We start from the raw sequence: 144,179 nt of genomic DNA on the forward strand, positions 1-144,179 counted from the left end.
CACAGGGCTAAGATCACCTTGGGCAGACTGAATGCCTCTCTCTGATCCCATTCAGGTGTGAGCTATTCAAATCAGCTTACATTCTCATTATGCAAAATCAGGTTGTGCATCTCCACTACAAATCTCTCTAGGTGGCTGCTAGGAGTTGAAAATGACTTGATGGCACGTAATCAATCCATCAATCTTCAGCTAGAAATTCTGTCTATATCCACAATGTTATGTGCAATTATATTTGATAAATTTGTCTTTTAAAATATTTTTAATGTAAAAACATTCCATGAATACTGTACAGGCAGTTTTAGCTTTTAATGATTTCCAAAATGCAGCTTTTTTAATCAACAGCTAGATATGACCCCTGTTATCAACCAGGACTTGCCATAGTTAGAGGTAATTCCTTTACAATATTCATATGCTATTTGCTCAACTTCAGAATTAGAAACCAGTCATTCTTCATCCTGAGTGCAACTAATAAAAGGCAAATCAAACAAACCTTGCTTCATTTATTATTAACATTCCATGGCAGAAAACACTCATGGATGGAACCTGGATTCTATGAAAATCTCATTTTAATGTTTTAATGACTGCACTATTACAATCAAACGTATGTTCAGAGAAGCAAAAATTAGAAAATTGAATTCAAGAAGGTAGCAGATCTTAAATTTGTCCAGATATAAGAGTAAAGGAAGGCTTAGCTATTACTCAATATCAGTTTAAGGCTCTAATATCTATCTATCTACCTTACTCTTCCGTGTCTACTTTCCATTGTGGGACACAAAAACAATAGCATCCACTACAAATACCACCATAATTCCAGGGACTTTGAATTGTAGAATAGTATTATTATGGGGTAGCAAATGCCTTGATCCGTGATAGCAAACCTATGGCATGCGTACCACAGGTGGCATACAAAACCCTCTTTGCAGGCACGCGAGCCGTTGCCCCAGCTCAGCTCCATGCCTTCCACTGGCCAGCTGGTTTTCAGGTCTCTGCTATGCATTGGGGGGGGGTGCATGCAGGAGCCACATGCACATGCGCAGGGGGGCAGGGGGTCAAGCATGCATGTGTGGGGTGCATGCATGAGGGTTGCACGTTCATGCACAGGGGGTGGAACGTGGAGGTCACACAAACATGTACAGGGACAGGGTGCACCGGGGGGCAGGGGTGTTGCACGTTCATTGCATTATGGGTGTGCTGTCACACACATGCGTGCTGTCACACACATGCTTTCAGCACACGACAACAAAAAAGGTAGCCACCATTGGCCTAGATTAATAGATACATTTTCAGTACATGTCTGGATTATATTAATCTTCTTGTTATCTTTACTTTTAAGAGAAGAATATTAGGTAAAATGATGGCCATAGCAAAACAAAAAGATTTTCTTGATTTATGCCAGATGAATTGAGATTCAACCAAAAAGGCCTCTAATTCACCATGAGGATCATAAATCTCAAATTCCTTGATTCCAAGTGCTTTGGATATTTATGGTTTATTATAAATGAACATATGGTCCATAATAAATATGCAGCCAATCTCTTTTCTTCTTCTGTAGTGATGTTATATGGCAGTGACTGGCAAGAAACCTAAGCAGCAATCTTTCTTTCAGTATTTTTATTTCACCAAAGGCATTTCCCAACCTCACCCATACAGTGTATTAAAACAGGTGGAAACTCTACAGAATTAAAGTGATTACAGTTGTTATCCAACAATCTAAGTCTGCATAACTACACTTGATGCCAACTGGGTCTTTTTCATTCAGCCCAAACACTCAACACATGGTCACATTCCAAGCAATTGTAATAATGTGGCTGCACATTGCTACTGGGCGCATGGATTTGATTATATGAGTCTCATCCCTCTAGTTTAGTTCTCTTCTCAACAGCCGTATCAGCAAGTGATCTGTCATCTTCAGAACTGTATTTTGTGGTGACATGAAAGGGATAGCAACTTGCAAAATGAAATAGGAGCATGGCAGAGGCATAATTAAGTGGACTTCCAACCACCAGAGTGGTTGCTTGTGCAACGAAGCTTATTTTCAAGATCCAAGCATAGAGGATATCTGTGACCACAGTTTCCAAAATGAATGCACCATCAGGGATGGTGTGAAATCAACTTTTGAATTAAGAAATATGTTGAATTATAAATTAATATGTAAAGAATTGTTTCTCTTTTGTTCAGAGTAAGGGGGTGACAAACTAGCAGAATCAAGTTAGTCATTTTCCAGACTTTTGACTTTTGACAGACAACAAACACAAAATGGTTGCCATCACTTTTCTAGAGAATCCTGTTGATAGATGCAAAGAAAACCATTTATACACAAGAAGGAGGAAATAAGGTTGGAACAAGGATTTACCTTTATCTCATTAACTCTGGATTTTTAAACCTAATTTTTGTCATTCAGTGACAGTAGTCACAAAGCCTTCCAGAATAACTCCAGTGTACAAATCAGGCTGGATTAAGCTGATTAAAACGTGTTAGCCACTGTTTTTTCTAGGCATTCACTCTTAATCATTTCTGTCTCAGGAGGTGGCAGTTCCTAGCTGAACATGAGTAGTTACTTCTTGGATCCTTTTGGAAGTTAGGAATGAAGGCTAGAAACAAAAAGCTTGAGGTCAGATTTAGTAGTTACAATTCAATAGCATGCACAGTAAAAATGAGAAATGTTTGGTCTGTTACACCACGGAATAGAATAGAATAGAATAGTTGGAAGGCACCTTAGATGTCTTCTAGTCCAACCCGCTGTTTAGGCAGGAAACCCTATACTAGATGGAGAGCCTTTTTGGACACGCATGTGCGGGTGACAATCAGTTGGCTGCTGAGCATGTTCATGCTGGAAAATGGAAGACCAACTCTTCCAGTTTCCGGCACACACAAAGACCAGCTGATCATCACATGTGCATGCATGCCAAAAACCCAGAAGAGGAATGGGTGACACCATGTGTGCCAGGTGGCATGGCTCCGTGTGCCATCACAGCCCTATACCACTTCAGACAAATGGCTATCCAACCTCTTCTTAAAAACTTCCAGGGTTGGAGCATTTACAACTTCTGGAGGCAAGCTGTTCCACTGATTAATTGTTCTAACTGTCAGGAAATTTCTCCTTAGTTCTAGGTTGCTTCCCGCCTTGAAGATAAGAGACATAAAATTAGAACTTCAAAACTGAAGTTGGTGTAGATATTAATAGTATAGCTGGATTGTAGCTATTAACTATATGAAGGGTGGGGAAAGAAAGAGATGGAGTGAATGAGAGAGATGACTTGCTTTTAATACTCTGAAGCCATTAATATTTCTTCTGTAATGGCTTTTTAGCTCTTGTAATCATCATTGTTTATCCAACAGTTGGGTCCTCCAATCATTGCCTTGAGACCCCTAATTCCTGTAGCAATCAAGGTCATCTACATGCTAGTCTGGGAAGTAAAACAATCAGTACCTCAACTTCCCAAAAGAAAGTAAGGGCAAACCAGAGGTCTCTTCGAGATCTTACACTTTCCTCAAAATGACAAAGCTGCCAGCATAGCTTGGCCTCTTTCATACACACATATAGTAATAGCACTTATAGTTATATACCTCTTTACAGTGCTTTACAGTCCTCTCTAAGTGGTTTACAGAGTCAGCATATTGCCCCCAACAATCTGGGTCCTCATTTTACCAACTTCAGAAGGATGGAAGGCTGAGTCAACTTGAGCCTGATGAGATTTGAATTGCCAAATCGCAGGCAGCAGATGTAGCCTGCAGTACTGCATTCTAACCACTGTGCCACCATGGCTCATATCAGGGGTGGGTTGTTGCTGGCGTTATTGCCAGTTCGCTTCACTCGCGCTTGCGTGCCACACGTTGCTTGTGTATGTGCAGTTGCATGTAAATTGTTCTGCGTATGCGCAGAACATTATAAAATGACAAAAAAAAAAACATGCCGGCAATGGCATGGGAGACAGGGGAACCGGTTTGGGGGTGTGGCCAGCCTGCCATCCCTACCAGTTCGGCGACCCAGTCACAATTGCCACTACCGGTTCGCCCGAACTGGTGCAAACCAATAGCAACCCACCTCTGGCTTATATACTGTATTATCATGCACGTACAAAAGGGATAGAGCTTGAATTGCATCAGCATGATTTTGTGTACATAATCTGCCTTCCTTGCCACCCACACATGGATGCTTCTGCATTTCCATAATACTTGCAAAACATTTGCATGGATGCAGTTACTAGAAATCAAACTAACTTCTATTCTGGTTTCTCTTCAGTTCAGAGAAACTTGCCTGAGTTTTTAGAAATAATTATTATGGGAAAAAGTTTGAGTAGATTAAAAAGCAAAATGAACGAGGCAATGTCCAGCTCTTAATTTGGTTTCCCCAAACCTTGTCTTCTTGAGATATGTTGTACTGTAATCCCTAAGCAACTAACTATATATAAGCATAGGGCTCATTTTCTGAGAAGGCATTTCCTTTGTGTTTTTTTAAAGCAAGAATTAAGATCTGAGTAAGACTTACAGCGCCTACAATTCAGTTTTCTGATGGGTTTGGGTAAAACATATCCAGCTGGCTGTGAACATACAAAATTCAGGAAAGGAAATCAGTATGATGATCCTGAAATAAGCAGGATGCCACTTATGAAACCAGCGTGTGAAAAACAGATCCTTGTAAACAATTTATCTTTTAAAACTTATTTCCTCAAAAGAGCTGCCTTCTTAAAATTATTATCGGGCCTGATCGTATTTATTCATTTACCATTTTTTAGTCCTTCACACGTGGAGCTCATGATTTAGGGTTCAGTCGCTTCTTAAACAAAACTCTGAAGATTGATTGGGAGTGATTGCCGATTTCTCAGACAACAATCCCAATCTTCCTTGTGATTCTCTTCCACCACACGTCCTGAAATCACACTACAAAGGAAAAAATTGTGACATTACATTCAATCCTTCTTTTTCCTTTTGAGCAAAACACCATCCAAGTCCTATTATGCAACTGTGGGGATTAAGGAAACCAGACAGATGCTCAAAAGCACATCTGTGTTATTAAGGCCCAGGTATTTGGAAAAAAAGTCATTTTCCTTCCTCAGGGGAAATTCAGAAGACTAGACTTGTCATTCCATATCAACCTTCCTAACCTGGTGCCTTCCAGGTATGCTGGCCTCTAATTGTCATCATCTCCAGCCAGCATGCCTTTGGGAAATGTACTGCGCCATACCTGGAAGGCTAAGGAAGGCTGATTTACCTCCCGTCCCTCAGAGTCAAACCAGGACAGTTAAAAATGTAAGAAGAATCACAAAGCCACAACATATTAGATTTAATAAACTTGGGCTTTTCCTTGTTCCAATTGTTCTCCTTCCTACCTACCGGCTATTTACTAGCTCTGAGTCCTGCCCAGTTCAAGATTAGATCCCATATTGCAGCTTGAACCATTTAGATTCCTAGAATTTCTACCTACATCCCTTTCAGCAAGATTGATGCCCTGTCAATAATTCATCATCTTCTTTGTCAAAAGGAAGTGCTATTTTAAATTGCTAATTTTTCTTTAGGAATATACATGCTCCTTCTTAACTTCAGGAACCTGAAAGACAGAGTTGCGTCTGTAAATTATTATGAGGGGTCATTGGTGCTCTCTGAGCTTGCTTGTTTTCTTGCAGACTTTTCATTACCCAAGCTAGGTAACATCATCGGTGCTAGTAAATTATTAAATATGGAACATATAAAGGAGGTAACAAAAAAACAGTCCTCTGACCCTTAAGAGGAAACACTCTACAAAGTGGATAAAGTGTAGTACTGATTATGCATGAAAAAAGAATGCCACATGAGTTATCTTGGCACACACACGTAGCTAGTAGGAACATGTCCACAGAATGATTTATTGTTGCAAAATCTACCTACCAGCTACCTGCATCAAGCTTGGTAGTTCAAAGTTAAAAACACTTTCGGTTGCTTCCTGTCCAAACATCGATCAGTCTGCTCATTGTATCTAACAATGTTTTTGATTACACACCTCTAACGGTCTGCAGAAAATCCAACACAGTGGCAAACTTTATGATGTTGTATGTGTCCAGATTGTAGTGAATGGCACTAAATCTATACACATGGCATTTTGTATCTACAGAGGAAGGATGTGGTATTGGACACACATACATACAAAAACACACATGTCATAATCCTTGCCTTAACCTTAACATGTTACATATTATGGCCCAACACTGCAAGCTGTTGTCTACCATCTTTATTTTTCTTTGGGAAAGGCGTAAAAACACATGTGTAAGTGCCAACAAGACATGGAAGATCACAGAGCAGGTATAATTTTGGTTCTCCAACATGATCAAAAATGTCACTTACGCAGAGATGCAGTATTACATTGCACATCACATGCGCCCCACAGCATGAACCATCTTTTTTTTTTCATTTCACTGTGCTCTATGTTGGTTTAGAGTTCTCTCTTTTTAAATTCTTTTAAATTACATAGAGCCAGTTTAATGTAGTGGTTTAAGGTATAAAGCTAGAAACCGGAAAAACCCTTTGCCCCAGCCAGATGAGATTCAATTTTTCTAACTAATTTTTTTTAAAAAAAAAATCTCTAGGTTTGAATGAAATAAATTAATCCTGATTCAAGAATATTTTTTAAAAAAATCTTTTAAAAACACTTATTATGCTACACCACTGAAAAAGCAGTAGCCTCTTTGCTCACTCATAGAAGGACAAGGTATTACATTAAAATAATGCAGAGAACAGTCACTACATTATCTTAATGCAGTCATAGAGTTTTCGTAATGTTCTGTATTAGCCCAGATTTAAAGTTATCTTCATTCTGTGCTAAAATGAGATTCCTGTATTTTAGTTGTGAAGATAATCTCCTGTTTATTCAGCAGTGGATTTTGAGTTACTTGAATTGATGTTTTGCAAATGAGTTTGGAAGGGGATACGTTATACATTTGGATAGCTAATTGATGTTTATTCAATAGTGTTGGATACAGTTGGCTGGGGAAAAACATGTTACTAAACAAGAAAAAAGCTTAAAAAGAAAAAAAGTATAGGAAAGTACTCAGAGACTGAGAGGTAAAGAAAATTAATACCAGCAGACTGAACTACCATATAAATAAAATAAATGTCCAAATATCTCTCCTGTTGCATTGTTGGTTTTCCCGAAGTAATATTTAAGCTTCTTTCTCGGTCCACTTACTAATATATCTTTGTGTTATTTTTGTCTATTTAAAAAAAGATTTAAAATATTTTTATTTAAAGACTAAATATTAAATACACTCCTGATTCCTCAACCCCCTTTTCCCCCTGAAACCATTCTCAATCTGCACATAGCTTTATGGAGTAAATTTGCAGAAGAACCACAAGATCAATTCCTCTCAATGAACTGGAAAGAGGAAAACTAACATGCCCTGATTTTAAATTAACATACAAAAAGAATCATGCTTACAATTACCTGTGGAAATAGTGTTACAATAAAACTGCAGTGTGACTTTCAAGAGGGCCTGAATTCAATACCCCTTCAATGGCCTCATTTACATTGGAAAAGATATGTCAGTAAAAGGCCAAACTGGACTTTGTTGTTATTAATCTCACAGACCTCTCTGACATTACACTGCAAAACCAGACACACTGTTGTATTATTATTTTAAGATAGTAGGAGTACTGGTGACGCAGTGGTCAGAATGCGAAGTACTGGTGACGCAGTGGTCAGCAGGCAAACTTTGCTCACAGACTGGAGTTCGATCCTGATGGGCTCAAGGTTAACTTCCATCCATCCAAGGTCACTGAGGACCCAGATTGTTGGGGGCAATATGCTGACTTTGTAAACCCTTTAGAGTGCTGTTAAGTATATGAAGCAATATAGAAGCTTAAATGCTATTGCTAGTTCTAGTTTAAATATTGGCTATTCATTTAAACTAGAGGCAAAGGTTCCCCCCGCACGTTGTGCTAGTCGTTCCCGAATCTAGGGGGCAGTGTTCATCTCCGTTTCAAAGCCAATGTCACGCCCCACTCCATTCCATAATTAGGAAAGAAAACCAAGAGACTCCATGGGTTGGAAATCCAAAGTACTTTTACTAATTACAAATGGTAAGCGAGCAGCAGTGAAGCAAAATCTGAATAATATGGCGCGAAAGCAATTGATATATAGCAAAGCCCGTTCCCCCCCCTTAGGATCAAAGCTCCAGTCCAATCATAAGTCCTTCAAATGTCAGGTGTGAGATAACTTCAAAAGGACAGGCCAAGATGGAATGTGAAGGCCGTTGATGCAGGCGGGAAACACGTACGCATGCGCAATCCCAACGACTGGCACATCCTAGAACATTCCTCCAACAGTCCTCCAGCACATTAATTAAAACCCTCCCACATACACGCCCCCCCCTTCCCGTTTCATGGCAGCTGAAGCAGCAGCAAAGCAGAAGCTGACATCCGGCCGTCCCCCGGAAAAAAGGCTGTCAGGCCTGGAAGAGAAAAAAAAACAAACAAACAAGACAGACAAATAACAAACAGACAAGTGAGGGAAAGAGAAAAGTCAAGGCTTGTCGGGATAAGAAGCATAAAATTTCCGCAGCAAGCGGGGGGCACGAACGTGGGACTTATCAACCCATTCCGTGTGGGAGGGGGGAAAATGTTTCCAAGCCACAAGGTATTGGATGCGATTACGGTGGCGACGGGAATCCAGAATGTCCCGGACTTCAAAATGACGGTCGCCATCAATAAGTAACGGAGCAGGTGGAGGGTCATCCGCGGGCCGTAGGTCGGAGACTCGAACTGGTTTAATGAGGTTGATATGGAACACCGGATGGACCCGGTTGAGATGTTTGGGCAATTGCAAACGAACAGAAACAGGATTGATAACCTTCACAATGGGGAAAGGGCCAACATACTTGGGACCCAATTTCTTCGACTTTTGTGTAGTATGCAAGAATTTTGTGGACAAATACACTAAATCTCCAACGTGGTACTCATAAGGCTGAGAGCGTTTTTTATCAGCCTGCTTCTTATGAGCCTTATGGGCAGCGTCCAAGGTGGAAAGAGTGAGGGGCCAGAGGCGACTGAGACGTTCACTCCAGTCCGCAACGGAAGGAACCTGAGGCTGGGCCGTAGGCAGTTCGGGGATAGGAACAAAATCCTGGCCGTAAACGACCCGGAAAGGGGTGAAACCCGTGCTGGAGTGAACCGAATTGTTATAAGCCACTTCAGCATGCGGCAACAAGTCCACCCAATCGTCCTGTTGGTAATTGATGAAACAACGTAAATATTGTTCAAGAACAGAATTAGTACGTTCACAGCCGCCATTAGTCTGAGGATGGTAGGCGGAGCTAAGGCCCTGGGCGGAGCCAATGCGCGTGAGGAACTCCTTCCAAAATTTAGATGTGAATTGGACTCCACGATCGGAGATAATACGGTCGGGAACCCCATGCAAGCGGTATACGTGAGAAAGGAATAATTTAGCCAACGCCTTGGCGGAAGGAATCTTGTGGCAAGGCACGAAGTGAACTTGCTTGGAGAACAAATCAGTAACCACCCAGATGACGGTGTGCCCTTGGCTCTCGGGAAGCTCCACAATAAAGTCCATAGAAATCTCCTTCCACGGGGCAACCGGGCGAGCGACAGACTGCAGAAGTCCGTGTGGTTTTCCCGGTGGCTTTTTGGCGGTAGCGCAAACCGGGCAACTGGAAACATAAAGTTCAATGTCCTTTTTTAAAGAGGGCCACCAGAATTGTCTCTTCACGAGGTGCAAAGTTTTGACGAACCCAAAATGACCCGCCATCCTGGAGTCATGCGCGCGACGAAGGACCACAAGACGTAGGGAAGCGGGGATGTATAATTTAGCACCAATCCACGGTAGATCGTCCCTCATGGTGCACTCGTCCCGATGGTTCAGGAACCAGTCGTCTTGAGGAAGAGCTGCTTTGAGGTCAGAAAGCAGATCGTGAGGCACGTCCTTTTGGACCTTGGTCTGTTGACGTGTGAGCACCGGAGCTGCCAAGAGCGGTTGGACGATACTCAGTTTGGAACAATTATACTGAGGCAACCGGGACAAAGCATCGGCCATGAAGTTCTTTCCGCCCGGGATATACTTCAGAGTGAAATTGAAACGGTTAAAATATTGGGCCCAACGCATCTGCTTTGGGGAGAGACGGCGCGGTGTGCGCAACGCTTCCAAATTCTTGTGGTCAGTCCACACTTCAAATGGGTGCTTAGAGCCTTCAAGGAAGTGGCGCCAAGTAGCGAGGGCCCAACGGACTGCAAAAGCCTCTTTCTCCCAGACCGCCCAGCGCCGTTCCGTGTCAGTGAGTTTACGTGAGGTGTACGCGCAAGGTTGCAAGTTACCTTGGTCATTGGCTTGGAGCAGAACAGCCCCCACGGCGACATCACTGGCATCCGCCTGGACAACGAACGGCTGGTCGAGATCAGGATGTTTAAGAACTGGTTCAGCTGCAAAAAGGCGTTTAAGCTTTTCGAATGCCGCCTGGCATTCCATGGTCCAGTCCAGAGGCTTACTGGGTTTTGGTTTCGGGTCGCCTTTAGTTTTGAGCAAATTAGTAATGGGTAGAGCAATGTTGGCAAAAGAGGGAATAAATTGACGGTAGAAATTAGCGAAACCCAAAAACTTTTGCAACTGTTTACGCGTTTTGGGAGCGTCCCATTCAGTGACTGCCTTCACTTTTTCAGGGTCCATTTCAACGCCATCAGGGGAGATACGATAGCCCAGATAGTCAATAGTAGTTTGGTGAAACTCACACTTAGACAACTTGGCATACAGGTTGGCAGCACGGAGTTTTTTCAAAACAGTGCGCACCAGGTTGACGTGGTGGTCGTAAGAGCGGGTATAAATGAGGATATCGTCCAGATATACGATAACGCCCTTATAGAGGTGGTCGTGTAGGATCTCATTAATAAATTGCATGAATACAGCAGGAGCCCCCTGTAGGCCAAAAGGCATAACCCGGAACTGGAAACAACCAAGAGGGCAATTGAACGCTGTCTTCCATTCGTCCCCTTCCTTGATGCGTACTCTATAGTAAGCTTCACGCAGGTCCAATTTTGTGAAGATGCGTCCCTTCCCCAATTGTGCCAATAAGTCCTTCATCAAGGGTAGTGGGTAGAGGTTTTGAGAACAGATGGCGTTTAAATTTCTAAAGTCACAACATAAACGAAGAGACCCATCTTTCTTCTCACGAAATAGCACAGGGGCCGCCACTTTGGGGCGGGCCGGTTCAATGAAACCACGTTTCAAATTTTTGTCAATGAAAGAACGCATCTCCTCCATTTCCCTGGGTGACATGGAGTAAATGCGGGGTTTTGGGAGTTTGACCCCGGGCAAAATGTCAATGGAGCAATCAGTAGGCCTGTGGGGGGGTAGAATGTCTGAAGATTGCTCGCTGAAGACTTCCTTAAGATCCAAATATTCTTTCGGAATTTTCTCCTCTCCTGCAATCCTCTCCTGCCCCCTAGCGGCCACTTCAGGAACGTTAGTGACGTCAGGTTGGTTTGGAGAGCCCTCCCCCACTGGAGGCACTTTGGAGCGAATACGCAAGCGGCCTGTCCGCCAATTTATGTGAGGGTTCCACTTCCGGAGCCATGGGATGCCCAAAATAAGTGGTCTGTCCATGCCAGGTGCGACCACAAAAGAGATTAATTCAGTGTGGGTACCCATTGTCATTTCCAAAGGCTCAGTAAAAAAATGGGCGGGCCCCCCCCCCTGCAATGGATCCGTCTATCTGGCAAAAAACAATAGGGGTTTTCAAAGTGCGCAATTTGAGGCCTAATTTCTCAACCATGGCTGGGTTGATCATGGACCGGGAACAGCCGGAATCCAGTAATGCTAGGAGGGTGGCAGGTGTTCCCTCAGGAGGAACTTTTAATTCAATAGGGAGTAGAAGGGGCCCCTTGTTTGAACTCACCCAGCGAGGTGAAGCGTCGTCATCTGAGTCATCAGAAGCAGCAGAAGCCCCTTGGCAGCCCTTTCTTTCCGCTTCCTTTTTTCTTCAGTGGCATACCGCAGACGAATTAAGTCAAGCTCAGCGTCAGCCGCATGCTCAAACCAAGTGATTAAGCGTCTCGGCAGGTTACGGTTAACACATTGTTGATAAATTTCAGGGTTTAAGCCTTCAGCAAATCTGTCCAGCATCGCATCCTCCCCCCAGCCTCTCATGTACTGAGAGAGACATTGAAATTCCTGGATGTATTCGGCGACAGGCCTGTCGTCTTGGTCAAAAGTTAAAAACTTCAATTTGTTTCGCTTCTCAGTCAACGGGTCATCAAAACGTCGACGGAAAGCTGCCATAAAACGGTTGAAATTCCCCAAGAGGGGAGAACCAGACATATGCAAAGCAGTCGACCACGCAGCTGCTTCACCATCCAAAGACAAAAGGACCATTCTGACCCTTAAAATGTCAGATTCAAAGTCCCGGCCATAAATCTCCATGTAGTTAAAAACCTGCATAAGAAAGGAGGCGAGGCTAGCAGAAGCCCCATTAAAACGCACAGGCAAAGGAGGGATTTTAGCCATACAATGTCTTCGGGGGGGGGGCCTGGGGTGGAGGTGCTCTTTGATCAGCGAAACCTCTAGCCGCAGGGGGTGATACAGGCCGAGGGGGGGGTGGGGGAGAATCCTGGCGTGGGTAACGTTGCCAATTTCTCCAGTCTCTTTCCTCCTCCCCCCTCCTGTCCTCCAAAAATGTTTGACTCCAATAATCAGGTAACTCACTCTGCTGGGGTCTTCTCACGGGGCCCTGGTGCTGATAATTTCTCCATTCTGCTTCATCACCTCTTTGGCTCCAATATTCATGGAACTCACCCCCCTGAGGTTTTCTCACGGCCCCTGGCTCCAGCGAAGTTTGTTGAGGTGGTCTTTGGGTGAGTCCAGCATTCCAGCTTGTCTCTATTTCTCTTTGCCCCACTGAAGTTGACCAACGGGGTAAGGGGGAAGGTTCAGGCTGACTGGAAATTTGCAGTTGAAATAAATCTTCGTGCAAAGGTCGGTCAGAGGGGCTGGGCTGGTGTAAAGAAAGGTCGGGAGGTCCCAGTTCACTGGAATCCGTCCCTCCAACGGCGCCTTCCTCCTCTCTGGTCGGAGAAGACATTATTTCCCTTCTCGGTAGACGTAAAATCTCCTGGAAAGGGATATTTTCAGATTTTGCTTCTTGTCACGCCCCACTCCATTCCATAATTAGGAAAGAAAACCAAGAGACTCCATGGGTTGGAAATCCAAAGTACTTTTACTAATTACAAATGGTAAGCGAGCAGCAGTGAAGCAAAATCTGAATAATATGGCGCGAAAGCAATTGATATATAGCAAAGCCCGTTCCCCCCCCTTAGGATCAAAGCTCCAGTCCAATCATAAGTCCTTCAAATGTCAGGTGTGAGATAACTTCAAAAGGACAGGCCAAGATGGAATGTGAAGGCCGTTGATGCAGGCGGGAAACACGTACGCATGCGCAATCCCAACGACTGGCACATCCTAGAACATTCCTCCAACAGTCCTCCAGCACATTAATTAAAACCCTCCCACATACACGCCCCCCCCTTCCCGTTTCATGGCAGCTGAAGCAGCAGCAAAGCAGAAGCTGACAGCCAATGAGTCTGAAGATGTCTCTGTGGTCATGTGACCGGCATGACTAAACAGCAAAGGCGCACGGAATGCTGTTACCTTCCCAGCAAAGGTGGGTCCCTATTTTCCACTATTTTTACTTGCTTTCGAACTGCTAGGATGGCAGAAGCTGGAACAAGCTCACTTTGTTACACAACACTAGGGATTCAAACTGCCGACCTTTCTGATCAACAAGCTCAGCATCTTAGCCACTAAGTCGCTTCCCTCTTAAACTAGGGAGAGGTTATTATATTGTATTCCAGTGGTGGATTGCGGACAATACGCCCCAGTAAGGGTGTACCGAAGCCTGCCCGGAGCACCAGGTAGCATTCTAGTACGATGCTCTGGGGGGCCCACCCGAGCTCCTTTCCTGTCCTTTGAGCCTTTGGCGCTTCTGCGCATGTGCATGGCACATATGGTGCCTATGCGACGCTCCGCTGACCAGCTGGAGCATTGTGGAGGCTTGCGGCGTCACAGGCAAGTACAATGCATGTGCGTGCCGTGTGTGTGCGTGCATGCTGCACACATCCATGTGGGTGACACCGGGCCCATTCCAACTGGACCGGTTGGAACGGGATCCGAACCCACCACTGTTATACTCCTATATCTCCATTGGAAAAGTTGGAAGTCACTTTTGTTTTATATTTTTTGGTGTGTTTTTTGGTCACTTTTTAATCTGTTCTATTATTCCCCTCTCTGTTTTCCTGTTTATATTAATTGATACTTTAATGCTTATGAAAGATAATAAAGATATTTGTTTTAAAAAGCAACTTATTAAGCTGATTTCTAACAAGCCTCAAATAAAAGATTTTAAATATCCCAAGATCTTTTATTATTTTAAGCTTCTAGTCCTGATGTTGCACATAATCTTAAAAATATTTAGATCATGAAAAACTCAGCAGGAATTTCAGTGTTCCTGCTAGTCATTTCCCCAGTCAATTGTAAACATGTACCAGTCTATTTACTATATATGATTGGACTGCTGGCAGTTGTGGTGTCCAGTGTTAATTGTGCTTAGCATAAAGTGTGCATGGCCAGTTTTCCACAGGACACTGAAACAGGGCATCAATAATGGTAAAGGTTCCCCTCGCAGATATGTGCTAGTCGTTCCTGACTCTAGGGGGTAGTGCTCATCTCTGTTTCAAAGCTGAAGAGCCAGCACTGTCTGAAGACGCCTCTGTGGTCATGTGGCCGGCATGACTAACCATCGAAGGTGCACAGAATGCTGTTACCTTCCCACCAAAGTTGGTTCCTATTTTTCTATTTGCATTTTTACATGCTTTCAAACTGCTAGGTTGAAGCTGGGACAAGTAACGGGAGCTCACTCCATTACGTGGCGCTAAAAATTTGAACTGCCAAACTGCTGACCTTTCTGATCGACAAGCTGAGCATCTTAGCCACTGAGCCCTTTAATAATGGTACTCTTTCCCAAAGAAAATACCCTCCCGATAACAAACCTCCATTTTTATGCAGAATAGGAACAGGTAACCTACTGGAAGCCTAACCTGCCCTCGGAGAAGTTCCCTATTTTTTTTTTTAATTTTTAAAGTAAGCCCAATATATGTATTCCATATAATGTTTGCATTTACCTTAGATGGAGAACATTAACAATATTTTTTTCTTAAAATAAATTATCACATCCTGCTATGCAGCACAATATAGTAAATCTCTAGCCCCAAGAACCGTTGTATAATCCTTTGTGATGGCCTTCATATCGCCCATGTTTGGAGTCTTATGAATGAAACCTCCATGCTGGGGTCTTATGAGAGGTTGTATGTTGGAAGTGATTAGAGCAGTGTTTCTCAACCTTGGCAACTTGAAGATGTCTGGACTTCAACTCCCAAAATTCCCCAGCCAGCGAATGCTGGCTGGGGAATTCTGGGAGTTGAAGTCCGGACATCTTCAAGTTTCCTAGGTTGAGAAACACTGGATTAGAGTATTCCGGGGGTACTTTGGCAAATACTCTGGTATTCAGATGTATTAAGAATTCCTGCATTAAAACTATTCACCAATGTTAATAGAGATAATAAGTAGCAGACATTGTTTATATTGTTTTAATCATGGAGGAAGGGAGGGAGGCTTGACAATTAGCTCCATTTGGAGAGAGGGGTATGATTTAATTGACTTTTAAGTGAACGGGCAGAATCCAGTAACAGTTAACAGCCATCCAATTCATCTAGAACAGCAGGGAAACTGAATGGCTAAAAACCTTCCTCCCATTAAATTATTTGAATGAACTTGATAAATACAGCTGTTTACACATTGCAATGTTCGTTTCTCCTCCAGAGCACCCTTCCAACACCTCCTGCCAAGCAAGTGATGTGTTTAAACGCTGACAAGCAGCCTGCATGCACTGATGAATTTTCTCTTAACATACCTCCTTAATTCATCAGATTTATATCTTGACCTTCCTTCAAGCAAGACAGCATACATATCACTCCCTCATCTAATTTTCCACCACCACCACCTTACGAATTAGAGTTGCTCTGGAGTCAGGCAATCTAACAAATGACTGGATGAATGGGTTGACATCATGACGAACTCAAAGGCGCACATTGAGTTCCATGATTGAAGGTGGACTTTTGAGTCTTCTCTGTGCTAACCTAATACTTGAAGAACTACACTGCACTATGTACACATTCTTCTCAGATCCAAGATGGAGAAAAATAACCATGTGAAATATTTCTAAAAATGCCCCGAACACAAATATGGGTATCTATGGAGATTCTCTTGTCATCCAGGTCATGGTTTTGTCAGGGTTCCAAGTAACATACACGTAGCATACAAAACTCTGAGGCAGGCAATTTCCTCAAATAATAGGTTTATTGGATATGCCATATTGGCACAGGCTGGTGAAAACTTGACTCTGAATATTCCCATGGTTTTCACCTAATTAAAAGTGAAAGTTTGTCACTTTCACAAAACAGTCACATGGTCCAATCAGGATACTGTCCAGTTGCTAGGTGACTCCAGTCCCCTCCTTCCGAGCACCTGTAGGAATGTCCTTGGTTCCCACAAGAAAGTATTTTGTTTTAGCTACAACATCCCAACTGCCTGTTTTCCCTTCCCTATCCATCTTCTATGGTGTGTCAGCACTGAAATGTCAAAATGGCCTCAGTCAGGTGAGCTTCAGGGTTGACAGGTTGTCCCAAAGTTGCTTTTTTCCAAGAGGCATTGAAGACATCTCACTTCTCACCCAAGAAGCTGAAGAAGAAGAGCTGAAGAAGCTTCTTGAATGAGAAGCGAAAGGTCTTCAAAGAAAAACCAGAAAGTCCAGTTGCCTCTTGGAAAAAAGCACCTTTGAGACAAATATGGGTAGTTTGGAACATGGCACTCATTATCTGCCTGTGAAATAACGAAGATTTTAAATTAAATTAATGCTATTTTACCAGTCATTTTGTGAATAGCCTTTTCTGGATAGCCCTCATTTCTATTGGAAATAAAAATAAAGATCAGATTAAAAAAAAAGTTATAGGAGGAAAAAATAGAAATATCAAAGCCATTTTATTACATATAAAACTTTATTAAAATAATCCTAGTTGATATCAAATAGGGAGATTCTAATGAGATTTTTTCTTTTTGGCTGGAATGGGACTTTTCTTTGCAGTTTTGCTTTGAGTTTTTGGTTCGTACAGCGCATTTCGTAAAAATCTTGATGCCGCGCCTTTATCCAGCCTGGCAGCTTTTTTCTTTTCTTCCATCTCTTTTACTTTGTTCATGTATGTTCTTATTCTCTCCTGAAACACATGAAAAAAAGCACATTTCCTATCATACCAAAAAGAGCAGAAATATTTTCAAACTCAAGTCAGCTGGAAAAAAAAAAAAGGCCAACAGTGAAGTTATGGAGATGTTCGAGCAGTATTTCAAAATACAGTGGAGGCTTTTGAATGTTGAGCAAGTTTTTTCAGAGATACATACAAAATCCAAGTAAGATGCCCTTTTCCTGGAGGAAGTTGCATGAGGAGGTTTCATTAGTTGCACAAGTGAACAATTCTCTGGATGAGCCCATATCCACAGCAATCTCCTAGCCAGGGGTGTCAAACTCGTGTCATCATGGTGGCATCACGTGACATATCACAACTTTTTTCCCCTTCACTAAACCGAGTGTGGGCATGGTCAACATGTGACACATCGGGGCCTGCGAGTTTGACAGCCCTGTCCTAGACAGTGCTACTCCCAATATCCTGACAAACCTTGTTAAAATACTATAATGCAATTTATTTTCCTATTTTTTCACAGGTAAATCTCTCCTTTTTCTAAAGAACGGCAGCATGTCAGATCCCTAAAAGTGATACTGCCATTCGATTGGGAGGAGGGGAGCCTCGGAGTTAAATCATTAGCTACATCTGAAACAACTGAGTTTTACAACTTTACAACTGGTTTCCTGTCACCGGGAGACTGAAGGTCCCAACATCTCTGGAGGGATGTTTATGGTAGCCATGTGGAATATATAACTTTGATGTCTAACTAGAGATAGCCATCGGAACATGTATTTTATTGACTCCCAGGGCAGAAGAGTTAAGAACGCATCTTCACACTTGTATATTGGTCAGAATCTGCATTTGGACAAAGGGGAGGGGTCATTATCAGTTTAATCCCATTTGCATGGTGTAAAGGTTTTCAGATGCTGCTTTTCTTCTAATGGTTTCCATCCTGCTTGATTAAAGGTTCCTTTTGAAATAATCCGTTTCAAGAGTCTTTACTTTCTCAAGTTAGGAGAGGAGCCATTACATTCTCTCTCTTTCTTTCAGATAACCCAAATCTCAAACATTATTGCTAATATAACAGAAAGGAGGGCCATTTGACTCTGCTTAGGTGTTTCCTTCAATTGAGGTTGGCCAAAATAATCAAAAGGCAGGTTTTAAAACGACCAACCGAATCAAATTGCTGTGACCTAAGTAGATATGACAAGTATCAGTTGTTCTCAATTCCAAGGTAAAGCTAAAGGTTCCCCTCACACATATGTGCTAGTCGTTCCTCACCCTAGGGGGCAGTGCTCATCTCCGTTTCAAAGCCAAAGAGCCAGCACTGTTTGAAGACATCTCCGTGGTTATATGGCCGGCATGACTAAATGCCAAAGGCGCACAGAACGCTGTTACCTTCCCACCAAAGGTGGTTCCTATTTTTCTACTTGTATTTTACATGCTTTCAAACGGCTAGGTTGGCAGAAGCTGGGACAAGTAACGGGAGCTCACTCCGTTATGCGGTATTAGAGATTCGAACCACCGAACTGCTGACCTTTCTGATCAACAAACTCAGCATCTTAGTCAGTGAGCCACCATATCCTTTTCTCAATTCCAAAGAAGAGGTTTAATTTTAATCCTAATTAAGTATAGTTTGTGTAAATGTTTTCATATACTCCATTACACACACACACACACACACAGTGTGCATGTACCTCTATCTATCTATCTATCTATCTATCTATCTATCTATCTATCTATCTATCTATCTATCTATCCATCCATCCATCCATCCATCCATCCATCCATCCATCCATCCATCCATCCATCCACAAACACACATACACGAGAATGAATTAATGAAAAAATAATTTTTCCTTGCTCCAAATCTATTGTGTAATTATAATTAGCATCTGTATACTGAAAAAGGATATTGTATTGCTAGAATGACATGCAAAAACCCCATGATCAAGCAATTGGAGCAACTGTCCTAAAATAAAAGGTTAAAGTAGGGCTTTCTATTTTAGAAGAAAAGCAAAATAGAGGGTAAAAATTATATCTGGGGTGAATCATTAAAGTAGTTTTTCTTTTCTTAACACCACAAATCAATACTGTTTAATAAATAATGGGAAATTCAGGTTGGATAAAAAGAAGTACTACACATGCCCTGTTTCCCTGAAAATAAGACCTCTCTGGATAATAAGCCCAATCGGGCTTTTGAGCACATGCACTAAAATAAGCCCTCCCCTGAAAATAAGCCCTCCCTGAAAATATTGCAACACAGCAGAAGCCAGGAGGTGACCACACTCGCCGCCTCCTGCACCTCAAAAATAATAAGACCTCCCTGAAAATAAGGCCAAGCACTTATTTCGTGAGTCAAAAGAAAATAAGACCCTGTCTTATTTTCGGGAAAACACGGTAGTACTTTCTTGACGTAAAATTTGCAAAAGGTGTGGTGAAGATAATACCAACATTTAAAAGGAAAGAGACGAGGAAACAACAGCAAGGTGGATGGGCTCAGTAACAGTGGATATACCACCAGAAGCCTTGAAAGGCCAGGTTGAGACAGATCATTTTGGAGCATGTCTATCAACATGATTGCTAAGAATGACATTGAAATAATCAGTCAACCAGTTTAACTAATCAATGGCTCCTTGCCACAATAATAACTATGTTTCTTGCTGGATAGCATGAGTAGGAACTTTTAGCATCTGAATAAGCCATCCCAGAATCAGAATATGACCTTGGTTACCCACCATGGTTCTTATGATATGCTAGAATGGCGGAAATGTTGCTAAGGATCTTATGAGGGAGGTAACAGAGGAAGCAGCCATTTAGGTAAGCTGCTGTGTGCCATATGAAGCATGGGGGAGCAGACAAAGACTTAATAAATCCAAGAGAACTCTGCTTCTTTGGACAATTGACATGTCTTTTGACATGTCTAGACTAAGCAGTCATGTACAAAATAGGAAAACAGCTCTGACCTCCATTTTGGTCTCAGTCAATTTCCCCGTGCTCTCAGCCATCCCTTTTGCCCTCAGCATCTCTGAAAAAGATCGTTTTTGTAACTGGGAAAGAAATGGGAGATTTTTCTTCCACTAGAACATTAGGGCCAACATTTTATTTGATTCATACTGCATGCTTCTGCTTTACTTTATCTCAATCATTCTGTCAGGATATAAGAAAGAGTATGATAGGAAATAGAACTGCATCACTAGCTCAACTTTTAAAAAATGAGATTTTTTTGGCTCCTTTTCAGCTAGCGGTGAAAAAATGACCAAGAACGGCCAGTTGTATAATACCTGGTTATTATAAAATGGATATAAAATTAAAAACTGCTTGCTGAATGACCTTACTTTGCATTCCTTTCCCTTTCAATTCTTTCTTTTATTTCATCCCTTTTAGATTTAGGGGAGGGATTCCTGAATTATCAGTAAGCTAGTTTGGGAGCCATTCCAGCAAAGGAATATTGTATAAATTATAATTTTAACCCTTTGATCCAAGTCACCACCATTCATTCCCTTAACAAAGGAATTCCCTATTTCTCTAAATATTTTTAAATATTTTAATAGCAATTAAAACCATCTTCTACTTCCCCTTCCCCAATATGTGTGTGCGCGCACACACACACACACGCACACACACACACACACAAACACAATAAATGTAAATTGATGGATTAATTATGGTTTCCTTTTAAGGAAATTTAGAGATTGCTAAATGCAATCACCCAATTGTTGCAACTCTCTCTGGAAAATTAACTGATTTCCCTTCATTCAATCAAGGCAATTGCTTTATTTTAAATTTGTCTGCTACCAAATCTTAGTACTACTGCCTTTTGTACAAAATGTGCAAATTAATTTTGACAAAATTACTTGTAAGAGCACATTCTTTTAATGTAGCCTTTAATGTTAAAATTACCTAAATAAAGATTTTAAATCTGTCTGAATTCCATTTCACTTGTAATTCTCATGACACGTTAATCAAATAACAGAATAAGGCAGGAATGTTCATCAGTCATTCTGTATCCTGCAACATCACTGCAAAGGTTGTTTATTATATTGCTTTTAGTGTTTATAATGTTTAATTATATTATTACTGCAAAAGTCCTCATTTAGCAACAGCTTTGTTTAGTGGTCATTCACAATTTAGAAGGTGGTTAATGTGCCATTTTACTTAGCAACCACTTCATTTAACAACCACCTTCCTTGTCCCAATTGTAAGTCCTTAGGTGAGGAATACCTGTAGCACTTTTAAAGAATAGATTCTGGTTCGGAAGGTAACAGTAAGAAAAGCAATTCACACACTATTCTGGGCATCAAAAGAACACTGATTAAATTGCCTCAAATTAGGAATATACATAGGCACTAGATTTCATTAACGATCTGAGAGGTTGGAAAGCTACACTGCAATGCTTTCTAAGATTTTCAGAAAGGAACGCAAGTCTAAGGCTGGTTTCATTCTTCATATTAAGGCATGATTTATTTTAGATTAGGTTGTGTGGATCCAGTCCTTGTATCTTATTCAACGAAGTGTGGTCTAGTACAACCTGCAAACCTAACCAATAAGTTAGTGACGACATTCACACTTAATCCTAAATCACAATTTATTATTATGTGGATAAGCCTCTACAAGCCAGGCAAGCTAGTTGGGCCTTGAATTTCTGTATTGTCATTATAACCCCAACTCAGCCACTAAATATGTCACAAAATATTTGGCTTAACTCATAGACTGTTTAACTGAACAAATCAGAGTCTGATTTATAGCATGGTTCTTGGTTCATATATAAATAACAAACCAAGATAAGTCTTCTTTCTTGCTGCAAGGGGGAGTACAAATCAAGGCTTGCACAGACTTGTACACATGGTCCTAAATTATGTCTTGGCATTATGTAGCAACCAAGTCAAAATCCCCTGCCACCGCCCCCCCCCCCCCCCCAAAAGAGCTACTAAGAAATGATATGCAAAATGAATTCTCAAGCAATATGAAATAACTATTTCACTGAAATGATACTTTTCTCTCCAGGCAGATGAGAAGCCAGGTCTCAGTATCAGGCTAATAGCAAAACTAAAAAAGAGCACCTGATTGGTCTTTTAGATACACAACATGACATGGACATCAAACTAAGCTTTAAAAGGAAATAACACCCATTTCACACTGCATACGTTACCAAGCCTGCAAGAAATTAGAGAAGCTGAAGAATAACTGCTTTCCTCTTGAGAAGTTCAAGATAACAGCAAATGTAACAGTAATTGAGCTTTTTGACATTCAGTGTATTTATTGTACTGGATATTTACTAGCATAACATACTTTTCATACCGATGTGACCTGGGAAGGAGTTTAAAAAATTGAGTGGCAATTTAGTCACTCTTGAGCAAAAGCAGTTTTGCTAAAAAAATAAAATAAAAATTAAAAGCAACATACTGCCACTAGCCAATATGTATATACCTACACTTCCCTATGAATTATATTTCACAATTGGTTTTACTTTTTATTTGTAGTTACCCTTTTATTGTATTAACAATGCTGCATATCTGGATAGGTGTAATATATAGAACGTAACAATTCTGGTAGCCAACTGTAGATTTGATCTGTAGTTTTTCTATCTGCCAAGCTAAATCATTTGATCTGTTTCTTCAAGTCAGCAGAATTTGTAAGATATCCAGCCTTATACACTCGGCTCATGCTTCTAAATGGATTATAAGACAAACCTCAGAGATTTATTGTAGGCAGTAAATATGTCACTAATGCAGAATTACTGGACAGAACACATATAACTGGTGCCAAAAAAGCTTTTAGCTTTGTTGCTGAACTGGATTCTTTACTGCTGAGAAAATGAATTAATGGAGGGATTGGAGTAGGGGAGGGGGAATCTTTCCCGTCTTTGCTAGTAAATCAAACACATGATACTTTTAAAGGCAGGCAGGAGTAAGAAAAGGTAGCCTTAGAGATTAACACGAGTCCAAGTATTTATAGGAAAACATACTGTACTGGAAGTTATAAATAATTATTAGACACGTAACATTTTTCCACTCCGCAAGGAATGAGTCGGTTGGCACAAAATTCAAACTATTTTTTTTTAATGAAATCTTATTTGAGAATTGAACTGAGATCAAAACATCTACTTTGAAAATGACAATATCGTTTTGAGTAAAAACTATGCTTTGGTATTATTCCTCAAGGTTTTGCAAGGTAAGCAAATGAGATGAAGAACAGATCTGCTCCAATGGCAGCTTTGCTTCAGGGCTACCATATCTGGTCTGCAAAACTATGGATGACCTACTAAAGGGCAACGAAGAAGTACTGAAAGCCCTGTTTTGCTGCCATCTAGAGGTCATCAAGATTTTTACAACCCATATATACAGTAGTGGTCCAACTTTTTGCTACAGTAACATTTGCAACAAAGTGATCCCTCAATCAAACAGCAAAAGGTGTGATTCCCCATTTACAGTAGAAGTGAAGAAAGTCATAGTATCATCTCTGTTCTCCACCATGTATATGGAAGGATTACACTAAGTAAGACGCAGATTTCTTGTTCTCCAATGCTGCTCTGTTACCTTCACAGTTTTTACTGTCAAAATACTGACTGGCAGTTAAACCAAACAGACTGTTTACAATAATCATCCTCTTCAGGGGGTCATTAACAATATGAGAGAACTATACTGCAGTGTTTTCTTACACTGACAATTACATGCTTCATGGAAAAAGCAGACTGAAAACTGCATTTGTAATGTGCAATAATCAATATTTAACTCAATTATACTTTCTTTGGAATTCACAAAAATTTCTGCAAACCATTTTCTCAACGTGAGAATAATTTTGCATGGCAGTGAACATAAGAAACTTACCAATTCCTGTTTGACTGGATGTTCCTTTGGATTTATTCCCTGTGTAGCAAGGTACACTGCAAAGTGAATTTTTTGTTATCAGAATTAATTAGAAAGATGTAGCAGTATATTCTTCAATACGTATTTAAAATATAGGAATGCATTATCACTTGCATGACTGGAAAAGTTCTTTGCCAAATCCTTAGCAATCAAAATGTAAAATGTTTTAAGACTTGGGAAAAGTATATATTTTGGATTACAAAATTAAGTGCAGGTGTAAGTCAAGGAGCTACACAAGAAATAGTTGCCTTGTTTGTTTATTTATTTATTTGCTAACCTGTCACACAGGTAGCCACACAAAATAGTTTGATATTTATTTAATTGCTAAGATATCACTCAGTTCCAGAGATTCAGGCAGCTGACATTCAAAATAAATAAATAACATAAAATGTATAATGACATAATCCATTATGTCATTATACATTTCTTAATCTGCATACTCACCCCAAAACATTGAATTCAATGTATAAGCAGAGACCAAATCTACTTTGGCTTGTTCAAGCGGATCTAGCTAAAATGAGAAAGATACAATTATCTTCATAACATTTTGCACAAATCATCAGATTAGATGACAGCATGATGAAAATCACAGTGAATGCCATTCCTTCCATTACCTGAAGCTAGATGGACAACAGCACTCTGCAAGGGAAATCAAACATAACATTTTTAATTTAACAGAATAAAGGAGTTGGAAGGGACCTTGGAGGTCTTGTAGTGCAACCCCCTGCTCAAACAGGAAACCTTATTATCATTGCAGACAAATCATTGTCCAATTCCGTTTTTTAAGAACCTCCAGTGATGGAGCACCCACAACTTCTAGAGGCAAGTTGTTCCAGTGATTGTCATCACAGTCAGGAAGTTTCTCCTTAGTTCTAGGTTGAAAATTTCATTTTGTTTCTGACATAATAATTTCAAATAGTTTAAGAAAATTGGATATGAACATAATTTAATGTCTAGCTAGGTGGCCAAGTTTTCTCTTAGAGATGCCTATTAAAATATTCCGTGTCTTGTATCCTATATAAACATAGCTATACAAAATTAAAAAAAAAAAAAAAAAACCCTCCGTATATGAGTAAACTTAAGAAATACCAGTTCTAAAATTAAACAGAAATAAGTTTGGTCACTAGAGGCCATTTGGACTCCACACAGTAGTTCTGAAAGCATACAATGTGACAAACATTTTGCATGCCTTGTAATGTTTATAATATGTAGGCCTCTATACTGCAGAACAAGACACTCTTTCACCTAGGCTGAACAAATGAGTTTACAAGTCTTTGAAAAAGATTCAGACAAGGATTCCCTACCTGTAGTTTAGTCTTTTATCCATTATGCTGCCCTTGTTCTCACCTAAAACAGAGTATGTGTTCTTTCTTGAAAAAACAAGAGAATCGTTGTCTGTTTGAGTTGTTTCTCACTTCCAATGCCTTCTAGTTGTGCTGAACATGAACTCACACAGCCCATCAGCCAGCTAAGGAATTATGGGAATAAAGTCAAGAACCTCTGGTGGGCACTGGTTGAGGGACCCTGCCCTAGACACCTGCCACTTGTCATTTTTTGCACAATTCATGATTCTCAAATATCATGACCGCACATTAAAAGGCAAAAACAGTTTTGGCTGCCAATGCCAATCTATCATTGTGTTCCTCTAGGACTTCTAAAAACACAGCCTACAAGTTTCAACAGGGAACCTGTCAAAGGGCTGTATTGTAAAGCTGTTGTGCTCATAATTTATTTTTGACTGAAAGGCTGAAGACTTCAGGGGTGAAATTTCCTGATATATGAGCTCTCATTTTGCCCCAAAGAAACTACAAATTGGATGTACACAGGTACTTGTACAAAGAACTCAGGCAGCATCTTGTGCTGTTGCTGCAGGTTAAAAAAAGGGAACAATGGATGCCTTATATATTCCTTTACTTTAAAAAAAAGTTTCCTAATACTGTAGCATAAATCCATCTAAATTAAACATTTTTGGACTTTTCATACCAAAACTACCTTCTAGAGACAAAGACAGCATGAAATATACTTTGCTTTTTAGTCACTATGCATAACCCACTTAAGTGTTAAGAAAGCACCAAGCCCTGTCATTTTTATTTATTTATTTATTCTTCTAAATCTATGTAAAACTCTGTAATTGGCATCCAGATATATTGGTCTACAGCTCCAACCCATCCATCAGCATGGATAATGAAAAATTATAAGAATCATAATCATACAAATATTCCTAGGTGCAGAAAGTCAAACTGGGGTGTCTCTCTAGGCAAGTTCATCAAGGGAGCAAGCAAAAATTAAAACAGCAGCAAACTGTTCCTTGCTCTCATCCTCTTCTTACCTTCTGGAGGAGCTCACTTCTGGATATGGACATCATGGTCTTCAACACTGCATCTACTGAGCCAACAGCTGTTTCAAAGGCTACAAGGTAATCATGAATCTCTGTGGGGTAGTCTTCTTTGGAAGGATCCATTTTCAAGATGACACTTGCTACGTGAAAAAATACCAAGAAATAAATAAGAAAACAAAGAGTGTTCACAAATGGTGCCAAACCATACTGAATAGGTCACAAGTGCCTGGATTCACAAATGCTATAGAAACAATGTGGCTTAGCGCAATATAAAACATGAGCTATAACATTCATGAAGTAGCAAAACAGGCTTATATGGTATTAAAGCTACCACTGCCCTTAACTTGTAGGATGTAAATCAAAGATACATAAGAGAAATTTTGGACCCTTCAAAGAAGAGTAGTAGAGGTAGTCCTTGACTTAACAACAGTTCATTTAATGACCGTTCAAAATTACAATGGCACTGAAAAAAAGTTACTTATGGCCATTTTTCACACTACGACCATTGCAGCATCTCCATGGTTACATGATCAAAATGCACATGCTTCACTCATATTTATGACAGTTGCAGTGTCCTGGGGTCATGTGATCATCTTTTGTGACCTTCTGACAAGCAATGGGGAAGCCAGGGTCACTTAACAACTGTGTTACTAACTTAACAAATACAGTGATTCACTTAACAACTATGGCAAGATAGGTTATAAAATGGGCCAAAACTCACTTAACAAGTGTCTTGCTTAGGAACAGAAATTTTGGGCTCAACTGTGGTTGTAAGTTGAGGACTACCTACAGTATCAACAACTTCTATAACAAACCTGTTCTATTGCCAGGTTTAATTGTGATATAGGCAGTATGATCACGCCTCTTAAATTCAGGAGGTCTGGTAACATTTGAGATTAACATCAAACGGAAGACTCAGTTATATGGCCAAACTTTTCTCAAGGCACAACTGTCTACATAGCAGAACACCTATTCTGGAATAGGAAGTACTTCTTTAATATATAATAGTGCTAATATGTTACAGAAATAGTAAATACTGAATTACCATCATTGTTTCATAAAAGACAACACTTACATGGAGTGTTGTCCACACAGGCCCATCAAGTTCAAATCCTAATAAAAATATCTTTTTTAAAAATAAAGATTATCTGCATCTTCTCCACAACTGCTCAACAACAGCCATTCACAAAGGTAGCCTTAATGTTCCGTATTCCCACCTTCCATATTCAAAAATGAAGTTTGCCCTGATCAAGAGTTATTTCATACTTTGAGAATCAAAGTGATTTAGCTGGGTTCATAAAACACAGGAAACCAAAACTAAACATTTCATATTAAAGTTCTGTACAATGTATGAACTGTGAATGATAAACCATGTTTCTTGACCTAACGTGACGTGACTTAAAGAGTGATGATGAATAATGTGATGTAAAGAGTTTTGATGGAAGAGGTTGGGACATAACTTCAAAAAAAATTAAAACAAATCATGACTTAAGGCAGTACGTTAATGACTTAAGGCAGTATGAACATGTTGCTGCAGTTATAGGAGAACAATTATTTAATTTTTAAAAGAAAATTGAAATGGAGAAACAATTAGTCTGTCAATTAATCATTTAGTTTCACAATATCTTCAAATATAGAAAAATATTTCTAGTTAATTAAAAAGTCAATATATTTATTATATATTATATGAACATGCTCACAAAAATTGCCAAATGCACAGCTGATTGTTACACATTATTTATTTACCCAGTGCCAAAATATTTGTGTTACTCAGCACAATATTTTGCACATATAATGAAACAAATTGTATCTCACCAAAGTCTACATGGGGCTGCCCTTGAAGAGTGTTCGAAGACTCCAATTAGTCCAGAATGCAGCCGCGTGAGCGATTGTGGGTGCACCAAGGTACACCCACGTTACACCTATCCTCCGCGAGCTGCACTGGCTACCTATTAGTCTCCGAATCCGCTTCAAGGTGCTGGTCGCTACCTATAAAGCCCTACATGGCATCGGACCTGGGTACCTGAGAGACCGCCTCCTGCCGATTACCTCTCTCAGACCAATTAGATCGCACAGGTTGGGTCTCCTCCGGATTCCATCTGCCAGCCAATGTCGGCTGGCGACTCCCCAGGGGAGGGCCTTCTCTGTTGCAGCTCCGGCCCTCTGGAATGAGCTCCCGGACCCTTACTACCCTCCCGGCCTTCCGCAAAGCCACCAAGTCCTGGTTGTTCCAGCAGGCTGGGGGGGAGCTGAGAAGCATCTACCTCCACGGAAATTGTGAATGTTGGTTTTGTTTTTAATATGTTGTCTTTGTCTCGTTCCCCCCTTTCCCTTGTCTTTTGTGAGCCGCCCAGAGTCCTCCGGGAGTGGGCGGCATACAAGACAAACAAACAAACAAACAAACAAATAAATAAATAAAGTCCATGGCGATTTCTCCCTCCCAAAATGGCAATCTCTCAACATCATGAGTCCTTATGGACAGTCAGATTTACTTCCACCTACACAAAAAGTCCTTTCTGCCTATAGGCAGTCATTTCTTCATGAACTTTCTCTGACCATTTGGATTCATTGAATCTTAATTTACTTAATGTGGATTCTATGTTATGGTATAAACTACTTAGCATTATATAATTGAATTGGCCCAGAAGCACTGATAATAAATAAGCAACAAACCATCTGAGAAGCTATTCTACTAAACAAAAACAGTAATTAGAAACCCCAAAAATATTTAGAGGTTTCTAAATACTCCCAATCATAAAGTGAAAGACAAACAGAGTCACTAGATAAACAATACCAAATGGAGAAACTAGGCTCAATAAATTATTGTTTGAATCTGATGCTATTTACTAATTGGCAGATTTTGCTAAGATGAGGAAATACAATTTTGTAATCTTTGATTAGAGAAAAGACAATATCTACATTTATTGGTGACTGGAAGCTTCCTGTGGACTTTTTGCGCAAAAGTGAACTTGTGATTCACCGTTTTGGTGATTTGATAGATTACAGAAAGAAGAGAGTCATGATGTAGCTTAGATAAAGAGGAAAAATTATAAAGTACTTATAACTGATGTAAAAAAAAATAGGAAGCCACTTCTATCTTTCTTTGCTATTTTTCTTCAACTTTTTTTTCTTTTCTTGTACTTTTTGCCATTTTGTTTGTGTTTCCATAACTTCCTCACTTTATATTATTTTGTGTTAGCTTTTACTTTTTGTTTATATTTTCTAAAATAAAAGTTATATACAATTTTATATACAACCTATACAATTAGATATAACTAAGGGTGCTATGCTTCCAAATCCCAATTGGAAGGGAGCAATGGAGGACGTTTCCCTCTGCTGCTTGCAAAAGAGAAACTGTGAAAAACTAATATCCAACCAAAATGGAGAGTGGATTTAGGAAGGCAATTATTTTATACTGCAGCAGGAGGCTTACCATCTAAATACCGGTAGTCATATCTGTGAAACCCTGAAAACAATTGAATGAATGTCAATAAGGCAAAATGCTATTAGTGTGGTTTATATCATAAAAAAATAGAAAAATAATACTACTGCTAGTTCATAAAACGTGTTGAATGAACTATGAAAGGAACATGAACTTGTACAACCACCAAGCAGAGTTCAAAATCATGAAACTTAATTATACTAGTTAGGATATACACGGGGGCCAAAGAAATATCTTGGTTTTTAAGAGACATAGCAAACATTGAAAACTACATCTTTTTGTTTTCTGAGTTTGCTGATTCCTTAAATATTGGTTTTTAGGAATATAAATAATGCCAACATTTAAAAAGGGGTTTTCCTTGCAAATTGCTATTTACCAAACATCAACTCCTGAGAGTTACTACATGGAATATATACTTCGTAGACTTTATGGTATTGTTTCAAATATTTAATATATAGGCCAGGTTCATTAAGCCATGATGTTTAACCACTGTATAATAAGTCACAAGCTGGATGTGCATATACCATAAATCTTGGTTTACAAACTACAAAGGTTAGATTGCATAACTAGACTCATGAAACATTCAGAGCCCAATTATAGAGAAACACAACACTGAAATAAGGGAAAGTCAGACCCTATTAAAACTCTTGAATCATATGAAGCATAAAATGTAAGCATTCAGGAAACTGCCACTTAATCAATAGCTTTAAATGGCAATTGATGGGCTCTGTACAATTATGAAACAGAACAAAAAGTAGAAAAATGACTTTTCAAGAATCAGTCTATAAATGGATTCTGGCATATGGTAACTTCCACTTGTTGAAACACACACACACACACACACACACACACACACAAACCATTTAACAACTGGGTTCACATTTTACACTAAATGATGATTTAAGCTAGGACTACCAGATCTGAGCTGAAAAAAATCCAGATCACTAGATTAGAGCAAAGTGCTGCAGACAATCTTACAATTTTGTTGCCATTTTGTGGCCATCCAGATTTGTGTACCCCAAATGTGGTAGCCTCAATTAAGCATGGTTTATTGACTGAACCCAAGTGATTAGCCTCCCACATTCTGCCATGCCAAAACCAGGTAAACAACACTATCATATGTAATGCCGTATGAACCTAGCCAGTTTTATTTTGGAAAATGGTAAGTAAAACTGACCCAATTTCTCCACGTTGAATAACACTGAAAAACCGCATTCCGTCTTTGGCATCTATTTTCAGTTATACTGTACAGGATAAAGCATCTTGTTGGAGATTGGATTTGCTCTAGTGGACATCAGTGCATCAGTTCCACTGATATAAGAGGGTGCTTCTATTTTACCCATCAGTCTCTCTCAAAGAGATGCTACAACATGGCACTTTATACTGGCATAGCCCAGGTTGTTCTAAGATTCCCCCCCCCCCTATAGATTCAAATCTATAGCAGCATCTTTTCAAAATGATACAGGGGATAAGAAAGGAGGCTAGAAAGTGGTTAAAATCAGGCATCCAGTTGCCTGCCACAGCCAGAGCAGTTAAGTAGAACTTCCAGCTAAAGCACAGCCTTAGCAAGCCAAGATCTTTGTTCAGTCCAGCAAAGACAGAGATGGTGGCACTAATCCCGCAAGGTGTAACTTCTCCTTCAAAGGTCCCAAAGGTGCTTTTTTTTTCAAAAGGCAACTGGACTTTGTTTTTCCTCGAAGACCTTTTGCTTCTCATCCAAGAAGCTTTTTCAGTTCTGGCTGTCAGAACTCATTCAAGGAGCTTCTTCAGTTCTGGCTTCTTGGATGAAAAGCAAAACGTCTTCAAGGAAAAATCAAGGAAGTCCAGTTGCCTTTTGAAACGAGCACCTTTGGGACCTGGATGATTGAGAAGCTCCATAGACATTCTCTCTCCAAGGCCTGCTCGGCTGGCTCGTCCTTTGCGCAGCTGGAAAAGGATGCCCGGCCACGGCTGCTCCCAACCTTCAGGGCCGCGCACCCCGTTTTGACGACAAGATCAACGTGGCCAAAGGAACCACCCACGGCAAGTGCCGTCTGCCCTCCACCTACCCAGCCTCCTGCAACGCTTCCGTGCGAAAAGAAGGGCGCAACCTACCCCGCACCGGCCTCGCCTCCCCTTGCCGCCCACGTGACGGAGGCGAATGCGAAAGACGAGACGTAATTAGGCGGAGCTAGAGTATTTGTTCCGGACCGGCTAGTCCCCGCAAGAGTAATGGAAGATTCTCCCCAACATAGAAAGGGGGTCCAATCCGATCCCTTTCGTCCCCAGCCGCGATCCAAAGAATGGGATCAAGTTGCCTTAGTCATGCGGCGTGGCCCTCCGGGTTTGGCGCCGTGAGGTAGAAGCCTGGCAAGGAAATAGCCGGTCGGCTTGCTTTGAATGGTGATTATTTAGAGCCAAGCACGGGAAGGTGATTCTGTTTCCTGCTGTGATCCTATGTGGAAGGCATTTCGGCAGGCGACGCATTGTCAGCGGAGGAAAAGGAACAAAAAAGGTCGACGGAGTTATATCAGTACTGTTGCTATTAAAAGAGCTTTCTCGGCTTCACGCCCGCTCGCCCTATAAATGGAAGGCCAAGCCTTCGGAAGAGGTCGGTGGTGGGGCGGAAGAGGCTGCAATGCTCCTGATTTATTAGGGCTTGTGGGGTGTTTTCCCCACGGATTAAAGTTTTTCCCCAAGTGTCCTGGTCTATTTCAAGGATTGTTCGGTCGTGTGAAAACGTGTGCAATTACATAATTCAATCCTATCTTATTTCTCAGCAGCTAGTGGCACTTGGATATTACTTTATGGTATGGTATGGTATGGTATTTTATTATTTGTATGCCGCCCTTCTCCAGGAGGACTCAGGACGGTGAACAATTCAAAGGGGAAAAAAAGGGGGGGAACATAAAAGACAAAATACAAATAATAAAAGTAGGCAACAGTCGCACAACCATACATGTCGAGAGGGGAAGGGAACTCATCACCCCCAGGCCTGCCGACAAAGCCAGGTTTTGACAGCTTTTCGGAAGGCCTGGAGAGAGGTGAGGGTCCGAATCCCTGCGGGGAGTTCATTCCAGAGGGCCGGAGCTGCCACAGAGAAGGCCCTCCCCCGGGTAATAGCCAGGTGGCATTGGCTGGTAGATGGCACCCGGAGGAGGCCAACCCTGTGAGATCTAATGGGTCTGTGGGAGGTAATTGGCAGCAGGCGGTCTCTCAAGTACCCAGATCCAATACCATGAAGGGCTTTATAAGTTACGACCTTGAAGCTCCAAACCCTAGTATTGTGGTTAGTTGTGGCTGGAGAACCACCCAGGACTCTTGGGGGTGCAGACCAGAATGGGAAATTGAAAAAACCTCATGGAAGAAGGTACGGGTATAGTGCTTCCATGTGCCTAGAAAACTGCATTTCAGTGTCCCATTACCCATAATCCCATTGGTATGGTTACCGATAATGGATTTATTAGTAATCATTAGTTGCCAATGCCAATTTTCGAATAGAATTGAGTTGGAAGGGACCTTGGAGGAAACCCTACACCACTATAGACAAATGGTTATCCAACATCTTCTTTAAAACTTCCATTGTTGGAGCATTCAGAACTTCTGGAGGCAAGTTGTTTCATGGATTAATTGTTATGTCAGAAATTTTCTCCTTAGATCTAAGTTACTTCTCTCCTTGATTAGTTTCTATCCATTGCTTCCTGTCTTGCCCTCAGGTGCTTTGGAGAATAGCTTGACTCCCTCTTCTTTGTGGCAACCCCTGAGATATTGGAACACTGATATCATGTCTCCCCTAGTCCTTCTTTTCATTAAACTAGACATACCCAGTTTCTGCAACCGTTCTTCATATGTTTTAGTCTCCTAATCATCTTCGTTGCTCTTCTCTGCACTCTTTCTGGAGTCTCAACATCTTTTTTACATCGTGGCAACCAAAACTGGATGCAGTATTCAGTTATGCATCAGTTAACAACTACATTTGTGGTAAATTTTTATTCTACCACAAATGTAGTTAACTTGCTTCAGACAAGAGAGACAGAAGTGTGAGAGGTAAAATGTTTCAGAGAAAGAAACCCCACTCCATATAGTCAGTTTTGTCCTGGGAAGATCTAAAACAGGTCAAGTGACCCATTAAACATACCTAGCCCACCAACAAAAAGAACTGGAGAAATTGAGCAGTTGACAAACAACCCTTTCAGCACTAGATGTTGAACTTAAGCAGCACACAGACATGTCTATGGAGATTCTCAGTCATCCAGGTCATAGTTGTCACAAAAGTGCTTTTTCAAGAGGCAACTGGACTTTCTGGTTGTTTCTTTGAAGATGTTTCACTTCTCATCCAAAAAGCTTCTTCAGCTCTGAAGAACCTTCTTGGATGAGAAGCGAAACATTTTCAAAGAAAAACCAGAAAGTCCAGTTGCCTCTTGAAAAAGTATCTTTGGGAAAGTAGAGGACATGCTTCTCAAACCTTGATTGGCTACAATGATCCAGTAATACCTGGCCAGCAGAGTGGATGGTAGCAATGTCATTAAGCCTTATCAATACTTTCCTGGTGTTAGAGCTCCTGGCATACTTCACACTTTGAGAAAATAGATGGGGAGTTCATGTTTTCAAAATTATGGCTTAAAATGACTGCAATTAGAAGCATTAAGATGGAGATTTGATTACATTAATGGCTGAGAGTTAAGGTATTGTAGGAACAGGGCTGATGTGTCACCCAACTTCTATAATCCTCAGCTTGTTTTGCTATCTGACAGTCTGATTTAGACTGGATTGTTAGATTGTTCTGTAGCTTCTTCGCTTTGAGCTTTATGTAAATTGTGTCGTGATTTATGACTTACCACTTTCTGTTACCATTTGGCATTATGATTTTTTCATTAAATCAAGAGCAAAACAACCCATGGCCTATCCAGCTTTATATCTCCATGCTGGAACATTTTAGTGATGCTATAGATTAGAGGTTCTGTCCTTGGATGGAGCAGAATGTACATTAACCCATCCCTAAGACTGAGTGGCTTTGGATTTTAGACCTCCCTTGGTTCTAGGAATTTTTCATCTCCTGGAAGTATTTTCACTGCTCCAAATTATCAGTGAGGTTTCACCAACCTACTTGGGCAATTAGGTAAGCTTCTTTCACTTATGACTGTTTGTGAAATAGATAATGGCCATGATCAGGAAAGCCTTTGTGTAGCTTTACTTTGTGTGCCAATTTCACCCTTTCCTGGGGGGGACAGGCTATGCTAGAAGGACCACTGCAGTGGCATTCTACGTTAATCTTTCCTTGAAGAGCATATGGAACAAAAGTTGGTACAAAATATAGCATTGTGAGCAGTGATGGGCACTTCTCAATGTCTACAAGTTACATTTCTGTTTTCGGGAGCTGCATTGCTTGCCATATGCTGTGGCATAGAGCCAAGTTACCTGGGAAATTGATTCTGCCTGATCATGGCTACCTGTCCTCCAAGTAACTTGGCAGGAGAGGGGTGTTATGAATCCCATCATTTTTTAAGAGTGCCACCTGCAGGATTCAGGGAGACAGCTTTTTCTGTTGCAATGTGTGGTGGAACAACATTTGAGACCAGGTTGGCCCCAAATCTGTTGCCCTTCTGCAAGGCCCTGATAACATCAGGGAAATCCATGCAGGAAGCCAATTCTCTTTAAGTTAATCCTAGAAAAAATGTAAATCATATTTCAGCTACAAGAAAGGAAAGTAGGATCTCTTCACTTCTAGCTCTGTATGCTTGAGTTCTTTCTCACAAAGCCTTTCCCAGAATAAAGACATATTTCATGGAATATACAAGACACAAGTGTGATATCAACCAATCTACGAAATGACAAACTACATGTGTCTGGGCTATCACAGTTGATCGGAAGTAATAGTTGAAGCTGAGTAAACAGCAAATTAAGAAGGGTTTAAAAAAAGATAACTGCAAGTGAACCTTCAAAGATCTAAATATGAAAAGAACAGTGTGCCATACCTTTCAATCATATTTTGTACATATGTAGGCATATAACAGTAGGCCATATATAACTCGTGAAGAAACCTGCGTGCATGACCTTGCATTAATACCCATGAGCCATATAATTGTATTTCTCTCTGCTTTAATTGTATTAGGAAGATGTCCTATCTCCCAAAGTTCTTTTTTTTACAGAACTTTAAATGTAGAAATAAGACAAATGGACAAACATTATTTAGTGTTGGGTTTTTTTTAAGTTTATACTTAATTATTAAAGCATTTCTTTGTTTGAAAAATAGCTGACAGAAAGGAAATTCATGCTGATAAAGCTAGTTTGTGCATATTAAAAGAAGTCTCTTGAACATCAGATAGATTAAATGGCAGAATTTAATCTAGCATCTACATCTTTGGGGGGGGTGAAAAACAAGTTTGGTAAATAAACATTTAAAAAGAAAAAAGAAAATACTAAGTGATAAATTAGAAACAAATTAGAAAAGTTTATACAATTAAATTCAATGTTAACTGATTTCTTGCAGTGCAAGATTGATTTATTGTGTCACACATTCATTTTTTGTCATTAAATCAATTTTAGGCAGAATATCAAAGAATATCAGCTTTCTTTCCCAGAAAGTGTTTTTGACTCATTTTATTTGAAACATTTCTATATTGCTGCCCATTATTATTTTTAAACAATGAAGGATTCCTAATCTGGATCCTGACACTGGCCATCCTATTCCCTATTTGAAGTTTAAGATTCACAAATACACATTTCAGGAGTCCTGGCACCCCTCCTCTACACCATCTTCTATTATCCCTCCTGTTAGTATTTCAGAATACATCTGCCATAGATCAGTGAGGTGGAAGGGGCCAATTGGTGCAGGAAATCAAATTGAAGTGTCCAAAAAGAGAGAAAAAATGTAATAAGAGAGCTCATTTCCCTGAATGTTTGCTGTTCTTTTTTTAAAAAAAAAATCTAATACTCATTTGGAATCTTCCTTTGTTATTGTTTCTTACAGCTTGCCCTATCCTTGAGCCCTTGAACCCATAGAAAGGCACTTGAGCCCATAGAAATAGTCTTAATCAAGTAGAAGTGCAGCTACAGAAACATCAGCTTTTCTAACCTTTCACTCAGTAGCAGCAATTTGCCGAGATAATATTTTTCCTCATGTATATTACAGAATGGTAGCTATCCATGATCCCAATTGCTGTTTATTTGAATCTTCTAGTTTTCCCACCACTGGTCACTTGTTTTTCAACCCAACCTTCCTATGCCTCACTAGCTCAACCTCTTTAATTGAAGTCTTCTTGGTTGCATCTGCAGTAGAATTTCTTATGCTTGTTCCTTTACATACAGATGTAGGTTTTAGGGTGTTAATTTCTGACTTTACTGTAGTCTGGTCAATAAATTATGAACAAAAGGGACCCAGGAGAGATTTATCAGCATCTTGTGACAATACTGTAAATTTTGACTCTCAGGGAAGTGGGCAAGAGTTTGACCTTTACTAATTTACATTCCAGGAAACGTATTGGGGGAAAATGTTAACCATCCATTGAAATATATTTCAATTTTATACAACTATTTTTTTAAAATCACTGCATTTGATTCCTAACTTGGATTAGCAAAAGAAATCATCCTGATTCTAGAGACTTTGGGAGAGCTCATGAATCTCATGAATGCCTGCTGCTATTCAAGGATAAATAGCTACATAGTCTAGACATATGAACTGAAAGGAAAATAATTTGTAATAATTTCTGTTAGATTGCCAATAAGAAAAAACCATTGTGATGAATGTACATCAGAACATTCTTGATCCCATTTTTCCACTTTTGACTTTCTATCTGATAATACAAGAAATACTGGAGAGGAAGAACATTGCCATAAAACTTTTAGTTAAATTAACTGCAGTTAAGCTTTGTTCATTTACTGAAAAATATCAGCTTTTTGTACTGAAGAGCTAGCAAAAGTTGAGATTTTTCATATTCTCATTTTCATATTCACCCCTTCCAGAAACTGACTTTTAAATTTGTTTAAAATGTGGATTTTGTACCGAAGCAGACAAATAAAATCCTTTTGTACAAGAGGGAACTGTTATTTATTGCAGAACCCATTATAAATGAGGCTGTATTCAATCTAATGAATCAGGCAGCACAATAAATTATTTAATAAATTATTGTTGCTGTTGTTGGATTTAAAAGACGCTCTGAATCATAAACTAACCAAACTATTTGCTAGTACATTAGATTAAAAAGTGATTGGCTAATTGTGTTTAGTGTTACTAAATTCATGTAAGGCTTATCCATGATTAATATAATCATAGTTCAATTAACCCAGTTAATTACATTTCACATAATGTGCTGACCATTTATTTATAGGGGCTGTGATTTGTGGTTCATACAACCACAAAACCATAATACAAGCCACTTTGATAACAATTTCTTAATAAACCCTTGGAAATCCTATAGGTAGTTTCTCTGACATACTTGTTTCAATGCTTGTCACACAAAAAGTTTTATCTTGCTTGATTTTTCTGTAATGTGCCCAATTTCCCACTAGAGGACAGGGTGACTATAGTCTTGGCTGTTTCACACAATCTAAAATCATTGTACTTAAATAATCCAAAAAATACAATTTTTATTTGACCCTATTAACAATTATATAAACATATCAGATAAATTACATCTATATATTTAAATGACATAAATCTGATTAACATCTATATCTCAATCGCACATTTTAAGGACATTTGTTTTTAAAGGCACAATATTTACTGATCTGAATACATATGTTAATGTTTAAACAGGTAGTCAATAACAAAAGAACAAATCTAATCTATTAAAACAGCTGTTCAAATTTTAGTCAGTATAATCCAAAACACAGGGTATTAGTACTTACGAATTCAAAAATAATTAAAATAATTCATTTAAAGAAAGTTGATTACATTGCAATAATTCTACTATAAGCGTAAGGTAGCTTGGATTTGAAAACATCTATAACAGTGAATAGGACTTAATATGTTAAACTACAAGTGCATTTTCTAGAAATGTAAAATCCACAGTTGATGAAAACTTTTTCACATCTTGTGTCTTCTCAATAAAGTTCCGAGTTTGTTCAAGGACACAGTTGGAAGTTTTTTACTGTTAGAAATCCTGTCAAATTTTGTTCAATTTTGTGACTATGAGTACTCTCACAGTCTGGTCAAATGAGCTACAGACACACAGACCACGTTTGTCAGGACTCCAGTCAAGACTCGAAATTGGCTGGGTTGATAATGTCACATTCTGTAAAAGGCTAACTGAACCCGCTACTCCCATTTCTGTTCCTTCTGAATCCTTCTTAGAGCGCTGTGCAGGGTACTCACTAAAGTAGAAAAATGAAATGGTTAAAACCACTTTATGAATATGTACAATGCAAATTGTTTTATTCTAACTTCCTACATTTTCTCCCAGAGCCTCATGATGGCTTCCAAGTGCCATTGCATTTTATCTTCTGAATAACTTTCTGACCATGTGTTAGATCAAAAGAAAGAGGTATGCTCAAAGGAAAGGCCTGGAGTAGATCTTTCAAATGGTAACTTGCATCTCACTAATGTCTGCCTGTTTTTTCTTGTTTTGATTTTTTTTAGAGGTGGGGGAGGGATTGGCACTATACTTTTATTTTTATTCTTTGAGGAGTTTATATAATTTTAATCAATATTTTGATTTCTAACTTGTTGCTATTAGAAACACTTCAGTCAAACTGATTTTTTTGTCTTTTAATTACTTAATTGCATACTTCTATGATTTTTTTTTCTATTGTAAATCTGTAAATATATAGTACCGTGTTTCCCCGAAGATACGACCTGTCCTGAAACTAAGGCCTTGCCACATTTTTCGTGTGGACAAAAATATAAGCACCCCCTGAAAATAAGCCCGCTGGCAACCCCCCCCCTCCGGCCAGGTAGAGCACCACTCACGGACCTAGTGGTATCCCGAAGGTGCCAAGCCATGGAAGCCAGGGGGGGAAGGCACTTACATTGCTTGGCGCCTTAGGAATACCCCCTAGGTCATTGAATGGCACTCTGCCCGGCTGGAGATGGGGTTTGCCAGGCAGCTGCTCGTGAGCGTGGTCACCTCATGGCTGCTTCACCCCTGAGACTGTGCCCGGCTCTTCAGGAGCCCGCTCGCAAGGGAGCAGCCGCACGGCAACCCCAAAACAATAAGCCCTCCCCAGATAATAAGGCCCAAGCCATATTTTGTAGGCCAAAAGAAAATAAAACCGTGTCTTATTTTCGGGAAAACATGGTACTTGCAATGTAATGTTATATGCCTGTACTTCAGCAAGGGGTACATTTGCATCACTCAAAAACGTAACTTTGATGGAAAGTAAAATACTTACTATTTCCAGAGATGAAGGTTTCCAGCTCCTCCACTTGTCACAAAGATATCTCTGTTCTGTGGTAAGTGCCGAACTTGCCACAAAGTGGACTTGTGAGCCTGACAACAAAATTATGTAATAAAATGAGAGAGAAAATAAAGAGATTTCTTTAGTAATTTTCTATAACAGACTGAAATCAAGACTCAAGAAAATCAGTAAAGTGAATGATTAGAAATACCTAAAAGTTTGTGTTTGTGCCCCAGATTTAATGCGCTATAAAGAATGAGCACACATTTATCTAATCACTAAGCAGTATGAGTCCTTGAGTTTAGAAGTTGTTGTAATTCTGGCAGTTACATGCCGGTACCTAATTCTGTAAAATGAGAGAAATTTTCCCTTATGTTTTCTTCTTGTCACAGAGAAGATGGAAGTTGGGGGAGTTTCATTTCATGCTTCGTGAAGGAGACAGACTTTATGCTTCTTAAGTTCTTTGATACAAAAAGGAGTGAAACAGTTATGGAGATTCAGCCAGAGAATGCAAAAGAAGGGTGTGATTGCTTGTCTGGGCAAGCTGCGAAGAAAATGGAAGCATCAAAAGTCTCTCTTCCAATGCACAAAGCCCATGGTGAATAAGAAAACATTTTTCTCTCTACAGTTCTTCCAGAAATACAAGACAACTCAGGATTTGTCACAACCACAATTAATTGCTTAATAGAGTTACCTAGCTCAATATGTAAATGCATATTTGACTCTTCTAGGTTGCTCATTCAGTTGTAGCACTCCTTCTGGGAGATATTCATCTTGTTCAATGTACATTTTCCATAGAGAAGGCTACAATACAAACATATTCTCCTTTTTCTGGATTAGATGTGCATCTTGAGATAAAGTGTTCTCCACATCTCAAAGGCTTCTAACCTTATTAGCTAAAAGAATAATATTTCAATTCATTCTCAATTTAGATTTGTATGAGACAAATATTTCAGGGATTAGGGCATGAGTGCTTTTGAACAACCTCCTCTACCTCCATCCCCTCCTTCAATGGCATGTGGCAAGAGAACACCTCCCGCTATAAATTAGCAACCTCTTTTTAAACAAAATAATTTACCTTCTCCGAAACAGAAGCAAAACCTTTAGTTGGATGCTGAGTTCTCATATCAAAAACATGAAATTTTCCTTCAAGCGATGTAGCCACCAATTTGTTCATATTTATATCTTTCCTGTCAAATTCAACACTACAGACCTAGAAATTTAAAGCAAGCAACCAATAAATTACAACTGAATAACACATCATTAATGTACTATATGTATATGAGTTCATTACATGAACTGTAATGCAGTTTATTTAGAGGCACATTCTATCAAGGGTGCATAATCTAGACCAGGGGTGTCAAACTCGATTTCATTGAGGGCCACAACAGGGTTGTGTTTGACCTTGGAGGGCTGAAGTGGGCATGGTCACGGTAAGTGTGGTCACTGTGAGTGTGGTCGGGGTGAGTGTGGCCATGGCATTTGACATAGGCCCAAGATGTATTTTGCCCCCTTTGCATTCAAAACAGCTATTCCAGACAAAGGGAGATTTACTTTCTGGCACAAATAGTCTCAATTCCATAATGTAGAGATTAAAGACATGTAGAGTCCCCAGCAGCTATAGGGCTTGACTCTTTTGTATAGGAGCAGATCTGAATATATGCACAATATTGTCAGAACAGAGAGGTTTAAAGCCTAATGTGAGTTAAGACAACCTAAACAACATCCAGGGTATTATATTTATACTTACTGGGTTGAATGATAAATTAACATTTAGAACCTTAAATACTTTTAAACAAAACAATTCATTTCTCTTTAATTCATCCATATCTCCTTTTTTGTCTTCTTCATGTATTAATCCGTCTGCCTTATTTATGGCATTTCTCCATCCCCAAATAACAAAATTGTACACTCTTTGTTATTGCTTGGGCAATATCAACTCATGTTTCCCTTTTCCCTGTTGAATCTGTCCTTTGAAATATTAACTAATTCTATGTAGAATACTTTAGATGACCCTCCCATTTTTCATTGAAAACATTAAAATATTATTCCAGATATCCATTGTAAAGAGGAACACTGTACAACACAACAAAACCATCACAATATATTGCTAAATGTCTAGAAAGATTCAGAAAATATGCATGATGTGTGGAAACATTTCCAGTTTCATTCGGATTACAACTGGATACACATTAAATCTCACTGACTTCACTGAGTTTTATGCATACCTGACAAAAGCTGCTTTCTATCTGCCAGATTTGCACACTATCTAGTCATAATATGATTTGATTTTGACTCTGTGTGTTCTGTAAATTCAGTCCTTTGTGCTTTACACAGTAAATCACAATCTAGAAATAACCACTGGACATTTTCACATGACATACTGTATTAAAAAAAATCTTAGAGCTTGTGCATACTACCATATCCTACATCCAATCATGTTCTGCATTTTAAGTTTTTAGGCTCACTATACTGTTTACAAACCATTATGGGGGAGATAATACAATCCAGTTGTAAGTCAAAACCAAGCAAATTACATTATAGCCACAGATAAGTCAGCAAAGTCTTTGGATTAGGCCTGTTCCATATTTTTAAACTGGATGAAACCAGGAAATGTGTGAAACAGCCAACAGGAAGGAAGATAGAGTGCATGGGGTGGAGAAAGAAACATATAAATCACGTCCCAGTCAGACTGTGGAGGAGGCAGTGGGAGCCAAAAACACCCCCTCCCCACAGCCTGGTTTTGGCTGCCAGACTAATGTAGGAGGCTATGAAGGCCAAAAACGGCCTGCATTCACCCCCTGTGGCCCATTTTGGCCAGCATAAGCACTGCGGGCTGGTCCTTTCAGGCTGGCCCCATGGGCCACATTTAAGCACCCATGGAGTGGATCCGGGCCACGGGCCTTGAGTTTGACACTCCTGATCTAGACAGAGAATAGCTAGTTCTCTAGTTCTCTACTTAGCCCTAATGGAATCAAGAATTATACAATTTCAAAACATTTTACACTTCAATAATATTTCTGAATTTGTCATTTAATAGTATCACTGAAACTACAATTTATTTTGATTTTCATGCTTATTTTAAAGAATATTTGGTCTGGCATAATGTTCCATTACAGATTGACCATACTGCTAGTCTAATGGTCAGGTAAAACAAACTGATTAACTAACAAACAAAAACTCTAAAATGTTACCCATCCCCACAGAACTACAAAGATTTGTGAAGAAAAAAAAAAGTCTAACCCCATTCTTAATGTTGGTCTCCCATCGTAATGTCATATTCCTAAGGTCAAACAACTTGATGTCCCCGTTGTCGTAACCAGCACATACAACCCGTTCTTCTTGATTATATGCATTGCCTAATTAAAATACAATGACAGTATTCAGATAAAGAATCAACAATAAAATAACCAAACATTAGCCTAACAATCCTGTATTTGTACACCAATTTTAAGGAAATACATTTTTAGTAAAAGTTTTGCAATGAAATAGACAAATCATAGCATTAAAGCAAAAGAAGTAGCAATCACAGTATTTATATGTTATTTTAAACAATACATTAATGCACATATTTTCTCTGTGAATAATAGGATTTGGAGTATTTAAACTGGTTGTTTGATTCAAATGGTCTGTTTGATACTGGAAAGGATTAAAGGTAATAGGTTGATGCCTGATTTCTAGAGAAATAATTTTATGGGCTAAATTTCAAACAAAATTTTCAACTTTCCCTAATAATTTGTATCTGCTTTCTGTGTCAGAGCATCTGAAAAAAGGAATATTGTGATATTCGGTAATACTCTGGATTATTTGAAAATTATTCTGAAGAAATGCTTTGGACCATGCACAAACAGAGTTTATTGCTTCAATTGAGCACAAATTCTGCATACAAATGTATGCATCTCAACACTGCTCAACAGTGTTCTCAAGTTTTGAAGCCTGAAAAAACGCCTGTTTTAATGAATGTCAGAAAAATATTACATTTGTGTAAGAACCTAAAGACTTTTTTTCAATTTTTTAAAAAAGGGCAAACAGCCATTCAGAGAACAAAGTAATGAGAAGCAAGATAAATTCCATGATCAATTTCTATATGGCATGAATGGATTAGAAACTCAGACCTACCAAATGCAACTGTCCAGCAATCTCTTGTACTCTCTCCTTGCGCTGGTTCCATATTGGCAACTGGAAAATCTTTTTGTCTTGGGTCCCAAACTTTCACTGTCCCTGCAACCATCAAATGAATTTGTATTTATTCTTCTACACCACACTTTCAGCTTACTTTTGAGAAAACATTATGCATATACCTGCAGAGTTATCTGTCTTGTGTGTAAAAAAGTCTGGGTTTAATTTAGCCCCTGGTGACTTCACAAATAAATCCATGTAGTTTTCTTGATAACAGTATAAAAACAGATTACCATTCTGCTTTCCACAACTTCTACTGTACGCCTCTTCATTTCCAAAAATTATCAATGACTGACACTATTACTAATAAAAGATAACATTTCAGTCGGTCTGGTTATTATGTACATTATAACATTATATAAGCATGATCATATCTATCCCCAATGTCTTTCTGATGAGCCACGTTTCTATAATTTCTTCTGACTGAAGAGAGGTCAGAGGTCCTCTCTTCTTCCTGCAGAGGTTTATGCCACCATGGAAACCAGAGCATGATCTGACTATCACAAAGAACTAATGCAATGTTCTGTCATCTGATTACATTTTAGCTGCTTAAAGACATAAATCAGATCTAATGTGAGGCTGCCTACATGAATTGGGCCTATGTTCCCCTAGAACAAGTTCATAGTTATCCTAGTGGCCCTGAACCCCATCTTCCCTCCCCAGGAAGTGTAAGTTGGTGCCCAAAAGTAAAATCTTTTACCTGGGGATCATATAGGAAATTGAACTCTAAATAAATATCTCCCTGTCTTTCCTTGTCATAACCTTATTTGGGGATATTTTCAGCTTCACAGGCTAATCTGTAGCTCTTGTATTTTCCAGAGTTTCCCCATTCAAGGATTAAACAGATCTGAATGTTTCTATTCCCAGACAAAGTCAGCCAAATACTACCAGTTTAAATATACTTTATAAATCAGTCTTAGATTTTCGTAACTGTCTTATTTTGTGTTTCTCTCTTTTTCATTTCATACATGTAGCTATCAGTTTGTTCCAGCTCTCTAATGACTTATGTGAAAATCCTGTTCGATGGAGACTCAAAATAGAACATACAGCATATGTAGATCTTATTGCAGAATCTTGTAACCATATCATATGGCAACTGAGGACTCTCACATGGAAAAAGGCTGGCCTATAATACCATTACCAATTTTATGCGAGTGAAAAATGTCTATGGAATGTCAGGCATAAACTGCAATGATCAGCAAATTTAATCTGCTTAGTTGGAGTTGTAACATTGTTCTCTTTCAATCCTTCAGAATCCGCTGTATTACAAATAAATGTGTAGCTTGTTATCATTGATATTCCAAAAATATTTGCTTGTTTAAAAAATGTGGTAATAGTGATAAATCAATTTCACAGGAAAAAAACTTTATAAGGTAAGGTCATACTTTTAAAATTCTCTAAATACAAGTATTCCTTGATTTACAACCATTTGTTTAATGACTGAAGTTACAACAGTGATGAAAAACTAACTTATGACCAGTCCTTAAATTTATGACTACTGCAATGTTCCCCCCGTTCCTTGATCAAAATTTGGGTGCTTAGCAACTGGCATATATTTACAACAGTAGCAGGATCCTTGGGTCATACGATCATCAATTACAACTTTCTTAGGTGCTTCCAACAAGCAAAGTCAATGAGGGAAGCTGGATTCATTTAACAATTGTCTCAGTCACTTAATGACCCAGCTCATTTAACAACCACATTGCTTAGCAATGGAAGTTCTGCTCTCAATTGTGATCAATAAAATATTACCTATAGATCTAATCAGTTTTTGCCAATCTAATGGCCTCCAAACAAGCAGCACTACCTTTCGTAAGAATCCCAGCTAACTTGGCTGTGGCTGGGAATAGTGGAAAATTAGTCCATCATATTTGGAGGTTGCAGAGTTTGAGAAAGCTGACCAAATTAACTTGCTTGCTCTAATGTTTAGATGCAATCCAGATCTATTATGTCATAGTCTCCATGAAGTGTGAACTGTTCAGAAAAACTTGTCTTCTCTTTAAACTATATGCAACCAAATTTATTCATTAGCTGACATATGAAAACATGTATTAATACCTTACAGGAAGCATGAACATTGAACTTCAGTGATCTTCTGCTTATAGCAATACCTACAGTGATTTATTTCAAAGCTGTGTATCGTTTTACAAAGCCTGAGATGTAGCCACACAGTAGCTTTTTACAAAATATGAAAAAAATAAACTAAGGTTCAAAAACTTCTTCAAAAGAGCATGCAGAATTCTGAATAAGGATTGTTGCTTTTGCTTCCCACCAGAGAGAGTAATTGCTACCCCATCTGGGGGGGGGGGGGGGGAATCTACAGCAAATATATTTGCTGAAGCTGCAGGCATACAACTAGACAGGCCAGGAACAAAATATTACCTTCTGCCATTTAGGGAAATTGCCAGGGAGATGATGGTCAACATATGGACACAGATTCTCATTCTTCCATCTTCTTTTTACATGTTCTCTCCCATCCATATTTATTTGTTAGGTTTATATTTCATCTTTTCTCCAAGAACTCAAAATTGTTTGTCTCTCTTTTTATAACGTTGTATCAATCTTTTTGTCCCTCTACTGAGATGGTTGGTCTCCTTCTAGCAGTTCTGAAGCTATTATATAGGAAAAGCTAAGACCATACCATTGCTCTTGAAGTCAAAATCAACCCATCCACCAATCCCAGGCCAGCGAATAGCTGGGAGCAGACTTCATGCCAAATGAGCCAGGACAATGGCCTACTCCACAAGGCATGGATAGTTAATACAATATCCTATGTGCCTGGTGTTTTTAACTCTGTTCAACTTTTCAAGAGGTGGGGGGATTAGGCAGAGTATAAGAGGTAAAGGGATATTTTTTTATCTCACGCTGTTGTTTTTTTTAACAATGAGATGCCTCTTAAAATTTTTTTTTCACTTTCTCACCATCAATATCTATACATGGAATTTGTTTTTAAGATAACATGTACTGTACAGAATTTACTGCCCATTTAAGAAGTGATTATTATATATAACTCATGAAACATTAGATATCATAGAAGTATTAGTCCTACCAATAAGCTGCCACACAATTATTTCTATCCCTAAAATACCTCATTTGCAAAAGTAGTATATGTAGTCCATTTTATGAACTCAGAAATAGGCATTCAAATAATTGAATGCTTAAAATATTCAGTGGTTTTAATTCTTAGAAAACGGTTTACTGAAAAGTTGCTTTAGCTTGTTCTTTTTGCATGAGGCTTCATCTCTCAGTTTAAGAAAAATAGGTATTAAGATATAAGAAGTCCTAAGATACTTATAAATCTATTTCAGAATTAAGATTTTCTATTATGTTCACAGGGATTGCTCACTGAAGATTATATTGTTTATATTGTTCAGCCAAGGAACTGTATCATTTCCAGGAGAAATCATAATATTTGGTATTGAATGCAAACCAAATGTATTACTCATTGAAACTGCCTGTTTATAGCATGTGAATCCAGATTTTCAGATTTGATAGTCTGATGGGGAAAAAACCATAAGGAACTCATCACTATGTATTTTCCATTCAATTTAAAGTTAAGATGATCTTAAATTTAAAATCAAAGTTAATTCATACCATTGCAGGTTTTACAGATTTAAATTATGTATATTCTATTCTAATCTACTTCCCTTGTTCTCGCCTTTGATGGCATTGCAAGGGAACTAACTTACCATCACGACTTCCTGTCACAATTTCTGGGGCTCCTTCACCAATCCCCAGACCACCAACTCCATCAATGCTATTTATGATTTCTTTATGCCCCTTCACAGAATATACTGGTGTTTCTGGAGCTTCCAAATTCCTAAACAACAGAAATGGAATTGTTACTTTGTTCATAAACATCTCCTTCATCTAGAGTTCATCTCTTGACAACTACATGGATACCACAGTTTTCTTGATGGCAATATGGAAGGAGTTTGTCATTCTCATCTTTTTTAAAGTTTTATAATTTCCTAATTTGACCTATTTCCCATGACACTTCCTGGTAATCCATAAAATCTGCTTAATATCCAACACAAGATCAGGATCATGTATTTATATTTCTCAGTAAATCTACTTAGAAATGTAACATTCAATATACTTAGTACAGCTATGCATTAGAAAATAATTCTGGAGAAATGTTTCTGTCTTCCTGAGGTCACAGTACCTCTCTATTATTCATTAAAATAGTCGGGGGGGGGGGTTCAGAATTTTACATAAGATTGGAGAAAAGATGCAGCTCCTTTAAGGAACCAATTTATTAAGATAAATATCATTCTTGAAGTAACCACCTTTTTAAGAATCATATAGAAACTTTCAAAAAGACGACTGCTTTTACAGAGTAGTAGAGAAACATGTTTGCAAAAGATTCAAAGTGCTTCTGAACTATTTTTAATGTGTAAATCTAAAAACTAGGCTCATCTATTCATACATGGCACACCAGTCATCAAATTGTTACCTAGTGCCATTTATAAATTTTCTGATGAAAGAACCAATGGCAAGATAGTAACAGTTGCAGAATACAGCATACTCATTTGTCTTTACTATATAGAATACTGAATACTGACATGAAGCTTTTTCTTCTTTAAAACATGGCAGAAGTCAAAAGAAAATATGTGTTAATACCCCCCATGATGTAAAATGAAGATATAAAATTATAATTTAGTTACAATGCAAGGTTTTAAAAAAATGTTTTTACAAACATTTATTATATAGTCCTTCACATACGACCATAATGGAGCCTGCCCATTATAATCACGTTACAATGGTCCTAAATCATAAATTGCCCATTACAATCACATGTTCTAACGGTCATAAATCAGTTCGGTCATGTCACCAACCAGCCATACTGTGGAGCACTCCAAGTGTGGACATATGATGGGGAGGAGCAGCTGTCAGAACTTCAGAACCCGGTCATAGCCCCCCTTTGCAGGTAGGTTGCCATTTTGAATGATCAGTAAGTGATCAACCATAAATCAGGACTACCTGCACTGCATCACAGATTGGTCTGAAAATTAACCTGGGCTTAAAAATATATTTATAATTGGGGCTGGAAGATTCAGAAAAAGACAACCATAAAAGATAATAAAATTAATTTGGTCTTCTTCAAAGTAAAAGTTTTATTGCTGTCTAAAAACCTAACACTTCTAAATTATGCATATTTAAGACAGTGAACAATACTGATTTTACAATGACTTTAAGTTATCAAATAAAAGATAAGGCCATATCTTTAAAATTTGCAAAAAGAACATTTCTTACCATATATTTAAATTTCCACCAAAATCTCCAGTAGCTAAGTATCTTTGTTGCAAAGAAGCAGCCCCAAAGGTTGCACATTTAATAGGTCGTGATTTTTCAATCTGGAAGTAGGGAAATGTTTACACTGAATTATTATTATTTTCAATTTATGTCTTATTCTACCTGTTAGATAATATTAGAGTCAAACATTGTCTAAACACATTTTTTTTAGTTCCATTAGGGTTCAAATGAATGAACATGTTTGACTTTAATAATTAGCTTTTGGGATACAAAAATTGCAATTCTATACACATTTTTTGGGGAAGAATTCTAAATAAGTCAAAGCATCTTATCATTGCAAAGGCATAAAGACTGCCTCTCCCATGCACTTTCTCCTTTATTTTCTCCAATTTATTCTGAATCTATTTACAAATTATTAGCCTCGTACTTTCTAAATGCATAATCTAAATAGACATGAAACAGAAAAAATAGAAGCTGCCATCAAAGTTTCCATAGTTGAAAAAATAAACAGGATATATTTCAAATTTAATTTTTTGAGAAACAAGAGTATACTGCTTGCTTTTACAGATTACTACTAAACCTCTTTAATTTGTAAAAAAAAAAGGTGTAAATCACACCTTTTAGTGTGAAGTCATTTCTTAATTGCAATTCGTATCTCAACCTTCTAAATATAGGTAAGTCTTCAACTTACAACCATTCATTTAGTGACCATTCAAAGTTACACCACTGACAAAAGTGACTTCCGATGAGTTTTCACACTTGACTATTGCAGCATCCCTATGATCATGTGATCAAAATGTGGATACTTGGCATGTATTTATAATGGATTGCAATGTTGACAAACTCAACGGGAAAGCCAGATTCATTTAACAACCATGTTACTAACTTAACAACTGCAATGGTTCACTTAACAACTGGGGCAAGAAAGGTTGTAAAATGGAGCAAATCTCACTTAACAGTTTTGCTTAGCAATGGAAATTTTATGCTTATGCTTCTAAGTCGAGAACTACCATACAAATCACACATGTGTTTAACAGGACTAATATCTATAAATTTATACACAGAAAGATACCATTAAATTCTGAATGATCAACATTCAAGTTTTCCAGATCCATAAAATCCAATTTCTTTACAGAAAATCAAGTTAAGATGCAATTCTTTCATATAACTTTTGAGACAAGATGAACTGTTTCTGTAAAAACATGCAATTATATTCTCTGTTGTTTGTCTTCACAATTCCACTTTATATGGGCAACTTCATCTATTTATTCTTCCCCAACCTTACATTTATTATGTTTTTGTAGATGATTGGGTTTTTTTTAAGTCCACAAAAAATATAGATCCCTGTCCCACATTTCTTATAAGATATATACTAACATACTGTGCTTTTCCACATACTTTTCTTCACAGCCAGTATATTTTGCATGCACTTCAGTTGCAAACAAAACTTGGCATTACAATACTAATATAATTGATTTAACCCATCCAGCTAGTTTAGGGAAAGGATGTAGATCTTCTAGAGAACACTTCATTTCAAAGTAGATATACCCCATTTCAACTCTGCCAACAATTCATCAATGCCATTCATGCTAATCCATTCATATTAAAACAAAGGCTCTTATAAATATGCTTGTTTTTGGAAAGTAATACTACAACTAAAACCTAATTTTTTTCCCTGAAGTAGCAAAAAGTGATGTACTTCCTGTGAGGATTTAATTATTGTATTTTGTAGTCTACAAAGTCAATCTGTACTATAGAAAAGGATTTTATTTGTCCTTAAAGCTTTTTAAGACCAATAGGTAGTGTATCTCTTGCACTGCTATGGCTACAGTAATTAACTGCAGTGTTTAGTACAGTGTTATGTATACAAGAACAGTTAATGCCTATTTCCATGGTGAGCACTGGTGGCATTCTTTATTATTCATTTAACACATACTGCTTTGCCAAATACTGGGTGCTGACATAGCTAAAAGATACTAATGTCAATACAGATAGTCTTTGTGGCCACAATTGACCCCAAAATTTATGTTGCTAAGTAAGACAGTTGTTAAATTAGTTTTGCTGCATTTTACCATCTTTCCTGCCACAGTTGTTAAGTGAATCTGTTTTTCAATCTGCTGTTGTTAAATTAGTAACATGGTTGTTAAATGAATCTGAATTCCCCTTGAATTTGTCAGAAGGTCGCAAAAGGGGATCACATGACATGAAATCACATGCAACTGTCATAACTATGAACCGGTTGCAAAGCATGCAAATTTTGATCACATGGCCATGGGGATGCTACAATGGTCATAAGTATGAAAAATGGTCGTAAGTCAATGCCATTGTAACTTTGAAGTCACTAAATGAATGCTTTTAAGTCGAGAACTACCTATATATATTTCTTCACTATTTATTCTAAGGGGCAGTTGTATGCATTCTATTAATTGGAATTGAGCCTTCCAGTATTAAAAGGTTAATACTGAAATGATCAATAATCTTTAAGCCATTTTCCTATTCCTCCTTGTGCATGCATTTGCATCATGCTTCTGACTCTGTACAAATGCTACATTGCAATTAAATGCCAGGGGACGGAAACTCCAGGCATCCTACTTGTAAGAAAATGAATGTGGGTGTTCCCAACATAGGGCAATCTTTACTAAGTATATGAAGAGTGATAGAGGCCAATTCCTGATGTTAATTCTTGATAAACGTATATAATTCACACAAGACCTCAATCCCAAGATACCTCATTTGGTAAATGGTAAAACCTCATTAAAGCACACATACAGAAAAATAGGCAGACACATTTAGATACCATTCCAAAGACAATAAAAAAGGAAAAAGGACCAGAATGCATTCCCTCCAGTAACCCACATCTAGATACGCAGAGATTAACACTAAGCAAACAATAAAGCAAAAAAACTTATAATCAAGGAACTACCAAAGAGAAAACCACATCCCACCAACTCTAATAGGGCATGTTATTGTACATGAAGAGGGAGCAAACCCCACACTCACTAGCACTGATGATGCTACCTAGTTGGGTAATGAAACACCTGCGTGCAAACAATCAAGCCCAGAGAGCACAAGGACTTGGTAGTTCAACCCTGAGCTACACATATTCTCTCTTCTATTGGAATTAATATATCTTCCCTCGATCTCAGCCGGAAAAAAACAAAACTAAGGGAATCCACGGTTGAGCTTCTACTTAAGCCCAGGAAAGCATTCCGAGGCCTGGGCAAGGAAGCAAAATTAACACCGTGGTTGGCAAGTATGCGCTGCTGGGAGTGAGGCTGGTATTCATGGGCTTCTTGCTGCTCCTGCGGGAGAGCCGGGGCTGCAGCCCGGTGCTTTGTTCCTTTTCTTACTTCACGGAGGAGGACGAGGCGGCCGCCTTGCAGCTCGTAGAGCTGAATGACGCCGGTGCCGCGCGGGAAATTGCCCAAGCAAAGGAGGCGAGCGCTGCAGGGCACCCATTTGCAATCGAATACAGTGTAATTCAAGCTGTGTTGTGTATGCGCGATGATCTGCGGCTTCTCCAGCAAGCCTCCTGCCGACATGACGGCAAGAACCGCCCCTGACGCCCAACGGCATCCGACGGTGCCGGAACCTTCGCCACCCACCCCCTCCCCGTTTCAGCGTCTCTACGCATGCGTAAGCGACGGAAGGGCAACACATCCGGGGTACTAGAGCAGAGGTCCCCAAACTTGGCATCTTTAAGACTTGTGGACTTCAACTCCCAGAATTCTCCAGCCAGCATAGCTGTCCACAAGTCTTAAAGCTGCCAAGTTTGAAGACCTCTGTCATAGAGATTCCGAGGGTTGCGACCCGTGCTCCTTTTTTGTGCAGCGCCACCTTTCCACCTGAAACTCCCAGGCAAGGGCCCGAGAGGAGCAAGGTTAGGCCGCCTGTTTCTCTCTCTCCAGTATAGGGCGGAACAGGGACGGGGAAAGCCAACCATAGAGTGCGACCTGGAGGAAAAGGAAGGCTTCTATAGCGGCCGTCTTGCGTGGCCCGAGACGCAGCCCCGCCTCTTCCTGTCGATATCGTGCTAGATAGGTCCGGCGAAGCATGGAGATGGAAAGCTCTGGTGAAGAGCGGCTGCCGACGGAGATGGAAACGCACAGTCCCCAAGAAGGCTTCACGACGGTCCTCAAGCGGAAGAGGCGCCGAGAGCCCCAGATGGACACGAACGAAAGCCCGGTGCCTCGGAAGCGGCCGGATTTCCCCCCTCTTAGCGGGGAAGCCCTCGCCGTAAGTAATCCCTTCTTAATGCCTAGGAGCAGGTTACGTTTTCCCCTCCCGTTTCTCGATGGAAAGGCATTGCGTTTTGAAATATGAATGGCAAGCATTTACAAATGGTTAAGCTGCGGGCGTTTCAATGCCACATTCCAGTTGAACGTGGCTTACTCCGTTTTTAAGCGCATGTTTAACCTTCCGCTTGATTTATTATAATTACATTGTGGGTGGGTAAGGTGGGTGGGTAAGAATGTAGGCACCCTCCCCCCCCCATTCCTCCTTTTGGTGTTCATTCGGAGAGAAAAGCTATTTTGGTGGAAATCCAAATTAGATTTCAGGCAAGGATTTAGTACTGAGATAAGTCTTAGTCGCCCTTGTCAATGACCTGTGGCAGAGCCAGGATGGTGGTGGTGCATCCCATCCTTGTGCACCTGTAGAGTTCTCCCTTTCTTGGAGGGAGGTGGATGGGATGGAGGTTCAGATGGCCATTCATGTTCTAGGCACTTTATGGCTTAGGTACAGCAATACACTCTACAATTGGCTGCCCTTTGAAAACCTCTTGGAAACTTTCAACTGGTCCAAAATGCAGTGGCACAAATAGTGATGGGCCTGCCTTAGTATGCCCAGGTAACACCTCTGTTTTGTGAGTTGCACTGGTGGCCAGTATGCTTCCTGGTGCAAGATAAACTGCTGGTTGTTACTTGCAATGCCCTGTGATTGGAAGCAAAGGATTTTATCCTTTTACGTTACTTTAGTGTCTTAACAAATTTCTATTTGATCCTTAGTGTACTGTTATAGGGTGACTGAGTTCATCATACATAGCGTATATAGAAATCAGGATTTTTTATTAGATCTGTATAAGATAGACTAAGAGACTAATAATAGCATAAACTAATACAGCTCTCTAATTTTGAATACGGTAGAACTTTAAAGGCAAAAATCTCTGATATACCTAATATTAGAAAAAAAAACTATTTACATTGCTTATATTTTCTTTAGCTTATTCTATGTAAACTGTGATAAATAAAATGAATACATTGAATAATTTTATTTGCTTAACATTTTATTTTGTGATGGTTACTATATTTTCTAGTGTGGAAAAGGTGAATTGAGAAAAATTCCTGTACCAGCAAATAGATATACTCCTTTGAAAGAGAACTGGATGAAAATTTTCACACCAATTGTAGAACATTTGCAGCTTCAGATTAGATTTAATTTAAAAACAAGGAATGTAGAGATAAAGGTAAATAATAAGTCTAGTATTTCTGAAAATTTACTATCTTGTATTTGTGTCTGCTGTTGGGGAAAAATCACTTCTAAATTTCTTTTTAGCATTAGAAATATTTTGTTAAAACAAATTATCACCTTAATGCAGTAAGTCTTAATAAGCGTCATTATTTTGGTCAATAAAAATTCCAAATAATCCAATGCTACATTATGTGAGAAGGCATTACAATGAAATAAATAATCCTCAAATATACAGTAGATAACACAAATGTGCATTGTTTAAATAGGAGCCTATAACTTTCCGCAGATCTTTCACAAAGAGAACTTTTTATCTGGTTGGCACCCAGAACATGTTTCAGATTTGATAGTAGCAAATTATATTGCAATTATACTTGGATGTTACTGGCATGGATAAACAAAAATTTCCCACTTCTGCTTTTGTCCTTGGTAAATGTGGAAGAATAGATCAATATTTTGATTCGCGACTTCACTAGTTATTTTGGCCCAGTGATACTTGACATCTGTATTTGAATCTGTAAAGAATGCTTTAATAATTAGTTTCTTTCATTAATCTCAGAAAATGGACATCTTGCTAGTTTGTTAAAATAGCATTTTAGTTCTATTAGAGTTGGAAAAGTCAGTTCTAAATGGTTGGAAATTAATGTATCAATTCATTTTAGGCAACCACAATATAGAATATGTTTATAATAATTCTTCCCATACAGATTTGGAGAGTTTTTTAAATTCATTACTGTCAATATAGTCTTATATAGTAGAAACAATAGAATATTGTGTCAATAGCTTATAAATTGATATTTAGATTTGAATTAAATATTAGGAGTTGATTGTGGTGCTTCATGTAATATTTTATGAATCTCCCCAAAGATCACTTCCTAAATTTTAAGATTTATTTTATTTTCTAGACTTGTAAAGAAACAAAAGACATAGGTGCTTTGACAAAAGCAGCTGATTTTGTAAAAGCTTTTATACTAGGATTTCAAGTTGAGGTAAGTTCTCCTCTACCATAGTTCATTGTATGAATATTGAATGAATGAATATTGCTGATACTTGAAATGAAAAGATCTAAGAAGTGTCTTCATGGAGGGGGGAGGGAGAAATTTGTCCTTTCTGGATAATTAGCTGAGGGGTTCAATATTTTGTGATCCCAATTGCTAAATCTGTACAGAAAATGTTTACATTTATTTGTAATGTGTTTTTTCTGTTTTTTATCCTTTTATACATTACCTAGGTGATAGCAGCAATTATATAAATTAGCTTACTAAATAAATGTCTCTAGTTGAGGTTTCATATGCAATAAAGATGAAGTGTCTTTATTAAATAAATAAATAAATAAATTGGGAAACCGTCTGGAAGGTATTTTGAGATGGTAAAACCCATGGGATAACATTTTAATTGGCAGGTAATTTCCTGCCAATTGATTACTTGCAGGATAGTATGTAGTAATGGTAGTATGTAGTGGCAGGTATTTGTTGAAATATTTATATAAGTGTGCATATAAGGGAACTTAGTATTATTGTCCATTATTTCAGATTTCTAACATATTTTATTGTGTTTTGGTAATGCAAAGCTAGAGAAATCCATATGCTGACTTACTAGTGACTGTTTTTGATCCTGTATTTTTAAAAATCATGGTTATTTAAAAAACATTGTTTGCTATGTTTTCTCTTTCAGGATGCACTTGCATTAATCAGATTAGATGAGCTTTTTCTAGAATCATTTGAAGTAACAGATGGTAAGTATGAAAATCAATATATCAAAAGATCAGAACCATAATGGGTATTAGGGGATGTGAGATGCATATAGAACTGTTGTTGTTCATTGATAGGAATACATCTGAAATAACCTGAAAATAATTTTGAAACAGGTATTCACATTGTTTGGTCTGAAATATCATTTCACACTGATTAATTTTTAGTTGAACAATTTTTCAGTTAAAACTGCCAGCCAGCCTTCATTTGTAACTTTCCTTGTGGATTTCAAGATATATTGAAATTTTAAAGGATCAACTATTGTGTTTTGTAACTGTTAGGCCTTCTGCTGAGTTATCATAAGAATCTTTAATACAGATTGAACAGCAAAACCGTTGTTGGAAGTATATCATTGTTACTAAAATAATGATTTGTGATTGAGTTATGGAATTTATTCTAGTTTCAGCAGTCTCAAAAACATGTTTCTCTATATGTATACATATATTTCTAAATGTTATTTATTAGCAGACTATATCAACAAAGATTTGGATTTCATTTCTGTGGGTTGCCTTGTTTCATTAGTGTACTTGAGACAAGTGTTGAGAAAATGATAGAATCCTGTCCATTAAAATATGGAGGGAATAAGTGGTAGAACTTTGTGAATCTTTTTGAAATATATATATTTTTTAAAAATGGATCTCATTTATTCTTAACTGAACAGTACTCAGATTTAGCAATCACATTGGATTCCAACAAATGGCCCAGGGAAAAGGCAAATAATTAAAACAACATTTTCTCTTTAGTCAAACCTTTAAAAGGAGATCATCTTTCAAGAGCAATAGGAAGAATTGCTGGAAAAGGAGGAAAAACCAAATTTACTATTGAAAATGTAACAAGGACACGAATAGTTCTTGCAGATTCGTAAGTTTTATACAGTTCCCAATTTTTTAAATTTTGAATCTTGGCTAATAAACTTCCAGGTTTTAATGTAATAGCCCTGTGTGTTTTTAAGCAATTGCAGAGCCTATAATTTTGCCATGCTTATTATACATGCTGGATATATTAAAACTGAATCTTCAATTTATTGGATCCTACTGATAAATTCCCAGGAATAAGACAGTATCAAGATGATCTTTTAAATACTGCCTTGAAAACACAAAACATTTATATTTCATGTTTCTAAACTATCTATCTCCCTAAGGACTTTACAGTGTATCTTCTGGCTGTAGTATATATACAAATTGATATGCTTGCATGCATCACTTGTGGCAGATGAATCCTCTAGATATGCTGCAGTTATTACTCATATAATGATAATGCCTGGATTTGATTGGCTCAGAGATTCCAAAAATATTCAAGCTTTCAAGATTTGTAGCCATCATCAGCCAACATACTACAAAAAAACATGTAGCAATAGAAAAGGTTTAGGAGCATTGTTTCAAATTGTTTAATATCACAATCAGGTTTGTATGTGGGTGTCTCAGTGTTTATAGCAGCTGTATCTATGATGAAACATTACAGGGCAATAGATTTTGAGTCAAAGTACCTCAAATTAGCTAATTTACATAATATATCCAAAATCCAGAGCCATAACTCCCATGGAGTTATGATATATCTCTAAATATCTCTTTGAATTTTCAGAACTTTTTAAGTACATTAAAAGTTCTGCCATTATTGAAGATATTAAGGAAAATGGCAAGGATCTTAGAAATGATCCAAAGGGTAATGAGTTGTCTAACTACATTTAAAAGTAGAATGGTAATTGAATTATAATGCAATAAGAGAAGCAAATATTGAAGAGCTAATGAGCCTCCAGATATTCAGTGTGTTCCAGCAGAGGTTCAGGAAAGTGGATGGGAAATGAAATAAATGGCGATGGCATCATGTGATGAACATTTTGAAAGGCAAAGTAGATCCAATTTTTGACACTTGTCCTTATGAAAGTAAATTTAGCTTGGAGCTGCTTTTGTATAAACATATATAAAAGTGCTATATAAGATTGTATAGTGAATAAAAATTCTTTCAGAGGTTCGGTATCTTAAACATGTGTGAAGAGATCTTTTAATTTTAATTACAGGAAAGTTCACATTTTAGGATCTTTCCAGAACATTAAAATGGCACGGACAGCCATTTGCAATCTCATTCTAGGTAAAACTTGTATTCCTTTTGTTAACATTATATTTTGAATATGCCAGTTAATGAGCAAAGATTTGCAAGTAGCAAGTGCTTTTGGTTAGAGAAATGTAACTTGACATTTCTATGAGGGAAAGGGATAATATAAAGGACTATAAACTGATCAATGGATCAGGAGCCGTAAGTACATAACTACTAACTGTTTCTCTATACAACTCAGTTTTTAAGAGTAGGTAATCAAACACAGAAAAACTGGGATGGCACAAAATTGCTTCATTCCATATGTCACACTGGAAGGCATTTTTGGAGCAAGAAATGAAGTAATTTTTTTTTTCATATCATCAAACTAATGGCTCATCTGGCCTTCATTGTTACCCTTGTTCTGCATCTGACATCTAAATTCTAACCTAAATACATAGAATTTTATATTTAATGTAAACTACTATGTTTTCATTTAGGGGTATTCTAGTTAGAAAAAGGCCTAAGCTGTACCAACTTATATGTGTGGTGTGTGTGTGTGTGTGTGTGTGTGCGCACACACACATATATATGCATGCATACATACATACACATACACACATACATACGTTTTTACAATGCCCATCTCACTCAGAAGAATGTATGACACAGCAGCCTTATAAGAGTTTGCAAACTAAAATTCTATTTTTAAATCAAGTTTATTAATAGTTTTTATTATACTAATTAAAACTGTAGATCTTTTGCTGTATTTTAAAAAGCATATTGTATCATCTATAAATCAGTTGTATTAATGTACTTTTTTCTTCTACAGGAAGTCCTCCATCTAAAGTTTATGGCAATATTAGAGCAGTAGCAAGCAGAACAGCAGAAAGATTTTAAGACCATGGTTTTTGAAGTCACACACTTCTACACAAGATACTGGAAAACACTTGAAGGAAGCAATATCAAAATACTGATTACAAGAAAGTGTGCTTTTCTTTAAAACCCAAACAAACACATTGTGTTTCAGAAGCTCTGCTAAGCCATTTGAAGTGGATGGCATTTCAGCCACACCAAAATTTGGAATATTTTGTTTGTCCAGAGTTTGGGCTGAAACAAAATTCAGAAGGATTTTAAGGGTAAATTGGGCAAGGCCGATATGCCGGGCCTTTTCCCCCTCCTGGCTTGTGGCAGGCTACCTATCTATTTTCCCAAAGTCTCCCTTGCCCTACTTCCCGCTAGCTACTGCCACATCTTTAGCTTCCAGTGGAAATACCCACTTCAACAGCTCATTCCTGATATTTGCACTTTGTTTCCTGTTGCCACCAATATTCCTGGGTTTTCCATTCTCTCCCATGCCCCAAAACACTCCTTTCTGAATTAATTCATGCCTAGGCCACTCAAAAGTAGCAGTTCCATGCATGGAATATTTTTCACATCCCTAGTAAACTGGTAGCAATTTTCAGTTCCAACATGACTGGTATATAATAGAACTGCCACAGCAATGTTCTCAAGCAAGAATCTATTATCAAGTGTTCTAAATGAAGTTATGTCCAATAAAAACTGGTACTTGAATTTCCTTCTAACATGATTAATGTCAGTTTTTGAATTGAATGGATACAGGGTTAACCGAATACAGCAGCTATGAATAGTATGCTGCGAGTCACTATTGTACTCAGAAATTCTCAACTCTTTTAAAATACTAAGGTATGAAGAGATTGCCGGGGAAGGGGCTAGTCTAAAAAAACAGAATGGGGCTGCTCGTAGTTGGAAGGCAAATATATTTATGGTTAAAAGACTACTAAACTCAATGTTTTCCCCTTATCAAAGAACTTTTCAGTAGAAGAGGGGGAAAAGCTGTTACAATGTTGATAACCTCCCTTCTTGGAAGAAGAGAGAAATAAGATTTTTTTCCAATATTGTGACATTACAGAGGGAGATATGCAGATCCTAGAGTTGCTTTTGCATTAGGACCACCTACCTTTGTTTAATGTATGGCACATGTTAGCCAGGGATCATTGAGGTGGCTGCCTGTCTCTGAAAGGAATTTTTTTTGGAGTGGTGTTACCTTTACCCACAGGACCCCTGAATGCTGGTAGACAATTGGGGGAGGCTCCTTGTCCCTACGTGATTTATTCGCTTAAGGGGAATCGAGCCACTGGCCTCAGCAGTGCACAGGCCCAGCATCTTATGTGAGCCATGGCGGCCCCAATCTGCCTTTATAATTCTACAGCATAGACAGAATGCAAACTAGACTTGAGAGGGCACCAAAGAAATCTCAAGCAAAAATGGAGGGGAGTGGACTTACACCTTCAAATTAATCTTGACTCCTGAAGAGTCTGCTGTTTTGTTGGCAGACATTTTGGGAAGTAGCTTGACTCTTCTGGAAGAGTTGTGAGAATGGAATTGACCAAGAGTTACTTACCTGCCTTTCTATCTAAAGCAGGACTAGAACTCAGTCTCTGCCTAATGTCTTTAACCACTACACCAAACTGGCTCTCAGGACCTGAATATCTATCCATTATTTTTTTTTAAAAAAATACAAGCCTTGCAGGACCTCTGCTTCACGTTAATGTGTAATTTTTAGTAATTTGGCATCAAAGCATTTCTAGATCTCAACCCATTTTGTATTATTTCATGGCCCAAATATGTAGACAATTTACAGCTTTTTTTTGCTGCAAGATTCTGCAAAAAGCTAACAAAAAATGTCCTACCCCATGAATACAGATGCTAATAAGGGCTTGCTTATAACAAACTAAAGATCCTTTCATAGCAACATTTATAATTTTAGTACCACAAACCAGTCCTTAAACTACTGTGTAAATTCAAGACTGTTGAGTATCTGACTTACATATTGTATGTATGGTGTCAGTTCTTAGTTACAGCCCCTCAAGTTTTGTAATAGCTTCAGAAATAGTACAGGAAAAACCCAATTTTCAGATTCAAGGGGATTCTTAAATTGTACACGAGGCTCTTTCGATCTAAGATATTGTTTTTATAAAGTATAAGATTCTGTGTTGAAATAGGCATGGACAAGTACATGTATTCAATCCTGAATTCATTATTCCCTGATGTTTACAGCAGATATCTTTCAGATGGAACTTTCCCTTATATGTGCAATGAGTCAAGATTGCAAAATTAGAAAAAATGCTATGCTTAAAATAAAATTGGTGTTACTATGGAACTAAGAATAAAACTGACCAAATAAAGTTCTCTCATAAGCCAAAAACTTCCATAAAATTACAGCTTAATGTGTCTTGATCTTACTGTTCTATTCACTAATACAGGATAGTTAACATGTCTACAAAAGAAAAAATAATTTGGGAACTGGTTATCACTATAAACGTTGAATCAGGTGTTACTTGATTTTAAATGAACTGTCACTGAGAAAAATGGGCAAATATTGTTACAGGTATTTAATTATACACAAAAGCATCGAATTTTAGTACAATCAGATCTGAAATTCAGAATATTCTTTTTTTTTTCAACTGAAGCTTTAACACCATGCAGTAAAGTTCAAATAGTTTATTTTTATTCATACATTATGAAGGTTCCTATACTTCCAACAATGTATGGTATAGCATGCAGAGGAAAAATCTAAACATTCAACATAACCCTTTTTTTTTGCACACAACCTAAAAAAGCTCATTCCCCCAGTACGAAAGTAACATTAGCACTATTTTCTATTATGCCAGGAAGGATATGCACAAGCACTTAAGAAATAGAAAGCAATTGCTAAAATATTTGTAACAAATATTTATGTACAAAAAAATTCACAAAAGACTAGTTCCCCCTGAAGCAGAGCACATGGCAGTTGACAATGGAACAAATACAACCACTGGTTGGGATTATAATCCACATACTGATCCAGAGGAAGAAAGATACATGTAGTGGAGATTTTCTGTTTTAACATTTACCAAAAGTTTGGCAACATCTTTTTTAAATTATGCAAATCATGTAAACAAGAGGAACATTTCAAATCGATCTACATGCAAAACTTCATGTCATGCAAGGACACCAAGCACCTGGATTTCTCTCTCACAGACAGAGCCCATGATGTGCAGCACTCAATTGAAGGAACAGCTATGGCTGGCTGGGAGGCAATTGATTTAAGTTTGAACAACCTGCCTTTCCACTGCGAATTATAAAACATTTCAAATAGAAAAATTGCTAGAAGAAAGGGCGTACTATCCTAAAAATCTAACAATTTTCTTCTATCCAATAGTACCATTGCAGAAAAAGAATTATATATTGTATAACATGCCTTGCTACTTTTATATCACACATATAAAGTTACTGTCAATTACAAGTCATGATAAAAACAAATTTAGAAAAAAAATTCTCCAACTGAAGATCAGGACGTTAAAAAAAAAGAATGTGAACCTTACCTCTTCCATATAGCAGAGGTTAATGTTTCTCGTGTAATAAACCTATATACACATATATAAAATATTACCAGGTTTTATGCAACTTAAATTAGTATATTAAATGCTTTAGAGAAACTATATAGTTGGAAGATATTTTAATGGCATGAGAGGTTTAGTAATCTCATTGCAGAAGGTATCCTAGGGAATGATCCTAAACTCTTTTGTATCAAGATTAGTACTGAAAAACAAGTGTTTACAACTGTTTTATCTAAATGGAAAGAGCCAATGTTTACTAGGTTTATTTTATGTAACTCTGTTAAATGAAAAAAAAATGAAATGACCATAAGCATTTTTTGCACATACAATCTAGTTCTTGGCAATTAAATTTTTATAACATGCATTGCTATTTTAATACCCATAAATAGTATGTGTACGTACATATACATGCACATACTATTAAATAGTGTACATATATACACAAACTAATCTACATTCCTGTCATACAAAAATGTAATTAAGATAAATTAACAGGAAGTGATGCTATTTCAGCCAGTCAATATATAAACATCTGAAACAGTCACAGGAAAAAGTTGACCTAACATCCATTAAAACATTATATTCTTCTAAAGTATATCTGCCTGCATGTGTGTATCTGTGTGACATAAAAGTAAAGTTGTATATCTTATGTGTTGTACTATATAATAATCTGCTTGGCACTTTTGTACTCTAGTTTTATGCCTAAATCAAGTATATTAAATTAAAGCTTGCCTAACTACTAAATAGAAAGCACAACATATATATATCTATATATAAATACACACACACATATATATAGATAGATATTTTCTTGTTATAAAAGTTGAGAAAAATAAATTAAAAAGCCAACCCCCTTCCCTTTCTCCACCACACTGATATGCTCTTTCCATTTTGCTGTCCTTCAGACTTTTAAAGTGCTACACTTGCGTTATTGAGAGAATGAAAGTTCAACAACACTTAGTTGGCTTCATGAGGCTCATGTTGGAAAATGTGGTTTCACAGAGAAAAATACTTCCATTTAAATACACAGAGAGCATTGCTGGACGTCTTGAGCAGATCTTCAGAGATGGAGAAGAAAGCAAAAGTGTTGGGTAGTATCATAAAGAGTCACACATCTACCACCATCTTTTTGTGAATATCTAGGCCTCCTACAACCTGAAATATTGATACAAAATACTGTGAGAATTAAGAAGACATGAAACAATAGGATCAGGATAATCAGATTTAAAATATTAATAAATGATGAGTAGCATGTTAATTAATACATTAGATAAAATTGATGTAATTGGCCTAGAATCCAATTATATAACAGGGAGAAAGGAACCATAGTTCTGGGTTTCTTTCAATTCTTCCTAATCAACCTGATTATTTTGAACTAGGGGGTGGGTAGGTATTGAAAAAAATGTATTAGAATACTTATACACATGATTGTTATGAAGCACACACCTTATGATGACACATGTAAGTCAGAGGTGGGTTGCAAATCCTATCACTACCAGTTTGCTTGTGCTCGCGTGCACATGTGATGCTTCTGTGCATGCTCAGAAGCATCTGTGTGGGTGGGCAGAGCCTCCAGCCACCGCCACTACCGGTTCGCCCAACCCGAAGCAACCCACCTCTGATGTAAGTAAACTGCCAAATAAAGGAGAAATAGCAGAAACTGAATAAACTATTGGATATCTGAAAGTACTAACTGCAATGATAGGGGGGAAATATACTTACAGCACAGAACTCTTCAAAGGATATTCTTCCATCACCATCTTTATCTGCATTTATTATGGTTTTGTCTACAATTTGCTGCAACTGGGTATCTTTGAGATTGTTCCCAACCATCATTTTCAAAACCTGGAAAAGCTCCCCATTGGAAATATAACCATCTTTATCCATGTCATAGATGCGAAAGGCAACTACCAAGGGGGAAAAAATACAGTTCTGATAAGACTTTCTGAGAGACTGGGAAAGCTGAGATGAGGCTTTTGAATGTTTATTTTAACAGAAACAATTCAATGCAGCTACTAAGAGAACTTGGAAAAAGTTTTCAGAGATTTTGCCCTAGTGAATCAGTATAACTCAGGCTTTGACATTCTTAATTTTTTTAAAAAATTCCATATTTATCATAGCACGAAAGAAACTTTTTGCTCTCTTGATCCTACTAGCTATCTGTGACACCTCCTTGTCTAGCCTGTTTTCTCATTTGTTCATACTCAACTCTTCATCCATTCTGATCTGCAATAGAATTATTGGCTCAAAGTTGATTCAGCCTTCCATCCTTCCAGAAGTGGGTAAAATGAGGACCCAAATTGTTGGGGGCAATATGCTGACTCTGTTAACCACTGTAAAGCACTGTAAAGCACTGTAAAGTGGTATTACCAAGTGCTATTGCCACTGTGATAGATAGAACAATATGCGCAGATTGAATGCCATGTGTGGTCATGCAGCATGATTCAGGAGCTCTTCAAAAGATATTTGAGGAGGATATGGGGTCTGGTGGGGTGGGAATCAAGCTTAAGGTCTGTGGGGACCCAACAGAGGAGGAAAAGGCCTGTGAGGATCTAGGGGTGGAAATGCCTGCAGGGACCTGGTAGGGAAACGAAAGGCCTGCTGGGATCTGGTGGGGGGAAAGGCCTGTGGGGACCTGGTGGGGGAATGAAAGGCATGTGGGGACTAGGGTGGGGGACATAGCAGGGAGGCCTGTAGTAACAATGAACAGCCACAGGGGTGCTGCAGTGGCCATAACTTCGGGACTGGGTTGTAAATAGCTTTTGAGGAGTTGGCTGTGTTATTGAACACCTGTTAAACACCAATTGTAAGTCAAGGACTTTCTGCTTTTTTCTAATGGTCCCATCTGCTCTAAAGCAGTGGTCCTCAACCTTTGCGGCTTGATGGCCAGATTCGGGGGGGGGGGGGAAACAAGCCACACACCGGCCCACCACTTGCCTGAATCAAGCTGCATGTATGTGAGTGGCCTAATTCCCAGATGGCTACAGCTCAGTAGTGGGCTGCGGTCTGTGGGTTACGAACCCCTGCTCTAAGGAACAGCTTAATGAATTCTTAGCAGCTTAAATATTTTTAGGTATTTATTATCTTAGTGGTCAAAGTCAGCAAGTGAGACCACTAACTAACTAATAAGACTGTTTAATCACTTTGTGTGTTCCAAAACTCTGAGGTATGATTTTGATTTTATCACAGCAGAGGATGTTTTGACATTTCAACCAGAATAACAGTTGCAAGGGACCTTGGAGATCTAGTCCAACCCCCTGCACAAGCAGGAGACCCTATACCATTCTGGCCTATCCAATCTCTTCTTAAAAATCTCCAGTGATGGAGTACCGCAAATTTCTGGAGACAACCTGTTCCACTAGTTATTTGTTCTCCCTGTCAAGAAATTTATCCTTAGTTCTAGGTTACTAAAAATAAGTCAGTAATGGTAATCTCATTTATCTTCTAAGGACTTGTATTGAAAAGTCTAATATCACTATACAAATAACCAATAGTTACTTTATTTTATATTTTATTTTATATAAATCCCTACTTCCATGGGATTTATAAAAACTATGATGTAATTTGCACAATTTATATAAACTATGATGTAATTTGCACAATCAAAAACATACTTTGTATATCTTATCAAATTCTCATTGCTAAAACTCAGCAAGATAAATACATCTATGGAACTGTATAATTTCTTCCTATATGTTATTGCTAAGGAAGAGTTAAAAACAATTTTATGCACTATTTCTTAGCAAATATCTCACTGTTCAAAGTATCAAAAGGAAAAAGAGGGATGGAAAAGTACTAGCATAGCTATTTTTATGTAAAAACTGTTTACTTCCCCTTAGAAATATGAAAAACATGTTGATGAATCTTTCAATTGTTATCTAGTTCAAGGTATATTAAAATTTACAATGGCTTATAAAGTAAGATTAAGTGAGGGAAGAACAGAAAAAACAACTTTCTAATAAAGCATAGTAGCTTGTAGTTAACAAAATATAATATACTTACACCTCAACTTCTGCTCCTTGTCACCTTTGACACTGAACTGGGAGACTCCTTCTATAAATTCTATAGAATACAGGTATACAGAGAATTTAGAAAATATTTTATACTTCCCAAACCTTGGAAAATATCCTCAAATTTTCTTCCATAGCAATCTTAAAAGCAACAAGTTTTATTTATTGTTTTTATGAACCTGAGTTAGGTATTATATACTAGCATTTTCATATTTGACAAGATCTTGTGACTCTCAGAAGACACATGAAAATGCAGCTTTTAAAGATAATCATTGACTTACAACCATTCTTTCAGCAACTGTTTGAAATTATGATGGTGGTGGACCAAGGGACTTATTACCCATGTGCAAAGTTACAATCATTACTGCAGCTCCAATTGTTACCATGTGGTAAAAATCCAGATCCTTGGCAGCCCAACTCCACTTACAACCATAGGTATGCTGTAGCTCCCTCCACCTACCTATCTCATCGTTCACTTGTCCCAGAAGGCAAACAAGGCTGCTGTGGCCTGGAAAGATTCACTGCCCACCTGGACTATCAGTTCAAGCAAAGCCTTCCTTGGTCTGGGCAGTTCTGTTTGTGCTGGCAGACTGGAAGGGGATGAGGCTTTCCAGGACTAGGCAGCTTTGCTTGGGTTGATGGCTGGGTGAGCAGCTGAGGCTTTCATGGGCAGCTCTGGTCAATTGACACATTACAGCACTCCACCCAACTCGCTTGCTACCTCCCCCACCAGAGGCACCCAGTATTTACATGGGATTTCATCCGCTTAACAACTGCAAAATCACAGTGGCCACAACCAGATGTAGCAGGATTGCAGGCATATGTCTTGCTAAATGACTACTTCGCTCAGTAAGCAAGACTCTGGTTCCAACTGCAGTTATAAGTTGAGGATTACCTATGTTTAAAAGTGTCATGCAGCTGGATGTAGGTGTAATTATTGTTAGTGGTCTTATTTCTCCCTTTAAGCGTTAAGGGGTCTTAGAACAACACAGGTCTCCAAAATTCAAGAGTCAACAGAGTCTGTGTATTGTCAGCAATGGTTGAAAGGGAATGATTAGAAAAATATAATTTACCTTGCATTTTAAGCACATCAAAATCCAACTATTGGCTATCATCTACATTTTAAAGACAAGTATCTACAGCCAAGCCAAATCAGCTACGGGACACAAAATAACGGTTTAATTTCTGACAGAAAAAAATCTTTGCATTAGGACCCGAAAATGTCATTCTGAAAAACCACTATAATTAGGCAGAAAGATGAAAATATGAAATGGAAGGTTGGGACGCTTCATGATCTGTATTAAAGAACTGCAGTCTGCTCAAAAATTATGTCCGTTGATCAGACTATAGGTACTCCTTTTTTAAGCAACTGCTTTGCTTTCACTGTTATGACAGTCGTGAAAAAGTAACTTTATGACCAACCCTCACATTAATGACCAACGCAGGGTTGTAAAGCAAAAGAAAGCTGAAGAAAGATCATAAGCACAGTTGCGAGTTTCCCTTAGCAACTCCTTTGTTTAGTGAACCTGTTACCAGTCCCAGTTGTGGTCTCTAAATGAGGACTACTTGTAGTAACAAGTTTGATGCTGCAAGGTCCAATGATTAATCGTAGAAGATAGTGAAAACTCTTAGCAGTTCAATCTCAAGGATTTTGAGACAGAGACAGGGAGATTCCTGATCTGGGCAATCTTGATATGTGGCTAGCTTGTTTGGAAAGTACATTTCAGAAAATGTCTTCCCAAATTATCTAAAATGAAACTCTAAGCATAAAGGAAGACTGAAATTAGACTGAATGATCTGTATCAATAAAAGCAATAACAATGCAGCAGAGATGGAAAAGATTGGCATGCCTTAGGAATTGTAACTGCTGTAAATATTATTGGGAAGGCTACAAGGCTTAAATCCTTATTCGTTTTGGCTGGACCAAAACTGAGTGGGGAAGTATTTTTCAGTCTAATGAAAGTTGACACCATTTATGCCCCAATTTCTCCAGTGCCAATAGTGTGATTGAAATTTTGGGATTTTTTTTTACTGAAACAGAAAGTTCCACCATGCTCAAGAAATTATGAGTGTGTTCCCATGCAACTTGAAGAATATGAGTTTTGGAAAAAGTGAAAGGAGTAATGGAATCTGCCATTCTAAAATATTGCCTCCAAAGAGGGGTCTAGCAAATGGGACAAATCATTGTCATGAGCTGGTTAAGAGTTCAACAACATCTGCAAAAATTTACTTCTTTATTCCTCTTTTACTGCTTTGGTTGTTGAAGGGGATACAAAGTTCTGGCTCTTGCTCTTCTGTTGGTCTCAACTATTGTTAACTATTAACTATTGTAGTAGTATATCTTCTTGTCTCTTCATTTTCCTGTGTTCTTTGACCTTCTCCTCTTTTTGTACATGCTTTGTATGTTATGGAATCCCATGACAAAAATGTACGGCATCTTTACTTCAGGAGCTCAGGATGACATACATAGCATTTCATCCAATTTTTCCCATCAATACCATGAGGCACATTGGGTTGAATACAGATAATCCTCAACCTACAATCATAATTGGCATCAGAACGTCCATCATTAAGTGATAGTTATTAAATGAGTGATGCCCTGTGAGGATTCTTGATGTTCCAAAGATTAGATACTCCACAGTATAGCAATTGGCATGTTCATTACATGGTTTTAAACAAATCTGGCTTCCCCCATTGACTTTGCTAGTCAGAAGTCTCCTGGAAAATTGCAAATGGCTAATACATAACCCCCCAGGCTGAATCTGTTGTAAATAAATGCTGACTGTCAAGTGCCTGAATTTTGATCAAATGACTGCAGGATACAAGGATGGTTGTAAGTCACTTTCTTCGGTGCCATCGTAGCTGAACTATTGTTAAATGAATAGTCATTGAGAACTATCTGTATAACTGTCTGAAGTGATACAAGGAACTTCCATAGTACGGATGGAATACAATTTGTGTCCCTCTAACTGAACTACAATATTTTTACTGTCACATCACATTGGGGTTATATGGAGATGTACTTAGCACCAAGCAGTCCATTTGCAATCTCTGGACTGCAAATAAGTTCCGTATAAGTACATAATTATATATTGGAATCATAGAGACCTAATAAAAAATATTGAATGTGGAGGCTTAAAATCCTGTTTCTTTAGGATGACAGATTATTTAAATTATTTAAATATACTCCTAAACTATTATTTAAAAAAATACAGCTCAGGGACTTTTGTTTATTTTACTCTTCAATACGTTTTAACTTTTCAAATTCTGAAGTATCATGACTATCTTCAAGATCATTTCTTTTTACACTAACCCAATTAAGTATTAAGACTTTTTCATGGCTTTTTTGCAATATCTGTGCCATTTGAAATGCTATCAGGGATAGATATTAGGGTTTTCACTGTAGCACAACTGTCCAAGAAACTAATTTCCAGTTGGGTTAACTCATGGTGATTAGCACTTTTAAAAACTGAATCAAGTGAGGTGTTTCCACTGCGGGAATTGCACCCATGAGTAAGACAAAACCGTTTTTTCTTTCCCCAAACAGATATACAATTACCAAACTGTTAAATGCTTTCCAACATTTCAGAGAAATTATTTATTAAGCATATGAATCCTTCCTAGCTAATAATACAAAACATTTCTCAACTGGAAAGCTATATTATCACGTAGAACATGAATAACTGAAGCTTATAAGTAATTCTAAAAAACTAAAAAAAATCTACATCTTATCACATTAGGTGAAAGCTGACATTGAATGTGTGTATAGCAAATTAATTTTTTCTTACCTTTGAAGTCTACTTCTCCATTTCCATCAGTATCAAATATATCTATTACTCGTTGTACCAAGGGATTCTGTTGTAACTCAGGCAAAGACATAAATTCTTCCACACTTAAAGAACCAGAGTTATCTAAGTCAAGCTTCTTAAATCTCTTCCCCAATCGTTTAATCTCATCTGCATCAACTGGCAAAGGGGGAGGGGGAAAAGACAGAGAAATATGAAAACCCAAAATGAATATATAATAGTTCTTTCTTGTAATACAATTTCTTGTTCAGGTTCAAAAACAACTGTTTAAGAATGTAGATATCCCCCTGCTCTTATACACCAACAGGTTTAAATATAATAAATTAAAATGGATTACCTTTTACAGGACCGGCCATTGCAAATTTTACTTTACAGCTCTGTATAACCTAATATACGCTGACTCAAGTGTTCAAAGGACTAACAGTGCTTAGTTAACTTCAGCCTTATGTTTACAAGCATCTGTCAAGTACAAATCTCCTTCTAATTATCTAACCAGTCAATTATCTTTTAAATAGGAGGGAATGAGAGGGAGGTCAGTGCAATGCATACAAAAATGAGTTTATTTAAATCTTTAGTTTTAACTCCTTATGAAACTGAACTGGTGTTGGTCAATATTAAATTTATAACTCTATAAAGAAATTATCAAACAAAAGATTAGATGCCATTCTCCTTAACCATCTATTAAATATCAAATATTCTTTATTTTAAAAAATATAATCTTACCAAATTTTGTCTCTTTTGGCTGAAATGTGTATTATTTCATTCTATAATATTATAGAATATAAGCCTGAATACTTTTCTTTGAGGAAAAATCAACATTAGGATGAAATGGAATGTTGCATCATTTTCTTTATAAACAACAACAAAAAGATAGCCACACTATATGTCATTTTACAAGTAACAGAATAAGCTGAATAAGCATCAGAAGTATATGATGTTATGTAGTTCTACATATTCTTTGAATATATTTGAAACTGACCTGTTAATGTTAAGGATTTTTCCTATAGACTGAAGGGATTATACCTAATTGTATCCACCTGTTAGTAGGCGAATATCAGCTAGTGATTGGACACCAGTCATTTAATTGATTGCTTCTACATCAGATCACACCATCCCAACATTACAGGAAAAAGAAAAAGGTCTAGTCCATGATATTAGATGAAGTCCATAGTAAAAACGGACTTCAAAAACCACTGCAAATACTACAAAGTTTTATATAGCAGTTACAAACATGTGTGTCTGTGTGCAAGCACCATATATACTTTCTATCTAATATAGATTACTGAAATAATTAAATACACTTTTTAGTCAATTATTGATGTAATGGAGCAATTGCATGCATGTGTTATAAAGTATAGTCAGTCTTCAATTTACAACCACAACTGGGACTGGAATTTTAGTTGTTAAGCAAAATGGTTGTGAGACAGCATGATGCTTCACTTAACAACTAGAATCCATTCCCAGTTGCAACTGTTAAATAATCTCTCAGATCATTAAATAGACTGAGTCCCATGTGCCTTCGAGGGAAGGAAGGCCCAGGGGACTCCACTTCTCTGCCACCTATACAGCTACCTATACAGCAAATTGGAGAACAATTCATAGTAAAAAAAATTCTATGCCACTAGCAAGCTTGATCAAAACTTTGTTTTGTATTAAGTAGCCATTGGATTATGAACACAAGATACAAATTCATATTTTCTATTCAAAACTGAATTTAGGTATCAGTGTAGTGGTGCTCTGTATTTATATAATATCATTTTAAGTATATATTAGCATCTTACAACATGTATTTGTTTTCTCCAAAAGATGGTATAATATAGTAAAACACTATGTGAAGTTGACAATATAGAACTCTGAAAAATAAGAGTTCTAATTTAATTGTATGATAGCCTTCTGGAAAAAGCTGTGTTATGTGTTATTCCAATTTGGGAGCAAAAAGAACCAGAACCATACTGTGACTATTAGCGTTTGTGCAAAACAAATTTGAATTCATACTAAAAGTAGTACTTTCAATTTTCAAATATCATGCACTGAGATTCAATCTATTTAATCATATTATTGTAAGATGTAAGTCAGTGGAACTTCCAATAACTGTTGAATATATACTTACCAATCCTGAAAGCATGATATTCTTCCAGTATGATTTCAGGAACAGCGTATATATAACAAAACTTAATTCTAGAGTACAATTACAATTGAGAATACTACAAAAGTCTTTAGAAATTTTTTTGAGTGCAATATTGTAAATGTAATGTTTAGCAAGCTGAAAACAAAATCAAAAGACTTAGAAGTTGTGGATTCTCTTAATGATAAAATAAAAGTTTCCAATGCATCTGGTTCATCCTGGGAAGAATATGACTGGATCAAATTGTTCCTGCAAGGCCTCTTTTTCAGTTATCAATCCCTAACAGTTTTGAGGAGTATTAGGAGATAAAGCAAGTGAAAAGTCAGTTTGACTAAGCAAACTCATCTTCAGACACCTCACTGACAGCTGAGTAAGCAGGAGGGGAGGCTCCGGTGGATTGAGTGTGAGCTCCTATGGTCTGCACCCTAGCTTTGGCCTTGTTCTGGAGGGGCAAGGTGAGACCCAGCTGTTGGGTGCCATCTGCAGTCTCCTGTGATATCGCCCGTGCAACCACCTCCTGCATCACTTGGGATAACCCAGGAGTGATCCCAGAAATAGGGCCAGAAGGGGGAGACTCCTCCCCCGTTAGAAAGCAGGCCTCCTCCATGTCCACCTCTTCTAGGGAGGAATCGGGAGACCTGGGGAATGCCCTGGAAGGGTTGGGAGAAAAACCAAAGTCCCCTTCGTCCACCAGAGATGGAGAGCCCTCGTGTGGAATATCCACTATGGGGATGTCCGCAGGAACCTGGGGCAAAGGAGTTCAGTCTGTAATTTCGAATGAATGGAGACGGCAAGGACCAAGTAGCTGCCTGACAGATCTCCTCAATAGGTGCTTGAGTAGCCCAGGAAGCCATCATCACGGCGCTCCTCATGGAGTGTGCTGTTATATGAGGAGGAACAGGCCTGGCTTGTTGTTCGTAGGCCAACTTGAAGCATGCGCGCAGCCAACAACCTATGGTGGAAGATGACACTTTCCTGCCCTTTGAGGAGGGCTGGAATGAAATGAAGAATGATTCCAACTTGCAAAAGGAGGCCGTTGTCTTTTTGTACACCCGCACATCACAGCGCACATCTAGTTTGTGCCAGACACGCTCCCTGGGATGGCTAGGGTGCGGGCAAAAGTCGGGTATGATCTCCTCCTGCGTCCTGTGGAATAAGCTGTTAATTTTTGGTAAAAAGGCTAGATCCAATCTCAGAATGACCCTGTCCGAATGTATAATACAAAGGTCCACCCGAATGAAGAGCGCAGTCAGCTCCGAGATTCTGCGCGCCGAGGTAATGGCTACGAGGAAGGCAGTTTTAAGCGACAAATGCCGTAGACTAATAGGTTCGAATAGGTTCGAATGGCGGTGACATTAGGGTCTGCAAGCCAATTGACAAGTCCCAAGTTGGGTAACGGAAGGCGTAAGTTGGTAGCCCCCTTCAGGAAGCTGTGAACCCTTGGGTGTCTGCTGAGTGGTTGAGAATCATCTCTGGACAAGATGGTGGCCAGGGCTGCTGTCTGCCTCCAAAGTGTGTTGGGGGCAAGGCCCTTGTCCAAGCCGTCCTGGAGAAAATCCAGGATTTGCGGAATTGTCGCAGCTGTGGTGATGATTTGAAGGGAGTGACACCAGGAGGAAAAACTGGTCCATGTCGCATCATAGATCTGCACAGTAGAAGGTCTCCTGGGCGCCTGAATGGTGCGGATGACCTTGTCAGAGAAGTTATCCTGCCTCAGGAGCTCCCCCTCAAGTGCCACACGGCCAATTGAAGCCATTGAGGATCCAGGTGAGGAATGGCCCCCTGGCAGAGGGAGATCTGCTCTTGAGGAATGAGCCAATGCTTGGTCACTGACAGACTGACAAGGTCGGTGAACCAGGACCTCCTTGGCCAGTGCGAAGCAACGAGCAGTACCTCGGCCCCCTCCAGCAGGATCTTCCTGATCACCTGGGGTATCAGTGGGAAGGGCAGGAACGCATGTAACAGTCCCAGAGGCCAGCAGCATCGAAGAGCATCTGTCCCTTCCGCGTCGGGGCATTGGAACCTTGAAATGAACCGGGAGATCTGAGCGTTCTCGGGGCTGGCAAACAGGTCTAGAACCTGGAGACCAAATCATTGTGTCAACTGGTGGAACAGAGATGGATGTAGCTGCCACTCCGAATTGCTGATGGTCGTTCTGCTCAGCCAGTCCGTTGTCACGTTGTCTTCCCCAGAGATGTGGTCTGCCCTCAAGGACTCAAAGTGACGTTTCACCCATCACCCCAACGCCTCTGCCTCCGACATCAGGGCAGTCGATTTGTGTGCTGCCCTGATGATTGACATAAGCCTTGGCGACGATGTTGTCCATCAGAATGAGGACATGACGGCCCTCAATGAATCGACGGAAGTGGCACAGGGCAAGTCTGGTGGCTCTGAGCTCCAGCCAGTTTATGTTATGGGCGAGCTCCGCCTGCGACCACCTGCCCTGCATCACATGAGTCTGTAGATGGGTGCCCCAGCCATATAAGCTGGCGTCTGTTGTTATGACCAGGTGCTCTGGTTCCTTGAAAAGGGACCCTTTGCTAGTGCCGAGGATTGCCACCACCCGAGCGACCGAACCACTCTTGGGGGAATGGTAACCACCCTCTTGGAGTTGCTGGCTTTGCATCGCTGTATGAGGAGAAGGAAGCACTGAAGTTCTCGTGCATGCAGCTGTGCCCACGGGACTACAGCGATGCACAAGATCAGCTTCCCCAGCAGCTGAGATAGAGTCACTAGAGGTGCTGACCTGGATTTCCTGATCTGGCGTACGAGGGGTGTGATGCTGTCCCTTCACTCCTGCGTGAGGAAAAGCCTACAGATTCTGGAGCCCAGGTGTTGAATCCTGGAGGTAGGCTCCAAATGGCTCTTCTCCAGATTAACGGAGAAATCGTGTTGCTGTAGTGCATGAATGGTGGCGTTGAGATCCTGGCATGCCCTCTGTCTGGACACCGACATCAACAGAATGTCATCCAGGTAACAAATGATCCTCACTGGACGAGTCCTGAGGTGTGCAGCGACAGCAGCCAGGAGTTTGGTGAAAGTCCTTGAGGCTGATGATGGGCCGAAGGGAAGAGCCTTGTATTGGTAATGTTGGTTTGCAAACTGGAACCTCAGGAACTTGCGATGCACTGGATGAATGGGTACATGCAGATACGCTTCCTTCAGGTCGATTGAAGTCAGGAAATCGCCCTGCCTGGTGCAACCCAAGATGTTCTGGAACGATTGCATCTTGAAGCGCTTGTATGCTATGTGGATGTTGAGTTTCTTGAGGTCCAGTATGGCTCTCACCTCTCCCGAGGCTTTGGGAACCAGAAAGAGGATCGAGTAGCATCCCCTGCCTTCTTGACCCCGGGGCACTTGCTCTATGGCCGCTATGTCCAGTAGATGCTGGATCTCCGCCTGCATCATTTGTCGCTTGTGAGTTGATTTTGGGATGGGGCAATGAATGAAGGACCAAGGGGGAGGGAAAGGAAGTCTAAGGTGAGGCCGTGATGGATCATGTTCAGTACCCAAGCGCCCGTCGTTGTCTCCTCCCACTGGTCGGAGTAACGCTGTAGCCGACGGTCACTTGGGTCTGCAAGGAACGGTTGGAAAACCCCCCTCGAAAGGACCTGTGGTTCCCTTGCTGTCTGGATTTGTCCCTGAAGGACGCCCTATCCTGGGTACGGTCCTGTGATTGGGAATAGGACCTGGTAAAACTCCCCGAAGTGGAAAGGGAGTCATTGTTCTGAAAAGGCTGCTTAAGAAAATAGGAGTGGCCTTTGCGGTCCGGTTTCTTGGTGACCGCCGGTAAGATCTTTCGTTTGTCCTTGGACTCAATCAAGACAGAGTCCATAGCCTCCCCAAATAGCTTGCCACCCTTGAAGGGAGCCGACTTCCACTGAAGGAGGCATGGCTACACAATTTTTGAACTCAGTCTTTGGGCAGCAAGCTGAAGTTAACTCATGCTTGGACACTCCAAGCAGCGCCTAGGAGAAAGACAGGATTACAATGAAATATGTACATCTCTTGGTTAAAGAAGTTCAAAGGGACTGAGAATACATTTTCATGGTTTGTTGAAACTAATTTAAATCTTTCACCTTGTGCATACCTTTTGGGAAGAAAGACTAAATGACAATGTTTATGTATAACAAATCCTTCCAGCCTTTCTTTTCCAACTCACAGACTATTTCAATAGATCCATTCATCATTTAGGAGTAGCTTTACAAGGTACTGATACAAGAATACAGCAGAATACCATATAGATTTTATATATACAAATTCATTTAGCAAAATTTCATATACTACACTGTTATATTAGATTATAATTGAAGCTGAATTACTTCCAAGAATTATAATTGGCCTTCCTCCTTTAAAGCAGGTAATAAGAGACACTTTGGTCTATTGGTTTAGGCACCAGGCTAGAAGCCAGGAGATTGAATTCTAGTCCTGCTTAAGATATGAAACCTGGCTGGCTTTGGGTCAGTCACTCTCTCCCAGACCAACTCACATCACTGGTTTGTTGTTGTAGGGAAACTAGGAGGAGGAGGAAGGAATATTATGTTGAGTTATTTATAAAAATAATTAAGATGGGATACCAATAAATAAATAAATAAAAATTAAGTTGAAAAATGCAAGTTTTAAAAAATACATTATTTGCATGCCCAACAAAAATGTAGGGCATAAAGAACCTCTAATCCACTGATTTTTATCCTTTGGAGGTACAAATCAAATACTACTAATATATTGACCAGTTATCCTTAAAACAGATACTATTCAATGGTAGCTCATTCTCAATTAGCAGAAGCAATTTACCCCTGCCTTATGGTGAGAAAAAAATAGCCTATTTTTGCCTTTTTATTATAAACTTGAACTATCTATTCTCTTCCATGCTGAGAAGATATTCTCAGAACAGCAGCTGCATTTTTGTTACAATCAATCTAGGTAAAGTTGAACTTACAGTGTGAACACATTTCCAGTGGGTAGCTTGCTTCGTTTCCCTGAAATGAGAGAAAAAAAGTGTTGTTTAAAAAGGCATTTTGATATAAAGGAGCCAATGGAATACACCAAATATTTTCCTGAAATTATGTTGTTCTATTTTTAAATATTGTTACAATTATCACTAAATTAAGTAGTACTAATTAGTGGAATATTGATTATATTTCCAGTATCAGTGATGAAAATTTGCAATTTATTAAGATCAATTATAGACAACATGGATCAAAATGACACCTTTAATACATACAAAATTCTATATGGATTATTGAACAAAATATATACATACTAAATATATTCTGCTCCAATTTATTTCAGCATGTAATGCCTGCTGGCAACAAAATTAAAAATAGTACATAGGGTTCTTAAATATTGGGAGGTAGTGGAAACTATTAACGATAAAATGTAATTGAATCCTGGAAAAAAATAAGATTGACAAAAGAATTTTTTTTTACACAATGTATAATTAATCCTTGAAATTCACTACGAGTTGTGCAGGCTACATCTTGTCTGATTCAAAAAAGGATTGAACCAATTCCCGGGGGTCATGGAAATCAATGGTTAGCAGCCTTGACAGCAGTGGGACTGCCTCTGAAGGTCTCTGCTTGGAAACCAGTGAGCCTCCTTATGCAAATAGTTGGCTGCTGTGAGAAATACTACTGGATTACAAGGACAAAGGTCCAATCCAGCAGTGCAGCACTTCTTAAGAATGAATAGACAAACCTGCATAGTATGGTAAAATAATTTTTAAAAACATTTAAGTCAACTACTTGACACATTTGAGCAAGCACTTCTTTCCAAAAACCAACCATGCTTCTTGAGTGTCAACTCAAGAACTTAAAGAAGAGATGTTAGCATTAATGGGGCTAAACTGACAAGTTACTTTGATCCTTCTTTAGAAATAAGACAATCAACTACAATTCTTATCTTTTGGAAATAGGATCTGTCTTTTTCCAATCACTATAAATATTAATTCAAACCTTTTTTGAACTCTGGAGCCATTTAATTCTTCCAGTTTTTATCTATTAAGTCCGTGTTACCTCCTTTTCTCCACCCACCTTTATACTGGCTCATGCTCTTTCTTTCTAAACAAAATAAACCATTAATTGTAGCTTATCTTTACCACAATACACCTCTGTTTCCTTGCAATTATATTTAAATTTTCTTTTTCTAATTCCAAACCAAAGATAGTATTTGCAATACAAGAAAGGCTTCATACCTGTCTTGATATAAACTAAGAAATACATCTGTATCTTATTTACTCTCTAGTACATATTATCTCATGGACATCAACTGCAATTTTAAGAGAGTTCATCTATAGGTAATCCTTGAGGTATGACCACAATTGAGATTGGTATTTCTCTTGCAAGCCACTGCAGTTGTAAGTTGAATTTGTCTGGTTTTTACAACAATTTTTCCAGAGCTCGTTAAGCAAAGGCCAATTTTCCCAGTGAGAATTTTTTGGCAGAAATTGGCAAAAAAGATCACAAAGTGTGATCAATTCAGTGCAGGATGCTGCAACCAGTCTTAAATGTGAGCTGGTTGCCAAGTACCAAAATTGTAATGGTGTGATTATGGGGATGATGCAACAGTTTTAAGTGCAAGTACAGGTCAGGTTATTTTTCCCAACTTTGAAATGTCATTAAACAAAGTCATAAGAAAGTATTACCTCCGCTCATTTGGTAAACTACAAAGTATATTCTTGAATCTATGCTAAAATAAACATATCTATGCTAAAAAAAAACAACCACATCATACTAGCATCTAGATTATTTGCACACTGTATATTAGCCTACCTGAATAATAATACTGTTTTTTACCTTTTTTTTCTTGTCACACAGTATAGGTCAGTGATGGCCAACCTTTTCATCACCTATTATGCAATGCACATGTGCCCTCCCATCCCTCGCGCGTGCAACCCCCCCTGCATGTGAAAAAGAGTCATAAGTCACTTTTTTCAGTGACACTGTAACTTTGAACGGTCACTAAGTGAACTATTGTAAGTCGAGGATTACCTGTACAATTGTTTACCGTTTCAGTTGTAAAAAGGGCTTACACCACAAACAGGAGTGATATTCACTCTCTTTTCATTTCTTCCTTTTTACTGTGGTAAGCCACCTAAAGTAGCCCCAGAAAGACAGGAGGCGAATAAATTTAACCAACAAACAAATATTCTTGTAACTATGTAAATCAAAAGTACGTCTTCCTGGAATCAGGCAGTAATTGCAATGGGCAAAGCACAATCCTAGGAAAAACCATGGTTGCTTTAAAGAGATGGAAACCAGTGTAATAGTTTCACATTTATAGAAACCAGAGCTCAATAACCCACATTATGGAGCTCTTCTGTTATGATTGCCTCTAATTTGATGACTTTCATCCAATAGATACCATATTTTTCGGAGTATAAGACGCACCAAGGTTTTGAACAGGCAAATAAAAGTTTTTCCACTCTGCAAACCTCCCCAAAACAGCCCATTTTTTGTGAAAATTGGCCTTTTTTCCCCCCCAAAAAAGAGGCAAGAATAGCCTTTAGGGGGCTTGCAGAGTGCTCATGGGGGGTGCCCCCCCAAAATAAGCAAAAAACGAGCCTGTTTGTGTCAAAATAATTGCATACATAGCCCTTAGGAGGCTTATAGACTGCTCCTGGAGGCTGGGGAGGGGGGCAAAATTGAGCAAATAATAGCCCGTTTTTCACTCATTTCTGCCCTCCCCAGCCCCCAGCTCTCTGAAAGCCCTCTACAGGCTCTGCACAGCCATTTTGGTGAAGGGGACGGTGTTTCAGGAGGCAAAAAATGCTGTATTCAGTGTATAAGACGCACCCAGATTTTCAGCCTCTTTTTTGAGGGAAAAAAGTGTTTCTTATACTCTGAAAAATACGGTACCTAAGATTTATTTTCTTTCACTAAATTTCTATAACCAGATCTTTAATTCTCATGTTTTTTTTTCTTTCCAGTTAAATGGTACTGATGTAATGCTATGATCTTATTCTAACTTGCAATGAACTGAATTTATCCTAAATCAACAGAAGGTACATCAGGAAACACAATTTTTTAATAGAGTCATTGCTGATTGTAGTTCCCTAATATTTTATCATTTTCTTCTTTTATATTTGTCATGGGGCAGTTTAATTCAGTATACATCTGTGAATGTTTTCCCTTTTTCTGTTCATCCTGTGGATATGGATTATTACTTTTTTTAAGCTGATTTTTTTCTATAAAGACCATATGTCTAAACGAAATAATTATAATTTCCAAATTCTTATGATTTGGTTCTAAAACAACTGCACAGAAATTAATATATCCATATACATGCTGCATGTACACTTACATTGATTTTCTTTTCAGCAAATGTACACCTCAATATGTAGATATTTTTCTGACTACCATTGTTTTTACTTGAAGATTATGAAGTCACAGCTGAAAGGCTAAGAGTCTTTCAGTTACTGTATATGTATTTTTAAATACTAAATCAATGCAGCTGAGCTATTATCTCAAGCAGGAATGATGCAAAAAATTAAAAATTTCAGGAAGATTGTTTATTCTTCTTTCATTTCTATATATATTTCAAATTTTAAGCAAGCTCTCAAACTGTCAAGCAAGGAGAAATCAGCCTCTTATATAATTCAAAACTATTTAAATAATAGTTTAAAATAAAGACAGAAAGACAAAGAATGAAAAGAGGAAGGTATATGTATGTGTTTTTGCTACATCTTTTTATTTGTTGGATCTGTCAACATTGCAGAGAACATTAATATTAACTATGACTAATCTGAACACACAAATCGTACTTCTGAATTATTTTTTAAAAACCTAGAAGCTGTCAATTCTTTTACTATAGTCAATCAACCAGGTCATTAAAGTAATTTCAGATTCACTCTCAAGCTTTCCTCATATTCTTCAACTCCTCCCTCTTTATTTTTCTTGCCATCCTTTAATTAATCGTTTGAACTGTTGACATAGGATTATCCATAGTACTGTATTCTAAAACATGGCCATCTCTCAATTCTTAAACTTAAAACACTATTTTTTACACTTAAAATATAAAGGAAGGCTTAAACCAATTTTCAGACATCTGGCGTAGAATGTCAATGGAGATTCACAATCATCCAGGTCGTGATTGTCCCAAAGGTGCTGTTCAAAGCACAATTGGACTTTCTTGATTTTTTCCTTGAAACATTTCACTTCTCATCCAAGAAGCTTCTTCAGTGTGGTGTAGGATAGTTAGACAATCTATAATATATACCCACTATTTTTAAAACCAAACTTTTCCCACCCAACTCCCATTATTTTGAAAAGCAGCAACAAAAGAGAGGGGGGTGGGTCTTTAAACATTTAAGAATTTTCAGCCTCAATTCTTAAAAGAAGCAAGTAATTGTATAATTTGGGGTTAAAATTTTTAATTATCGTTACATCTTCTATCAAATATATATCTTTCCAGATTAATCTGTGGACAAAACATTAACAAGAAAATGTTCTTCTGTAGTGAAAATCTAATATTGAAAGTATTAAGGTAACTGAAAGCAGATGACAGAAAGAAGGTCTTCAGCTGACAGTCACTTAACCTGTGAAGCAGCTGTCTATGACTCATTAACTATTTATAGTCACATACAGGAATCAACTTAAGTCTTGGCTATAATGTACAGATCTAACTTAGAAGCAGACTGAAGAAACTGAATTTAAACTGCTTTTAAAGACAAATGTCACAATCAACAGTTTAATGCATTACTTCCACCCCAAAATAAACAATTACTTCCTTCATTTAAGAATTGAGAAGGAAAATTCTTAAATAATGTATCCTAAGAACTACTTCACAAGTATGAGATCAAACAAATGGGTAAACATCTTAACAGTTTGAAAATAATGAAAAGTCCATTGTCTATTGTGAAAAAGAGAAATTAAGGCCAGGTGACACATTCCATTAAAAAAAAATCATTTTGTCCAACAAAGTGCTGCCTGAAACAGGTGAACAATCAAATTATAATACTATTTACTAATACATAGGTATGTTGTTAGAAGGATTTCTAGCTCTATCCAAGCATATTGCAGAGTTGAAAAATATTGCTAAACCAGAATGGAGCACTGTTGCAGAGTGTGGCAGTGTTCTTTATGGAGCAGCATCCTTCCAGCTTAAAAATAAAGTATGTATTTGGGGTTCCTCAGATAAACCCAATCTCAACATGATCAAGGGCTTTAAAGGTGACAACCAGTATTTTCAATTGCACTCAGAAGCTAATGCAGCTCAGAGTGTTACATGTGTGGATTAACTGCACCATTTACTACTCATGCAGGTGCTCTGTACCAGTTAAAGCTTCAAAATGCTCTTTAAGGGCAGCCCCATATAGAGCTCATTTAGTAGTCACAAGGGCATGAGTGACAGCAAGCAGAAACTCCCTATCCAGAAAAGAGCACAATTGGCACACAACCCAAAGATTTCCAATGTCCAAAGCAAAAGCAAAAGCAAACAGGCTGAAGGGAACAGTAACTTAAATATATAAAAAACATGCTTTGAGGAAGCCAAGAAATAATTAAACTACAGCTGTGTGAAGTATGCATGAATTCAACTTGTTGTGGGGCAATTAGGATGTGTTAGATATGTTCACTGCTTTATTTGTAAAAGTAATAAAGTTGGGATACAAATAGATAAATAAAAATTTTAAAATAAAAAAATTGAAACTTTTCTCAAAGACTGACAGTTGGTCTTACCTGAACTGTTATTTTAAGAGGTGTTTGCAGGATGGGGCAGTGATGGTATTGTCACAGTCAATTGGCCTCGAGACTGGGTTGAATCTGAAGCCACACCTCTGGGCTCCTCTCCCCTGACTCCAGTTTCAATGCAGTTGAAGATCCTGAAAATAAGTCACAAAGGAGACACCTCCACCCCCAATACTGTCTATCTAACCTAGGGTGGGAACTGGCCCATCCTGCAAACACCTCTTAAAGTAACAGTTCAGGTAAGACCAGCTGCCATTTTACAGAGTGGGTTTGCAGGATGGTCCAGTGATGGGACATACCCAAGTTCCGTCCCATAGGGTGGGCCCTCACTGATCCGACAGGACCTGATGAAGGACCCTGTGGACGAACACCGCGTCGTAAGATGCGAAAGCATCCAGCCTGTAGTGCCGGATGTAGGGCGACGGGTGCCGATCACGAGGCCTCCAGGCTCCATGTGGTTGCCGGCTAAAATGGCCACCGGAGCAGCGACCCAGCCACTGGGGCCTCCCAAATTCGAAAAAATTCAAGCCCCAGGCAGCTGGAAAACCGCAGCCACCAATGGGAAACTTACGAAGAGGAGGAGGTAGGGTCTCTGGAAGGCAGGAAGCCACGCTAGTTTGAGGAGGGTCCAGTAATGGATTTTTCTTTCAGGAGTCAAAGCTTTCTTAGTCTCTATGCTGGCCAGACTGGATTGAAACTGGAGTCAGAGGAGAGGAGCCCAGAGCCATGGCTTCAGATTCAACCCAGTCTCGAGGCCAATTGGCTGTGACAATACCATCACTGGACCATCCTGCAAACCCACTCTGGAAAATTGGAACCATTACTTGGAATGAGAAAATGAAGGGATAAAAGTTACCTAAAAGGTAATAACGAAAAGATGCTAGACATAAGTTTGTAAATAATCTTGTAATATCAAGTATTTTCCAAATTAATTTTCTTTTTTAATACTGGGTATTTTTCATGTTGTCTATCAAAGTACAGTAAGACCTCCATTGAAATACAGAAAATAAATCTGTGGCAACTACAAATTCCTTCGCTACTTATAGTAAATTCTGCTTATTATGATTAGAAAATTAGTGGAACAAACAGTATGGAAGACATTATAGCTACCATTGGTCATAATTCCTCATTCCTCAAATAAATGGATTATCTGTTCTCAAGGCAGGTCTGATTAAATTTGAATTGGTTTAAATCCCTCCAAAGAGAGATTGAGGATTAATGGCTTCAGAAATCATCAGGAAGATGCTACCGAAAAAACCTTTTTAACTGAAAGATACATTTTTGTTGTTTAATAAGCAAGTATTTTTCTTGATGTTTTTCAGATTAATTTTCATTTAAAAATAGGATGGTTTTGTAATTTTATTTAATATCAAAACATGTAATGTGAAATCATCAGGATCAAAACATTTCCAGTTTATGGAATTGGTCATGTCTTAACCATGGATGTTTGGAAAATATTTTCCTCATTAGAGAACCAGCACAATCACTAAGCTTTTATACTACCATCAAAAACAGATGCATTTCTTAGCTTTTAAACATAAAAGCAACTTCTTCAAAGCTTTTCCACCCGTACCCACTTTTTAACCTTTTGTTCAATGAAAAATTAAGAAACTTCCATTTTTTTTCCAATTTTCTTGTCCTGGTAAACCAACTTCAAATTTTGAATTTTAAAACTTGTGTTGTTGGTAAACTTATTACAGCCTTTCTTTGTTTTTGTCCTACAGTACAGCACTTTGAAAAAATACTAGTGGCCTATTATTGGATAAAAAATATTTTTCAGTTTACAATCAATTAAGTCTGAATCAATCAATTGATTGATACTTCTGTTAGAATCCAACATACACTTCGGAGTTCTCTAAAGTCAAGTGATTGGACCTCCACACAAAGAATACCCCTTTATTGAAGCTCCTTTTATAATCCCATGCCATGAGAATATAGAATGAATAAAGTAAATGAAAGGCATGACTGCTTTAGTACTGGATGTTATGTTTATTTCTGTTTCCGTTTCTATTCCTCATCTCTATTCTATAAATACAAATTTCTATATAAGAAATATCCAATGCCTTCTTTCCTCTTTACAGTTCAATAAAGGCTAATGGTCGACTGATTACATTCAAAATATGGTCATCACAATAAAAGCTCTCCCCATACACTTTACAGTATATGGTGTTTATCAGCATATGAGAAGAGCTGTAGGAATGCCTTTAAACTATACATTAATCTCATTCAGTAGTCAAAACAAACTTCTGAAATCAAAGCCATCAATTATTAACACTTTGAATGGAATAGCAAATGTGGAATGTTTATGGGAACAAGATTATCCTAGCTGGCAGGGTACCAATTTCCCTATTCTCAAAAACACCCCATCCTACAAATGTGCAAGGTTCTAGAGCATGTTAAAGCCAGGTACATTAGATGCATACCGTGTTTCCCTGAAAATACAACAAGTCTTATATTTTTTTGACCCACGAAATATGGCCTTGGGTTTATTAGAGGGGGAGGGCTTATTGTTTTGGGGAAGTCTTTGTCCAGCAGCCTGTCCATAACCATAGAAAACACTCCTAGAGCGGCTGCTGCTGGAAAAATCGGAAGCAGAGTTCCGAAGTTTGAAAGCCGGAGAAAAAGTTTTGCTCGGAGCTGGCTACAAGGATAGCTGGCCCAGGGCATGGTGAGGCTGGGAGGCATGCAAGCTGGGGGTGGAGCAGGCACTTGCGCAACCCCCCTCTCCAGCCTGGCAGAGCTCCATGCACTGACCTAGGGGTATACCGAATGTGCCAAGCTGCGGGAGCTGAGGAGCGGGCAAAGGGCCACATGGCTTGACAACTTAGGGATATCCCCTAGGTCAGTGAATGGCGCTCTGCTCAGCTGGAGAGGGGGTTTGCTGGGTGGCTGCTCTTGAGCATGGTCACCTCATGGCTGATTTGCCCCTGAGGCTGTGCCCAGCTCATCGGGAGCCCGCTCGCAAGGGAGCAGCCGCCAGCAACTCCCCCCTCTAGCCAGGCAGAACGCCACTCCCCAACCTAGCAGTATCCCGAAGGTGCCAAGCAATGTGCCTTTCTCCCCCCCCCCCAGCTCCCACAGCTTGGTGCCTTTGGGATATCGCTAGGTTGGTGAGCGGTGCTCTGCCTGGCCGGAGAGGGAGGTTGTCCAGGGGGCTTATTTGGGGGGGGGCTTATATTTTTGCCCACCCGAAAAATGTGGCAAGGCTTTAGTTTCAGGACATGTTCTGTTTTTGGGGAAATGGTATTATAATCACCATTCATAAATGCTCTTCTGCAAAGATCTTATTCATTTTCATGTAAAAGAAAGTGAGGTTATCGATACAAGAGGACACTGCTACATTCTAATAAATGTTTGCCCTTCAATAATAACGTATTATTTCCATCAATATAGTCTAATAAGTGATATTCAATATAAGAAATTAAATGAAGATTAATACTTCTTGGACGGCGTGTTTATAAAAGTGTACATCAGAGATAATGAATCAAGGCAAAGGAGATTTCAAGATTTAGGATTACAGACTAAATCAGGTCAATTTACAGCTATTAACAATATTTAAGCACTGCTACATTGCAAAGTTATAATAAAACATACTATATTTCAGAAAAGACATACTACATATAGATTACATATATGGGTGGGGAGGAGGTAAGGGAGAAAAGAGAGGAGGAGGATATGACATCGCCTTCAGCAATTTCCCTAGTTCTACAATCCTAAGAATCAACTTTCCTACTGTCTCCTGAATATCCAGAATAGATGTTCAGGAGTTTAAAAGGCATATTCTGCCAAGGGAGAATGGAATTGGCTACAATCACCACTTTCATCCACCTAGTTAAACATTGATAGATTCAAAACTTCCCAATATTAAAAGGTGTTATGGAGACTAACACTTGATTCCAATCTACTATAAAGGCAACTCAAATTTATCAAATGATGGTTATATTCTGCTTGGTTTGACCAATATGAAATTATATACAGCTGAATATTTACATAAAATAATTTTATTGGAAAGTGTTCTTCCCAAATAATAAGCTTCAAACACTCAAATTGGGCAACTTTTACATTAACCCAAGTGATTAATCACATTCATACACCCAAGTGGCAAAGGATAGAGGCAGTTCTCACTTAACACCCATTCATACAGTAACCAACGTTATGATGGTGCTGAACAAGGGGTACTTATAGGTTCCTCTACTTGCAGTCATTGCAGCATCCTCATTTTCACATGATCATAATTTGGGTGCTCCGTTTGCAATTATGTCTCAGCATGCTACGGTCATATAATCACCATTTCAAACCTTCACTTCAGGCTTTTAACAAGCAAGCCAGTGACAAAGCAAATGATCATGTGGGAGACTAGTTGAACCGGATTTGCCTAACAATGGCAACTGGGTCTGCCATTGTAAGACAGTATGTATACATGATGTCATGCCTTACAACTATGTTGCTTAATGAAGGAGTTCCTAGTACTTTCAAATATCAACTTTTTAATTTATTTCATGCTATTTCTGCCAAGACAGTTGCTCTAATAATTGATTAGGTTAGCTATGCTTCTAAAAATCAATATGCATGCTATGATTAGCAAAAATGAACAATTACTGATTGATTGATGAATGGATGCTAGAGGGATTCAATATATTTGCATCTGTGTTATTCAATTAAATATTTTACCTATTTGAATAACAGAATTGGAAGGGACGTTGGAGATCTTCTAGCCCAACCAATCCCTTGCTCAAGCAGGAGACCCTATACATTTCAGACAAATGGCTGTCCAGTCACTTCTTAAAAATCTCCCCACAACTTCTGAAGAAAAGCCGTTCCTCTGGTTGTTCTCACTGTTAGGAATTTTCTCCTTAATTGTAGGTTGCTTCTCTCCTTGATTAGTTTCAATCCACTATATCTTGGCATGTCTTCTGGTACTTTGGAAAATAGGTTTGACCCCCACTTCTTTGTGGCAACCCTTCAAATACTGGAAGACTGCTATCATGTTGCCCCTAGTCCTTCTTTTCACTAGATTAGACATATCCAATCTCTGAAACCATTCTTCATGTATTTTAGCCTCCAGCCCCTAATCATCTTTGTTGCTCTCCTCTGAACTTCTTCCAAAGTCTCAACATCTTTTTTATGTGGTGACCAAAACTGGATACAGTGTTCCAAGTGTGGTCTTACTAAGGCTTTATACAGCTGTACTAATGCTGCATGTAATCTTGATTATTCTGTTAATGCAGTCTAGGATTGCATTGATTTTTTTTGGCTACTGCCACACAGTTTGCTCATATTTAAGTGATTGTCCACTAGGACTCCAAGATTCATCTCATAGTTACTATTGAGCCAGGTTTCTCCTAATCTATACCTGTACATTTGTTTTTTCTTGCTTAAGAGTAGAAACTTACATTTCTCTCCATTGAATTTCAGTTTGTTAGATAGGGCCCACTATTCGCTTCTGTGGAGATCCATCTGGATTTTAAGCCTAGGGTGTTGGCTATTCCTGCCAGCTTAGTTATCATCTGCAGATTTGATGAGTTCTCCTTCTATTCCCTCATCTATATCATTTATGAAGATATTGAAGAGTAGTGTGCCTAAAATGGAACCTTAGGGTAACCCACTATTTATTTCTCTCCATGTAGATGTAGTTTCATCAAGGACTACACATTGAGTGCAGATTATCAGACAGTTACAAGTCCATCAATTGGTGGTGCTGTCTATCCCACATTTTTCTAGTTAACTAAGAAAGTGGTTATGGTTTACTTTGTAAAAATGCCTTACAGAAATCCAAGTACAGTATGTCCACGGCATTTTGTTCAGCATAATCTGTTTTAGACAAACCAATGTTGACTTCTGGTTATACCTTTGCTTGTTTTTAGATATTCTCAGATCTGTGCTTATCTTTTCCAGGATCTTGCCAGGTATTAATATCAGGTTAATTGATTTGTAGTTTCCTGGATCTGTTTTTTCCCCCCTCCTTTTTTGAAGATGAGAACCACATCAATTTTTTTTCAGTACACTGATAGTTCCCCAATCCTCGAGGATCTTTGAAAGATATGGCTCAATAGTTCCAAGATCACGTCTGCCAGCTCCTTCAGAACTCTGCGATGTAATCTGTCAGGTCCTGGAAATTTAAACTGGTCTAGAGGGGACAGGTGTTCTCTTATCATTTTCTTGCTTATTTTAATTTATATTCCTAGCTTGTCCTTTACGGTTCTGTTTTTGGTAGGTTGGGCTATATTTTCTTTCTCCATGAGCAAATATGTTTTTTTTTTAAAAATGATGAAAACATTACGAAACTCTCTTGATACTTAGCATAAGGTAAGTGCTTGCTTATAACTATCAGTTCATTTCTATACGCATCTGATTTCATATGAGAAATAGTAATATTTTAATAATATTGTTATTCATTTGTTCTAAATACCTAAAATGTTGTCCTAATATTCTAATGAAGTATTCTGGAATTTGGGACATCTAGTCTGAAGTCCCAATGCTATAACAACTTACTATGGAAGATCTTATTAGCTTCAGTTATTCATTTTTAAAATACAAATAATAGTCCTCTTCATAAAGCATATGAGAGGATAAATGCAATAGACTATGTAATTAGAATAAGAGGAATAAACTACTTCTGATTTCATTTAACTCACTGAAGAATGTTGCGGCTGCTTGCTGGTGCTGGACCTGCCTGGTACTGGTGTTGGACCTGCCTGGCGTTGCTGCTGCAGATGTAATAAAGATGTTACACTTTTTTCCTCATAAAATATGTTATATGTTCATATAGTAATTTATATGATTTGTGCTATCTAATAATTTATTGTGGCATGAGCTTTCTTAAGTATTACTTCATCAGAGTGTCCACTGCCATTTAAATTATGAGATCATGCAAGTTAAATATTTCATAATTTCCAGAGCTTTAAAAATGACCTTTTAAAGTAAACACACTTATAATGGAAATAGCCATATCTGGCTTGCCCACATTATTTTGAAATAATTATTCTTCAGTTATTCACACAAGGAATGGAGGGGCTTAACTAACTGAAGTCAAAACCTCCAATCCTAAATTTATAGTTAGAGGCAAAGCTCCATAATGAATTTTGAAAAAAAGTAAGCTTTGTTGTGAACTAAGTATGGAGTTTTAATTATGTTACAATGGTAGCAAAAATGAAGGGAACATTTATCACATTTATCATGATAAATTAGATTCATGTCATGATGAGAGAAACCTATTTCTATAATTTATTACAATGCTCTCTCTGTGGGGTGATTTCTACAGAAAATCTAGAAATACATATATAGTTTCTGGCTACTTCCTTTGTATATATCAAAACATCAAAAATTGTAGACTTTTGAAAGCCGGCTGAAGAAATACAATGGGAAAAGAAATCTATACCTGGTTTGCAGCAAAAGATTGTTTATATGCACTTGTCAAAATTATAATACATAATATGTATGTATGAAGCTGAAGACTTTTTGAATAGAAAATTCCTTTTTGAAATTATTCTATTTCAAGCATTTTCCAAAGCTTTTAACATTTTTAAAATATTACCAAGATTATGTTGTAAATATATTTGTATACTTTTTTCTATTATTTGATATATCAACATTTAATATTAAATTATATTAATTTATTTGAACTATTTATATAGTTACCCATCCCATGAGTCTAATAGTAAGGATAAACTTGCTCACCTTTTTTTTTTTTTTTTTGCATAATCCAGATCTGGTTTTCATTTTGAAGATAGTTGCTTTCATTCACCAAAATCAGGGGGGAGGATGGGGAACAAACAAGTTGTTCTTGCCTTAAAAATCCGTGGTTTTTGTGACTCTCTCTCTCAATACAGCTGCACTCAGATAATAACCATAATCCTCATACCACCTCCTCTTTCTTCCTCCTTAAATATCTTCTATAGAGTGAATTTTTCATTAAAAAAACTTGACCCCTCAAGACATAATTATTCATTCTTTGAAAGGCAAATACATTGTAAAAAAATTCCTAGGATGGTTGGGGGGGGGGTTAATAGTCTGGTATCATTCAGGACTGTGATACTGTTTTATATTCAGCATTCTGTATTTTGCATCAATCTGATAAGGCTGCTTGTAAGGAACTTGCAAGGAAGATTGTCTTAAAACCCCTTAAGTGTCACAATCCACACTTTGAAAAACAAAATGTTGCTTAAACCCATTTCTCAGAATTTTCCAGTGTTATTGGATCAACAACTTGTAATGAGGACATGAGGATATTTACATTTTTTACATTCCACACATTAAAACAAAAAGGTCCTCCTGCAGGAGCATACACTCACTACAACCTGTAAATAATTGCTACTATTTCTGAAATATCTGCATTTGCACGTGAGTGTAAAGAACAGTAGTGTATAACATAGGTCTGCAAAAAAAATAATTTCGAGAGCAGTTTTGGTTATTCCACGTAATCTTTATGTTTTTTGGTGCGCTGAATCCAAAAATGACCTCCATTTTGTCATAGGACATAACGTTTCCTGACAATTTAAGTAACTATGTTAAATAAGGCAATACCTCAAAATAAATGGAAATAGACTTATAAAATTAAAGTTTTATTACAATATTTTCATGAAAATACACACACTAAACTTGATTCTTCTTCCTTGTGAGGCTCCTCTTGGTGCATTTATGCTTGTGAGTAGCATCTGGAATGTCTCTCTGAAGCATCCAACAGTAGTCCGCCATCATTGTAATGCTCCATTTTTCCTGGTATCTCCTTTCCATCTCTTTAATATCTTGGTGGAATCGTTCACTTTGTTCCTCACTCACAGCTCCCAAATTTTCAGGAAAGTAGTCAAGGTGGGACTGGAGGAAAGCACTTTCAAACTCATCAGGCAACCTAAAGCTTAAAATGCTTTCAGCATTCTTCCGACGATCTTTTTGTAGTGAGGATCTTTGTTATTGCCTAAAAATTTCTGTACGACTTCTTTAAATGCAATCCACCCTTCTTTTTGAGGATCCGTCATGGCATTGACAAACTCTTGATCAACTATAAGCCTTCTAATGTCTGATCAGACGAACACACCTTCCTTCAATTTTGCCTCCGACAGGCATGGAAACTTGGTGACCAAGTATTTGAAGCATTCTCCATCTCTTGGAAGTGATTTTACAAATTGCTTCATCAATCCCAATTTTATGTGGAGAGATGGTAGAAGAAGTTTATGGGAAGGTACCAACATTTCTCGGAGGACATTTTTTTCACCGACTGTTAGCACCCTCGGCTGCCAACTCTTCTTGGTCCAGTGATTTTGTCCGTCTCGACTGTCCCACAGACACAGCCTGAGCAGCATGCACAAGACCTTCAAGTCCCCACACACTTTCCAACCATAGTCTTCATATTTAACTTTACGAAGAGCCAATTCCAAGTTCTTGTAGGTTTCCTTCAAGTGTACGGAATGACCTACAGGTATGGAAGCGTAAAAACCGTTGTGGAGTAAAACTGCTTTGAGACTTCTTTTTGAAGAATCTATAAAAAGACGCCATTGCTCTGAATCATATTGGATTTTAAATTGACCCATCAGACCTTCGACACTGATGCAATAAACCAACTTGTCTTCCTGAGGGAAGTAAGGAACAAACTCCTTTTCAAAATGTCTGAATCATGAAGATGACACTCCTGGCAACAATAAATTCCTGCTTTTCAGCCTTGATCCGATTAACTCAGCGGCATCTTTGGGAAGATTCAAGTCTCTTACCAAATCATTCATCTCCTCCTGAGAAAACAATTTTGGTCTTGTATCATATTCAAAGTCAGAACCTGATTCGTCATCTGGTTCAGGTATGACTTCACCTTCATCGGAGCTAGGTATCTCATCCAAGGTAGCAGGGGGCTTGGGTACTGGAATATCTGTGCCATGGGGGATGGGACGAATTGCTCAGTGAAGATTGGGGTATGAAATGGAATGCTTCCATTTGGAATTAAATCCTTTCACATCGCATGAACAAAAGTAACAGTCATCACTATGGTTCTTTTGCTCTCGCCATACCATAAGAATCCCATAACGGAAATATTTTTTCTTACCCTTGCACCAGTTTCGGAGGTCCTCAACACCCCATTTGCACACTTTATGAGGCGCCCAAACTTTATCTTGATCTCCAATTTTTAGTCCAAAGTATGCAAAGTATACTTTTTTCACAGATCTGTAATATTCTGCTGTTGCTTCAACACTGTATATTCACCACGGATGAAACAGAAACTGTCTGGCGAATTAAAACACTTTCGCGGAGCCATAACATAATGGTTGAAGAATGACGAGCTAACATGAATTGCGATGAAAAAGTGTGAACAGCCTAGAACCAAGAACCTAATGATGATTCGTACACAAGTGTGCCATGCAGGAGAGAGCAGCTATGTGTTTGTACACGAGACGTCACAGTGCTGGCCACGCCCCCTGCACTGACCGGAGATGCTGCTATCTGCCCTATGTCTTCCTCCCACTAGATTCTTCAGGAAAGATTAATCCCTTCTACCATTAGAAGCACAGACTTAAAACTTGCTTTGCTTATGTATATATTGTTGACCATCAGATTTACAGTGCTATATTTTTTTTTACATAACTCGGACAAACCTTTTAAGGTATTTTTGGCATTTTATATCTTAAATGCACTTATGTCAATTAATTAATAGTAATTTGGACTTTAAATTTGGTTAAAACCCATAATATAAACAAATACCAAAAATTAAAAAAAATGATAAATTTGAAGACAATTTTGCATGTTGTGGCAAATCATGACATCTAGGAGTTTTTTCAATATTTTATTTGTTTTCAGCACACCAAAATACATGGAAATTAGATTAAAATAATCAAACAGCTTTTTAGTGGCAGACCTGTGAATTATTCTCAAACTGGATTTCCCATCTAAGTATCAGATTTCTCTTCTGAGAATTATTTTAGCACTACATACTGTTTCAGGAAAAAAAAATCGTTATTTTTATTGTTCCTCACTTAGTTCCTTCCTTGCCCAGTTAGCTTTACTTAACAAAAAAAAATTAACCTGTTACAATGCTTATCTATGGATAATTTCAAATTAACTTTAAGTGATTCGGTGACATAAAATCTATAATCAATGTAGAAACCCTAATGTCATTCCATAAAATCCATAGAGTTAAGATTCATATTAAAACCAAATTATAATTACTTAAAAAGCAACACCTGTTGTAATTTAAATTCCACTTCCCTCCATGAATCACAATTCTTAATGGACTACTTGAAGCTAGTGGGCTTCCTTCCATCCTTTGTTTTTAAAATAATCCAGTTCACTATCATAATGTAAAACAAATTCTTATCTGTTACCCCAATACAATAAAACTCTGCGAAAGCTTACTAAAGTGGTGGTGATCTGGACCTGTGGAGAGAGGACAAGAAGACCATCAAGATCTCCTTCTGGGTTTCTACCTCATATGCTTCCCAGGTAGGAAATAGCCCTCCATCTAAACACACAGAACAGGCATTCGGATCAAAGCAAGCAGTCTTTAAAATAGCAGTCTAAGTCTTTAAGATAGAGATAATCCATACAGAGTATTATAAATTAAAATTATCATTTTGAATTGTACACAGAAAACTCCTGGAAGTCAGTGCACAGTCTGTAGAACCGATGCCACATGGTTGAATTGGCTCTTATTTGTCAACCAACAAACCATCACAATCTCTAAAATATTTTTATGCTCCTTGGGCAGGGGGGTGCAATCTGTTTTGAGTTAATGAAGAAGCATACTTTGTGCCATTTGGTCTCTGAAAGAATAGTATTTTCATTATGCATAGGATTCAATTTGCTTGAGGACTTTTAGCAATCTCTAACTTGGCCCAAGGTAAATATAATTTAGTATAATCCTCACAATAATATATTATACTAAATTGATGGAGATCCTCTCCCAATACTTTCATTCATATATATATATATATATATATATATAAAACCATGATAGAAACCAGCCCTAAGGCTACTTACTCAAAACTCAGGAAAAAACAGAGCCATTATAAAATAGTTCCGCCTATCTACCACCATTGCATGGAGTTTAGGATACAATGGTCAATGACACCGAATATCATACTGTTTCTTTCCCTCCACATCTTGACAAAGAACTGTCCTAGTCCTCTCAATTGAATCTGCCCTCGCAGATTCCAATCATAAGAGAAGATGAGCAATTTTATCAATGAAATGTCTATCACAGTGACCTATAATATTATTGTCAACAAGAAGCAAGCCACTTTAAACAACGCTACCAGATGACATATGGTTATTGTGGCCTTAATGGCATAGATATATTGGTAATTTACTAGTCTTATCATTACAGTACACTGAAGAGCCCACTGAAACTGAAAAGTCATTGGTGAACAATTCTACCCAAGGATTCTTGTATTCCTGAATTCCATAGTTTAATGAGGTAGGGAGAAGAATTGCATACCAGATTATTGGAAAAATCTTCAAATATCATTTGAAATGAATTATATCCATAAAGAATATGTAATAACTCCCCATCTTGAGATCACAGAGCCTAGGTGGCGCAGTGGTTAGAGTGCAGTACTGCAGGCCACTTCAGCTGACTGTTATCTGCAGTTCAGCAGTTCTAATCTCACCGGCTCAAGGTTGACTCAGCCTTCCATCCTTCCGAGGTGGGTGAAATGAGGACCCAGACTGTGGGGGCGATATGCTGACTCTGTAAATCGCTTAGAGAGGGCTGAAAGCCCTATGAAGCGGTATATAAGTCTAACTGCTATTGTTGAGTTACTTATTACCCAGGTGATGATATAACCATGATATAGGATCAATCATAGTAACATCCACTTTCAGCTCATAACCCAACTGCTCAAATTGAATACCAGAATGGATTTGGCCCTTTATTTTCTGGGAAACCCCATGATTGGTATGAAAGGCGTAAATTTCTTTCACAGTTTTCATCCAAAGACATGGAGATCAAAGTCCTCCTGTATCAAATGTTAGGAATAATTCAACACCAGTCCTGCAGAGTCCAGTGACTGAGGAAAGGACTGTGCTGGGCAGCACACCTACAGAATCCCTAACTCTTTCTACAGCTCAGAGGCAATCGTACCCAACTGTCCAAATCAAAGGTCCCTAAATTACTATCAATTTCTTACAGAATCATTAGTCACAAATATTTTCAGGAGTTGCAACTGAAGTATCCAAACCCTGGAGCATAAATATCAGCCTATCAAGATCCCATAGCAAGATACAATTAAGGAAGCAAAAAATTATACAAACCATAGTAGAGACTTCAATGCAGTGTTAGAATGCAAGGGTTAAGGATAAAGTACAGAAACGTTCTTCCAGCTCTCATTTATTACATTACATTTACTATATTAAGATAGTTTCCTTCAACATTTTGATTTTCCCCCAGGCTTGTTTCAGCGAGGGTTAAGATACCATTAAATCAGCTACTAACTTCTTTCTTATTTTGATTACTTATATTTAGCATTTCATCCAGTAGTTTCCTAGCATCCCCATAATCACTCAACAGAGCAACTTTGCTGCCTTGTCCTACCATGTTTCAGTAATGCATGCCAAGTCCATTTTCTCACTGAAAAATAAGGTAATGGGTGAGACTGCTACCCCACAACAGTAACCTGCGACCAAGGCACCTAGGAATCCAACCTCCCATGCCCAAGATACACATATTCAGGCTGAAACTGCCAACCCAATTAATCCTATCATATCTTTCCCTGTCCATCAATGTACCTTCATGGTCTCCTAGAAGAAACTTTAGAGACCCCAACTATGTTTCCCCTTGTTATTTAAACCACAAGTGACTATTACTCCAAGCCAGTTATCTTTCTGTCCTAATTTTCCCTATCTTCAGCCTCTGATTTCCAACTTTTCATCACTATCAAGGTCACCCCACATGGAAAAAAAAACATCCTATATTTTAGGCCTCTGGTTTCTCTAAACTCCCAACACCCAAATATCCACAAAATGCAACCATCAGCAGTGATAATTTATGCCCTCCACTTCCATTTCATAAACAGTTCCTTCTCTCCCCCAAACACTAACTGGAACTGCAAACTCAGTAATACTTACCAAGTTTTGGTACAGTGTGCTGCCAAGGGACCATATTCTAAAACAAAAACATAGGAGGGCTATCGTAAGCCCCCATTCTCTCAAGTGCTTCTTTGATGGAAGGGATAATGCCACCACCTTGAACAACTATACTTTTTCTTGAAGACGCCTTCTCTCAATCCAGCTATATTAGATAATTTGCATCCAGGCTCCAACATTTTTCCCCTTGGGATAATATTGGAATGTCAGCTGCGGAAAGTCCTAGATGAATCTCACAGTTGCTCCTATGTAGGGTTCCATAGGATACAATTTGCTCCCCATGTTATTTAGTTTTTATGTAAAAGTGCTGGGAATGTAAAAGTAAATTAAACTTCTATTTCACCACATATCACCAATATGTTTTATCAAAACAAAAATATGTCAAATTAGGATATTAGGAAGATTATATATAATAGGTGAATATAAATACATTTATATAAAGCATTTTGATATAAAAGGTAAATGTGGAAATCGAAAAGAAATTAGGTGAAAAGTAAAACATGTGGATGTGTGGGCATTCAGACCCATACACAGAGATGGATGGATGGATGGATGGATGGGGACATATACATATACGTGTGTGTGTGTGTGTGTGTGTGTGTAGTATTTGTGCTGATAAATAAATCAGCACAAATACTACACAAATGTAACAAAGGCAACAGTAAAATATTGGGCTTTCTGTCTGGATGGTCTCTTGTGAGGAGCCGATGGACAGAGAATGGAAGCAGTTAGCTTCCTCCCATAATTGGGGCATACCAGGGGTTGTGACTATATATGGATATAACACAATCTTAAAAATGAATGGAAATATTAGAAGGGTATAGGAGATTATGTATATAAAATGTGAGTGTATATCTATAACTAATACGGCAATCTGTACACGGAGTCTAATTTATAGTGCTGGATCAAATTCTGAGTGCTGTTTCACAGAATCTAGCAATGCAGTATGCTGTGTCAGGGTTAACACTTGAAAACAAGAGAGAGGGCAAAATTGTTCCATTTACCCTTAATATGTAGTAATGCTGGAATGAGGTCAATGCAAATGTCTCTATAATCAGAGCACTGGAGAGGCACATGTTCCATTTTTTTCTATATGTTTAAAGTCATAAGAATATTGCCCTATTGGACAAAGTACACAGTCTTCCTGTCATTATTCTGAAGAATGGCTGAAGGGAAGAAATGTGCCAGAGTGAAGCCCTTCAGTGTGTAGGGACTTCTAGCTACAGAAGTGTAGGGACTTCCAGCTATGGAAGTATGGGATGTATGAAATATGCTCAATACCCAATGCACTGGCAAAAAAAGATTGGGGTTAGGCTAAGTCAGTCTGATGTTCTACATCTGTCACATGCTGTTTGATAAGCACTTTGTCCCCATCATAACCTTTAAAAAGAAAAGTATGAGATTTTAGTTGCCATTGCCTGTTTCCATATACAATGGTAGTCATCAGTCAGTTAGTGGAGCAATACCAAAGAGAAAGAAAATACTATAATGTGTGCCTATAATTAAACATGGCCTAGGCTCCACTTCCACAAAGGTTATCTTCTGTTGCTAGTTGGCATTAGAGGCATGAAGAGACTTTGAGAGCTGCTGTTAGAAATTTGGCTAGAAGAAAAGTCTACTGATACAACGTCTGAGAAATTGTACTAATCATTTGGTTTGAATACAGGTAGTCCTCAACATACAACTACAATTGAGCCCAAAATTTCTAATGCTAATTGAGGTATTTGTTAAGTGAATTTTGCCCAATTTTACAACCTTTTTTGCCATAGTTGTTAAGTGAATCACTGCAGTTATTAAGTTAGTAATATGATTGTTAAGTGAATCTGGCTTCACCATTGACTTTGCTTGTCAAAGGGTCACAAAAGATAATCACAAGAATCTAGGACAATGCAACCATCATAAATGAGTCAGTTGGCAAGCATCTGAATTTTGATCACATGATCATGGGGATGCTGCAAGCGTGAATGGTCATAAGTCACTTTTTTCAGTGCAGTTGTAACTTTGAACAGTCACTAAAAGAAGTGTTATAAGTCAAGGACTACCAGTAATTTGAGAGACAGGTATATAATGACTACCATTTCTTAAATACTTTTTATTTAAGGATAGCAGATAAAGTCAATGCTTATCAGCAATATGGTACCCATAGTTTTTTCTATTGCTTGCAGAATGAAGAACCATCATTAAGTCTTGAAATAGGAAACCAGCTTAATCTATGCCCCTTGAGACTTTTGTCAAAAAAAATTACTTTGGTTTTCTGATAACTGGCTTCCAGCTGATCTTGTTTGTAATAATGTTCTTGAGTCCTCAATTCTCTTTTAAGACCAATAAGCATTCTTGAATGTATTATTGCTTCATTTGAATAGAATCCAAATGTGTCTTCCACTACATTTGGCAGAGTGAAAGTCTGTATTATGGAGATGAATACAGAAGTTAAGCAGGAGTGGGCCAATATAATTGAAATCTTAAATAAATGTTTTCTTATTATGGGTAATCCTTGACTTACGACTGGTCACTTAGTGGACATTTCAAGTTAAAATGGACCGTGTCCCCCACCCACCCTACATTCATGTAACTGCTTGGCAACTCTTTGAACCACAATTACAGCCATTTGCAGCATCCAGCAGTCACATAGTCATGATTTATGACACTTCCACTGGAAATCAGTATTTACTTCCAGTTTTTGGCAAAAAGTGCCCTAAAGCAAAAAATGAGTTTGCTTAATAGCTGTAGATTTTGCTTTTAAAAAAGGCTGTAAAATTGGATGTGTTCACATGATGACCTGCTTTATGACCATTGTGACTTAAAACCAAAATTGTGAGTTCATTTACATTTTTAAATCAAGGAATACCTGTATTAACATTCTTTACACATTAAAGTAACAGAATACCTTTTTTTCCTTTCTGATATAATCTATCTGTATTATATACAAAGATGGCATAGCTTCCCATTATAGGGACAAAGAGACCCTTAGATTCACAAAAAAAATAATTTTCAGTACAGAAAATGCTCAGTTGGCTTAGCTGTGGGTTCTGTATAAAGACTGTCTACAATTCAATAAAACATTTTTTTATTGATATTTAAATGTGGAACAACTTGTTCCCACAAGAATCATTGCCTTCCTACTCAGAAAAGGTGAAAACCTACCTCTGGAAAAGAGCATTCGGGGAATACTAGGTTTTTGTTTACATCATCTACTTTTGATGGCTGTTGCTATTGTTAATTGGTACTTTTGTAAATTGTAATTGGTAAAAGTTACTGCTTTGAGTTGATGTGTTTAATGTTTATTAATGCTTTAATGTTGTAATGCTTCCTGAAGACATTTTCTAGCAAAGCAAATTAATATTTATGTTTCAAAGCAGAGTTTAGAATTTATAAAGCAGCAGCAGAAAAAATGCTATAGGGAATTCAGAGCCATGACTCTTCATAACCTACAAATAACTTATATATCAGAAAATATAATGCTGATTTGGACAAGTGAAATAAAGTAAAACCATTCTCTTTCTAATTACTTATATGGAGAAGTGAGAAGCATTGTTTTATAATTCTGCACTAACAACCTCATGTATATTTTAATCCATTTAACTACATAAAGGGATTGTTCTTTTTAAAGTTAGCCTAGCTGTCTCCAGTACTAAAAGAATCCATACTTCAATGAAATGGTATCTAGTTTCAACATTTAAAATAATTATTTCAATAATGACAATTTTCACCCACAAAACTATTTGCTAGATCCCTTTTCAGTTTCACCTGTGTACTGACATGCTTATTTTATCTATGACAAGAATGCAACGAATCCTTAGATCTTTTGCTCAATATTGTGAAAAAAGAAAAACTGATAAGTTATAACCCCCTCCCAAATTCTGACATGAACAAAAGATCTAAAACTCATAGTTGATTATTATATGGGATACTAGTGGAGCCTTATAGTACTGCAAGTGGGGGTATAGTTCAAGTCCTTTTAAGATTGATTGTGCAGGTCTCTAGATAGGTATCTAACACAGCTTTAAGACTAGAACTAGGAATTACAAGGATAGAAGTCAGGATTTGGATCATTATTTTTAATTACCGCCTAAACTTTTCTTTAACCCAACTGGGCTGACATCCCTCTTTAACAAAGGTAATTTCAAACCTAGAAGATACCCATTAAAGAAAAACTGGCAACATATGGCTTCTCTAGTGAGGCAATTCAAAGGATGTGATAAGACCAAATGGAAAATTACTGTATTTATGTATTAAACAAATTTATATGACCCCCAACTCACACATGGCGACTCCAGGCATCTCATAATATTAAAATATCACAGTGTAAAAACCCCTTAATCTCCATATCTGCCCCAGCGATGGTGACCATACACACACCCCAGCCATTTGATCAGCTTTGAATCAACTAGGGCCATGATGATGAACCTATGGCATGTGTGCCCGAAGTGACACATAGAACCATCTCTCTGGGCATGTGAGCCGTCACTCGTTACTCTTCTGAGTTCCAGCACGCCGGCCAGCTGATCTTCACATGTGTGGGAGCACTGGAAACTGGAAGAGCAGCTGCCCGCTGTGCATGCGCTCGCAGGGAAGATGATCTTCCAGTTTCCAGCATGCACATGCACACTGACCAGCTGGTCTTCACGTGTGCATGCTTACCAGAAACTGGAAGACGAGGTGGACGGTGTGAATGTGCATGCCATAACTGGAAGAGCACCCGCTCGGTGCACATGCACGCTCCCATTTCGGCACTCAGTGCTGAAAAGGTTCACCAAGACTGAACTAGGGGTTTCCAGGTCTTCTGACAAAACCACATCTTCTAGGCCAGGGATGGTGAACCTTTTTCGCCTCAGATGCCAAAAGCACATGCATGCGCTCTATCACGCATACTCACGTGTCCACCCCCATAATTTAATCCCCCCCACGCTGTGGCCCTGCTCATGTGTGTGTGAGACACGTCCTCCCGCTGCCCCATCCACGGCTTTTTTTCCAGGGAAGCCTCTAGAGCATGAAAAATGGCTGAAAATCAAGGCAGAAAATCAGCGGGCACGGGCTGGAGCCTACAGGACAATGCCTCGTGTTCCCTCAGAAATGGCTCCGCGTGCCACCTGTGGCACACATTGCCATAGGTTCGCTATCATGGTTCTAGGCCTTCTGGAAAAGTAACAAGGTGATAGCTAATTCCAGGGAAATGATATTTCAAAGTGAAAGAATCACTACAGAGAAGGCCTTCTTCCTTGGTCCTAATAGATGACACCCAAAACATTACCTTGGTCCTAATAGATGAGACCCTTGCTTACCTGCTCTGTTTGATTGGGTAGACATAACTGGGGAGAGGCAGTTCTTCAAATAATCTGGCCCAAAGCCATTTAGGGATTTAAAGATCATAACTACCACCTTGACTTGAATCCAGAAGCAGATCAGTAACCAAAGCCCCTCCCGCAAGACATAACAAATCAATAAATCTCAACTTGCTCAGAACTATTCTGGCTACTACATTTTAAGCCAACTGGAGCTTCCGGATACTTTTCAAGGAAAGCTCCATGTAGAGTACATGGTAGTACTCCAAATTGTTGGTGACTCAGGTATGGCGACTATGAAGAGGGCACATTGGTCCAGAAATGTATGTAATAGGCATACACCTCGCAGTTGTGCAAAGGTCATCATGATTATATTGAGGAGTCACAAGTCCAGACAATTCTCCATATTACACATCAGATCTGTCTAGTGGTAATTACAACCACCAGCTGTGCTAATTCTCCAAGAACCTCTGAACCCAACACCATCTTGTCAAGGTTCAGTTTTAGCCTGTTGATCCCCATCTAGGCCTCAACACTCTCCAGGCATCATAAAAATGCAGTCATGGCATGGCTCAACTCACCACAAGAAGAGATGTAAAACTATCATCAGCCTACTGATGATGTCTTACCCATGGTAATGGGTGATCTTACTCATGTAGAAATTAAACAGAAGCAGAGAAAGCACTGACATCAGCAGAACCCCATATAGCAGGAGCCAAGGGTCCAGCCTCTCACTGCCAATTAACATAGACTGAAAATGGTTTCAGACGAAGGAAGAAAACCAGGACAACAAAATGCGCCCCACTCCCAACTCCCTGAGTCATTCTAGAAGGATACCATGATTTATGGTATTAAAAGCCGTTGAGGGACACTAACCCATCCTGCTCCCACCAAAGATCACCAAAAAGCACAACCAATACTATTTTTTTCCGTGAGCCGACAAATGCGCGCACGACAAAAGTGCGCCGACGAAATCGTGTCGCGAAAACCACGACGTCATCAACGCGCCCACAATAGCGCACTGACAGAAGCGCGATTTAAGTTAAGGTAAGGGTTAGGTTCAGGGTTAGGATTAGGTTTAGGGTTAGGTTTAGAGCGCGCTTCTGTTGGCGTGCTGTTGTTGGCACGCTTCTGCGCTCATTTGTCGGCGCGGTTTAGAACTCGCCGCGCTTTCATTGGGCGCACTTTTGTCGGGCGCACTTTTGTCGGTGAACCTTTTTTTCACGTACCCAGGCCTAAATCCCAACTGAAAAGGGTGCAAATAATCAGTTTTCTCCAGAATCATCTGGGGCTGCAGCATGATCACTTTCTCAATAACTCTTTCTCTATATATAAATAACATTATTACATTTGGTCAGAAAAGGGAAATGTTAGAACATGAAAAAGTGCTTTGAAATATAAAATACTAATGGTGGTTAAACCTAAAAAGCAGTGAATTCCAGCTTTTATATAGTATATATACTTTTATATAGTATATATCATATGCCATGGTAAGAGAATCAATTTTTTCTAATTGTTATTTTTGCCAGAAAACAGAAGTAAATGTCAGAAACTGGCAAAAAATGTTGCAAATTGCAGCCATGTGACAGCAGGATGCTGCTAATGGCCATAAAAGTGAGCCAGTTGCCAAAGGCCCAAAATGTAATCACATGACCACGGTGTGTGTGTGTCTGTTATAACCCCAAAACAGATCATAAATAGTTCTGAGGCGGTCTGTTACAACATTGAATGATTGTTAAGTCACAAGAAATAAGACATACTTGTAGCAGCTAGACAAAAGTCAAGGATTAGCTATGCAATTCTATATATAAATAATATTCTCTATTAATAAAGTCAAACATTATGTAACAGATTAGTTTTTAGGGAACTACAAATAGCAATACTTTTACTGCGTATCACTCACTACTTCTGGTGGAAAGCTCCAACAGAAATACACAAATAATTCCTTATTCCACTATACATACAATATGAAATCACAGCTGCCAGTTAGCTTCATTCACACAAAGTTCTTCCCAAGAATCTAGGATGTTGTAATGTATTGACAGATCATATGTGTGGATCCAAATTTGTGGTCTTTTGTGATTGACAGATGGAAACTTTGGTCAATATCCAGATTTTTAAGTGTCATCTAAGACTTTCTGGTATGGCACCTAGTGTGCCAATAACCACTTAGAGTGGCCAGTTTATGCCACAATTTTTTAACTTAAATTTTCAGATCTTGATATTTTGTGATCTTCTCCAGTTATTATTCTTCCATTATTATATTAAAATATTTTAATAAGGTTAAGGTAATTTTATAAAATCATCACTTGTAACGGAATGAATTTTCAAAACCTTTCTACAGAATCAGCCAAACTGTTAGAGTTGACCCAATTCCTTTTAAATAACAGTTGCAGAATTGCTATGTACAGGAAAAAAAGGAAAGAGTAGTAGAATCTCCAATAAATGTTTGCACATTTTAAATTATAAATGAATGTATTTCCTTACTGTGAAGGGCATAGCATCTTAAATATTTTAAGTACAGATTTTCTAAACTAGAAAGCAAGAGCAACGGAGAATGAAGAGTCAGTTTCTTACTATTAGTTACATCAGAGAAAGTATCTAGAAAGCAACATTCTACCTACGTTACATACAAAGTAATCTTAATATTTATGTGTGTTTTCCATGAGAAGAATATCTGGATACATACAAAATATTGTAGCCTGTGTGATAGAAACACATGATGTCCTGGCTAGAGAAAACAACTTTGAAAAATCAAAATTGTGCAGCTAATGAACATATTCTCTTAAAACACACACACACAAGATTTTAAGATTGCTAGAAAGTCACTAACCATGCAACTATAAAACACCCACACACATAAAATAGAGAAAAATACAATTTGATATTTTTGCAATCACTGAAGCAACTCATAGTACTGGGCCAGAGTCATAAATCCTTATGTTGTTTTAACCATTTAGTACTGTCCAGCTGTTAGCTACTTTATAGGCAAGTGCCTTGCTACTCTGTCAAGCATAGCTTCTTTCAATTGTTAGATGTTCAACTTTGTATCAGATTTGATGTTATCAAATCAGCATGTTCTTTCCTGCCCCTTCTTCTTGTTCCAATAACCATTTCTAGCATCATTTTCTTCTCCAATGAATTTTCATGCATGACATGGCCAAAGTAAATCAGACGTTGTCTTATGATTTTAGTTTCTAGTGATGTGTCAGGTTTTATATGACTTAATACCTCTCTGTTAATTACTCTGGCTGACCATGGTATATGGATAAATCCATATGGAACTTATCTTTTAGTTCTATTTCAGGCCTCCATTCACTAATGAATACTGAAAAAGGGTATATACTACCAAATACCTAACACTTGTAAGTTCTAAATAGTAGCAATCATCACTTTCTATAACATAGCAAATGGCTTTAGGAGCCTATTGAAACAAAGTATTTTTCTGTAAAATACATACAATACCTGGATGTGCTTATGCCTCTGAAGAGCTTAATAAATATATAAAGAAGTTAAACTTATTTCCAAATTTGCTAGAAAAATTCATGGCAATCAAAAATCTCATCCCTGGGTTCTTAACTCTTATGTAGACTAACACTGTCCTAATAAAATCAAAACAACTGAAATTCCACTGCATGTAGAATAAATCTTAGGATTCAGGTACTTTTCAATAAAGAGCTTTCTCAAGAGACATTTATAGACAAATATATCTAAAATGACATACTTTGATTTTACTTGAACATTAAATATATCAACCATTTACCATAGCCCAGTCAAAGACCTGAAAGCTTTCTTTTTACTTTGCCTACTCTAACATATATTTCTAATATACAAGAAACCCATCTACCACTGCAACCTTTATTTTCATTATTATTCCTCAAAATGTTGGTTTATAAATGAAATTCCCCTATTTTAAGAAAGCATAAAAAAAAGATTTGGGAATCTTTTTAGAAGATAATACGTGAAACAGCTAGGATACAATAAGAAATGTCATATATACAGTATATAAACAAAAAGGGGAACTGATTCTTGGTAATAGCAGCAAACAGGAAATATCCCAAGTGTTAAAAAAAATACTACATGAACAGTATCAATCTATGCATTTATAGCAGCAAGCAGTACAATTTAATTGGCATGACTTACAGCTAAGATATTATTCTACTTTATTATTTTTATCCACTATATTATAATCAAACTTAGTTGTTTCAAATTTTTTATTTCAGGTTTAACATAATCCAAGTCAATTCACAGAATGCTATCTAGTATGTTTTCCACAACACTTTCTGTTTACTGCTGCATTCAAACTTGAATAATAAGTTTGAAGATTGAACTACAACAAAGACATATTTAGCACTGAAAAATAATCAGTTGTAGAAATTATACTATAAAGATAATTGAAAATCTATTTCCTCTAGAGGAATGTAAGTTTTAAGAACGATTAGGGTGACTTGATTGCTGGTATCCTGAGAAAGTAAAATAAAACAAATGAAGAAACAAACATAATAATGAGAGATACCACAAGAAATCTGGACACATTGAGAATGGGAGGGGGGAGAGAGAGAGAGAGAGAGACAGAGAGAGACAGAGAGAGAGACAGAGAGAGAGAGAGAGAGAGAGAGAGACAGAGACAGAGAGACATTCCAGGACAATTATTACTATAAGATCAATCAGATATAATAGCAAAACAGCATAAACTATGTGGAAGTTCAGACATAATAAGTCACTTGGTATAACTGTACAATAATATCTATAATGGATATAAACAGTTAAAATAGCTATTGAACAAGATGCTCAGATATGCACACATATCTGAGTCTATTTAACACTTGATTTACTTTGAAAAATATTATCTAGACCAATATCTATAATTACCAAAGCCCCCCCCCATTTTATGTGTATACATACATTCATACACACACATGTAGAGATGTGCATGATATATATACAAAAATGGTGTAACTATGTTCAGTATGGCTCACTGCACACAAAGATGCGCCTAGGCTGCAGTTTCTATCTCTCTTATCTGATGAAGTAGACATTGGTCTATCTTAAGAAGAAAGCTTATGCCATAATAAATATAAAACCTTATAAGGTGGGTTTTAGAAGGCTCCTTTTTGATACCATAAATCATCCCTCTTGAATAAGTTATTGAACACCCTTTTTACTACAGTCAAGGTAATTAAAAAAGCACTCCCTTAAGAAATGTCCCTTCCTCGCTATTCAAAAGTAGTTTTATAGATTAAATGCAGCCAACAATTCTTAGCATGCATGTATGAGAGAAGTTTCTCTACAGAGCCTGTTAAGAGGCATACAGAATTGAGTAACACTGAATAAGAAATAAGTCATGGGGAAGTAGAAGAAAGAGTTCTTAGTAGGTAGCAGGAGTACAAAGTAGGAAAAAAATTACAGGAGGGTGCAGTAGGAAGCAACGTGAATGCGCAAGAGAAGCTGCGTGGGACGAAGCGAATTCGCAGGATTTTTTTTTCCTACGGAGATGAGGAGGAGGAGGAAGAGTTCAGAATAGAAAGAAGTGTGCTTTCAGGAATGCAGGTGGGAAAAGCAGACATTTTAGAGGCGAAAAAGGAGCATTAAGTCTATTTGCTTGGCTGGGGTGGGGCACTGCAGGGAAGAGGTCACCAATGGGTGAAAGGAACTACCGGAAAGGCGGGGGAAGCCTCAGTTGAGGAGAGAAAAATGCATGCGGTCCGGGGGGGGGGGAGAGACAGGGAGGGAGGGAGGGAGGGAGGGGGGTGCTGCGGGGAAAGGGCGATCGGATCGCCTCCGAAGGGAGTGGGGACCATGTGAAAAGGACGTCATTACCGCCGATGGAGAACTATGGGAAAGGGGGGCTGCTAGGCCGGGGAGAGGAGGAGGAGGAAGAGAAAAAGCGAGGAAACCCCTGACGCAGAGGGTCTTGGCGCTCTGTGAAGGCCTGGCGCGAAAGGAGAAGGAGGAGAGCAGCGCCTGCCGTTTCCGCAGGCGAAAAAGACGAGGCGGGGGGGAGGACCTCCCTTTTCTTTTAATAAAAGAGAAACCCGCCTTCGCCCTCATCCCTTTTAACTGCCCTCGAATATTCGGCCGCGGAAGATGGACGCGGAGAGACCCGGCGGCCCCTTACCATGGTGGCGGGAGGGTGTTGAGGGCTCGCCCGCAGCTAAATCCACAGCCGAGTGCCAAGCCGCGTCGTCGTCGTCTTCTCTCGCTGCTGCTGCTGCCACCGCAGCGCACGACTGTTTCCTTCCTCGCTTGCCTCACTCTCTTTTCCTTCCTGCCTGCCTCCCCTCGCGCCTCTACCTCGCGCTCGGCTGCTATTTGGTGCAAGGCCGGAGCGGCTCGTGGCGGTTCCCGACGGTTTTAACTGCTGCAGTGGCTCGCGCTGACCCGCAACCTGGAGAAGGGGGAGGGGGAAAGGGGAGGGGGGAGAAAAAGAGAAGGAGGCGGAGACGAGACGAAGGAGCGAAGACGCGAACGAGCAAGCAACAACAAAGGGGAGGTGCTTCCCAACATCCGGGCAACTCCCCCCCCCCACACTTTCTTCCAAGCAAGGGACTACATTTACATACGCCGAAGGGCCGAAAGGGAACGTGCGTGTGATGTCACACGGGCGAGAAGAAGACTGAGGAAAGGAAGGAAGGCGCGCGGGGGTGGGGTGGGGAAGGGTTGGTTAGACAGCGCAGAAAATGGAAGCAGTGGTGCAGGCGAGGCCGGCGTCAGTTAGTCTGCCTGGGAGGAAGCCCATATGGAGAAATACTGCTTTCGCTGAGGCCCATTTCTGAAGCAACACAAAATATTAGGAGATAAAAGGAGGCTGTGGCTCCTCAATTGACGGGAAGAGAGAAAGGAGAGGGGAGGGGGCTGAGGTATCTGCTGCCGTAGTACGTAACAACAGACACTTCAACCGACTTCGTCCTCCTCTTAAATCCTGACTCCTGCATGTAGGCGCACTCTGGGGGATGCGAGAATAAACTATCCCTTCTCTCCATTTTAGTACCATAAAACATACTTGAAGAACAAGTATCCTTTAGGAGCCTGGGGAAAAGAAACTGCACGGAAAGCAAAGCGTTGCAGTGGCAGTTCGACCACTTTATTTGAGGATGATACTTGCCCTTGGGTAATCTCCAGGGTCTCCATTCTACGAAGCAATTATTTTACTTATTTAGATGTCAGCCAATTAAATTGATGTCTATTTCTGTCCAACTTGTAAAAGGTGACTGGATTGGCTAGCGAGTTTTTTAAAAAAAAAAAACAACAGCAAAATAAACCACAAAAAGCCAATATATGGTGCAAGCTAAGGCAAAAAAAAACACCCCAATATATTTGAATCCTAAAACATTTACCGTAATGGTTGTCCCAAAGTTGCTTTTTCAAGAGGGAACTGGACTTTATTTTTTCTTTAGAGAAGCAAAACATCTTCAAAGAAAAAAAAACAGTCCAGTTGCCTCTTGAAAAAAGCACCTTTGGGACAACCATGGCCTGGATGACTGAGAATCTCCATAGATATTTAATGGATGAGCTCATCCAACATCTTATTCCGATGCTTGGAGGGAACATCCACATTTTAAAAGCCTCGTGGAAGGCTTCCAAGGGTATGCTCTGTTCCAAAGGGCACGAACAGAGATAGAGAAGGCACTGTCAGGCACTGTCTGGCTCGATTAGATGGTATTGATTCATGGAAAGGGCCTGAAGTGTGCCCACTCTCAGATGTCATGGGATGGATACAGTTGGGAGGTTGGAGTCTTGCAAATAATCCAGCAGTGCTCCTTAAAGGACTTTGTGGGTGGCAAACAGCATCTTGAATTGCACCAAAGGCTAATAGGAGAGCTTGCAAAGTAGGCATGTTAAATAGCTGTATTGTGATATGCCTATAACTAGCTATACTAGTGCTTTCTGGATCAACTGAAGCTTCCAGATGGTCTTTAAAAGTAGCCCCATGTTAAGCATGTTATAGCACTTAAACTTTTTATAGATTTTTCTATAAGGGAGTGAGTATTAAAATGGTGCAGGTCATTCAACATGAACAAATGTACATTGATGCACATTGGTGCCAGAAATCCTCACTATAAACTAATAAGATCAGAGCAGTGATTGCTGAGGAAAGAGATTTTTGGTATATCTGTAACAGTGAACAGTTCAATGAAAGTGTTGTGCAGTGTGCATTCACTGTGCGGGGGAAAAGGCCATAATGTGAGAGACAATAAAAATGATAATTGAAAATAAAGATACCACAACCATAATATCCTTGTATAAATCAAATGTGCAATTTCATCTGGATTGTTGTATGCAGTTCTGGTCGCTGCACCTCAAAAAGAAATAATGGAACTAAACAAGGTTCAGAAGAGAGCAGTTAAGATGATCAAGTTGCTGGAGCGCTTCCAAAGGAAACATTGCAACATTTGGAGATTTTTAATGTAGAAAGAAGGTAAATGAGAGGCAGCAATATTGAAGTAAACAAAATTATTAATGAAATATATAAAATGGGCAAGGAAAAGCTATTTTTCCTTGCCAAATTACTAGAACCAGTGATCAGCCAATTAAATTAAATCTTGGAAGCATTAGGACAGAAAAAAAGAAAATAGTATTTTATACAATGTCTAATGTAGTATTCACTACCGCATTTCCCCAAAATTACGTCATGTCCTGATAATAAGACCATGCCATATTTTTCCTGTGGGCAAAAATATATGCCCTCCCCCAATAATAAGCCCCCTGGACAACCCCCCCCCCTTCCAGCCAAGCAGAGCGCCACTCACCAACCTAGCGATATCCCGAAGGTGCAAAGCTGCAGGAGCCGGGGGAGGGGGGCAAAGGCGCTCACATTGCTTGACACCTATGGGATACCATTAGATTTGTGTGTGGCGCTGTGCCCAGCTGGAGGGGAGTTGCTGAGCAGCTGCTCTCATGAGCAGCCACCCGGCAACGCCCCTTTCCAGCTGGGCAGAACGCCACTCATCAACCCAGTAATATCCCAAAGGCACTAAGCCGTGTGGCACTCTGCCTGGCTGGAAAGGGGCGTTGCCAGGCGGCTGCTCATGAGCATGGTCACCTCATGGCGGCTTTGTTGCACTGCTGCGACAGTGCAACACAGCTGTTTGCCCCTGAGGCTGTGCCTAGCTCTTCGGGCGCCCACTCGCAAGAGAGCAGCCACCCAGCAACCCCAAACCAATACCCCCCCCCAATAATAAGGCCCAAGCAAAAATTGGAGGGTCAAAAGAAAATAAGACCCTGTCTTATTTTCAGGGAAACACGGTAGTAGGGTTAGGTTAGGTTAGGTTTATTGGTTTTGTATGCCGCCCACTCCCGAAGGACTCCAGGCAGCTCACAATAAACAATAGTACAGTATCTTTTTGCATTGTCTCTGCTTCTGTTGATCTTAATAATTTGGTTTTTTTTTTATAGCATTGCTTGCAATAGTTTGTTTGTAGTCTGTATGCACATTATATATCTTACATATGATAAATTTTCTCATTTTCATTTTTGGAGCAATCATTCTCTTTTCTACAGTTTGCTCATTCAAGCTTCTTCCAACCAGCTTCAGCTATACCAAGAGTTCTCACAAGTAGCAATCCTTTTTATCATTAACAGAATAACAGAGTTGGAAGAGATCTTGTAGGTCTTCTGGTCAGACCCCTTGTTCAAGCAGGAAACCCTATAACATTTCAGACAAATGGTTGCCAATTTCTTATTAAAATCGCCAGTGCTGGAGAACCACAGCTTCTGGAAATAACTTCATGTATCAATACAGGTTTTTTCATAAATACATAAATACAGAACTTATTAGTTGGAATATTTTTGGCAAATCCAGCAAAATCCATTTCATACTAAACATGCTCAAACTATTCTGTGCAAGATAGGATTTCCAAACTATAGATCACCTTGGGAGACATACAATGAATATATATATATTTATAGAAATAGACTTTACTGTGACTTTACTAGATCTATATATCATTTCTGTACATTGTTTTATATAGATTTTTAGTTTCTTGCCCTTTACAATGCCCCTCTTTGGAGTTGGCTGTCACTTGCTGCCTTTGCAATGCATTAATCATTTTTATGAATTAATGGTTCAGGACCCCACCTAAATAAACTGATTTTCTCCTTTGAATATCAAAAAGCTATAAACTCCTTTTTAACAAAGCATGTGACTACTTGAATCCTTGTAAATTCCATTTCAAAATATCTCCTTTTTAAAACTAAGTTACACAGGCAATATAATTCTTTGTTGCTATTATACAGGCTCATATTTATTTTTAGTAAAGGTTACTGTTTCTTTTAAATGTTTTGAGAAAATGTCATGTTACTATACTACCTACTTCTCAAAAGTCACGTCAGCACTTTCCAAATGCAAAGGAAGAGAAGCATTTAATAAAACAAAAGGGATACCATCCCATATTAAAATGTTCCAGATATATGGGGTTTTTTAATTGTCTAAAGCTGAGAGTAATTAAAAGATACTATGAACTCAGGAAACTAATACTTTATTTTTTGAATACTACCTTGGAAAATGTATCTGTGTATATAAATTTGCCAATATATGCCACTGTCTTCCATCAAAAATAAGGATAAATTATATTCCAATAGCACTTACTTATTATTTATTTATGAAATCATTTGCTTGGTTATTATAGAGGGCATAGTCCTTATGTCTAAATTTTAAGACCTCATATGAAGTATGTCTCATATGCAAAAGTTCCACCACATTTCTTAAGATCTCTTTTTCAGTCCCCTAGCTGGGTTCCTCATGCCTTACTAAGACTAAGGGCCAGGCTGCCAAAGGTTCCAACTAGTTATGCTGACAACTTCACTAAGGCATATCCTGGCCTCAGTTGGGTCGCTGCCACTAATACCATCTGACAATTTTAGACCTACATGATGGGAAAGCATTTCAAGCTAATTACATTCATATGGCCTTTTACTTATGTATCAAATATCAAGAACTAGGTAAGGCTAAGACGATAGTTAAACAGAGGAACTAGGACACAGCATTACAGAATGACTGAGTTGAATCTGTATTATGTATTAACGCCTACAGATTTCCAAAGATTTATCCTGGTGGTTCTTTGGTATTCATTCATCCATTGTAAATATTGATGGGAATCTCCCAACCCAATTTAATGCTGTACCATAAACTTATTTTTTTTAGAAGACAGGCATTGTAAAATTGCAATGTCCTCAAGATTCTGTCCGTGTGACTCAGGTGAGACTGAATCAAGTGAACGTATTCTACTCTACTCTCTGTCAATTTTACTCTGATTCCTACATTAGGTTAATTCAGTCTTTTTTTAAAAAAAAAATTGTACATTTAGAAAAAAAATTGTGTTCAGTTCTTTTTACCTGACAGGGATGCAAAAGTCATATTTTAATTGTTAACATTTTGTTTGATAGCAGCAAGGAATTATCATACGACTGTGATTCCATAGCACGGGTTCTATAAAGTTATTGTGAAAGTTGAAATATTTTAATTTGTTTTATTATATTGTTATTATTATATAGTAACTTTTAATTTTAATAACTAGGTTTTGACTGTGTTCCATTTTAAAGCCATAACATTTGATTTGAGCTGAGCTGAGCTGAGCCTGTTGAATGGGAAATAAAGCAAAATACTTACTAAAAGCTAAATTAAAAATACCTGTTCTTTCAGGATTAGAAAATAAAGCATAAATCAAAAAGAGAGGAGACATAGCAAACATTTTTTTTACTATAATAATAATAAGGAAATGTTAATGGATACTTTTGGCGATTATTAAGTAGAAATGTCAACATTTCTTAAGAGTGTCTTAGATTTTAAATGTTTATTTCGTTAACACGTAATTAATCATAATAATAATAATGAAATGATAACCTTAATTAGCAAAATAAACTGGATATAAATTGTAATCTGGGACTTAGGGAAAAGACCTATAAATTTTATTAATAAATTTCTGTTGAGAGCTGGTTATAAAGGTATAATCTCTTTTGGGCCTGAGCAGAGGAGAGGTGAGATAAATAGTAAATAATTTTTAGTTAACTACTATAATAATAAGGAAATGTTGATGAATAATATTTAATGATATATATAGGAGTGTTGTACTAGTAAAAGTAAATTGGACAGAAGCGTTAATTTGTGAGTTGGTGGGGGGAAAGGGGAGGGAATGTTAGATATCCTACTAATTGACTCTCTTTTAGAATATGTTATAAAAATGTAAAGTTATGACAGACTCATTGAGATTGTGAAAGTATGCCAGTAGGTGATTGTGTCTTCAAATATAAATGATTTTAGATAAAAACACATTTAAGTAACTGTAATCAAATGAAAATTGTGGTACAGTGATAGTAAAATACATAAATTTTAAAATGTACAACTTAATTTGAATGAAGTATATGCAGTGATTGTGGAAGAAACGCACGAAATGTATTTATAACCAATGGACACACTTTCTACAAGATGTAACGAAAGATGATTCTTTGTGTGTGTGTGTGTGTGTGTGTGTGTGTATGTGCGTGTGTGTGTGTTTTAATAAAAACAATAAAAATTTTAAAAAAAAGCATAAATCTGATATGTGTATGATTTCCATAAAACCTGTTAGTATTATTTTGAATAAATTCAAATAAGATATTTCTACATAATGAAGGAATGATGTTGGGAAGCACCCAGCATAGCAGGAAGAGGGTGGGGGAAATGAAGCATTAAGTTAGCCTGTAGTCACTGCACAACCCCAAAAGGGATAGGACCAACTCCACTCCCCCCAAATTTCCTTGGAGCCTTCTCTAATTGTTCCTAAGAGTAGGTTGCCAGATTAGGAGTTCCTGTATTATAGGCAGAACGTAATAAAATATTTAGCTCAAACTCTGCATGTATGAGTTTTGTTAGCACCTGACAGATATATAGAGCACAAATCAAGTAAAATATGGTCTATTTGAAAATTACTATTCTGTGAGAATAATGGCCACACCTAAATGGCCATAGTCCATGGCTGATCTCTAAAATTAAGTAGAGCTGAGCATGGTTGACACTTGGGTGGAAAAAAACAGAAAATACCAATGCTGTAAGCTGTTTTAGAAAGTTGAAAAACAGGTTTCTTTTTTTCATATGATTGGGGGGAAAAATCAAGGACGTGCTCATGAAATCCCCAGGATCTGACTTTGACTCATAGGAGCCTATCATCCAAAAGTAGTAATCTCAAGAGCAGCTGGCCAGCCTTTTCTTACCATAAAATAGAGTAGGGCCTGATTAATATTGGATGGGAAACCAAGAATTCCTGTGATAGAAGGTAATCCTAGCTCTGGGAACGGGGAAGAGATGAATAAACTATAGTATTAAGAGGGGTGGTTCAGAAAATATTAGTTTTAAGAAAAGAAAAAAAGAGAAATTTAAAAGAAGTGCTTCACTTTTGTTTTGTGTAAGATATTGAAAAACTCTGATAGGTCTTCAGCATTCTTTTATTATACTCAAAAAAATAAAGAATATTCCTGAACCCTCTGATGCTCATGTTTCCTGATGTTGCCTACCTCAGATGGCTGATAATTGCAGAGCTGTAGACAAGATTGGGAAGTAAAATATGTTTTAACTAAGGAAGTTAATTTAATACTGTTGCAAGAAAATCTTATGAATATGTCCATACAGATATGCTATATAGTGTATAGAGTTGATGTATGTATAGATCTACTTTGAATTGTCAGTGAAGAATGCAATGGGAGATCAATTTAGTTCTTTTTTATTAACCTTTTATATAATCCAAAAGGATTTTTAATCCTCCTTTCATGAGTACCATTCAATACTCATATCCAATTATTACTTATCATAACACAACACATTGTATACATTATTATCATTATCAATTATTTATTTAATTATATCTATTATTACTAAGTTTCACTAAGTTTAACTAGTTTTAAGTTATATTCTTCCATCTATCAACCCGTATCTTTCCAATAACAAAACAATCTCATATCTTCTGCCATTTGTGGTATCAATCCTCTAGTCATCTTCTTGATCAGGTTTGTATGGACTTTCCTTAGCAACTCCTTGCTTGTAAGATCTCTCATATAATCTTTCTGTTTTCTTATTCAGTTTGTCTTTGATTGTCAGCAGTGTTATCAAAACTTTTGTTAGTGGAATTTCTTTAAGTCCATAGGTTCTTTAATTTTATCTTCTTCTATATCTTGGCCCTTGAAGTAGATTTCCTCTCCATTTAATTCCTCTTTCTGTATTCCATTCTTTCCATTTTCAGGAACAAACCAATTACCATAGATATCAGCAAATTTGGTCTCTTTATATTCATTTTCCACTTCGGTGTTTTGGGTTTCAATCACCCCGTTTTGCATTTGATGAACATTTTCAATTTTTTCATCATATTTTCTTGTTATGTGCTCTAAGTGTTCCAATTGTTTCTCTTCTTTATTTAATAATTTCTGTAATACTGAAAGTATATCTTGCAAAGTCAAGATTCTATTTTTGGGGGGTATTCTGTCATTCTGACAAACACAGCAACCATAGCTTAAAAGATTTCTCCTCTCTGGTCAAATTTCAAAGGGACATCTGTGCATTCTTATCAGTGTGTAGCCAAAACAAAGCCTTGGGGTGCCAAGTCAGCAAAAGAAAAGAAAAGAAGAAACATTCCATTTTGAATATTCAAATAGTATTCTACTACTTTAAGAGGGTAAACACTCTTAAAGCGTTTCTTTTTGTAAATAGCCACAAGAATAACGAGGAAAACTTTAACCTGTAAATTACAGAGAATCACAAAGAAGAAAAAAACTTAGTCCATCTGTTTCAAAAGGCTTGCATAGATTCGGTCCATGTAAATAACATTTAAAAAGTAAGATAACCACTGTCCAGAACCATTCCAAATTCAATTCCGCTGCTTGGTTCTTCTATTCTGTAATTTAAATTGGTTTTTGAGTTTTTATAGGCGACTATTTTTTAAAACAATAAAAATTGCTCACCAGCTGAAAACACTTTCTCTTTCCATATCCTTCCATTTTGGGCCGCCCTGACTTTGTCAGACTTGTGGCTGGAATTTTTGTCACCAGGTTGAAGATCTTGCTTCTTTCGAGGATTTTGCGATATCCCCGAGATCAGCAAGACGTATTCTTCCTGTTCACTGTCTCTTCAGGATGTTTAAGGTTCGTTGGGACCACCCAGTGGCAAAAGTATTGGCTGTGGTCTCAGAGCATTGAGACCACACAACCATCTCGCGACATTGGCTCCTCCCCCATGGATTGGTTCTTCTTGTGGTTCATAGTACTTGAAATAAATCTCATCCAATCCATATTTTTTGTCTTTCTTTCTTAATATCCATCTTACATAACCATATATATAATAGAGCTGAATTCCAAAGAGAGCAGTATTCTTTGTTAATGTTTTCAGGAAGCTTTTTATCATGCAGTTATCCCCATCCTTTTTAGAAACTTATGAGGGATGAAGATAAATTTCACCTTCCATTGTAAGTTACTTAAGTTTTCCACTGTTTAGCTGATTTTTTCCCCAAATCATGATCCCCAAGGGAAGAATAAATGATCTCCAAGGGAAGAATAAATGTAATTTTCTTTAAGCAGCAAAACAAGGAACCATTGATCCAGACACTTTGTGGATCATTGGAGAAAGAAAAATTCATGTTTCTCATCTTATGCACTGTTTACACAAGCAGCTTGGGTTGTGCACATAACATTACTACTTGATACCTGGCCTATGTTTCATGATTCAACAGAATCCATTTTATGTCATTTAAACTCCCAATATTAATTATTACATGTATTAATTCTGTTATTAAACATCCACATTTTAAATTCCGCTTCAATCAACATTTCCTTTACTCATCCTTTCTCCTGAGCAGAAATGTTAGAATTTTAAAACATAATAGAAATTTAATAAGTTGAATTCATATAATAGATATTTTATACTTTAGACTAGAACTGACTAGCAATGCCAATGGATCAAAGATGAAAGTTTAAATATTCTTTTGCTATCTTCACTGAGTATCTTGAGTAAACTTGTGCTGGATTTATATAACTACCTCAAGATTTAAAAGGCCCGAAAAAGCTCATAACCTGAGCCATATTTAAAGTTCTACTAATACTGTTTATCATAAATCCATGCTTAGGGTACACATCTCTTGCCAAATAGTGAGAGATGTTAGCATTCTTATGAGCTGGTAAAACAAGATTTAAATATTGATCAAAAGCTTTTGTTTTACATCTTATCCTTCGGTACATAATATGCACACACATATTTTCAGGCTTCACAATTAAAACAATCAGACATTATTATAAGTAGCATAGATAAATGCAAAGGTTGTTTACCTAATGTTGAAAAGACCAGGCAGTAAGTAAACTTTTTGGAGAGAGCGGCACCACCAATAAAACTGCTATAAAGCATATACTGAGGTAACCATCATACTATTCCTTTTTAAGGTAAGTAACAGTATTCAAAGTAAGAAAATGGAGTAAGAAAGAGTAAGCAAAAAGATATTAGAACAGAACAGAAGGGATCTTGGAGGTCTTCTAGTCCAACCCTACATCACTTCATACAAATGGTTATCCAATATCTTCTTTAAAACTTCCAGTATTAAGGCATGAAGTAAAGAGAAAAGGAAATAACAGGTAAATCTAGTTTATATCAATATTACCTATTATATCTCTCCAAACTTTCCCATTATTGCAAACCACTGTTACTTCTACCACATGTACTGACCACTTCTTACATTGCCTTTTGTTCTTAACATTTGTCGCCTCTTTCTTTTTCAGGATTTCAACTCCATCCAACATGATGATCAGTCTTGACCCATCCATTCTTTATATATTCTTCATTTCGTTTCATTCAAGCCATCCTCTGTTTGAAAATTAATTAATTGTTGGACACTGTCCCAGGAATCTCATCTTATAAATTGATACAATCATGCTTTATTTATTCTGTTTATAGAGCCACCTATCTCACATAAGCAACTCATGACAGTTGAAAATAACAAGCAGAATAAACAAAAACAAGATATTACTAAAAGTCAATATTAAAAATCATTTTAAAAATACACAAACATGTTCAGTGACAGAGTATAATCTAGTTGTGGTGGTGCAAATGGTTAGAATGCAGTACTGCAGGCTACTTCTGCTGACTGCTGGTTGCCTGCAATTTGACAGTTCAAATCTCACCAGGTTCAAGGTGAGATTCCATCCTTCCAAGGTCAGTTAAATGAGGATCCAGATTGGTGGGGGCAATAGGCTGACTCTGTAAACTGCTGTAAAGCATATAAGTCTAAACCTCTAGCTATTCACATTTGCTATTACAGTTACAGATTCTTCAATATTAACTAAAACAGGCCTGCATTTTCTTTTTACAAATATATTAGGTTGTTTTTAGGGTGGTGGTAAAAGCTATTCCCGTCTCCCATACCTATTCACTACCATGCCTATAACATCCCTTCAATATATGTAAACTGCTTAAAGTGGTCTTGTAAAAAACATTCATAGCAAGCTGAAGTGACTCTCGGTAACAATAGGGGGAAGAATCAAACAAGAGCCTGTGGCCTTGTAAATGAAATTATTTATATTCACTGACCATGCCACAAAGATAGTATAGCTAATATTCTGACCTAATAGGAAGGAATCTATCTATATCAGCAGTGGACAATTTATTTTCCCAAGGTGCCACATGAGAGACTGTTGTGGAGGATCACTGGTGCCTTACTCCAATAGTGACTCTCCCCTGCCACTGTCCCACCCCCAGGAAAAACTCTTGTGTCTGTAACTGTAATGGAATGTGTGGGTGGCCTTGGGGGATGAAGGAAAGAGATGCTACCTAGGAAACAGACAAAAGAGCCAGGAGACCTCGGTGGTTTAATGGTGAGAGAAATAAACTAAGAAGGACCTGCCTTCATGGATCAAAAGTGGTGGTGTGAAGTTTTTACTTTCAGGCTTACAAAATTGAGGTCAGCCCTACAAGGAAAACCAGACAAGAAACAAAACTAGAACTAAAATTCTACTTTATTGTAAGGCTATACTAACAAAATCTTGTAACTCTGAAGGAACTCTAACTATTGGATCTATGAGGGCACCCCCTTCCTAAATTTCTTTCTCTGACTCACCATTGGAGGCTCTTGCCTCTTTTGTCAGATTATTTTCTAGGTAGCATCTCTTCCCCTCATTCCCCAAAGTTATTCATATTATTACATCTAACAGAGTGAAGCAATGCATTATAGGACAATAGTTTTTGAACCAAGGTAGCTCAAATGGACTAAATTAAAGAACATGCAAAATCTGGGGCCCATGACACTCATGGGATTAAAATTTGGCATATTTGTAGTTGCTTCAGTGCTGCTGCACTGCTGCCCAAAGGTTCAATAAACCGGTCCCGCCCTAGCCCTTCAGAAGCTGGCTAGACTGGTTACGCCATCGGCTGCTGGTGAGCTGTCAGCACCAGTCAAGCTGGCAGGAAGTTGGAAATCACTCGCACTGCTTTTTTTCCGCACTTGATAATTCTGTTTCTCTGTTTGGGTAAAGAAATATCTTTGAAATGAGGACCCAATGAGTCTTGATTTGCCTAGTAAATAATAAAGTCACCCAAGGGAGTTTATTAACAACATACCAATGTTGTGCTGAAATTACACTGTATCTGCCTTTGTCTTGTCTTCATAATATGCTAGGCAAAAAAAGAACCATGTAAGCTATGGTTCTGCATACTTTGGAGCTACCAACTCTTTGCTGGGCGCTCTGTATACAATTCAGTTGTTTGCATGCTTAATACATTTGTACTGTATCTTCAAAATGATTTGGTTGCTTTTGATGAGCCAAATTTTGGTCACAATACTGCAAATGCAAATATTAACAAAGCACAGAACTTAAACCAAAACACTAACTCATTGTTCTTTTAGAATTATCAGTTAACATGACTCATTAATAATTTACTGAGTTTTTTTTTTAATTATTCTATCACACAAAGTCTTGTTTTAGAATATGTTACCTTCATATGCCACAGTTGTTGTCTTTCAAGCTATATAAACTTGCAGAATGACTAACTGAATTTCTATTACATGAATAATGCAGGTGTTATGATTTTTTAAAAAAAAACAATCAGCACACGGATAATAAAATTGAGTACGGCATAACTGTGTCAACTATGATTGTGACTACAGGATGGCAGTAGGCAATCTCTGGCCAATATCACTCTCAAGTCCTTTATTAGTAGCCCTGATGTCTCCTTCAGCCTTGATTACTAAAAACTGACAATAGAGTATTATGCTATTTTATGCTGGATAATGCAACGTGTTAGAAATTCTGTTTATATAAAGCTTCACACAAAGCTAACAAATAGTACAGTCACCATGTGCTTTACTGCTCAACTATATAACTGTAACAGGAAACAGGAAACTCTACTTAGAACAAAAGAGCATAGAGTATATACCATAGATCCAAACTTGTAAATAATGCCATCTACTGGCTCAATATTACTGTAGTTGTTGCATTAAAAATACATTCCAACAATGAATTCCAACACAATGCCAATTCAACACAGAAGAAATATTGCAGAAGTGCGAGTGACCTGCCTAACTTATTAAAATGCATCCTGGAAAAATATATAAATACTTTAACAAGTTGCTCAAAGGAGCTGCATTTTTGCTCCTGTTGGTTCAGGAATTTCTTTTAAAATAGAATTCAACATATTGGAAAAAGTATCACAATTAAAAATCAGGATTCTCCTACATTCTTCCCCAAGCCTCTGTCTTACTGAAACTGAGATCATGTTATCTTTTGCTTTTGTTAGATTCATACTTAATGTGTAATGATGGACTTTTATTAAATGAAATATATAAAGTTCTATGAATAGGCCAATGAATTATAGAATTCCATATTTTCAGTCCATAATACAAGTATAACAAGTACATGCAGAATAAAAATTGAACAGGTAAACTTTGCACAGCTGTCTTTGTTCCCACTGGGGCCAATTAAATATTGTACAAACAACCTGTCTCTCCTTTAGAAGCCTTCATCATGCCTAGTATTGTTTTTAAAAAAATATTTTCAGAATATAATAAATTCAAGCTATGTCATTAGAGTCTCATGACTAAATTTCTCAATTGTGGAGAATGGGGAAGGATTGCAAGAATCACACGGGCTATATAGTATTTATTGTATAGTTTGTATGTTACAAATGATACAATCCTCAAGTTGTGCTTTATTCTGAAAGTGGAGTCCTTTCATATCTCTGACTCTAGAAATACAGGCATTCATAGATGTTTAGAAAAATAAGAGGTTTAGATATCTTAATCAGATTTTGTATTGTTCTTAATTAGAAATGCCAAGATTTATTATATATGTATTGAAGCAATGTACACTGAGAAGTAAGCAATCCACTTTATTAGATTTATGCAACCTAACCCCACCCTTCTTTTCTTAAACTATATGAAACATTGTATAAAATTGGATTCATAGATATAATTAAAGCATAACATGATAGGCTGATCTATTGCTTAATGAAAGCATAAACCACACACTGTAGCTTAACATGCTGTATGAATTCAGTCACTATTACCTCTTCAACAAACATGCATTAATAAATCATAATTTAACATAATGTATGAACCCAGCTTGGATTTGCACATCATACTAATCTATAACTTCATATTAACATAGGATAATATGTAAACTTAGCCATTGGGGTTTAAGGCTACCAGATTTGGGTAAAAGAAAAAATGTATAATCATTACATAGCAGCAGAGGGATTTTGAAAGCTAAAATTTACAACAGCCATCTAGTCATCATTCAGACTTTTGCAGCCTGGACAAGTATCTGCATATCTTTTGTAGCTTATTCAACAAAACATTGGGTAAATGATAGGGACAATGCAATGTGGATGAACAAAAACTGTACTGCTAATATTTCTAAATTTGTAAACTTGTTTTCTAGAATTGGAAATGGAATGTTTTTCTTCTATTTCAAATGGATGCTGCAAAGTACAATAGTTTATTTACAAGTTACATTCTAATTCACTCTAAAGGAGTGATTACGATTCACTCTAAAGACCCTTCTATCGTTTACCATTAAAATCTACTTTTCCACACATTTAAGTGCTTTTTAAGATGGCTGAGCTGCGTTGAGTGGTGGCTATCAGTCTTGCCAACAAAAGAAAATAAAAATTTGTCTGTGGAAAGCATTCCTATGAAGATCATCACATGTATTATTAAAATATATATCTCTATCCATTATACAGAAGTGGTTGAAGAATATAGTTGAAATGTTTCATGAATGTTTCCCTCAGTGCTGCTTTAATATCAGAAGTGTTTAGCTGAGAGTGAAGGGGTGCAACTGCTCTCACCCTCTATCTATAAAATAAAGTAATCCTGTCCACTCATTACACTATACAAATACATAAATAATTGTGCTTGCTATGAGATAATTGTCTCTGTTTATGGTACACCAGGTTCTGCAAGAACAAGATGTATTTAGTATATAACATTAAATATATTTATCTTTCAAGGACAATTTGAACGCAAAATTACCTACTGATGTGAAAAATACAATCTGCGCTCTCTCTCTCTCTCTCTCTCTCTCTCTCTCTGTGTGTGTGTGTGTGTGTGTGTGTGTGTGTGTGTGTGTGTGTGTGTGTACCTATGTGTCTGCATATACACCTTTGAGACAATATTGACTCCTGGTGACTACCAGGATTAGTCTTTGCAGTTTTCTTGGCAAGATATTCAGAAGTGCTTTGCCCTTGGCTTTCTCCTAGAGTTGAGAAAGAGGGACTGACCTAAGATCACCAGCTAGCTTTGTATCTAAGCTGGAACTGGAACTCATGGTCTCTGTTCTTTAGGAAAGTACATCAATAGTCAAACTGAATTCTGTCTTTTGTTAAGCTTTTGTAATTTGTGGTTTTAAAGGTAAGCCACTCATGTTCCTCCTCTAATTAATAAATGCTCATTCCCATATTTGTATGGGTCCTTCAAGGACGCCTTTCTTTACTTCCTTGGCAGAAGATGCTAACTTCCATCATCTTTTCAATCTTATTCTTTGGCCGAGTCCAACCTCACATGGTCCAACTCATTTTACCAATTTAAAAAAGAAGGGGGTTTCAGTGGCAGTGCTGCCAGACTGAATGCCATATGATGGTTCTTATCTTTTCCTATCTATTGCATTTTCTTTAACGCAACACTAAAACTGCCAAGCATGGTATATTGCAGGATCCAGCCCAATGTGTCCCCATTTGCAATATATAAAGAAGGAGGGGAAGTGATTTCCTGGTGTAATGCATGCAAAATATGTTTACTTGGCTATTATGTCATTTCTATTGCTTGAAATGTCAGGTGTACACCTGTCCCAGTGGTATAATTCCCAGTCCCATTGCTAAGAGTTAACCAAAACTATCAAGAGGGGTATGTAATAGATAGTAGACCAAAGGGAATGCAAAAAACTCATTAACAGATGATTAGAACATTGGAAGCTTTGTGTTCCCTTGGCTGTGAATCACCGAGATGTGAGATAAAGAAGAGATGGTTCACCCCCATAGGGATTTCTCAGAACAGCTGCCATGGACATTTCTACCAAAGCAGCTGATTAGGCTTTCTCATTAAGTAAATGGTAGGACTGGCAAGCCCAAGACAGGCTGAGTTTGCATTTACAAACGTACATTAAACACTTATTTAAAATTGAATTTTATTTATGGTGATCCTGGCATTTACAGAATGAAAGGAAGGTTTCTTTGCCAATTTAAATGTGCTGGAAGGTAAGAGAAGCAAAGCCAAAGATGTTATCTTATTTTCAGTTAGTGTTGGAATACTGCTTTCAAACAATCGCCAGTTCTAATTGTAACAGTTTCATTTGTATTTTTCAAAGGCCTTCTTCTATTATTTCAGTGAAAGGTGGCACAGAAACATTATGCGCAGACGATCTTGTCGGGATAGCGCTCTGGAAAAGCTGAACTTTTGGGTGCTAGCATGCATGCGCAAGGGATCGTGCTCCAGAAAAGCTGGATTTCCGAGTTCTGGCGTGCACGTGCACCCGACAATCAGCTGGCCAGCGTGCCTGCGCACACCAGTTTTCAGCACTGTCGCACACGTGAAGATCAGCTGATCGTTGCAGAAACCGGAAGACAAACAGGCAAAGTCACGTGTGCCGGGCGACATGGATTCGCATGCCACTTTGGCCACGCATGCCATAGGTTTGCTATCACGGTATTATTTGCTTTCAAAGATCCAACAACGAAGACAATAACTGACCAGTAATGGGAATAGGTGGGAAATAATTCACTTGAAAACTAATTTGATAAGATTTGATTGAAAAATCCTCTAGACATGCTACTATGTTTTGAAAAAAAATCCTTCCATACACTCATTTTTATGGAGGGCCTAAAAAAATTAAGTTACTTGCCAGTAAAAAAAAGATTACATTGTCAAATGAGTATGACCTGTATGATACTTTAAAGTGAACTCAAAATTACAAGAAACTAAATAAACCTTTGTAATAGAAATACTCCCTCTTCTGGAGAGGTTCTTGTGTAAATGTTACTTAGGGTTTTTTTTGTTTTGTTTTTGTGCAACAACATTATTCTACAAGCTGTCATTTCATTTGTTTTGTTTTGGCATAGCATCCTACGAAAAACCTATCCAATTCAACAAGCCAAATAAACTTTAACGTAGCATAATATGCAAGCCAAGTTAATATCCTTAATGTTACAGTCCTCTTGAAGGAATACATAACTCATTTAAACAGAAATGGGTTTTATTTGTATGTGACTTTTTTTTATTTCTAAGCCATATACTATTATTCCAGTATTGATGCAAAAGATAGATGCTGTCCAAATCTGGATCTATACCATCATGCTTACCTATTGTCAAGTATTAAATGCTGGAAGCCAACAATTTGGATAAATTTGAGTGGCCAGTATTACAATTCAAATATAATAAAACTTTAGTATCTCTGGAAACAAAGTATATCAGTTAGAAAATTATGGAATGTCTAATTTAAAAAAAGCAACTCTTTTCCCTATGCCAAATTGATTTTATGGGGAAACCCAAATTTACAAATTTGGAAAAAGATGGTGATAGGGGAAAAAATGGATGGAAGTGGGACACTGGCTTTGGATCAACTGCTAATGATGAAAATGATTTTTAATACACTTTGTGTTAAGAGATCAATATAATCTATCAGATATAACTCAATAGCAATATTTATAATTACAACATTGATTAAGCCCTGTTTGAATTACATTTTCAGCTTCTGAGACATATGAGACATTAGAACAACTTGTTAAACCCTTTAACTGTAAGAAATCCACTGTTAGCTTTTATAGATATTTGTTATCACTACATTAATTTTATATGCAAATGTTAAGAAATGTGAAATAATGAATTAGAGATTCCTATATTGTTTAGACAATGGGAGAGTGTTTTAACTTCAAGAGAGTAAATGAACCTCAGATTATAATTTACAAGACAAAAAAATATTTAGAATTTATTGGCTTCCCTTATAGTCACAACAATAGCACTTAGATTTATATACCACTTCCCAGTGATTTATACAGTAGTTTGTATACTGTAGTAAAGGACTCTCATAAACAGCATTTTGTTGGAAATGTAATAAAGATAAAGCTTCTTCAAAATATATATTTCTAAAATGTTCTATATTTAGCAGGTTTGGGGAGAAAATAGTGGATTATATAAATATGATTGTGCAAAAAAAGCTTAAATTTTCAGAGGATAATATTCTTTTGAACTATATACTTAGTATATAGGCTACCTGAGTTGCTTGATAATGAGGGGGGCATGTAAAAATGTAATTAATAAATAAAAAATAAGTATGTGGATTTTCACAATTGGACAACATAAATGGATCCTGTATGCTCTTATTATGGATACTACATCACTGGAAAGATAAATGTGTGCTCCTTTCACTCAATGAAGACCTGTTTGCACTTGCCTCTTAACTTCTGTAGAGAAGTTTCTTTTAAATGTTGAAGAAGAAAGGTCCAGATCTTTCAGTGTTGTGACATCACAATGCAATCTCTTCCCCTTGTGTACATGTGTGGTGATATTACAGCTATGAAGGAAAGGGATGGAGCTTGCATTGTAACTGGCAATGAGGCTTTCATGGTTTTGATATAAGCCATTGATCCTATGGAAAATTTGGCTTCCTTGAGAAGGGTCATTGCCATTCAACACTAGAGGAGTTTAGAGAGGTTCATATGAGCCATTTGTTAATTTAGAGAAATTATCCAAGCCCCTTGTTTAAAACAAATAGTTTGATAAAAAATTAAGAAAAGCTTTTAACTGAGATTGATCATTGATTATTTTTTCCTTCAAATTCTACAAGTCTTATTTGGTTGCCAGAAATAAAGCAATCAGGAAAAGGTTTGACCATCTGACTTTGGTAAATGGTATATATAATGGTATATATAATCATCAATATCAATACTGTATATATGGTATATATAATCATCGATAACACTATCAAGCTTTTGAGGCCAAAGCTGATCTTGAAAAATTGAACCTGGATTAAATCTGGTTACTGCTTGGATTTACAACACCAGGAAATCCTAGGTTTATAAACTATCCTGGGAAGTTAAAAAAACAAAACAAAACTCCTGAAGAATTTAACAGTAGATCTCTTCTGTATTTTTGCCAGCAGAATTACATAAACCTCTTCTCTGGAATATTTTTTCCTGGAAAGTTCAAATGAGTTAATCTGAATGAATGGGTTGCCTCAAGTATTTTAGACCCAAATAAATCCTAATAACCCCAGAAAATCCCAATCTCCCCATGTAACCTCCCTAATCCAACAATCTCTGCAGGTAACAGAACAGTTATCCTCTATGGATAGCTTCTCCAATACTAATATGGGAGAAGACGGCTTTAAGCTTAACTTTTTCAATCCCTGGAGGAAAGTGATTGTTATGTCTGGAAACGTGAGTTGATTTGAAGAGATGAGAGTACAAAAGAATGTGTGCATATGCATGTGTGTGTGCTGGTAGAGAAGTAGGGTGAAAATTGATGCTGCCCAGCTAAAACAGGGTTGTGGCCCGCCAGCAGTCAGCAGAGCTGGGAGCAGATTCGGACAGTGAGGAGGTTGGGGAGGAACATGGGCCAGTCCTGGCGTCTGGGGAAAGCTCTGATGAGGGCTCAGTGTTGGAGGCAGAGAAGGGGCCAGAGCTGTATGCCAGTTAGGAGCTGCTTTCAGAGTCAGACATTAGTGAGGCAGACGAACAGCTGGAGCCTGTTCCCAGTGTGTGCATGCGCAGAGTTACCAGACAAAGGGAACAGCTAAAGAACAGGGATCGACTTGGGAGTAAGGCCACAGGTGGATAAGGAATAGCCCCTCTCAGGGGAGATAAAAGGGGAGTGAAAGGAGAGTGGAGTTTGCAGGAGACAATTAATTCACTTACCGTATTTATCGGCGTATAACACGCACCGGCGTATAACACGCATCCCCCATTTTAACACAAAAATTTGAGTAAAAATTTTTTTCATTAAAAATAAATGACTTGGAAGCTCGGAACTTAATGTTGGATTAAAATTTATAACATTAGAACATGAATTATAACATTAACTCCTCTTAAAAGGCAAATATGAAATGAAAAAACACCTCTTTGAGCAAAAAGTTATTTCCATTTTCTTCCTTATATAATATTTTCTGTTTCAACATAAAGTGCCTTCCTTCCTTCCCTCCCTCCCATCCCTTTCTTTATGTTTTCTTCATGCTTTCTTTTCTTTTTCCTCTGCTCTTTTTAAATCCCCCCCCCTTCTTCTCCTCCTCTACATTTAGGTTGGATTAGTTTGTACAACGGTCATCAAACTTCTGAAGTAAAAATAAATAAATAAATCATATTTAAGAAGAAGAAGAAAAAGGAAGACGTTTTTAGTTAAGTCAAACGTTTTAATAAAAGTTTCATCTTTTAAGATTTGTCCAACACATCCAATTGTAACCTTAACAGTAAAGAATATCACCCCAGCTGCTAAAGGTTCAACCAGTCTGAGAACCATTGAAAAGACAACAGTGCAAAATCCAAAAGACACAACTTCCTCACCGCCATTGCTTTGGTACCAAATCTTTGAGGAAGGGGCTCCAGAAAGAAGGAGGAGGAGGAGGAGGAGGAGGGAACCAAAGAGAGGCTTTTACCGAGTCTGCGCCCCACAGCCAGGACCGTCCTTGCGCCTCCAGCCGCGTTTCTTCCCCGCAAAGCCCTTCGGGCAACCCGAGAGTTCCGCTTGACGCCAGAAGGGCTTTGCAGGAAGAAACGCGGCGTTTCTTGTGTGTGTGTGTGTGTGTGTGTGTGTCTGTCTGTCTGTCTCCGCCATCCCCAACCTCTACACCTTGCAGGACTTCTGCGCCTTTGAGAAGCCGGGGTGGGGGGGAGAGGGGGACGGGAACGACGCCTAACCCCCACCCACACAACCCGGTCCCCGGGAATGCCGCTCCCGCCGTTCAGAAACCGAGGGGGAGAAAAGTTCAAAAGCCGCCGGAGCCAGCTGGAAAAGGAGCGACTTTCCCCATTAGCCGGCGCCCTCCGCCAATCCGCAACGGCCTCGCAAATTAAAAACCGAAGGAAGGCGGCGAGCTCAGCCAAGCGCGGCCAGGCAGCCAGCGGCGCGCACCGGCTTCCCCGCGCAGGGAACTTCTCCGGCGGCTGGGGGGAGGCCGTCAAGCGGAACTCTCGGGTTGCCCGAATGGCTTTGCAGGAAGAAACGCGGCTGGAGGCGCCAGGACGGTCCTGGCTGTGGGGCGCAGACTCGGTAAAAGCTCTCTTTGGTTCCCTCCTCCTCCCCCTCCTTCCACAGTCTGTGTGACGCTGCCGCCAGGCTGAGATCGGCGTATAACACGCAGGCAGGGTTTAAGCTTCCAATTTTAGTTTTAAAACTGCGTGTTATACGCCGATAAATACGGTAATTGGTTTGTGACTCTTTGAGACTCCTTGCCAAGTTTGCAGACATTGGCTTGTCAGCTCTCCAAGCCAGATAAGGTCTGTGACTGGAAATTCTCCCTTGAAAGACTTTGCTGGATGTGAATGAGCAGAATTCACAATAAATTAATAAAAGGGGTTTTTGTCGGGACCAGGAGTTTGCTTCATGCTCTTGGGAAGCCTTGGTCAGAAAAAAATAGTGGGCAGTAGCAATATAGGAAGATGCTGGAGGAGGCAGATCACTTTAGTTATCATTTCATGCTGTATAGGAGAAGGCACTCCTCTATTTTACCAAGGAAACCATGTGGATAGAAAATACATGATTTAAGATATGTAGTACTGGACAATGGGCCTCTCAGGTTGGATGGCATTCAACCTGCTAATGAGGAAGAATGGAGGATATTTTGGAATGCCTAATGTTGCTTATGACATGGCTATATTAAAACCTCTAGCATGTTGCCATACAGGAAAAGAAAAACTGCAAATAAAGAATTACAGTGGGAACGTGGAACATAAATATGGTCACAAGAAAGCTCAATGCAAGGCAATATGAAATTAAATGACTACAAATTAATATCCTGGGCTTCAGCGAATTGAGATGTCAGAAGTAAAACAGTATATGCTTCATTGCGTATGGAAAGGTCTTTAATTGTGTTGTTTCAAGTTGTGAAATGCTAAGAAAAAATAGGAATTCCACAACTTTTTATTGTTCCCATGTGAAACTTACATGCATGTCAGAAAGCCACAATATGAAGAGAACATAATAAAACAGACTGAATCCAGATTGGAAAAGGAGTGAGGTAAGGATGTCTACTCTCCCCTCATTTATTCAATCGATATGTGGAATACATATTGAGGGATGCTGGATTGAAAGAAGATGAGCATGGTTTTAAAATTGCAGGAAGAAACATCCACAATCTGCATTATGCTGATGACAAAAATTCTTAAGGCCAGAAATGCAAATGATTTACAAGCTTTTGTAAAAAACCTTGAGCACAGTAAAAAAACAAAAAACCTTGAGCACAGTAAAAAAAAAAAGAGAGTATAGATAAATATAAGGAAGATAAAATTAATCACAATAGGTATAGCAACCAGCCTTAAAATTGGCAGCAAGGATATTGAAGTGGTACACATCTTTTGCCTTTACAACCAATTAACAATGGTAAATGAACAGCAGTCAAAGAATACACCATAGAGTAGGTTTCCCTGTCTACTTGTGTCTGACTCTAGGGTGCATTGTTTATCTCTGTTTCTTGACTGAGGGGGGCGCATTGTCCAAAGACACTTCTGTGGTCATGGCTATATGCTGAGGGGCACAGAATACTGTTACCTTAATTTACTTACATTTGCATGTTTTGAAAATACTAGGTGGGCAGGAGTTGAGGTAAGTAACGGGAGCTCACCCCATTGCATGGCACTTGGGTCTCGAAGCTGGGCCATCAAGTTCAGCATCTTTAACCACCAAGCCATTTGTGCCCCCATTCACGTCACAGACTAGAACTCTGCAAAATAGCAATGAGGGCCTTGGGAAAATTATTCAGATGCCAGGATCTGTTTATGTCCCCAAAAATCAGAATGTGTAACTATGCAGGCAATAGTTTTTCCTAGGACACTCTGTAAAAATGAAAATTGGACTTTGAAGAAGCAGTATAAAAAATATTGACATTTTTTAAACTTTGGAGTTGGAAAAGACTTCTGAGAGTACCATGAATAGACCCCCCCCCAAAAAAACCAGATTAATATCAAACAAATCAATCCTGATTTTTTTACTAAAGACACAAATAACCAAACTCAATTTATCATCCTTAGGTATACTGTGCATAGATCTCGCTCTCCTCAGACCTAGTTCTGGAAAGGTGGCAGGAAAGGAAGGAAGAAGAAGAACAAGGGTGGATTTTCTTTGGACAGGGAAGTAAAAATGCAAAAGAATCACTGTTGTGCTTGATAATACTAGCCTCCAGTGGAAGAGAATATATGTAGATCAAGATTGAACTGTGGCATCCTTGATGCTCTTTGAGCTTTGTTTGTCTGCAGACATTTCATTACCTGACTAGATAACATTATGAGGATTCCTAGTTGGGTAATGAAACATCTGCAATACTATTATATAGAATGGTTACTACACCTGGGCTGGAAAAATCTGATTTCTCACTATTCATTTATGGTAAATATGTAGTGACTAGATTTTTACATGGAGGTAAAGCATGAAATTTGTTGATAGAGCTTCTTCAGAATCTGCATGTCATTGAAAGCCCACAATAACTTGCCTGTTCTGATGAAAATATTGGATAGATCTTCCAGGGTCTCAGCTATAATAATTTTTATGATCAGGTTGGGCCACCAGATTTCTACTATGATTATTTTAGCATAACTCTAGTCAGGTTTTTGCAATTATTTTCTTCATATTTGTGGTCTAAGGTGCAACTTCGCACATAAAATGGTATAATGATCATAATAAACATACTGTACTATGCTTTCAAGAGAATAATCTTTGCATAATTCAACAGTTAGATTTATGAAAGATTCCCCCCCAAACTAATACTATTGGACTTATTTCACGTGAGATTCCACATTAAGATGGAATGCCAAGAAATTCTACAGTTCTCTATTCACTGCATCCAGCAGTGCACAGTGCATCCAGCTATTCACTGATCTGTCTGTCTGTCTGTCTGTCACACACACACACACTTTGACATCAGTGTTGATTTCTGGCAACCGCCCTTACCACTCCCTGTAGTTTTCTTGGAAAAACTTTCAAAGTGATTTGCCTAGGGCTGAGAGTGAATGATTGGCCCAAATTCATTCAGCTGCCTCTGTGCCTAAGGTGAGGCTGGAATTCACAGCTCCCGTTTCAAGCATGGTACCTTAACCACATCACCAAACTGGCAATATATATTCTGTGCAATCTCTTCCTCTAGCCCAGGAGTGTCAAACGTACATCGTCACAGTGGCGTTACACAACTTTTTGGGACTTCCCCCCCTTCACTAAATGGGGTGTGGGTGTGGCCAGTGTGTGATGCATCCAGCCTGCAAGTTTAACAGCCCTGCTCTAGCCCATTCCTATTCACCATAGCAATTGCATTAAAGAGTCAGGTGCCATATTTGTGCTCTGGCACATTCCAAAGCATCTCTTCCAAGGTGACTTGGAAATTGTGCATGGTACAAACTTGGAACACAATGTTTAATTTAGTTCTATGTCACACTGGAGGTAAGTATGCAAAAAAAGTTGTTCAGGTCCTCACTGAAATGGACAAAAACTATAATTACTACAGCGGATGTGCTTCACAATGAACTCATTAATCCATTACTTGCTATGAAAACATACAGATTTTGGCTGAGAGTCCTGATGATCTAAATCCCTTTTTGAAATGGGAAGGTGTTGTGATGGAAATTGGTGTGGGATGTAAGATCCTAGTTGCCAAAATGTTCTCTGGATTAAGGAGCTATCTTTGAGATAGCCCACATGGCTCTGCACAGCCTTCCTCTTGAGTAAATCACAGGAATTTTGAGGTTTGCCTACAGGTCAAAGAGCTGGGAGTTGATGGAGGAATTATCTTTGCTCACTATAATGCAGCTTTTTAAAGAATCAACCACACCTCATTTCTCAATCAATTTGGATTTTTTTCTGCTGCTTTAAAAGGATTTAAGACCCTTCAGAACAGCAAGTTATACTGTATTTATTAATAGAGTCACCTTCTCATTAGAAAAAGAACTTACAAGTAAATGCAATTTTTAAAAGTTTTTGAAAAATGTTTTTTTATGCATAAAATGTATGCTTGGAATATAAACTTTATAAAGTTTAACAATAAAGTAAGAAAATTATATAATTATAAATTATAATTATACATAATTATAGTTTTAAATGCCCACAGACTTTTGGGTTAATTAGAAAAAAATTTAACATGGGAAAAAATGGCAATTGTTTTGAGTTTTTTCATAAGGGCATTTTGAACACTAGAGGGAGATAGTTGATTAAGAAAATGAAGCAAAAATCTTATGCAAATTTGGTTTGTCAAGTTTTTTAGCAAAATATATACATTTCTTGATAAGATTGACAGTGCTTGTTGTAATGAAATTACAAGTTCAGCAGATGATTTTGAAATTATTTTAAAGGGGAACTTAAATGTAACAAGTAATGAGAAAGTCATGGAAGAAGATAGCAGCCTAACAAATGGAATTGATTATTTATTCCCAAAAGGAGATATACAAATATTGAACCAGGAAACTGATTTAATTTTTTTCCTATACAAAAGAGCTCTGTTAAGGTTTTGAAGGACTTTATTAAAAGTGAGAAACAGAATCTAATTGGATACACATACAAAAGAAATCTGCTAAAGGTCTGAAAAATACTGTTTGAAACAGATAAACAGTACTAATTCTGGGACTCTTTGTGAAAGGTTTAAAAATATTTTAATTTTTTTTTTAAGTAGAAGGGGGAACTTCTTTTTCCCCACTTTTTTCTTTTATATTTTTCAGTTTGTATTTTTGTAGCTTGTATTGGCTTCTAATTTTTTATAATAAAAGTGAATCACTATAGTTGTTAAATTAGTAACATGGTTGTTGTCATAAGTATGAAAAATGGTTATACATCACTTTGTTGATGTACCAGTTCCAGCATTCTCTCCCTGCTTTTGCATGGCAAATTTTCTGTTGCTTATTGAATTGGTACAAGTAAATTATTATTCCAAGAATGCTAAATAAGCGACACAGGTTTCCAACTCATTTATTACAAAGATCAAAAGCTTTATCACTTTACAGATTGTTCTCATGAATGGCACAAATACACTAATATGCAAAGTAGCATCAACACAACCTCATCTTATTAATCCAGTTGTACTTTGTAAAAGAAGCAACAATTATCTGAAATTCATAAGAGGTAAATGATGTGCTTCTCATTTGCCACAGATTTGTAAACAGATAGGGTATAGCACCAGATTCCAGAATCCTGCACAAGCTTATATACAAATAGCTTTCTTTTTACTTTGAGAGCATCCTGGTAAAATCATGTTTGACCTGAAATTTCTGAACTGCTGCAGCTCAAATGTTACTTGTAGCAAATTTTTTTCATTTTTTCTTAAAAAATATTGCTGAACAGGTAATCTGAAAACTTGTGGGCTTTGATATGCAACATTAGGATATAATTAATTGTAGATGATATAATTATTATATGACAATTTAAAACCATTGATATTTTGCATAATTTCAAGAATCCCATCACTGCTTATGGTGAAGACTTACTCAAGTTATGTAATATTCAGCAATCCTACTCCTTCGCTATGAAAATTAAGCAAATAATTTGAGCAGATAGTAATTTACTACTACATTATCGGATGCCCTGTTGCCTGAAATTAGCACTGTGCGCTATAATCTGTACCATGGGAATCTATGATTTTTCAGCTATTGCAGGGTCAGAACAACCAAATGACCCAATTAGCGTGGAGTGCCGAGAGTCATAGTCCAGTAACTTCCTCAGTTCTGGAAAAGCATTAGTAGAAAGGAGAAGGTATCCTGAATTTCAGAGCACAGCGGCAGCAGTGAAGCTGCATTTCACAATACTTGGTAGCATGAATGAGAACCAGACTGAGCACAAAAAAGAGAGAAACTGTTATTACCATGTAGAGCAGATAACATTCTAAAAACAATGATTTGGGGGTGTCACAAACAGTGCATCTCAGGATGATTATGGGAAGGAAGCTTCTAGAGCCTAGTGGATATTGCAATATCATCTTTTGCCCATTCACCCCAGCGAGGGGCCGTTCACATTTAGAGAGGGAGCAGGAGCCATCTTCCCAGCAACACTCATTTCTTGTGACCACCGTTTCCAACCTACTCACTTGGAAGCGAGTCTCGTCAGCTTCAAAGGAAACCTATTTGTGTTGTGGGATGGGGAAAGGGAGGAATCCGGTTTATTCCACAAACACATCTACAACCGAGGGCCTGAGTAAGGCTTTGCACTGGTTTGAAGATCAGTTATTTCACCAAGCAATTGTCCAGACACAGTTGCCTCACTTCAGAAGAAGGTTTCCTTATTGATCCACATGAGGCTGCGCGTTTCGTTGGGTTTGCATTCATACTCAATGCAGCCAAAGCTGTTTCCCCATTGGCAGTGGTCTCGCTTGTGATAGTTGTAGAATTTGACTTGCCAGACTGTTTCAAAAGCCCCAAGGTCAGTGACCTAGAGAGAAACAAACTCATCTCATTGTTTCACCAGAGCAGCATTTCCTCTTTATGTATTGCCATGACCCACCAAACCATACAAGAGGCCATAAAACCCACATCATGTTGCGTAGCAAGGAGTAAATCCCCCTCTCTCAAAATAGATAGATATGTATCAGTGCAATATGTTCACAGCTGGAAAGAGGCTAAAAGTTTTACTGCCGAATAAATCTGTCTCAGATTGTAGCATAAGCACCAATGAACATTATAGTTTGGATCTAAATTTGCAAGAGATCTTTCCATCAGCAGTTTTATTCCGAGCAACATTTCTGCTGAAAGGGCAAGAATGAGGTGATCTTTGCCAAGTCCTTTCTTCCTGTATCAAGCAAGGGCCTCTCTCTTCCTAAAAATTTGGAGTGAGGGATCTATTTTCACCATTGAGTAGCTACTCAAACTTAAGGAATTAAAGTTTTCTTTATGATTGAAATAAAATTCTTGTCTGTGATTATATATATTATTAAAGGTAAACAAGGGAAGACATTGCCAGAAATTGTCTATGGAGATTCTCAGTCATCCAGGTCGTGGTTGTCCCAAAGGTGCTTTTTCAGGAGGCAACTGGACTTCCTCATTTTTTCTTTGAAGAAGTTTCGCTTCTCATCCAAGAAGCTAGCTCTGACTGGAGGGTGGGGAATGGAAGAATTTATACTCCTTGTAGACAGCTGGTCATTTGCATTATTTTAGCTGAACCAGAAAGTCCAGTTGCCTCTTGAAAAAGCACCTTTGGGATTGCTAGAAATTATCTTTCTTCAGAAATATATTTAAGAAGAGAGTCTTCAGTTAATGTGGAGCTGTAGTAGATCTCTATGTTAATGAAATAAATAATATGGTCATAAACTGAAAAGAATGGTGAAATGGAGAAATGAGTATGAAGAGGGGAGGGGAGGGTGCTGGGAAAAGCAATGCAGGGAAAGTAGAATGAAGAGAGAAACTGCTCAAGGAAGTGGTACATAAAAAAAAAGCGGTGAGGGAACATGTTGGGCAAGAACAGATAATAATTGTGGAATTTAGTATACAAGAGAGGAGAGAGAGGTTCAACAAAGGGAAATATGGCAGGAAATAGGGGCAAAGATGGAGAAAAAGTGAGAAATCCAATGGACAAAAGAGAGGTTATGCTGTGATGGGTAGCACGTTGCATCCAGAGGTGGGTTCCTACCAGTTCGCACCTATTCGGTAGAACCAATTCATCAAATCTACCGAACCAGTTAGAAGAGGTTCCACCAGTGGACCCGGAAAGCAGGCCACACCTACAGAAGAGGTTCCAAAATTTTTTGAAACCTATCACTGGTCCTTGGATATGATTATTCTACACTATCATGCTCATATTTATAAAACTCAGTGCCTGTGAAAGGTAAGGATGACTACTGCGTTTGTGGTGCAATCAGAACATGGCATGTGTTGAAGTTGTTTTAATGCAAACCAAAGATGCCTTTTAAAAAACAAGTTTACATCATATTCTTATGCAAGACAGTGCTGTGTGTGAGGTAATTTAAGGTGGTTCTGACAAGTGTCACCGGCATCTTCATATCCGGTCACATGGGCAGCAAGCCACTCCCATCCGGTCACATGGGCAGCAAGCCACTCCCACAAAGGAGGCCACACCTACAGAGTAGGTTCGAACAATTTTTGAAACCCACTACTGGTTGCATCTATCCCACTGCTGTGACAGAAGGCCACACTGCTTTCACTCCTGTCATAAAGCAAAATTATATTGGAAATCAGGGATTTTAAAAGAACCCAATTTAAAGAAACACTGCAAAAAGCATTTGGTCATGTTACTGATGACAGCTAATCTTTGTCAGAGTTTCAGCCCAGGGTTTGTGGACTGACTTTTGCTCATCTGTGCATATTTCAATTTTTCCAATGGAGTGATTTATTATAAAACTCCTTTCCATAATGACTTCTGAGTCAACTCAGAATCAGAAACTTCTATGTCTCATATATCAGATATGAATATTTGCTTAATATTAGTTTATAAAGTGCAAAGTGATAGGGTTATGGTACAGATTTCTAGCCCCCCAATTTAAGATGTAGCATCAAAGGGACCTTTAGTATTGTTTTAAAATTATAATTGTTAATTTAATCAAAGAGAAAAGTTCTTAAACATATAGAATAATCATATCAGCTGTACTACATGTATATATTTTTTTTAAGTTTGCATTTTAATTTCACCAAATCAAATGTAGATTTTATCTGGAATCAATTTTCACCTTTATCCTGGTACCTCATACTTTTAAAAATGCAGCATTAGATATGCTTTCCATTTGCAGAGTCATTGATTTCAAATGTTTTTCAAGAGAGAAGAAATAGCCAAACCACAGGCAGATTTTAGCAGATGACATGACAATGATACTGTTGACTTAAGCTTAGGCAGAGAAGAATGACCTTGTAGTCCCAAAGTTATTTTAATGGTCTCTCTCATCTACACCCATGGGGAAATCTTATGAAGAGCTAAGCATCAGATTCCCACGTGAAACACGTGGATCTCTAGCAATGGTTGTCAGAACTTTTGAAAGTTTTCTTAAGTAAACTTAGGTTTACTGCTTAAAGTTCATAAATTGGAGTAGACAAGAGACACATTTAATATTTTAAGGGTTCCTAAATTAAGAGGGGGGTTAGGGTTAGGGACACATGAGACACATAAGCCAATCTGGGATTTGGGAGCGATTCTTTGTTTTTTAGCTGGTTACTTCAGAGTTTCCATATATTTATGAATTCAAAATGGTGAGCAACTATGACTTTTCAGAAATCATTGCCAGAGATTTCAAAAGCAGGAGGTTAGAAGGATGGGGTACAGTCTAGAACCACAGGCTGCCCACTTTTGTCATAAACTTTGATGAAGATGATGTAATAACAAAAAAATGGATTACTAATTACCGTATTTTTCAGAGTATAAGACGCACCAAGATTTTGAAGAGGCAAATTAAAAAAAAAGTTTTTGCACTCTGCAAACCTCCCAAAAACAGCCCGTTTTCACAAAAATGGCCCTGGTTTTTTTTTTTTTCAAAAAAGGGCATGAATAGCCTTTAGGCAGCTTGTAGAGTGCTCCGGGGGGGGGGCAAAAACGAGCAAAAAACGCCCCATTTTTGTCAAAAAAGGGCATGGATTGCCTTTAGGAGGCTTATAGACTGCTCCTGAGGGATGGGGGGGTAGAATTGAGCACAAAATGGTCCTTTTTTCTCATTTCTGCCCTCCCCAGCCCCCAGGAGCTCTGTGAAAGCCTCCTAAAAGCTATGCACAGCCATTTTGGGGCTTCGGAGGCAAAAAAATGCTGTATTCAGTGTATAAGACGCACCCAGATTTTCAGCTTTTTTGAGGGGAAAAGGTGCATCTTATACTCCAAAAAATATGGTATTTTAGGATGTTAGACATAGATGAGCATCTTATGAGAACTCTGACAAATAATAACATCAATTTACCAGGAAGGTAAGTTGGGCAAAGTTATTCCAGACCATTTCTGATCATCAATTCTGCTGTCTTATCTCCCTAGCTTCCCTTTTTTGCTTAGCTGGCCAGCATTCTCCCAAATATAGTTCTGCAGCCCCCTGCCCACTGCTTTCTAAGAATGCCTATCAAACCTATGTGAAGCCCAGAGGCATTCTTGATAATAGAGGATACTAGAGGATTGTGCTTTGCTATTAAAATCCATTTCCCCTACATAGTTTTATTGAAATGACTATAAACGAGTAACACGATGAAATAAGAGACGCACTAGGAGATCTTTCCAGGAATATGATTCCTTGAAATTGCTCACATGATGGTCATGCCAAAACCTATTTAGAAAATTCTAGAAACTTCCTTAAGAGGACAGTTTTATCCAATTTAATGATCCTTGGCAGAAAATGTACCAACATTTTGCAGTTCTAAATATAGCATACCAGGTATGAACAATTTTTCCCCAGTTGAAAACTGCCACACATTCCCGAAAGTAGATTGGACCAGAAGAAGAAAAAGTAGATGGTGCTATTGACAAGGAACACATTTTCCTCTGGGATAAATCTAAAGCTTTTGGGATTGTGTGTAGCCATGGTCCTTCAGGTGGTGCATCTTTGCTTTGTACCAAGACATGGGATGCTGAACTTCCCTCTCCTCAATTGAAGTAGACAAGAGGATTTTTTTCAAGTCAGAGATGAGTGCATCTAGCTCTGATCATAACTCTTCCAAGCTAATGACCTCTGCTCTTGCCTCATTCAATGTTTCAATTTCTGATATTTTAATCAAGGACGTACTTTGAGGTTATGGGCTTGGCAAAGTAAAGGTGGGTTGTAGTTATAGCCGCAAGCTTCACAAATGCTTAAAAAGTGAAAGTGCATTGTGAGAAGAAATCAGACAAGACATCATCTGAAATAAAGGTTGTGCATTCTGGGAAGAAACCTCTTTCTTTCGAGTAGCAAGAGGCAGAACAATCTTAGGGTCAGGAAGCAAACTGCATTGTACTTAGTGGTTTCTTTTTTGTATAACAGCTGACCACAAAATTAGTTTGCTTCTTTGGGAAGCAGGGAAAAAGACAAATATAAAAATCTGAAAAGGTGTACGCAGCCCAAGGACAACTCATTATCATAAAAAGGAATATGATCAAATCATGCAATTTACTGTTTTCACTCTTATTTCTACTAACTTCATTCCATTTATTTTTCATCCTCCTCCTCCACCACCCTCCTTTCAGAGATATACACTACCTGTAGGTTGACTTGTATAGGTTGTCTTTCCCCACTTTTGGTATGAGGAACTCCTTCTGTGTCATAGATGCCAGTGTAAGTAACAAGTTGTGGTTCTCTTGCTGTCTCTTCAAGAGGCACAGTCACTCCACCTATCCCCATTGTCCTGAAACAGAGTTTGGTAATCTTAATATCTGTTAGTACTTAATGATTCCATTGTTCTGAGACAAGAAAATTTATTATTATTATTATTATTATTATTATTATTATTATTATTATTATTATTATACAATTGTATCACAGCGGCCAGTTGTTTTGCCGCATTTGGCATTGGTTACTAGTCGGGCCCCACCCAGGGGCCTAGGATGTCGTAACGTATTTTCGTAATATGCGTGCAGATCCAAGCAGTGCGGCTTTTTGCATTTGACTGATGGTGATTTTGTCAATTTTTAACTGTTTTAAATGTAATTCCAGTGCTTTTGGAATAGCACCCAGTGTGCCAATTACCACTGGAATTACCACTGCTGGTTTGTGCCATAGTCGTTGAATTTCATTTTTTAAGTCCTGGTATTTTGCGATTTTTTCATGTTCCTTCTCAGTGACCCTGCTATCACCTGGTATTGCGATGTCTATGCTTGTGACCTTATTTTTCTCAACCAGTGTGATGTCTGGTGTATTATGCGCCAGTATTTATAGTGTATGTATGTATGTATGTATGTATGTATGTATGTATGTATGTATGTATGTATATATATATATATATATATATATATATATATATATATATATATATATATATATATATATATACACACAGTATATATATATATATATATATATATATATATATATATATATATATATATATATATATATATATATATATATATATATATATATACACACAGTATATATATATATATATACACAGTATATATATATATATATACACAGTATATATATATATATATATACACAGTATATATATATATATATATATACACAGTATATATATATATATATATACACAGTATATATATATATATATATATACACAGTATATATATATATATATACACAGTATATATATATATATATATATATATATATATATATATATATATATATATATATATATATATATATATATATATATATATATATATATATATATATATAAGACACACACACACACACACACACACACACAGTATATATATAGCTTCAGGGAAGCCTCCTGAGGGAGAAAAGCAGCCCAATGGGCAATCTGGAAGTCTGTTCCTGAACTTCCATTTTGCACGTTGGGCCATTTTTCCACCTCCCCAGGCTCCTAGAAAGCCTCTGGAGCTTGGGGAGGGTGAAAAACAGATGTACCAGGCCCACTGGAAATTGTGCTGTTTCTGGCCTCTGGAGGACCTCTGGGGGGGGGGGGGGGCAGGGGAGGCCATTTTCACCCTCCCCAGGCTCCAAGAAAACCGTGCACAAATGTGCATGGCACAGGAGGAATTAAATTATAGGGGTGGGCACCTGCAATAGCACGTGTGCGTGCTTTTGGCACCTGAGGTGAAAAAAGGTTCCCCATCACTGCTACAGGCCATATCAAAGCACAGGGTTCAAACACACATCACCAATAGAATCCTATACAAACAATTTAAAATAAGAGTAGGGTAAAATACAATAGTTATAGGGTAAGATACAATAATTTAATACATGAATATATAAAAAGAATAAGATGACATAAAGTTACATTTCGGTGTCACCCCTACAATCTACCCCAATCAGTCCCACGTATGCAGATCTCAACCGAACCATTTTGTTTAAGTACTGTGCTGTGTTAAATGTTATTTTTAGGTTCTGGCAGCACATAAAGTAAGTTGTTTTGATATGGGGATCCCAATGGGCTATTCATTTGGTATATAGACCAAAGTGCCTGTCTCTCACTGTCTTATACAGGCAACAATCAAATAGGATGTGAGCCAGGTCTTCTATCTCTGCTGCTCTGTAAATGCAGAGTTGCTCATTGTAGGGCATAGAATGGAATCTCCCATATCAAGCTGTTCGAATCTTACTCCCGTAAATATCTCCCTAAGATGTTTGGGCAGTTGTAACTTCATACAGCTGCCAACTTGAAAAGTACATTTGTATGTGTTCAGTCATTTCAAGTTAACCACC

The 144,179-nt window shown here is 38.0% G+C and overlaps 5 protein-coding genes across 10 annotated transcripts in view; 1 reads left to right on the forward strand and 4 right to left on the reverse strand.

The window, feature by feature from the left end:
• Nucleotides 1-17,060: 17,060 nt before the first annotated feature.
• C1D (C1D nuclear receptor corepressor) lies at nucleotides 17,061-32,123 on the reverse strand. 2 transcript variants are annotated; one of them, XM_087716826.1, is made up of 5 exons: nucleotides 32,003-32,123; nucleotides 26,458-26,606; nucleotides 24,573-24,639; nucleotides 24,090-24,145; nucleotides 17,061-17,295 (listed from the first exon to the last, which is right to left on the reverse strand). In XM_087716826.1, exons 2-5 carry the CDS (start codon nucleotides 26,587-26,589, stop codon nucleotides 17,119-17,121), a joined length of 432 nt encoding a protein of 143 aa, XP_087572952.1. In that variant the 5' UTR covers nucleotides 26,590-26,606; nucleotides 32,003-32,123; the 3' UTR covers nucleotides 17,061-17,118. The 2 variants fall into 2 exon arrangements, with proteins under 2 accessions (XP_087572952.1, XP_013917958.2); XM_014062483.2 differs by having other exon boundaries at nucleotides 31,957-32,057.
• Nucleotides 32,124-38,453: 6,330 nt separating this feature from the next.
• On the reverse strand, nucleotides 38,454-53,247 carry DNAAF10 (dynein axonemal assembly factor 10). 3 transcript variants are annotated; one of them, XM_014062479.2, is made up of 8 exons: nucleotides 53,008-53,246; nucleotides 49,658-49,758; nucleotides 48,091-48,221; nucleotides 44,342-44,443; nucleotides 43,466-43,581; nucleotides 41,301-41,435; nucleotides 40,217-40,314; nucleotides 38,454-39,199 (listed from the first exon to the last, which is right to left on the reverse strand). In XM_014062479.2, the coding sequence occupies exons 1-8, from the start codon at nucleotides 53,197-53,199 to the stop codon at nucleotides 38,992-38,994; spliced, it is 1,083 nt and encodes a 360-aa protein (XP_013917954.2). In that variant the 5' UTR covers nucleotides 53,200-53,246; the 3' UTR covers nucleotides 38,454-38,991. The 3 variants fall into 3 exon arrangements, with proteins under 3 accessions (XP_013917954.2, XP_087572954.1, XP_087572953.1); XM_087716828.1 differs by lacking the exon at nucleotides 53,008-53,246 and adding an exon at nucleotides 50,730-50,748; XM_087716827.1 differs by lacking the exon at nucleotides 44,342-44,443 and having other exon boundaries at nucleotides 53,008-53,247.
• Nucleotides 53,248-53,346: 99 nt separating this feature from the next.
• Nucleotides 53,347-60,491, forward strand: PNO1 (partner of NOB1 homolog). 3 transcript variants are annotated; one of them, XM_014062480.2, is made up of 7 exons: nucleotides 53,353-53,893; nucleotides 54,972-55,121; nucleotides 56,029-56,112; nucleotides 56,798-56,858; nucleotides 57,618-57,735; nucleotides 58,892-58,962; nucleotides 59,738-60,491. In XM_014062480.2, the coding sequence occupies exons 1-7, from the start codon at nucleotides 53,711-53,713 to the stop codon at nucleotides 59,803-59,805; spliced, it is 735 nt and encodes a 244-aa protein (XP_013917955.1). In that variant the 5' UTR covers nucleotides 53,353-53,710; the 3' UTR covers nucleotides 59,806-60,491. The 3 variants fall into 3 exon arrangements, with proteins under 3 accessions (XP_087572955.1, XP_087572956.1, XP_013917955.1); XM_087716829.1 differs by lacking the exon at nucleotides 56,029-56,112 and having other exon boundaries at nucleotides 53,347-53,893; XM_087716830.1 differs by lacking the exon at nucleotides 58,892-58,962 and having other exon boundaries at nucleotides 53,349-53,893.
• A 1,924-nt stretch (nucleotides 60,492-62,415) lies between these two features.
• Nucleotides 62,416-90,680, reverse strand: PPP3R1 (protein phosphatase 3 regulatory subunit B, alpha; the record flags this gene model as incomplete). Its single annotated transcript, XM_087716831.1, has 6 exons — nucleotides 62,416-64,463; nucleotides 65,031-65,215; nucleotides 67,311-67,370; nucleotides 71,107-71,283; nucleotides 78,189-78,228; nucleotides 90,570-90,680. Coding segments are annotated over 6 exons (621 nt in total), but the record flags the coding sequence as incomplete, so codon positions are not given.
• A 45,163-nt stretch (nucleotides 90,681-135,843) lies between these two features.
• CNRIP1 (cannabinoid receptor interacting protein 1) overlaps nucleotides 135,844-144,179 on the reverse strand; it is an 11,145-nt gene continuing 2,809 nt past the window's right edge. The window contains exons 2-3 of the mRNA XM_087716832.1: nucleotides 142,029-142,173; nucleotides 135,844-137,311 (exon numbers count right to left, since the gene is read on the reverse strand). Coding sequence (XP_087572958.1) covers nucleotides 137,147-137,311; nucleotides 142,029-142,173 — 310 coding nt within the window. The 3' untranslated portion in view covers nucleotides 135,844-137,146. The remainder of the gene's footprint in view (nucleotides 137,312-142,028; nucleotides 142,174-144,179) is intronic.

The sequence above is a fragment of the Thamnophis sirtalis genome, unplaced genomic scaffold (assembly GCF_051295495.1).
Source record: "Thamnophis sirtalis isolate CommonGarterSnake01/CBP01778 unplaced genomic scaffold, rThaSir2_p1.2 scaffold_5, whole genome shotgun sequence".
Taxonomy (NCBI): Eukaryota; Metazoa; Chordata; class Lepidosauria; order Squamata; family Natricidae; genus Thamnophis; species Thamnophis sirtalis.

Excerpts from the sequence above, each read along its gene's own strand:
- C1D (XM_087716826.1), bottom strand. The coding sequence starts at position 26,589 with ATGGATCCTTCCAAAGAAGACTACCCCACAGAGATTCATGATTACCTT. Across the intron at positions 24,640-26,457 it reads GAAGTGAGCTCCTCCAGAAG|CTAGATCCGCTTGAACAAGC; the intron begins GTAAGAAGAGGA and ends TTCTCATTTTAG. Across the intron at positions 17,296-24,089 it reads ATCCAGTCAAACAGGAATTG|GAGAGAATAAGAACATACAT; the intron begins GTAAGTTTCTTA and ends CATGTGTTTCAG.
- DNAAF10 (XM_014062479.2), bottom strand. The coding sequence starts at position 53,199 with ATGTCGGCAGGAGGCTTGCTGGAGAAGCCGCAGATCATCGCGCATACA. Across the intron at positions 48,222-49,657 it reads GGTGGAAATTTAAATATATG|GAATTTGGAAGCTCCAGAAA; the intron begins GTAAGAAATGTT and ends TCTGTTGTTTAG. Across the intron at positions 40,315-41,300 it reads TTGCTTCTGTTTCGGAGAAG|GCTCACAAGTCCACTTTGTG; the intron begins GTAAATTATTTT and ends TTTTGTTGTCAG.
- PNO1 (XM_014062480.2), top strand. The coding sequence starts at position 53,711 with ATGGAGATGGAAAGCTCTGGTGAAGAGCGGCTGCCGACGGAGATGGAA. Across the intron at positions 56,859-57,617 it reads ATCATTTGAAGTAACAGATG|TCAAACCTTTAAAAGGAGAT; the intron begins GTAAGTATGAAA and ends TTTTCTCTTTAG. Across the intron at positions 57,736-58,891 it reads CGAATAGTTCTTGCAGATTC|GAAAGTTCACATTTTAGGAT; the intron begins GTAAGTTTTATA and ends TTTTAATTACAG.